Here is a 144,179-nt window from a genome sequence, read left to right as displayed (position 1 = left end):
AAAATTTTTGAAGTATGTATGTAATGAATAAAATCAAAGTATGTAACGATTGACATCTAATATGAGAAAACATGTAAAATGTAGTATTTAATAATGAAGATTAAATTAAATCATTTCAATAATCTTCAAAGTATTTATAATGGTTAAATGGAAAAAAAAGAAATATAACATTGAATAATTGACGTCAGAGTTGAAATCCATGCAAAATTTGACATCAAAGTTATAACATATTCAAATATGATGATGACAAAGTTATAACTAATGCTATTCCACTAATGCTATTCCATTTTTTTTTTTTTTTTTTTTTTTTTTTGAAGTTGAAGTTCGTTTATGTACGTTCCTTAATTCCGTTATGGACCAAGAATAGTTCAGTGTGATAGTTTGTGTTGAGCATTTGTCGAAGTTTGATGTACTGATAAATGCCAATTGACAGAGCAGATGGTATTTCCATTATTATATCCCCTGTAGCGTTCCGAAACGAAATTTCCGTAGTGTTAATGAGCAGTTTTGGAAACAATCCAAAGCGTATGCTGTTTATGTTCAGGGTGACAGGTAAGTCAATGATCCATTCTGATCGACAAGAAACTGAACTGACGATGTTGATATCAATACAATTTAAACCATTTGATACATGTAAAATCAAAAGAGTGCCACGTTGTCGTTTGAATATTTGCAATTTGCGAAGGATTGTTATTAGCAAGAGAACGTGAATCATGGCCAGAAAGACAAGAAAATGTTCATATTTCAGAGACTCATTAAGACTGTTGGTAAATTCCTGAAGTGGTGATAGCGTGGTGGGATTGTCGTATTTAAGATGTTGTGCCGCTGTTGGTTTTATTAGTGTAATTGCAGTTAATAGAATGCGAATTTTTCGTGAAAGAAATATCAACATGAGCGTGTTTCCGATTGTGAGTAATATACCTATGATTGAAATTATATCAAAAGTGGATAAACCTGATTCAATTGAGATTTCACCGTTAAGCATTGCTTCTGTTAGGCTATGGTACACAATTTGGTTTTTCTTTGCTCTTTTCACAAAGGTTTGCATGTCAATTTCTAATTTGTGCGACCGAGTTAATATATCCTGTGTGTTTTGATCGAAGGTTTTAAATACCGGTAATAATACATTTATTGGATCATTGTACGAAATGTTTTTCATCAATTTATCCAAAACCGTATTATTAAAAAATTGTTGGAGTAACGGTAAGTTAATTGGATATATTTGGTCGACAGTAGTATCGTTTGTCAAACATTTTGTGAATTGCTCATCAATACGTTGACTTTTTGAGACTAGTTTACATGCACATGGTACATCGATAATGCAGTACTTACAATCATCTATTGTTTTAGAACGATTTACACATTCCAATTTTAAATTTGATTGCATGTATGCAAGTACCTTAGAACTATTTAAAATTCTCAGTTCTGGTTTCAAGACGTTTCTTACTATCTTATATTCACATATATCTTTCGTTTTTGCATTGTCCCCGTGTTTCAAGAGTTCTACGAAACAATTCGTATTGAAATCGATTTCAAATATAACATTATGTTTACATAAAATTGTTGAACCTGCTGTCAAACAGTCTCTCAAGAATGATTCATCAAGAAAAGTGAATAATAGGTTTTTCCCATTATACATTAAATACCGCGGTTTTGATGTGAATTCATTAGCATCTTTGTTTTTTATATCATTGTCAAGAGGAATTGGAAAGAAATTTAATTCATAAATTTCGTTATCCAAACTGTTTGTCAGTGGAAACAATACCATTATGTATATCGAATTATTGTTGCGTCCATAAATAAATTCAGCATGATTGTAGTAGAATGCCAATTCAGTGCTGACCAATTTATGAGTCGGATAGTTGATTTTTAACGACGAAGCTATTTCTGTTAACGTTTGGGACATTAGTTCGGGGTTTATTATATGAATCGATAATTTACGATTGCTCAGTGATTCAATTCCTATGGCTAGCCTATCAAACTGTGACCTTATTTTGATCATTTTATCATTTACATCTAGTATTAACTTTTCAGCAGTTGTATGTTTATTTGACATAGATTCCATTTCGTCCACAATTTTATGCCTGACTGCTGAAGCATTCGCAACGAATTCATCGAATAATTTCATATGCTCGTGAACATTAGTTGCAAATGATGCCATTTCGCCGAATTCGTGCGTAAATGTGTTTGTTAAGAGATTAACTCTTTGTGCCAATTTATTTGCATGATCGCGTAATCGATTAAGTTGTGACGTTGTTGCAATGCCAAAAAGAGTTGAACCTAATTGTCCTATAAAGGGAAGTAAGGGTTGTGACTCACGTGTCTTCCGTTTATCTGAGATTGTAGGAATCATGCTACGAAATTTGTGTAACAAAGATTGTATATCATGTTCCATTAAAATCCTTAGAGTGTTGAATTCGACGCTAATGGTACATCCTTTTTCGTAGAAATAAGTGTCTCTACACAATGAATAATTTCTACCGATGTCACTATTGAAATGATAGTCCGGCATATTAAATCGAAAAGTATGCGTCCATTCATTATTCACGAAGTTAATTGTTTTTGGATCTGAGAACTTAACGCCATGGTTCATCAGCAATTGTTCGCTGTGTGCTCCCACAAGTGACAGGAAAAGTATAATGAATCGTGTGACCAACATCTTGCCTAAAAGAAAAAAAATAACAGTTAATTTGTTTATCATTTTACCGTTTTCTTTTGTGATTTTTCTTTAGAGATTTGTTTATATAAAATTGTTTAATAAGTGCTTCTGATGTGTCTTCGTCATTTGCCCAACTGTTCTTATACTTTTTGTTTGTCCATTTTATCAAATATTGTCTTTGATTATCTTTAATTCTGGTTTTTAAAATTTTGTCAGCTTTGTACCATTTCTTGTTTGAATTTTTTGGTGAAATATCATTTTGATTTATTGTATTTTGTTTGTCAGTTGCCGTTATATTTGGCTGTGTATTGTCGGTAATGGTTTGCGGATTGTTTTGATTTTCTGTGTTATCATTAGTTTCTTTTTCATGGAATTTGAATGTTTGAGATAAATCACGTAAATCCTTTTCATCATGGTATCTTCTTAATCTGTTGATATTAACTGGAACTTTTAATTCTTTGTTTGAATATCGTTCTCTCAAAATATATGTGCCATTTTGTAATATTTTGGTTATGTAATAGGGTTGCTCTGAAAATTTTCGAAACAATTTTCTGGATTTATTTAAAGGTACTTTTTCTGTTTAATAAAAACAAGATCTCCTAATTTAAATGGACGTATTGCAGTTTTGCGATTGTAAAACTTACGCATAACGTCACGAGAATTATTTATGTTTTCTTGTGTGATATTCCATATAAGTTTAAATCTTTGTTTCAATTCCTCAACATAAGTGTTTATTGAAGGGTTGGTATTAATTGGTGGAAATAATTCAGAAGTGATGGGTTTATTCATATGTCGGCCGAAAAGAATGTAGTACGGAGAGTATTGTGTCGTTTTCGGACATACTGTTGAATTATAGGCTAATTGGACACTGGAAAGCTTATCAGGCCAATCGCTTTCGTCTTTTAACGATGTACGTAGTATTGAGAGTAATGTAGAGTGTACCCGTTCTACCATTCCGTTACTCATTGGGTGATAAGATGAAGTTCGATGCCTCTTTATTTGAAAGAATTTATAAAGAACATCCATTATACCACTTAAGAAGTTTTGTCCTCGGTCAGATGTGATACGTTTGGGCGGTCCAAATATTGCAAATACTTTATGATAAAGTTGTTCTGCGATTTCAATAGTGTTTTGCGTTTTTAATGGTATAAATAGTGCGAATTTTGAAAATGCGCATATAACGCTTAAAACATATTTATATTCTTTGCTCTGTTTTGCTACCGTAACAATGTCGATGTGTAACATGTCAAATGGTGCGCTTGCAATAAAAGGTTCTTGTAATGGATATGGTTTATAATTGTGATCTCTTTTAAATATTTGACAGTTTTTACAAGATTGAACATAATCTTTAACTGCTTGATACATTTTTGGAAAGTAATAACAAGTTTTGAGGGTTGCAAACATTCTATCAACACCACAGTGACCATTTAAATCATGAAAACTGTAAAGTATTTCACTTCTTAATGATTCAGGTAAAGCTAATTGTTTAATTAAAGTTTTTTCAGTTTGATGTTTCTTAGATCTTGGTTCGTAAAAATGAAACAGAACATTGTCAACTATTTCGTATTGGGTGCTTATATATGGAATTCGTTTTGCTGAGTCTTTATCATCAGGTAAATGACCGTTCTTTAAAAATGCATAAATGTCGCCGAAGTCTTTTGATGTAGCTTGTAAGTTTATAATGTCTAGTTGATTAGTTGTTAAGTGCGCGTGTTGTTTGCGGTCATTGACTGTCTGGAGTTGTGAACCAGGTATGTGATCATTATCTGAGATAACACTGTTGTCAGGTGGAATGGTGCTAAGTTGATTGTCAGCAGAGATAATTGGTTGATGATTGGTGGGTGTTGTGTTGATTGTTTGTTTTCGCATTTTTCTTGTGAGAATGTTAACCTGGGAGCAATGATTATTTTGCGTTACTTGTATTGGTGCCAAGGTTTGTGGAGGTGTTAAAGGTGCGTTATCATTGGAAAGTGTATGTATGTTTTCCTTGGATTTAACGTGGGTGTCTGATTTAGAATAGTTAATTCTACTAAGGTAATCGCTCGGATTTGTCTTGCCAGTTTTATAAATGATTTCATGATCATAATTTTCTAGTTCTAAAGCCCATCTTTATAGTCTGTCATTTGAGTGTTTTGCTGTATGCAAAAATGTTAAAGCTTTATTGTCTGTTATAATTTTGACATGTATATTTGATATATAGACTCTACATTCTTTCAAAGCGTAAATGATTGCTAATAATTCCAGTTCACAACTACTGTAACGTTTTTCGTTATCTTTTAAAGCACGACCCCCATATAAAATAACATGATGACGTTTTGGAGAATCTTCCTGACATAAAATGAATCCTACTGCGGAGGTACTAGCATCTGTATAAATAGTGAATTCTTGATTAAAATCTGGTAATCGTAAAATTGGTTTTGCCATTAATGCCCGTTTTAAATAATTAAAACTTTTGTCATGTTCCTCGGTCCATTTGAATATGGTATCTTTCTTAAGTAATCTATTTAACGGGGCGACAATGTGTGAGTAGTCTTTTATAAACCGTTTTAAGAAATTTGTCATGCCTAAAAAACTCTTTAATCCCTTTTGATTATTAGGAATTTGGAATTCGTTAATTATTTTCAATTTGTCAGGGTCCATTTGAATAGTGTTTCCTTCAAATACTGTGCCTAAAAATGTAATTCGTTTTTGTGCGAAATGACTCTTTTTAAGATTTATTACTAAACCAGCTTCTTTTAGTTTATGTAAAAATTGAGAAAGTTCTTTGATGTGGGTTTCAATATTGTCACTCATAAGTATACAGTCATCCAGAAAAAATAGAAGGTTTTTGAAATTGAATTCTCCTAATATTTTTGAAAGATACAATGACCAATAAAAAGGACTATTGCATAACCCATAAGGAAGCACGTTAAATTGAAAACATCGTCCTGTTGGTGAATTAAATGCAGTATACTTTTTAGAATTTTCGGCCATGGGCAGATTAAGAAATGCTTGTTTTATGTCTATTTTAGTAAAGATAGTTGGCTTTTTCTCTGCGATCATATTTTGAACATCTACAATTGTAGGCATTTGATAATACATTTTCTTCGAAATTTTATTTAACAGTCGGTAATCAATGCATAACCTATATAATTGTTTATTTTCTTGTTGGTCTTCTGGTGAAATATCATTTGAATGTGTATGTTTTTTAACTAATACAATAGGACTACTCCAAATTGAAGTTGATGGTGAAATTATATTTTTATCTAGCATTTTCTGTAATTCATCTTCAATGATTTGTCTCGTTTTGGGGTTTACCGGATATGGTATTGAACGTATAGGTATAGCATTCGGTATCAATTCGATGGAACATTCAAAATTTTTAACAGCGCCGACATCTGTTTCTGAATCACTAAAAATATCTTGATATTGCTTTAAGAGATCGAACAGTTGCTGATTATTCGCAAATTCTTTTCCTATTTTATTATGTAATATTTGTTCTTTTTCGGTTGTCGTCTTAACGTTTCCACTTTCGTTACATTTATCTAAATTATTAATGTCATATATTTCGTTTTCATTTAAAATATGTATTGAAGCTAAAATATCATATTTATTTATCATTTTTTCTGTATCCGAGTTATTGTAAATTGGAAATTGTATAGTTTTATTTTTGTTGTCTGTAATACATAAATCAAGTTCCATGATATTTGTTTCATCCATAATATGTAAATCTTTATTCAAAAAACATTCTTTTAATTGAACAGGTATTTTCTGAAATGAATGAGGTTTAAGTCTTATCTTTTTATTAGCTTGAATACAGTGAATTTCATTTGTTATAAAATTGGTTTTGCATGTAATATTATCTTTATTTATTTCAAGAGTATTAGTCTCAAAATTTAATTTTGCCTCGTATTGCGAAAAGAAGTCTACTCCTAGTATTGCATTATTCGTTAAGCCTTGTACTATGTAAAACGGGTGCTCAAAGCGCGTGTTGCCAATTAGCATTGGGAGGTTAATGACCCCTTCTACATTGTACGAATTATCAGAAATGGCGGTCTTGACATGGAGATTAGATGGTAGGCATTCGTTTCGCGAAATGTTTGTGGAGGCGAAGAATGATTTGCTGATTACAGACATACTACTGCCCGAATCCAAAAGAATGTTTGTTGGGACATCTGCAATTGTTCCTGGTAAAGAATTATGAAAAAATGTGGATACTACCTTTAAAGCTAATATTTTACGTTTAGATTTAATACTTTGTTTTTGTTTATTTTGAGTTGTATGCGTACTTTTGTTAATTAAACCCTTTTTATTTATTTGTTCGTGTTTTACTTGGAATTTTGAATAATTTGCGTTGTTAAAATGGTACCTACTGCTCTGTCTTTTCCATCATTTTTTAGTTCGAAAACACATTGATTGGAAGTGATTGAATTGTTGGCAATTGTTGCATCGTTTATTGAATGCAAAACAGTTTCTACCCCCCCCTACAAGAATCGTATCCGCATTTGGGGCAAATTTGGTTTTGTGCATTTTGTCTGTGTATTTGTAAACGTGGGTTAGATACGGATCTATCGACTATTCGCGGTCTTTGATAGTCTAACGGTACTGACATCCTATAATTTTGGTTTTGTCGTGGTTGAAATTGTTGATAACGGCTGTAAGGAACAGATGGCATTTGATTTGGAAACATATGTTGTTGAGCGTAAGAATTTTCTACCGGTATATTTGGTATTGGGGTTGACTGTAAAGCATTAATTTCCTTAATTTTGATGTCCGCTTTTAAGGTTTTAATCTCTTCCAATAACGTTTGAAATTTTGTGTCAATAGCATTGACTGAAAATGACGTGGTCATGTCACAGAGTTTACAGTATTTGGCCAGTTCTGACAGAGATTCTGGCTGTCTTAAAATAACATCTTTCTTAATACTGTCTCTTAATCCATTGACAAGCAAGCTTACGAGAACTTTTTCTTCTAAGCCTTGTACATCAGTAGAAATTTTTAATGCTCTCGAGATATAATCATCACATGTTTCATTTTCTCTTTGTTTAATAGCAATTAGAGGATAATCTAATTCTTTAGTCTGAAATCGTTTAGCAAGTGCTTTGGTGAGTTCTTGATAATTAGATTTAATATCTTCGGTTAGATTATTGTAAAAATTCTCTGCATTGTCGGACAGGTAAAATGGAAGAACATTAGCGTACTCACCCCTATCAATGTTATTCATGCTACAAAATTTCTGAAATTTTGCCAGAAACGCTGGTAAACTATCATAGTCTCTGCCTGTAAAGCATGCTAACTTAATTATGTTTGGCTTAAACATTGTACCTCTTGGGTCCGAAGTCTGTGCGGTATGGAAGTTTCTCGCCGGTCGTTCCCCGTCTGCTGGAGAGTGGCCAGGTGCGGAAGGCGTCTGCCTACGTAAGTTAATATTGTCACTATTAGCACTTTGCGATGGAAAATTAGCACTATTAACACTAGGTGATGGGGTATTTAAGAAAAAGTTAGGTCTCTGCGAAATAACACTGGAAATTGGATCCTGTAGTCGTTCGTCGGGAAGGCACTGAAAATTACCATATGGCGGTGGTACTGGGTCGTACCGGAAATTGGATAATGGCTCGAGCAGCGATTCCTTCGGCGGGTCCTGCGTTAATGGCTGGAGTGTTGTTTCTTGGGTTTCTTCGGTGTCTGATGCATCGGATTGTAATGGGTGACTTTGAAATGGGCTGTCATGTATTGTTACTCTTCTGATTGTTTTGATAGAATTTAATTGTTTATGAAAATCTGAACGTAATTGTTTTTTACGACGTTTTTCACTTGCAACAAAATCTTCGGGAGTTTGTAAATAAGGTTTTGACTCACTTGATGATTTTGGAGTGTCTTGTTTTGATATGGTAGTTGATGGTTGAAATGGTTGCTCCGGAACTGTCGAATCGTCAGGTGGGGATGTTGGCGGCGTCAACTGTGGCGGTAGAGTGGCTGATAGGCGAGAGCGTAAATTGTAGTGAGACATCTTGAAACATTTCTGACGATTTTTGTTGTGGAAAATGTTATTGTAAAGGAATTAAACTTTAGAATCTATTCTCCACCAGATATCGTACGTGCTTTTACTTGTTATTTCAATATCCTTGAAGTTTTCATTTTTTCCATCTAGTGTAATCGGTAACGGGATCTTTATTTACGTACGATACATTATTTAGTTCTTAACAGTTAATTATTCTGTCCATTACGGTCTTAGTGAATGTTGTATATGTAGTGTTTCATTTTCAATTAGCATTAAATGTCACCATTCTTCATTTTATGCAAATTAGCGTTAAGCGCTAATATTCTATAATCCATAATAGATGTAAATAATCAAAGAAGTCGACAGTGTAAACAGCCCATTTTATTCTCTGTAATATCCGAGAAAACACTGTGTTAATTTATTAAACAAGATAAACATTTGCATGCATAAATATCATTTATGATATATATACGTACATATGCAACGATATTGATTTTTAATATATATTAATAAATCACACAGAATATTGTTCAATTTCACTAACAGTTTTCAGGCATTAACATTATTTTGTTAAATCATAAAATAAAGAAATTATTTATTTATGAGAAGACAGTACTATTTGTTTTACTAATATGATACTTATAAAATAGCAATTATCATTAATACACAATATATATTTATTTGGGTATTGCGCAGTCAACCAACTTTCCTAAATACTCTACATTGAATGTAGGTGAAACAAATTAAAGTAGTAAACAATAATTTAAGTATGAATATATTTATTTGCAGCAAACAATAATTTAGGTTTGAAAATAAATAAGTATCAACAGCTCACCTGTAATATCCGAGAAAACACTGGTGAGTCCCCCGCAGTGTTTTCTTAAATATTCTTCCAGATGCAATTTTCTGAAACCTGATCAGACTTTTCCTAATACGTTTCTCACGTGATCCTATGTGGTCTCACGTGGTACGCTGATTCACCTACTTTTTTATATTTGTTCGGGTCAAAGTTGTTAACCCTTGGTCATGGAACTTTCCAGAAGTTTCTATTGCTTACGTTTGCGTTCTTGATTTGGTAAACAATTTAGATTGGAATGTGCTATTCTTTGTTAGCTTAGTAAGCTGTTTTCTTATAGTACATCAATATGATAGAGTTTGTAGCTCACCTGGCACAAAAAGTATTCCGGTGTGGTTTTGTGAAAACTGGGCTTAAATGCGTGATATGAACTGCGCAATTCCTTAAGTATTTCTAACAATGTACAATAGTTATTCTAAACAATATGCAATAGTTATTTTAAACAATATGCACTAGTTATTTTAAACAATATGCAATAATTATTTTAAAATTTTGTTAATTGAAATTAATTAAAACTTTATTAATTATGATTAATTAAAATTATTAAATAAGTTAAAGTGAAAATTTAAATATTACAAATATTTCATAAGATTGTGATTTTAATTGGATTACACTGAACCTCTTTTATGACAATACAGTCAATCTCAACTATGCATGGCGCCATTACCAACCCTGGGGCGCCCCGCCCACATAGGCCACGCCCACCCAAAATTGCCTTTTACTATAATAACTTCATTTCTACACCGATTTACTTCAAATTGATACTGAACATCTCTTATGACAATAAGGTAAATCTCAACTATGAATGGCCCCTTTACCAACCCTGGGGCACCCCGCCCATAATAGGCCACACCCACCCAAAATTGTCTTTTTTCTTCATTTCTACACCGATTCACTTCTAATTGATACTGAACTTCTCTTATGACAATACGGTCAATCTCAACTATGCATGGACCCATTACCAACCATGGGGCGCCCCTGGGTCAAACATGCGGCGTGGGGATACGCGTCGGCCTGTGCCGCGCCATTTCTAGATCATTTTGAAATTGGGCAACTCTCGTATGACGAAATTTTGCAACAGCTGCATTAAACCGACATCTACACCTGCCCAGTCAAAACACAACAGAAAGATACTAGTAATCGTTTTAAAATATAGAAAATAATTAAAAAAACTGTTTACATTTAACGTTAAGAATATAACACAACAAAAATGATAACACTCTAACAATGTCAATGTGGCGGACATTTAAACATCTTAATAATTCAATAAATATGCACGAACAATTATATCCAGGAAATGTGAGTTTATAGACGCCAAGTATAATAAACATAGCATATAATAAAAATTCGCAGTAAAGGCACAATATGAACTAAAGGATAGAACAAAATAATTAAAACAAACACCTAGCTGCTTCAGACGTAAATTAAAAAAAGCACTTGTTCATAAAGGGGCGGTAGGGCGGGTGCATCACCAATTTCTTTCTCCTTGTCCATAACTTGTCCCTGTAAAATACACACCTCAAATGGCGAATTCATAGATTTTTAAATCGTATAAACCATAAAACGAGAAGCCCGTGCACAATTCGCGCTTATCCATTGCCTAACCATTGCCGCATTAAACCACAACCGTACTCTCTCTTCTAGTATCACGTACAATACCAATACATACCGTATTTATCAAACCGATTGTTTTTTCTAAAACTGAATGTCATTCGATGCTTGTTGTCAAATAAAAACAAAGTGAATCTTCAGCTTCACCAAAAGAAGAGAAACCTTAATATAAAGTGCGGTCCTTTATTGATGGCATCCATCAATTGCAAAATAAATGAGGCAAAAAATATACAAACGAAGATCAAGAAAACATACAAATACTCACTACACACACAAACATGATCATCGGGGTATGAATAATTACTTAATAAATACCCTCATAGCATCACGATTCCGATTACATAGCAATGAAATATTAAGTACATTATGATTCATTTAACGTTTAACTTCTCAGTTTTTGTATACAGACCAGCATCAGATTAGTAAAATTTTCGAGGCGCGCTGAAATGAAACCAAAGTAATTAAAGCATGCATAGTCTTTTATATAAACAATAAATATAAATTTTTAAAGATATTCGCTGTAAATCCTGACTTTGAAATAAAGTTAGAAAATTATCTTTTCGAAAAGATTTAATTGAAAATTATGGTTTAATTCGTGTTAATGATGTTGTTATTTTTTCCATTTGTTCGCATATCCAATGAAATGTTTCTAATGAAGTGCTCTTATAATCGACTCATACACTTTAAACATATTTTATTTCCAGATAATGACATAATACAAACATATACATTGGTCCATACATACAAAATGGAAAAAGGGTTAGACCTGAAGTTCTTCAACATTATCGGGGGTCCTTCCCTTGCGATAATTTTAACATGTTGTAATGGTGACAGATTTACATAAAATATTAATCATGTCATTTACACAGTATACACTTGGGAACATAAATCTCAATAATTATATTTATTATATGATGACATCAGTACTACTAATAATAACAGTTGTTACCAAAAATAGTAATACAAATAGTAATAATAACAATTAATCAAAAATATAATAATGATTGTAAAGAAAATATACATATAACTTATACAAAAAAGGATATTAATAATGATAAGATTACATATAGTAATAAAGATAGTAATAAAGATAGTAATAAGTCCTGTCCAGCAAAATGGAAAAAAGAAGCTAAGCAATGAATCGCTTTGTCGTAATACTATATGTTTTAACTTCGTTAAAAATGGTGGTGTTGTTTTCATTATTTAGTGAAGGCTTACCATAGAGGAGCACCTCACAATTAATAGGATGAAACGATCTTAGCGCAGTGAATAGAGCTATTCGCTGCAAATGGTATGTATGGCAATGAAAGAAGTAATGCTCCGCATTTTCAGCATCATTTCCGCACGCACACAGGGGAGTGTTTTTTAAATGATTAATGAATAAGTCTGAGTTTAGGTTGCTGCAATTATTTCTTAAACGCGCATGTAGAATTGATGAGTGTCTATCCCCAATGTAAAAGTATGGGGGATTATCTTCGCATAAATTAAATAATTGTTTCAATGAAGTTTTAAATTTCGAAATAGTGTCAATGTTTCTTATTTCAATAGGTAACGAATTCCATAGATTAATGGCAGATGGTAAAAACGAGCGTGAATAAAGGAAAGTTCGTCTTGATAAAATAGTATAGTCTTCCGCGTTTCTAAGATTACGAGAAGATTGTTCATGAACTGTTGGTGGGAGAAGATTATTAAGGTAATTGGGGCACTGACCGTTATGCATTTTGTAGATATTAATTAGTTTTAGATAACTTCGTCGTTTTTCTAGACTTGGCCATTTAACTTCAGTGTAAAGGTTTCTAAGTGAGACGGATCTGGTTAGGCCTGAGACAATACGCGCGGCTTCATTTTGGATTTTTTCAAGTAATTCTTTGTCATACAATGTACAACCGTCCCACACAACACACGCGTATTTTAATAATGGTCGCAAATGTGTGAAATATATTTGGTTTAGACATTTTCTTGATAGTTTGTACTTAACTTTTCGCATAACGCCAAGGATTTTCGACGCGGAAGTCATAATATTATTGATGTGGTTGTTCCATTTACCATCACTGCTAAGCGTAAGACCGAGATGTTTGTGTTCATCAACAAATGTTACGGGTACATTACCAAACATTAACTTGGGAAGAGGAATATTCTTTTGTGTTGTAAATAGAATAGCTTCAGTTTTTTGGGGATTAAAATCAACAAGCCAACGCTTTGCCCATACGTTAATTAGGCATAGGTCATGGTTTAAAATACCCACGAGATCGGCTAATACAGATGTGGTACATGATAATGAAGTATCATCAGCAAACAGTCGGGTAATACTTAAAAGGTTTTCTACAATATCATTAACGTAAATCAAGAAAAACAACGGCCCTAATACTGAGCCCTGGGAGACACCGGCATTTACTTCTAATGACTGCGACTTTGCTGAGCCAACAAAAACTTTTTGGGTACGGTTAGACAAGTAACTCTCTATCCATTGTAATATATTTCCACTTATGCCATTTTGTTTAAGTTTAAATAAAAGACCTCGGTGCCAAACACGGTCGAACGTCTTGGATATATCACAGAATCTCATACAATAGCGTTCGTAGATAAAACTTTAACTACGTGGGAACATATAATCGTGCCCTCACATTAATTGTTATGAAATTATTTCTTCGTCATCGAATTTTTCTGGTATGTAAATATTTGATAAAGACGCAGTTTACTTTCTACGTATAAAAATCACACCTTTAGGCCGCTTCACGCGAAAGTTGGTCTTGCGGCCAACGTAGTTCAAGCCCAGTGTGCACAATTGCATTAGATATCTCTTGACCTGGCTGCGAAACTGCTGGAGCTATGCTTGCCGCATATGGCATAGAACAAGTTTCGCATGACGCGGGTCTTTCAAAACATACTTGCATCTCGTAAATGGAACAAAACTTAAATGTGTTAATAATAGTGAACTGGCAAATGTCGGTAGCCCATTCTGGCTTTCAGGAACGATGTTCAAACAGGCTGACCGCGTACGTCAAACGTGTGTGGTTAGATACTTAAACGATTTCCCTCTTATCATTATACTAAATTATTCTGGTATTTTTTCCTTAATAGGTTTTAATTCATTTCCTTCCCTACATATCGTCGTGTTATTTTATATCATGAAAGCAATACAGTATGATAAACATATGGCGTTGATAGTTCACTCCATCTTTCCCTGACGATTTATTGGCTGAAAACTAACACTGAAATTCTGCGAGGTGGTATTGTATGCGTAATTGTAACTGGGCCAAAATGTGTGTCCATGTGCGGTATGAACAAAGAGTATTGCAGATTTCCGTACACTGAACAATGTTAAACCCTGTATGCTGTAAAAAGACGTAGGGATGTAGCCAATGTTCTGGGGGATTTATCTTATTAATAAATCAGCCAATGAAATATTGTGATGCATTTTCAAGGAAAATTTACCAAACAATTTGTAAGCTGTTTATCAAGGTAATTTAAGTTGAAGAGCTTGGTAAGACATGTACGCCGAAAAAAGCTTTAGAGGCATGTAGTCGTATACATTAAGAGCAGCGTCGTGCAATTCAGGGAGAATTTGCAATAAGATTGCATACTGCCAAATTTCAAAATTTTATATCAAACCACTCTGGTAATTTATCTATTTTTTAAATTCTTACACATCTCAACTCCAAACTGTTCGTTATGGCCGAATTGCGTGAATAATTAAAGAATATTCCATTTTATTGCACAGGTTTCATAATGTACCTATATAACTGGATCGTCTTCGTTCCCTATGACATAGAGCGACACCGTATTTGACTAATTATGTGCATTATAACAGCCTTTAATTAATATAATCTCAATATCATAACATAAGTTATATTCAATCTATTGAACTTCTTAACTTCAAAACGTAAATCCATTTCGTTACAAAGATTACAAGTGCGTTCACAATAATAATAATTTGTCTAGAAATTTCATATCCCAATAATTTCAAATTCCGATTGACACAATTACATGCCAGACAAACACATTTTACTTTTAAGAAACGTGCGTTGCTTGTTGTTGTTGTTGTCATAATAGCCTCATCAATCTCATATGCGCAGCAGATGGTTTGAATGTCATATTACTCCCAGTCGATTAGGCATTTCGTATTCCAAGTACAAAGGAGCGGCGTTGTTATTCCCTTGTTGGGAACTTTGGAATATTTTGACTGCATTCCCAATTGTCACCAAATAACAAAAACCACCGTATTGTTTCAGTATCACCGCAACACAAGGACGTGGATGGAAGGCTGATGTCCCGTATATTTGATGTCAAGTGTCATTTCTTTCCGTACAGCTGCCTGAAAACTTTCAGACTAGGGATTTAGCATGAAGAGAAGGGTATTGAGGTTTCGTATGCATATTAACACTGAAATACATTTTCTTATAAAGCATTTTTTTTTTACTTTCTAAATAATATTTTTAAATAATGCATTGGAGAAACCAAAGACAAGCCATATTGTTCAAAACAAAGTTCATTATCAATTTGTTGATATAATTTAGATTTTAAAATACTGGAGTTCTGTCGCTATATTTAGACAACCCCGTGAATTAAAAAGTAGCAAAATACATGTACACAAAATCGGCAATTATATATCGGATGTATTACTGCCAGCTGAAACTGCAGCCTGGCATTCTTTTATTCGTCCACGCTCCACGAAAATATTTAACTTTTTATAGTATATCCTAGTTCGAATTCGGGTAAAGTTGTGTCAAAAACTGGAATACCAGTAAAAATCTTTGAAAACCCTAATATTGTCATTTTGTACATCGTTATCAAAACTAAAAAACTTGGTAACCGTATCAAATCTTTCAGCAAACTTATCACTACTCTTACGCCACATTAATGACTCAATCTTGATGAAACTTGAGCCGAATGTTTATCTTGACAATATGTAGGTCAAGTTAGAAATCGGGTCAATGGTAGTCAAACTCTAGGTCTACATGTAAAAATCTCCGACAAAAAAAAACCAATGAGCCATGCTCTGTGAAAAAGGAGGTTTAATTTAATGCCTAAACTTGATTTTTGCTAAGAAGATACTTTCTGTAAACGAAAAAGACCATTAAAGCGGAAAGTGTCTTTCCTGATTCGCTTGTGCGGACTGCATATGCTTATCTGGGACGAAGCTTTACGCACATGCATTAAACACCTTTTCACAGAGCGAGGCTCAAATGTAGGCAATTAATGAACGCTTTGTACTGTGTCTCATTGAAATTATGAACATTTTTAATTACATGCGAAAATCAAAAATTCAAAATGACACTATTTGAGCTTTCCAAAATGTGCGCAAAAATGTGCGCAAAAATGTGCGCAAATTAAAGTAGAACTTGAAATGCGAAAATAACATACCCGTTAGGTATTAGTGATTACGATTAATCGTTTTAAGAAATATATATATATATATATATAATTGTAACATAATATTAACATGAATCGAAGTTACGATTCGCCAAATTGATATGGCAAAAATGATGCTGGCGAATTATTATCTCGACCAATGCTGCAATTTATTTTACATAGATCTGCTCACCTATAAGTTTGTTCTTTGTCCGATAACTTCCGACAGACGGCCAATGTCCTTTACAACCGTATTGACATAATTGATCATTATATCGTGTACATATGTGTAATTGTATAAAAATTAATAGACTGTGTGATTGTCAGAACGCTTCCGTAGTAGATTTTTAACTTGGACTTTAACAATATGGATTTGAACCTTATTGAAGTGGGTTGGATTTTAAAAAGCAGTTATGTTGAAAAGCCCCAGAATGTTCATGTTTTCATAGCTGCTCTTAGTAAACAAGGGAAACTTACCAGTATGTGTCAATATGATGGCATGTAAGCACAATCTTCTGATAACCATACAGGATGGCATGTAATTACCGTTTCACAACACTTTATTAAATATGTCTCCATAGAGTTTACAAGTTTTCATTTTCCAATAGAAGACATGTTTGATACCTAAGCGTTAAGACTTGAGCTGATTTGTAGGAAAAAAGTATAAACTTTTGTATTGACAGTCTTCTTCTTGTTTAATCTAAAATAATGGTTATTAAGGTTCTCATTTAGATTTTTGCTTGTTAACCTCTTTGCTTATCATAAAAAAAATTCGCAAACATTATAATTTGGATGATGTCATGTTAAGCAATCAAATTTTCGTTCAAACGTTCTTCTTCGTCAGTATTTTCTGCCATGGCCACAGCAATCGGTGACTTGTTTCGGCAATCTGTCGTCGGCCCGACCTGCGATCAACTTCTTATTATATAAGAAATCTTTTTGGCCAGGGGGTATATTCAAAAAGTTGGAGAAAGATCAACGCCGTGCAAAAAGCAAATTTCTGTTCAGAGGGTCCGAATGAATGAAAAACAGTTGTTTTTAAAGAACACTTATAAATCATAACCTTTAAGTTATAAACTACCGTAAATTTTACTCGCAAAGTCTTAACAATAATTATTTATTTGTGTATCTGAAAGAGTTTCGTTTCTCGTCTTATCTAAAAGCAATTCAACAATTTGGGACATCCTTATATGGTTATTTTACGTATTTGAGTATTTTTACGGCTTTAATGTGGGACTAACTTGAATCTCCCTTTAAGGGGTTGTTTTTTTATTGTAGGGGCCTTTTTCAAAATATTGCTTCCAAAACACTGTTTTCGACTGGTGTGTGCATTCAGTTGAGATACGTTTTCAAAGAAGTTGCATAGTGCATCTTGACATTGAAATTATTTGAAGAACACAGATTCGTCTATGAAACATTATCAGACAGTGCAAAAGAAAAATGATGATGTATATACCCGGTATATATAATCAGTCCGCACAGGCTAATCAGGGGCGACACTTTCCGCATTTACTGGATTTTTTATTAGAACAGACTTTATGTAAACAAAACATTCTATAAAATCGGAAAGTGTGGTCCCTGATAAATAATTAACAGAATCATATAAAATTAAATTTAAGAATAATTATGATGTTGTTTTCCTAAAAATATGTTTCTACAATGTTATTATTAAAAGCAATATTTTGTATGGATTTTATGTCCGCTTGTTTCTGGAACACCGGGACTTCACTAACATGAATAAAAACTTTTGAAATTCAGAATGCTGACATCTGGCAGTGGTTTTAGGTACAATTTTTGTGTTTCTATATTTTTACTTCAGATGGGCTCTACATACTTGCATACATATATGTCAATTACACATATGTCAGTCCAACAGTACGTCCGTCGGATTTGTGTTGTGTCGCCGCTAAAGTAATGACACTTAAAAAAACATACAGAAGCATGTGAACTTGTGCAGCTTTGATTTGCATAAAAAATGTGCATTGATTCGACATTTTTGGAGTGTTAAGAAATAATTGTAAAATATCATTGATAGTAAATTGTGCATTTTCGACTTAAAACCGTTTGCACATTCAACACGTTCTCGAACCAGGATTCAAGGCTCATACTTCTGTGCTTTATTCAGTTCACAAATAGTATCTGCACAATCTTATATGAGCCCTGCTCTGTGAAAATGGGGTTATATGCATGTGCGTAAAGTGTCGTCCCAGATTAGCCTATGAAGTCCGTACTGGCTGATCAGGGACGACACTTTCCGCCTTAACTGGATTTTTGCTAAGATGAGACGTTCTGCTAAGGAAAAATACCAAAAAAGCGGAAAGTGTTGTCCCTGATTAGACTGTTCGGACTGCACTGGCTAATCTGGGACGAGACTTTACGCACATTCATTAACCCCCTTTTGACAGAGCACGGCACAATTTTAATTGAAAATAAATAAAGTTCTAATACGAGTTATTCAATATTGACATATAGGAACGCTACAAAGGTGTGTGCTCCTTACGACAATTTGTCATAAAGACGTTGTTGTTCTATATGCATTTTATATTTGCATGACAAGTGAATTATTAATACGAACCTAAACATGTTAAATTTCTTAAATTGTAAACGAATCTACGTTTAGTTCTGGCATCTGTCAGGAATTCGTATAACTATATGAATTTTTATATATGCGTCAATTATATATTTTAATACAAATCGCACGGGAACATTTTGTCTATATAAGTCGCGTTCTGAGGAAACTGGGCATAATTCATGTGCGTAAAGTGTCATCCCAGATTAGCCTGTGCAGTCCGCACAGGCTAATCAGGGACGACACTTTCCACCTAAACTGGATTTTTTCTAAGAAGAGACTTCATTTAAACGAAAAATGTCATAAAAGCGGAAAGTGTCGTCCCTGATTAGCCTGTGCGGACTGCACAGGCTAATCTGGGATGACACTTTACGCACATGCATTATGCCCAGTTTTCTCAGAACACGACTCCTTGTAATACCAATCGCACGGGAACGTTTTGTCTAAATGTTGAACGGCTATGATCGAGCTGATGTTGAATGAACATACAGCTGACGACATATACAACCAACACATTATTATGTCGCAGAGTTTATTCGAAGCCTTCTGGGCAAACTGTACACAGACTGTGTAAACAGAAAAATAAATTATTATAAACAAAATATTGGGGTAAATATGAACTGTATTGTATAATATATTGCCATTGTAAATGAAAAATCAATTATACATTGCACATATTAAACATTATAATTTTTCATTAAACACATTTCAAACTGTTTATTTTAAATATGAAAAAATACCAACCTCCGCGCAGAGATTCGACTGGAACCAGCACAGCTGAATCAAATACCTGCCTTTAAAACCAACCACGTGATTATTGCGGAGCACGGTTGTACAATAATTTGCCCGTTGTTTTTTTTTTAATTTATGTATTTTTTTAAACATAAACTTAGATAAATACACTTTTTCCAAAATATAAAAGAAGATTAAACTACTTTTCATAATACAATATAAAAAAATCCAGCTCTAGTAGGATTTTCTTGTGACGGCAGAGATTGTATTTGAGAGCATGGTACGACAACTCTGCGTGGAGATTGGACAAATACATACTTGAGAAAGTTCTTTACGGATGAAAAGTATCACTCAATAAAAATCTGCAAAACGAAATGGTAGTATAAGCCAACGCTTAAACAAATAATATAATATTTCAATCTTTTGAAATTATGCGTTGAAGTGTTTCTAACAGATGAAACAGGACGCGCCATATATACCCGTGTTTTGCCGAGTTTTTTCTATTTCCGCTTTTGTGCGTTTATATGCCTGGTCCACCGACTCCGTATATAGCACGTGTTGCATAGTCATCGGCTATCTGATTTCCGGCGGAAACTCTGGAGGCATATCCGCTGTCGACTTCGATTCCAGGTTCGGATCCTCGAATATTACGCCCAAATATTTCGCCATCTCCGTGGATGATATCCATGGCTCGCTTACCCGGTCCGTAACCCCCAAAGAGTACATCACGGTTCTTGGCCAAATTGTCCGCCATCCTTGACCTCGAGCCATATCCGAAGTCCACCGGCACTCGTTTAACCATGACCTCCGGAAGTCTTGATCCAAATCCATACTCCGCTATGAAGCGCCGTTCGGATTCGTCCATGGCTCTTTTACCGAATCTTGCGAATAGATTCCGTTGTAAAGAGTCACTTGCAACGGTATTACCAGCATCAAGACGAGACCCATACCCGCTATCACCTGTCACCGCTCTTTTTCTACGAGAAACAGAGTCAACATTGCCTCTCTCAAGCGACCTTTCAAATACCGCGCCAATCTGATTACAAAGAACCGATACACACAACAAGTGAACATAAGCGGTTGTTAAGGTGAGCGTAATCATTTTCGGCTGCCCCGCTCAAAATAAAATGTTCATCTGTGATTGTTCCATAGAAACCCGGGCTTTTATACTAGCTGGTCCGGCGCTAACGAAACGACTGGTCTCGGAGGGGTTTATTGAAAACGTGTTGAAGACATTTGACTAATGATAATTATAATCTAATGTTTTTTTCGATATCTTGAGAGTCCATTAACTTCTGCCCTTATTAGTATTCTAAGATGTGATAATATCGTTCGTGTGTCTGCGCAAATATAAACAATTTGACGATTAAGTATTCTTAAACACATTAACGCAAACATAACGGAAGTAAAGAAAGTGCTATGGTAAGAAATTATTCTTTGTTGGCATCGTCGATAAGTATGCTAAGTTGCGTGTGAACAATGATGCACGAATACATATACGACCGGTTCAAAATATTACTTCACAAATGTCTACTTGACTAAAAGTAAGATTATTCTTATTTGCATGTAATAGTTTGCTAACATGGACCCCAGTAATAATGTTCACTAATGGCAAAAAAAAACTATAAAAAGAGTTTTGTTTAAAGCATATGTAACTTTAAACTGGATTAAGGCACCGCCTGCTCTTGTTGCTAATCACGTATGTTGCATATGATAACCGTATGGCTTAAGAGATACATTATTTTTTGTAACTAATGCTCGGCATATGTCTTTCATGCATTTTGATTCAATCCACATAATGTATTAAATCAAGTCATAGACACATTCACTTTAGATGACAACTTGATGAAAAACTACTGCTATTCGTTATTTAAATAGTTCATTATGTCTTATGGAGTTGTCCCATCATAAAGATAAATGTGTTCTGGTGTAAAAAAATGAGCTTCACTGAAGTCCGCACATACTAATCTGGGACGACACCTTACGCACTCGCACTCGTTATACCAGTGCGAGGCTAATTTAATTATTTACTAGCAAACTGTTATAAAAGTAACATAAAACACAATGTATGCGTAAATCAGATAGTTTAAACCTATTAAAGGGGCCTTTTCACAGATTTTGGCATTTTTTAACTTATTCATTAAATGCTTTATATTGATAAATGTAAACATTGGATCGTAAAAGCTCCAGTAAAAAATCAAGAATAAAATTAAAAAAAGGAAAAGAACATTGCCCGGAGCAGGTTTCGAACCAGAGACCCCTGGAATCCTGCCAGAGTCCTGAAGTAAAAACGCTCTAGCCTACTGAGCTATTCCGCCGAGTACACATGATTGACGTATTTTATACCTTATATAAGCAATCTTCGTAGTTTCACAAAATTTAACGACAAAAACAGAACTCTCCAAATTACTCAATCGTTTCGCGTTGCAACGCTTTATAATTTTTAGGTTTTAAAATCGTCAAAAGATGCATATGATGGCTATATTAGACCATGGTAAATGTTCAGTATTACTGTTTCCTCACAAATATCATAACTAAAACGAAAATGTGCGAATCTGAAACAACTTTTTTCAATTTTGTCAATTTACCAAAGCGTGAAAAGATCCCTTTAATTTTAGCCCGATTGCATCGAAAGCCTCAGGCTTATTGAACCTCTCTCTCGACCGTTTCCTTGGCCTAGAAACAGTACTTGGTGTCTTTTGGGGGAAATCTAAAGAACGCTCCCACAGTGGGGATCGAAATGTGTATTTTTTACTTTGTTCTTTGTAGAATTACATGTACATGTACGTATACATGTATGTCAATAGTTATTTATACAGCATATGATAAATGAAATAAATAATAAAAACATAAGGGAATAGAAATGCAACATGCAATAAATATACAAATCTTAAACAAAACTGTGTCTTCAATCCTTTATTTCATTATACATGCATAAGTATTCAAACAATTAAACAATAGAGCACATACATAGATAAGGTACCTGTTAAAAAAACTACTAGCATATTGTGCAAAGTTTCGATCGGCCCTGCGAATAAAGACCACCTGTGAACAAAGACCACAACGACCAAATCCCTTGAGTGGTCTTTATTGACAGTTTGGACTGTACTTTTATTAACTGAAGTTTTTAAATCGTAAAAAGTGTTCTTCTATATAGATATACATTCGTGTCTGCTTTATAAAAAATTTATTTCCAGACAAAAGCACTTTAAAAACGACATATTGACAAAATATGTGCCAAAAGCTATTTAATATAATATTGTAATATGAAATAAATTGCTCAATTTCTTGAGTTATGTTCTTTACGAGTGGTTGCCAAGATATCTATAAGATGAAATATTGCTGGAAATTGATCTTAAACGTAATCCAGACGAATGTCGTTAACCTATTTATGCCTTGTGAACTCTCCCATCCTTCTAAATTGGATATATTTATTTCCAAAATTAGGGATGTCTAGTATATTTATTTCTATATTTAGAATATTTCTTACAGAAATTCCTTTAAGCAAACAGTGAAGACCCTGATGAGACGCCGCATGATGCGGCGTCTCATCTGGGTCTACGCTGTTTGCCAATTCCTTTTTTCTAGACGCCAGGCATAAATTGATTAAAGGGACCTTTTCACAGATTTTGGCATGTATTGAAGTTGGTCATTAAATGCTTTATATTGATAAATATGAGCATTGGACATAAAAAGCACCAGTAAAAAAAGAACAAAATTTAAGAAAGAAAAAAGTAACCCTCAACTGGGCTCGAATCACTGACACCTGGAGTAAAAGTCTATCGCTTTGACCACTCGGCCATCCGTGCTCAAACAATGAGTGATGCATTTTTATACTTTATATAAGCAATCCTCGTACTATCACAAAATATAACGACAACAACAGAACTCTCCAAATTATTCAATCGTTTCGCGTTGCAACGCTTTATAATTTTCGTGTTTTTAAATCGTCAAAGATGCATGGAATCGATATTTTAGAGCATAGTACATGTTCAGTGTTACGGTTTCCTCACAAATATCATTAATACAACGAAAATTTGGAAATCTGAAACAATTTTTTTTAATTTGTCAATTTTCGAAAACGTGAAAAGGCCCTTTAATAGATTGCGTTCATCAAGTGATCAGTCACACGGTATACAGGTTGGTACCGGTTTGGTTATAATCAGCCGTCAAAAAATGTATTAGTTATTCAGATCCAAAAGTGACTGATTAATCAATTAATCATAAAACAATACGGGGAATTTCGAGTGTGTTTCACGGAAAGGTGACGCAGAATGGGTTAAAGTCTGGTATCATATTAACGAATTATTTACAAATTCGTGGTAGAATCGTAACTATTAGCTAGGAATTATTGGTTATTGCCGGTAATAACAAACGGCTTGTTGTTCCTATGAGTGTTATCAAACCACTATTGCATACGAATACCGTTGGTTATTAATACAATAATCATCACTTAGCCGGAACTTATTTCGTAAGTGACTAATAATCTTAATTATTGAACGCATTCTATGATTGGAATATGTTTATTGGACGCAATACTGACAATACTGAAATTTGGCATGTTTGTAAATATTTCTCGAATAAATACACATACATAAAGCAGATGTATGGTAACAACAGAAACTCAAAGCAAGGAAACTTGCCCATTTTAAGAGCGGGATTTTATTATATAATTTTCTATGCTAAAGTTTTCCGGATACATTCCGTAAGATAATACACTGTAATCCTATATATGCATATAAATATGAATTGTGTTAAACGAGCAAACACATATGCCATTAATAACATTCAGTTAATCAACATCCGTTCGACAACACTTGCTTCGTTATCTGAAACAACAACACGTGTATTAATCACATATGAATATGCTTATAGAAGCATAATAATATTGATGCACTGTCATTTTCCTACTACAAATTTAATTACCGGTACTAGTACCTAATGCATTCTTTAAACTAAGTATAGGTTATTGATTACTAAACGCGCAGTTATCGACTTATTATGGTCACAATATACCAAAGGATTTCCTACACAAATTCATGGTAAAAGCAATAACTTTAACAAAAAATAAAGTCAAACTTTTGCGCGTAGACACCCCATAACCATACCTTTTCTTAAAGAGCATTCCAAGCCGCAATGATTTAAACAATAAAAAGATAGGTCATCCAGTATGTAAGAAAGAACTCATTGCGATTCAGCGGGCAGTTTTATGGCCATCTTTTTACCGGCATCTCTCCGGTTGATAATGGTTTCCCGCCAACTGTCAAAGTCTCATGTAGTCTCCAACCTAAAAACAAAACAGTGAATTTGTAGTATACAACAATGTTTTCCCTACCACATGAACACAGAAATATTCAAAAATAAAGTCATGGCAAGTGCCCGTACAGAGAATTGTGTCTTCAAATAAATGAAGATTTTGTTTTAAGAGGGTTTAGCATTGATCACCAAAAGTATTTAGTATATTGTAACCTATAATAAGGTAGCGCACCCCTAATGATTTCCCGCGATTTCTTCGAAGGTTCAAGAGCCTAATATTAGGTGCCGTAGCCTAGTGGTTAAGGCGCTAGACAAGAAATCCTTTGGGATATTCCCGCGCCGGTTCGAATCCTGCCGACGACTTATACTTTTTTGCGACTCGTTTTATTTCTTTTCTAACGTAATTTGATTTAATATGGCATAAAAGCTATGTTTATTCTTAAATATGTTGCAATTTTAATGCACATTCTTCAATTTTTATAATTAAAACAACGTTATGGCTAAATTGGGTGATTTACTGCTGAAAATACGAACCATGCATGTTGCATTTTTATTTTTATTTCAAAAAGTAAACGGTAAATCTGTCTATTTCTTGGTATTTTTGCTGTATATAGTGTATCTATAAGAACTAAGTTCAAAATATTACTTTAATGCTACTATTTTGAATTTTAAGACACTTTGTTGTTAATCAACCCAATTTCTACTTGCCTGAAACCACTTACATTTCATGGCGATCTTCCATAGATAACAAGTTATAAAAAAAAATGTCTGTAAAAGAAAACTTTTTTCATCTTGTTTAATCTTTAAACACCTTTACTAAATCTGTACACACCAACTGCATGCCTGTATTTGGAAATCTGGATGAATTATGGAACTTTCATATATCCCATGGTGCACATAAATTGGACAAAAGCCGAGTGTGGGGGTGGTTTTGAAACAAGAAGTATATATTTTTTAGAGCATGGAAAGACTACCTAAACATTTGCATGAAGTTCAGTGAAATGATGCTGATTAAGAAAATAATAGAATAGATTATATTTGTATAGGTGCCCATTACGGGTGCGCTACCTTAAGGACATAATTTTGCAGCAAAAAGTTTAAATTCTGACGGCGTATGTGGGCGTTGTTCGTGTTCTTTTTTTTTCTTTTTTGGCAAACTATCCAAACGTCGATCGTACTTTTAACTTCGTCGCATGTGCTGACACCAGTGTTACACGTGTTTCATACCCGTAGCCAGGGGATGCGTTGGGTGCGTTCGCACCCAATATTTTTGACGAGTAAAAAAATTGTACTATTTTATTCGACGCAACTTTATTCGACGCATAAACGGTTATTTCTCTTTTGCCCGGAATGCAGTAAGTCTACGTATTTATGCATTACAATAATGTTGAATTCCATAGGCTACCGACAGGTCACCATAAAATTAATTTCTCTATGAAGTCATTTCCAAGATAGCTCCACATACAGAACTTTCCACAATGTTTTAATTATGTCAAACTTGACACTTGAAAATATGTACTGCTTTTAAACAGTTTTTAAATAAATTTAAAACGTTATAACATATGATCAGGTGGACGTTGACGTTTAATGTTCATTAACTGTGACGGATCTTGAGCATAATGGTCAAATAAGTCCATTTTTTGTTAAGGACTTTGAGGCCATAGGGCCAGTAGATTGTGGTTATAGGGTCTTTATGAAGCCTTATTTGTTATATGTTTCTGAAAATCTTTAGAAATAGATAACTTATTGATTATAAATAGTTAAATCAAAGTACTGGCAGTACTGGTGTAACGATGCTTTTGAAGAGGATGGATATAAAACATCAATTTAAGTTTATCTATATCACCACAATTGTGTATGTTGATACGAACATTTGGGTACGATAAAAAAATTGGGTACGAAAATTTTGAGTACGAAAAAAAATTTGGTACGAAAAATTATTGCGTACGAAACATTTTTGGTACGAAAAAAAAGTTTAGGGGTACGGGGAAGTAGTACCCGTGGGTAACTTGACCCATTGAGCGAAACTGGTAGGCGGGTCACATTCTTGTTCATTAAGTATGGCAATACCTTCATGATGATTCTCGAAAGTAGGTATGAGCACAAAGCCGGACCATGTGAGCTCAATCGTGTGAGCACTTGACTATCCGAGTTCGCCCACGAACATATGCAGAGGGGGTAATCACGTGACAAACAAAATGGCGACGTCCATGCCGAGGCAGGTATTTTTCGTCGTTTTATACCCTTTACTACTTGTATTATTATTTTGTATTCCGCTCACTTTCCAGCCATATTAGAAAGAAAGTTACTGGCTTTTATTTTGAAATTATATTCGCTCTATATCTCGACTTTACTCGGTGCAAAATTTCTTAGCGGGATGACCTAATTAGGGCTTCACTAAGAACATTTGCACCGAGTAAAGTCGAGATATAAAGCGAATTAAAATACGAAGCAAACGCTAATCACCTTCTAACTGATATGGCTGGAAAGTGAGCGTCATTTAAAAAATAAACTGAAGTAATAAAGGGTATAAAACGGCGAAAAATAACTGTCTCGGTATGGACGTCGCTATCTTGTCTATCACGTGATTACCCCCTCTGATATGGATAAGTTAACTAATAGCGAAATGACCTAATACATGTATATGCTGAAATCTAACAATCGAACGAAATATCAAACATGGTATGTACACTTAGGTGGTTGTGTAATTTCTGTTAGAATATCGTATTCAATATGTAAATTTTAAATGATTGTGCCCGCACTTGAGTTTGTTGCCTTGTTTGAGTTTATACGCACCTAGGCTGCACCCAGTGTATGTATTTGTGTTTTTCCGAGGTAATGAATTACCTCCGCGCTGAGGCTGCATAATGTTGGGACCCGGAGTATGTCCAGCACTCCTACCTAATAAGATTAGATTGACGACAGTTGGGACGAATTTTGAATGATAGCTGCAATTTCCAGCTATTTGTTTTGTACTGAAATACTTTTTAATTTTTTATATGGTCAAATGCTGCGGGGGGTGGGGATGAGATTATCCGGAAAAAAACACCTGTCCGGAATGGTGACCACAAAACAGACAAAATATAACATTGCGCCGGGAGCGGTAATCGAACCGGTGTCGTAAAGGTAAGCGAACGTCCTTACCACTGCGCTAGCGGGACGGACAATTACGCCAAGTAATGTTGTTTTATCTATATATATCATAGCAGTGCAGCGTTTACAATTTGCAGGTTCGAAATCGTTCGTATTCTTTAGTTTTGTGATCACGATAAAAGTTAATTTTACATGTTTTTATTCGCAATTTATTTACTAAATCGAGAACAAATATCAAACAAAGTAGAGAAAATATATAGTTGTTTCATTGGTCCATAAACATAAAATGGATGTAAAATTACTAATTTGAAATTAACGTTCTGATACACTTATTGAATCTGTTTCCCCAGGATATGCTGTTCTATTAATATTTACTTTTATCAACACGAACGACAACTCTGCTAGGAGAATGTTATCAATGAAAATCAACGAGCAATCTCCTACGCAGTGGCGAATGCCAAGGGAAGTAACTGAAAAATCGAGTTATCTCAATCGGACTGGCTCGGTCTTTTACATAGGTCGCCATTGTGAAGATTTTTTTACTGGTTATCAAACCTTGGACGCTGCTGTTCCAGCATCGTCAAAAAGTAACCAGTTATACCATTTTGATTTCTGTTTAGTATTGATGCCGATTGGAGAAGACCAAATTTTGTTAATCAGTGTTTGTTGTACAATGCACTATTAGCTCGTTTAGAGCAACGCTAAGCCTCTGGTACTATCCATTGTAGCAGACAAACAATTGTTTTGTAAAAAGTCAAATATTTCCTTTTAATTTGCTTTATTTAAGAATGGTAGAATTTTGGAATGGTAAAATAAAACACCAATTTTATCAAGATTCCAATACTCCAATAAATAATTTTCTTTTATACTGTTCTTATTGTTGATTTTACATTCTATAAATGTGTTGTTGCATGTGTTAACAAAGTGTGTGCGCACATACTAGTGTCGGGTGAAACACCGTATAAAAAAGTGTATTCCGTGACTGATCGAAAAAGGTGGTTATTAAAAAACGGTAGTGGGGAATTAACATTTATGTTATATCATATTCATGTCAATCAGTCAATGAGTATGGTCAATGAAAGTGAAATTTCATATAAAAATGCTCTATAACTTCAGTCTCTAAATACATATAAAAAGTCACCAGGAGTAGGATTTTAGGTTTCATTTTCAAAATTGTCTAGGGAAAATTCGCACCCCCCTTTTCAAAACCCTGCCTACGGGCCTGTGTTTTAGGCAGGAGTGTGACACGTGTTTCGAGACACGAGTTTTGCACATATTTTGTTATCAACAGTCATCGAAAATGAACAGTTGATAATGTGCAAAGGTGACTTCAAAAACGACCATCTACTTGTTAAAATGACTCATGTTTAGTGATTTATCGCATAATATAATCAGTGTTCTCGTAAGGTCGTGAATTTGCACAAATGTCGCCAAAATGGGTATAGTTGTTAAAGATGTCTAACACATAAATGTGATAAATCGTCAAAACTGAGGAAACAACAATCGGGGGCGAATATCACATGTGTTTACGAGTAACAAGTGTGAATTAAACTTCCGATTTATATCTGCTTTCTGATTGGTTAAATCATCTATGGTTCTACCTCCTCAACCAATCAATAAAATAATGCATAAAAGATATATCTCCGTTTTTAAGAGTATAATTGGCTTTGTTTATTTCAAAATGGCTTTGTTAGCCGCAAGAAAAAAAAAGAAAAAAACTTTATACCGCAACTGATTAACAATTAAAATAAGTTGGTTGCATCTTGTCTGCAGCAATATAACACAATTAGTGTCGATTAAGAAGGTTTTCTTGACCGAAACCTGGTATGTGTATTAACTGTATCCGCAACTCCATGCATAAATCCATGCATAAATGCTGTTTCATCATAAAATTAACACCCTTTCTGTGTTATAATCAAGAGCTGAAATCGTTAATTTATTAAGCTTCATTAATACTTAGCTTTATTGATATGTCTCTAGAACAAAATATTTCAATATATTTCATAAAAAATATAATAATCATGGCAAAGAAAATTCAATGGCCGGTATCTAAACAAAAGCATAATCGCCAAGACCGTAGCATCAGTTCGGTTCGTTAGGACCGCGCGCTACTTTTTTCCGCCTTCATTCCTTACTTGTTTTCATTTTTAAACCATTTTTTCTCTATCATATACATAATTCTATTCTCCTAAGCAAGATGTTATTTTTAAAACTGAACTCCAAATAAAAACGCTACAAATCGGTATTAAGTACGAACATGTCAACCGTAAATCTAGATTCTAAAACTCCAAAACGGTATGATATTTGCAAAAGTTAAAGTTATAACTCACCGGGCTGCCGAAATCAGAAGAAAAACTTAATATACATTTATATATCTGAAAACTACGTTACGTAAGCTTTCTAATGATATATAATTTGTCAAAATCGGCCTAGAAATGAAACTATAATTTAACAAAATACGTGAGTGGGTACATCAAATTTATAACCTCGGCGCTTCGATAAAAGATCGATAGTAACGACACGGTCACGTGACTTAGACACAACAAGATATTTGGCGTAACGGTCCCGTTTCTTATCCGTGTAATCTAGAGTCCGTGGTTATATACAGGATAACATGCGACCTAGCTAAGCCGGATGTCTGTTATCGACCCTCACCGTGTAACGACCTCGGGCTGATTATAGACTTGTTATTGAATGTTCGGCTCACGACATCATTCCTTGAAATTACTAGCTGAACATGAACAAATATTCTTCAAGTTAGCTTTCAAATCGCCGTGGCGTAGTGGCTTGGGTGTCCACAAAGCGACAGGGAGTTCACGGGTTCGATCCCCACTTCGGGAGCGTTCTTCCACATAGACACCTACTGGTTCTATATAGTACCAGGAAACGGACTCGAGAGCGCTTCAAATGAGCAAAATGCGTTAAACCAATCTAAGATAAAAGAAAAAGGTTAAAACAAATTATGTTTCTTTGCTTTTATTTTTGCATCTTAAGATATGTGTCAAACAATTAACAAACCACTACTTTGGATGAATTTTAATGATTAAATGTAATGAGCGATTCAAATGTTTAAAGATTATACAATGCTTGTACTATCATATTGATAAATATTTCAAAGGAATTTCATTGGTCAGAAAGTCAGCATTTTCAACGCTTTCTTTGAGATTAGATTTTTACTTAATCTGATACATCGCAGCACACAACCCAGTGGGCGTCCAAACGTTGCTGCAACGTTGTATTTAGGTTGCAGTCAAACGTTGCAGTTTGGTTGTACCAATGGTGTATATGTTTTCCCGGCGTTTTTTCCAAACGTTGCTGCAACGTTGTATTTAGGTCGCATAAAAACGCAGTATTTTTATAAATATAAAAAATGCGCCCCGAGGGGGAATCGAACCCACCATCTCCCGATCGCCAGGCGGACACCTTATCCACTACAACACGGCGTCTGTTGGAAAATGCAGACAACAATGTTGACTATTTATTTTTGGTTGAAACGGAATTTTATCCGGCGATTTTGAGTTAAAGGTACGGTGGCACTAAGGTGACATCACCGCTCCAAATAAAAAGTCGGGAAAACACAAGTTATGTTTTCCCGTCGCCAAAAAAAAAATAATAACTCGGGTAAACACAAAATAAGTCTGTTTTCAGGAGTTATATTTTTTTGCGACGGGAAAACAAAAGTTCTGTTTTCACGTCTTTTTTTTTTGGAGCGGAAAACACAAGTTCTGTTTTCCCGTCTTTTTTGAGACTTGAAAACACAATCGCTATATTGTGCGCACAAGATAATCGGCCAATCACAGACGCGGATTATATGGAGGGAACATTTGAAAACGTCCTAAAGGCAAGTTCTGATTTAACTAAACATACTACTACTACTACTACTACTACTACTACTACTACTACTACTACTACTATTACTACTACTACTACTACTACTACTACTACTGACATTGTTGCCAATGGCGATTATTTTATCCAACTGGCTAATATTTCTTAAAATTGTCTAGAAAAAATGGCGATTATTTTATCCGCCAACACCAAAAAAAATAATTGCCTCTAAAAGTTGTCCGGCGAGTGCGAAACGCGTGTAAATCGGGCCATCACGCAGGAAATATCGATAACGAGATTACTGTGCACACACTCGACCCTGTGTGTTGTCATTCACGCGTCAATAACTTCAGCGACATCGTGGCCTAGAGCGTTTTTTCTCAGTGTCCGACGGCAGTGATATATTTCGGAAAAAAACGTCTTTAATCTCCCGCGATTATCGGTAACTGTTAGATCCAATAATTATTCGCCAATTATAATTTGTCATTATTGAAAATCGCCGCGAATATTTTCGGCTGGTTTTGTTTTTCACGCCGTTGAAAATTGCTTGATGAAATAATTATTAAATCGCCATTAACGAATTGTCCCCGTAATTACCGCTGTTTGTCGTCTGCTTTAACATTTCTTGATGTGTGATAAATTGATAATGATTTCAAACAATACTGAAAAACACTTTTTTCTCCATTTGAAGCATTTAGCAAAACAGCAACAAAACAAATCCCCCAATTTTAGTCAAAACGCTGCGATTTTTTCCCAATTCAAAGGGACCCGGTATATGCCATGGCCAGCTAATTTTAACGAAACACGTGTTTGGAATTACACTGAGGTGGTGTATTTTAAATCACGCGCTGTGACGTTATTTGATATCAACATGATCGGCATTGCGAAAGTGTTATTGTTGGAATAAATCATTTGCATTTGATATTGGCCTCTGCCTACAATATAGCGGCCGATGGCAAACGTCGTAATAAGAGATAATATGAAAGGGTATTTAGGTAAAAATTACATCCTTCTTTATGACTGTGTCATGATTCTTGATGGTACTTTCAATTTGTATGCAGACACCTTTTCATGCTTGATGACGCTTACATCTTGCCTGATGACCAATTCTGCTTAATGGTATCATGCATGTGAACAGATGCAACATTCTTGTTCGTAAATTGCATGCTGGGTATGTGTATGTTGGTTTGTGCAGAGAGACTTGTGCAATATGCGCAGTGCATAATGGAATCAAATATTGATGCGTTGAATAAATTAACGCGATGGCAAGATGTGAGTTTCACCCAAGCACAAAGCAACATGCAATCATGCGTGATACAATGATTTCAATTGACAGTCGTTCCGATATGCTACGGACGACTACGGAAATTTACGGCGTATAACGGAAATTGTATGTTATAGCAGAAGTTGCGCCCATTTGTGTGATATTTGCTACTGAACACAAATAAACCGCGTGTTTGTAGACGTAACTTTTTTTTTAATAACTTACCATAACTTTGTACAGTAATTTACCTTCAATAACCAAAGAAACCATATGGATATATTTCAATATATGGTACTAATGCATGTATGCAGAGCTCCAGATAAGACACTTAAAGTCATAAAAAATAAATTAAATTTAGTAAAAAAAAGTAGACTTAAATTCTGTGCATTCGGTTACACATTGGACAAATAAAATAAGAATTCAAAATTGTGATTATGCGTAAAGCTCAATATCAATGCATATAATGTAAACATTTCATCAATGAGTTCCACTCGTCTAGGCCCTCATTACAATTATGAAATCAACAGCTCTTTAACGTTATTATGAATAACAGACCATCTTTAAAACAGTCGAAAAGCCAAACGTTTTCCATTATCTGGTCCTTTTATCGCAAAACGTCTGCTGTAACCCGGCAATTGTCATGAGCTCTTCTTAGACTATAAACCTAAATGCTGATGTGCCAAAAAATATACTTACCTGAAAAAAGGAATTGATAATAGACTTTAAGGCTGGATTTTTTTTATACATGTGTTAACCAAGATTTAGCTGAAAAAGTTATCTGGAACTCTGCATGTATGTTGAGAAGAAATCCATTACATAATTTCAAATTTACTAGAGTACACTTATATTGCACCACCTAAAATGCTATAAAACTATAATATTGAAGTGCACATATAAAAAAAATTTATAGATGGGTAGGTATTTCGTGTCAATCTCTTTCACATATGAAAGAGCTGTTGGTCATGCTGCTTAAAGTACATATATATGCATGACATAATTTAGATTAAGCAAAGTAAAACACTAGGTACTGGCCAAGATTCATAAGAGTCAAATATATACGAGCAGTAAGAGCGTAATCGTGCGCAGCGAGACTTGCTCATGTATAATTGAACCTCTTATTGCTTTCTTTCTAAATAATTTCATGTCTCCGATCTAATACGCAATATGCCCGGTGTTTTTTTAATGCGGATCAATGCTCCGTTTTAGATCCATAATTAATGAACGCCTCAATATTTTCAAAAATTAACACCGGATTAATGTTCACTGACATTTTTTCATACAGATTGGATATAAATATTACAGAGCTTAACAACAAAAAAACCCATTAAGCCCTGTTCTCCCGGCACACGTGCTGGACATACACCTTTAAAAAAACGCTACACCAATTCCAGTACTTACGCACTTAATTGATTGTAAACAACGACGGTCGAAATCCGTGCGTGGGAATTTTTCTGGTTACCAAGAGCGACGTCAACGTTTATGACAGACCTGTTTATATTAATTTGTTTTATTTATTTTTTCCAAATTGATTGAAAATTATGTTCTATCACGGATTCTAGAATACACTCCGTGGTTCTATGATATTTTAATAGTAGAAGTAGTTGTTTACTCAACGAGGGGTACAATAGTTGTACTAGACACGAGTACTTAAAACTTTCAGGCTTCACTATATATACCACAGACATTATATAGACATAAAATATACCACAGATATTATACAGACATAAAATGATCAATATGTGTTTATAGACATTGTAAGTATAGCCTGGTAAACAGACTAGAGAAATCTGAAAGTAACACGCACAGTTCTGTGGCAATGAGGGTCTGGGCTACTTTATAAATATGAGGTCGATATACAATGAACATCGGTAGATTACGTCTACTGTAATTATTTGGACTAGGGATGGGCCACTGTGACTTCCAACACATCAGTCCCGTTATGTCCTGAATAAAATACTTGTATATTTTCTTGAGTGCCAACTGCAACTAACAAATATCAAAAATATTCACGGCAGTCAATTTATTGTGAAGGCCTACTGGTCTTAATGGCAATAATAAACGTATTTTGTTTATTGGAGATTATATAACAAAGGGAACTAATTTAGCTTATTCAGTATACTAGTGAAAATGATTCGGATGTTTTCGCTTTTTTCCGAAAAGTAATGTATTCAACCACTCTGGATCAGCAGACGATTTATTTCATAATTCTTACGGAGGAATCCGAGATAGCCGATGTATCACGATTGGTATTCAACATACGGAAAATAAACGCGCGCCACCTGTTGTCATAATTTGGTAACTTGCATTCTGCTTAGATGCATTCTGCTTACTGCCTGTTTCTAACTGCCGTTGTTAATGACGCTTAGTGGCAAAGCCGATTTTGACTGGTTTCTGGAATAATGAAGACACACACATTGGATAAACACCAAGCATGTTGCAACAATCATCAAGTATAGCCGAAAAGAGTACAAGCATGTTAGAATTGTCATGAAGCATGTTAGAATAAACATCACGCATAATGTAACTATTCATCATGAATGATGTAATGTTGCAACAATCATCATGTATAAACGAATAGACAACAAGCATGCTGGAATTGTCGTGAAGCATATTAGAAAAAGCATCAGTCATAAAGTAAATATTCACCACGAATGATGTAATTTTTACCTGAATACCCTTCCATAAGATAAAGCAGTCGAACGATATGCACCTTTTATTTAATCAGTCGGTTGAATTCCCACCAGCTCTAGACCCCCTACTTCTGTTTTTAACTTTAGCTTTCTTGTAGATCTCTTTAACTTACTAATCATTTGCACATAATTCAAAGAAAAAAATAACACGCTGTTTTCCAGACAAGCGCCTGTAAGTTATAATCGAGCGAGATTGTAGACAGTATCAAGTTGAAGTTGAAGTGAAGTAATCATTAATGTGCAAAACGCGTACAATGTTTCGGATTGCCGTTTTCGGATACTGTATTTTAGTCGTCGATTATGATTTATTTTCGAAGTTCATAATAGAAAAAAAATAGAATGACGAATACACATGCGGTGATACGGAAGGTGTGGTTTTTAATATTTCGAATTGTTTTCACCAGAAATTGCAACTGGAAAAACTATAATAAAACAGTATAATTAGTAAGGGCTCTGTGTGGGGTGGGGGCTCTGCCCTTTATTCTCATGTGAATGTAACTGTAGCTGATATCTGGTTTGTTAAGTGACACCCAAACCTTGATTGTATTCTTTATTGTAAAGCCATGATAATATTTTATAAGAAAATGACACACTGATATTATGCTTGTTATAATATATATATATATATATATATATATATATATATATATATATATATATATATATATATATATATATATATATATATATATATATCATAACTTAAATTCAATAGATATACACTTAATAAAACATAGATAAAATGAGATAGATTGTTGTTTTTTTCTTTTTTTCTTCCGTACCGATTTGCTGAAAAGTCCGCGTCTGTTTAGCTATTATTTTTTTAAGGAAAACAATTATAGCTATTATTTTCTGAAGGCCAGTGTGAGCACTGAGAGGTCGAAGACCTAAGCTCGCACGATCTTGTGATGATATAATCAGCTTGTTCATATTATCAGGAACTCATCCGAAGAAATCTGTCTGCTATATCCTGAATGTAAACCGACATCTTATATTTAAGCGTTAGGGAGTGGTGTTACAGTCTAGTATCAATATCAGACGTTGAACCCATATACCGTCACACTATTTGCTGCCCGAAGGGGAATCGACAACAATCCAATCGTCTACGTTCCATTAAGTTTTACAATGCTACAATTTCATTCGCAATATAGTGCTTCTTGGGAAAGGCAAAATGTTTGGCGAGCTTAAATTCCCGTTCTAAGCATCTGATAATACTGCGTTCCCCACATAAGAATTGCAAAAATCGAGTGAGGACAATGACGGTAAAAATGAACGACCTCTCAAGGGCATCGTCGGCGCTGTAAAAGAAGAAGAGAAGTTACACAGTAAGCGCAATGGTGTCCCATATCACTGAAGTGTGCACAGATATTATAATTACTACTTTATTAATTGTTAGCCTACACATGTGAATAATAGTATAACGTATTACTCCCATTTTGTGCATTTTGAGTAAACATGTCAGTGATGACCTGAATACCAAAACGGTAATTGGTATTGATAGTTATTTCATGTTTATATTTCACAAGATACAAACACGTGCGAAGACAGATGTGAACAGAACAGAACAGAACAACTCTTTATTTTCATGATGTGTGCAGATGGTTGTTGTTAACTCCTTGTGGTATCGGAACTTTCCTTTTTAATATAGTAAGAGTGCAAGTAATACACACTTAAGCCGACAGATGGGGCAACTGTACTTTATGACACTCAGTAAGGAGTAGATATTCGGGTTGTGTATAAGTTGCGAGAAAGCAACTCGAATTTCTTATTGTCCTGAGCGAAACCGTTGGAAGACTTGGCAAGATGGCGCATTGCTCTCACGCGGTGCTCTCCGTGATATATTGGGCAGTGGAAACCACGCCACTTCTATCTAGATCATTCGTTATGCACGCCGACCACGTTTTAGGTAATTCACAGCATGGGCGGGTTTTGCAAGTATTGAGGTTAAGAAAAACTAGTTTTGTTCTGTATGATATTAAGTCACGATGAGTTAATAAGTAAACAATGCATTATATTATATTTACGCAGGCCCGTAGCCAGGGTTTTGAAAAGGAGGGTGCGAATTTTTGTCATAGACGATTGTTATTGAGCAACGAAGTGGAGAAGGGAGTATGTGCGGGAGGGAATGTCGAAACGTAAACTCCTGCATTCTGGTCATTTTTTTTAAATGTATTAAGAGACTGAAGTTATAGAGCATTTTATATGAAAATTAACTTTCATTGACCATACTCAGTGACTGATCTACATGAATATGATACAACACACATGTATTCCCACCACGTTTTTCAATAACCGCCTTTTTCGATCAGTCACGGGAATACATCATTTTATACGGTGTTTAACCCGACACTAGTATGCGCTCACACACTTTGTTTACCTATAGTATAGAATGTGAAATCAACAATAAGAACGGTATTATTTATTGGAATCTTGGAATCTTGATAAAATTGGTGTATTTTACCATTCTAACATTCTACCATTCATAAATCGAGCAAATTAAATGGAAATATTTGACTTTTTTACAAAACAATTATTTGTCTGCTACTATGGATAGTACCAGAGGCCTAGCATTGCTCAAAACGTGCTAATAGTGTATTGTACAGCAAACACTGATTAACAAAACTGGGTCTTCTCTAATGTGCATCAATTCTAAAAAGAAATCAAAATGGTATAATTGGTTACTTATTTATTTTTTAAACTATTTTTAACAAATAAGTTTTCTTTTTCAAAACGAATTTCGGAAACATACAAACACTTTAGGCTTCATTAAAACCCTATAACCACAAACTACTGGCCCTATGGTCTCAAAGTCCTGAACAATGTATACCAGGACGTTGAAGCAAAAATATGTACTTATTTGCCCATTGTATGCTCAAGATCCGTCACAGTTGATGAAAATTAAACGTTAACGTCCAGCTGTTCATATAACGTTTTGAATTCATTATAACAACTGTTTAAGAGTAGAACATTCATAGTGTGAAGTTTGACATAATTAAAACATTGTTGAAAGTTCTGTATGTGAAGCAGAACAGATGCCATTAAGTGTTGGTAAATAGAAAAAAAGCTACACTGCTTTGTAACAATGATTTATTTTCTTATCATTCAAAAAAAAAATCACCTAAAATATATTTTCTTGTTTATAAGATTATTTATTTATTCAAGTTAATCAATGTAGATAATTTTCGAACAGAACAGAACAGAACAGAATAGTTTATTTTTGACTTAAGCATGTGAAGCTCATCGTCATTAACATACATATAAATAACAGCATGCGTTGAAGTACACACAAAAACACACATCATTTTAAAGAATAAATAATCTAAATAAACACGAAATAAACATAGTTCGTGAACATATTTCGTGAGAATGGTACATGGATGGGTTTAATACACAGTGGTCACACAATGTTATGCATATAGGTTTACAAATATAGATATAATTACATATTTCTGACCTTATTTTTTTGTAAAAATGTATTTGTATTTAACACTACATATATATGACATTTTCTCTTATTTTAAAGCATGTTAAACAATACATGGCTAGCTTTCTTAATACAGTTTTGTTTGAGCTATTAAGTAGTTTAATAAACTTGAACATATTTGGCCGGATTCTATAATAGTTCGGAATTAATGCATTCCTAACATCATTATAATAAGGACATTTAAGAACAAAGTGAAATTCATCCTCGATGTCATTAAGGTTACATAATATACATTTGCGTTGATCTCTGTCAATATTCTGGTGTCTGCCCGTTTCTATGAATAATTTGTGAGAGGACAAACGTAATTTTGCAATAATGTTCCTATGTTTTTTGTTGACAACAATATCAAGATACGATGATCTTTCAAAAACCGGTTTGAGTTCCTTATATAGGATCATTGAGCTACACGACGTCACACTGACATCCCAGTTGGTAATATACTGGTCTCGTAATCTGTTTTTGAATAACGGGATAAAGTGATCATTGTTAACAGATTCGGGGAATAGCCATACATCGGTGAAACCGGTTTGGTTAAGAATGTCCCGTATTTTCGATGACCAATTGTTAGCATTATTTTTACGTTCAATTTCTAATCTTTGTAAAACTACAACTTGTTTAAGAATACAATTTCCCTGTTTCACAGTATGTAATTTCAAAAAATATTTAACCATCCTGACATATCTGTCGATATGCAAGGGAAATCGACCAACTTCGGCATATAGCGATAGTGAATTTGTTGACATTTTTACGTTCAATAGTCTTTTACAAAATTTACGGTGAACGCGTTCAATATTTTCCGCTTTGATGGATCCCCAAACTTCGCAGTTATAGTTTAAAATGGATGAAACATATGCGTCAAATAAATTAAACATGATATTTATGGGTACGTTCATATCTTTCGTTAGGTTGAACAAAGAATGCATCGCTTTTAATGCTTTGCCATAAAGTGTATTTGTTGCGGGCACGAACGATCCGCCACTTGACATCACAATTCCAAGGTAATTAAAATTATTCACAATTTCTAGTTCTTGACCTTTATAAGTCCATTTGAATGCTTTACTGATTGAACCCCCTTTTCGGAATACCATGACCTTTGTTTTTTCAATGTTAACTGTTAAATTCCATTTATCGCAGTAGGCTTCTAAATTGTATAATGACTCTTGAAGACCCTCTTGTGTTTCAGAAAATAAAACCGCGTCGTCTGCGAATAATAAGAGATAGATAGATATTTGTTCTAATGTCATGCCGGCGTTTATTCCATTCTGCAGACTTAATTCGATGTCATTAATAAAGAGTGAAAACAATATGGGCGAGGTTATCTCCCCCTGAAATAGACCAACGTTACTATTGAATATGTCTGACAGTGAACCCATGTGTTTAACCTGTAATTTGACTTCATTGTACATGGATCGAATAAGGGTCAAGAGTTTACCATCGATGCCCATATTAATCATTTTACTCCATAATTGACCGCGATTGATGACGTCATATGCTTTCCGGTAGTCAATATAGCAACAAAATAGTTTTTCTTTATTCTGCAACTGTCTTTCTATGAGGGCATTAAGAATAAATATTGCATCTACTGTGCTACAGTTTGGTTTAAAGCCGAATTGCGCATCCGTTAAAATGTCATTAGTTTCCGCCCATTGTTTAAGACGTTCATTAAGTATACTTGTAAACAGTTTGGCAAAACAACTAATTAACGTAATTCCCCGATAGTTATTTGGGTCTGTAATGTCGCCACGTTTATGTATTGGTATGATAACTCCGGACGCCCAGCTGCGTGGAAAACACTTTTTATCCATTATGTAATTAAATAATATTTCAAGCGGCTTTGAAATCACATGTATTGTTTCAGTAAAATATTCATATATTATATTGTCCTGCGCATGCGCTTTATTGTGTTTCAATCGTTTTGTTGCCTTTATTATTTCTTCTATCGATATGGGGTTATCTAATTCGGGGTACGACGGGTGTGTGTTTTGCCTATTGTCAAATTCATTTAAGAAAGTTTCGGCGTCAAAAGAATTTTGATTTACACTGCTTTCGTCGGCTAATTTACTGAAATAATCACTAAATTCGCTTAACGGTATCGTGTCTGAGATTTGTGATGAAGGTTTTCGCTTGAACAGTTTCCAAAATTCACGAGGTGATTTCCGTCTCATATTATTCATTCGCTTGCTTTGGTCACTGTTATATTTTAATTTTGTTTTCCTACATGCATACTTGTAATCCTTCTTCATAGAAATCATTTGTTCTCGCGTACGTTCATTTTTATTTAGATTGTACTCGTATAAAGCTCTTGTTAGCTGAGATTGTTTGTTTTTACACTCTTCATTAAACCATTTTTGTTTATTTTTATCAGCATATAAAAATCGGTTATTTTCAGGTTTTATAATGCGCTTAAAATATTTTCCCCCCCTTTAAATTTAAATATTTTGAGAATTCTCCCACTAAAATATCAGGGTCAGCGTTTGAATCAATTTGCGATAATAAAGTTTGTTCCAGATTCTGTACATCGCACGATACATCACGCACAAAATCGCATTTGTTCTCTGGTTTCCATTTAAAATAAACAATCGGATTACTATTACTTGTTAAACCCGCGTTATTCGTGCGGAGATTAAATGTTAGCGGCGCATGATTAGAGAATTCCGTGAAATTGTTAACTGTAAAATCTAAAATATCACTGAAATTTGTACGCGCAGTTAATAAATAGTCTACCGCGCTTTCACCATTATGTGTACAGCATGTTATATTCCCTAAATTGTAGTCGTTATGTAACCGTCCATTCACGATACGAATATTGGTTGCTTTGCATATGTCTAACAAGTAGTCGCCAAATCGATTCGTAACTGGGTCACAATTTGAACGCGGGATTAGGGTTTCAATATCTGGGTCGGAAACAAAATCAATATCGCTTATATACCTGTCATTTTCGATGTAATCTGCTTTGTGTCCCGTTCGCGAGTTTGTATCTCCCGTTAAAAACACTTTACCTTTAGTTTGATAAAAATTAATATCACACTCAATCGTTTCAAAAATATCATAGGTATACAAAGAATGAACAGGGGAATTTTCTGGTGCAATATATACAACACATAGATATACATCAAATTCAATATTAAAAAACAGCTTATCTAATTTTAGCCAAACAATGCAATCAATATCATTTTTTACTAATATGACACCTTTACGAATAGAATCTTTAATATAAATAATAATACCACCACTTGAGCGCTTCGCTCTACGGTGTTGCAATCGTCTATAAGAATGAATTGGTTTGCTGTAGCCTTTTAAATCTATTGTAGAATCTTTATTTGTCCAGGTTTCAGTTAAGCATATAATGTCATGATTGGAAAGAAAAGTTGTAAACTTACTATTAGAACATTTGAGTGCACTTAGTCCTTCCACATTCCACGTGACAATTTTAACGACATTCTCACGACCGTCCTATTCCACATACACTTGTTTGTTAATGTATAGTTTGTCAATTTTAAGGAACGCCTCCTTGCCCTCGGCTCGTGCCTTTTTCATAATTGGTATCAGCCTTCGACGAACATCCATTACCTCCTTTGGATATTGTTCGGATATTCCGAACGGGGTACCTTTAAGCTGCTTTGACTCCTTTCGGACTCTCTCCCTGTCCGGGTAATACGCGAACTTGGCGACAATGGGGCGCACTTTATTTGGCTGGTATCGGCCTACACGATGTGCCCTATGCAACTTTACCTCGGATTTAGCGTTTTGCACGTGAAGTTTGGTTTCAATGAATTCCAATATCTTCTTCTCGCATTGCTCGTCTTTCTCCTCAGGAATTTGGAAGAAAAGCAAATTTTCGCGCATACTCCTGCACTTGAGGTCCGTTATTTCTGCCTGTAATTTTGAATCTTTCAAGTTCACTGAACACTCCCGACTTTGTAAGTTGTTAGTTGATTTTAATATTGAGTCATACTCAGTCATCTTTTTTGTTAGATTTTCAATCGCACTGCCACTAAAATCACACGATTTTTCAACGTCCTTGATGCGGCTTTCAAAATTGGTTATCCGTTGCTCCATTTTATCTATTCGAGAAACTATGCTGGACACTGTTTGTTGTATCTGATCAAGTTGCGAGAGTTTCTTGTCTACTGCATTCAATCTATCCAAAATTGCGGACAATACGTCTGAGCTTGGCATTGGCGATGGCGTCGATGGGGGTATAAACCCATGTCCAGGGAAAGTGGGTGTGTTCATCAGGTAAGCGTACGGATTACCAGTCATTTGGGTAAACTGAGGGCTACTATACAACTGACATGGCTGACTTGCCTGTATTTGTCCGGTTTGACCTGGTGACACTTGGATATTTTGCGCCATTTTTTTTCCTTTGTTTCTCTTGCTCGTGTTACGATTTGCGCTCGATTGACCGTTATCCGGTGAATCTTTTGAAGGCTTGCGTTTCCTGGTCATCAATGTTTATATAAAGTCCAATTTTTTCACACTTTGATTTTCATCACACGATTAATTTACCTGAATTTTTAATATTTCTTATGTGGTTTTTACTCTGAAAATTTTTCTACCGCCATCTTCACGCATGCGCAAAAGGTTATTGGACTGGGATTTCAACCCACAATAAGTAGGCTTCAACATTTTGTTATGATATCTCTTGCAGTTATATCTTTAACAGACATTAAAAACGATTACAAAAGTTACAAAACAATCATTTAGTATGAAATATCTATAAATAAGTATCGATTGTATACGGATTAGAGTGCCAGGTTAATAATTTTGCATTATACAGAAAACAAATATCTATTTGTAACAAAGATTCCAGTTCCATTTTGCGGGGACCGGCTTCTTAGATCTTCTAAAATTTTGCATTCACTACTTCTAATGATTTAAACAATTTTACGGTTAATACTTGTAAATAAAAATCACGCACTATCTTGGAAATGACTTAATCGAAAAATTAATTATATGGAATCCTGTCGGTTGCATATTGAATACAACATTATTTTAACGCTTAAATACGAAGACTCACTGGGTTCCTGGAAAAAATAAATTTCCGTTTTTGCGTCCAATAAAGTTGGGTGCAACTTAGAATACAATTTTTTTATTCGTCCAAAAAGATTGGGTGCGAACGCACCCCCCTCCGGCTACGGGTATGTTACGTTTGTTAAACGAAAATGCGTCACCGGTGATCCTAATTACCACACAAAAATAAAGATATAATATGTTATTTATTCCTGTCTAGTATTATACAAACCAACAACAAAATGCTTGGGGAATGACTGTGCGTCTATTTATTACTAAATACAATATGAGCGATATGTTTTTTAAATATAAGACACGTTATTAGATATTTCAGATGTCAGATATGATTGACAATATCAAAATCCTAATTCATAATAAAGAAAATATCAAGTAAGTATAAGTAAGTATAATTATTTAAGTATAACTTAAGTATAATTATCCTGAGAAAACAATAATGCGATGAGGCATTACAAAGTATTTATTTAATAACGCCAATGATTTAAGACTTTGTGTTGTGTTTAGATCATGCGCATTGACACATAGAGCGCGGTTTTGCCTGTGTGAAAAGGGCGAAGCGACGTGAAGGAAGTAGACCATCTGGTAATGGTAGTGGATGGATGGAGCAGCTATTCGTTACCGTGCGGGGCACTGGCATAACAAGGAGGTCATAGACCACCACTTTAATTCGCTACCTGAAATCCTGTATGTAGCAATTGTAACATCACGAAAAACGTACATTATACGCAAACGGTTTAAGTACATTCATACGGATTTTGGAAAAATACCACTAAAACAATCTGTACTTCCGCTGTAGATCTTCAAAATGTTGTCTTTAAAGAGATGCATTTACGATGAAGAAACCACCTTTTTTTGCCTTCTGAATAAAAAAAGTATGCGCTTTACAAACACCGACCGCCCAGTGCCGTTATTCGATCTGCGTGACCACGTGCGCCCTGTATTATCAGCTCGGGATCGCGTAAACGTTCCGTGTTTGGAAGCAAGGGGTCGACCTGGCCGATTGACTCAAGGAGAACCTTATGTTGAACACGAAGAGCATGAAGACATCAGCAATGAAACTGCGCAATGCATCAGTCGTCGGCGCCCATTTCTGGAACGCACGAAAACGATGCTTATAACATGCCCTCAGACTCGGGTGTAAAATCAAAAGATTGTTTGCCGGGTCCATGACAACCAAATAACACATCGTTAAGTTTCGCAAGTTTCCAGCTGTCTGTATACTGGAGCCATATGAACCATCTTGCTTAGCTGATCTTTTTTCGGGTCCAAACATTCCGTAAAACCCTTGTTTGTTTGCCAAATTATTCGCAATACTTTTGATTACGGATAATCTCGATCCTAATCCGTAAACTGAAATGCTCACACTGGCCCATTGATCTTTCCGAGCTCTCAAAATAGTTAACTTTGGAAATTATCCTGAGCGAAACTTGAGCCTGAATACAGACGGGAACAAAATCCAACGTCCGTAACTACTGACAGTTCTTTCCAAAACTGAAATTTATCTCTTGCGGCATTGTAGAAAATGTTTACATAATTTTGTCTTCTTCGTATTTAGAATAAATAATCTATTTTGTTGTGCAACTTTTTCAGTAAATGTGTCAAGACAGGGTAACTACGGTCTGTGAAAGCAAAGAAACCACATAAACAAAGGCTGGTGTAACGATATGCAATGTAGACCAAGCTGGTGAATGAAGATTTTTCATCAAACTTTACCTTCATATATACGTTTTCTTTTATACAAAACGCTAGCTAAAGAAACTTCAGCGTACAGTTTATATAGTTATGACATACCTGTACGCTGAAGCCAACCCCGTATCGAAAGTCAACCAGAGTCGTAACATATTTATGTCACGCTATAAATCAAAGAATGCTCATTTTCTTTGATACATTTCTACATATATTGGGGAATAAATATAAATTACTGCATCGAGGAATATTTTAAGGTTCAAATGTTTCAAATGCATCTAACAATAGATAAAAATAACTCTCATCAGTCTGAAATTTACAATTTTGACGCCATTGTCGCTTTGTCACGTGACGAGTTTTCATTCGGATCGACCTTGACATTTTATGCTGAAATTGTAAACATTACTTTCGTTTTCTGAAATCTATTATTTGTGATTAACTTACGTCTGGTGGATTTTAAGACTGATTTCAGAGTGTGAGTCAGGTAGTTTTAAATAATATTTACTTTGAGTTTGTATTTACACTACAATTTTCTTACAAAACAAGCCAGAATAATCTAAAATACCGGGAAATGTCATTCTGAAAACACTTGAGCACATGGTATGTTACTAAAAATAGAAACTAAAAATAGAAATAACGTCATATGACCGTGAAATCTCGGGAGATTCGCATTTCAAGAAAGTCTGTCACATCGCTGTTTTTCTCGGTATGTAAGAGCAGAATAGATAAATTTTAAATGTTTAAGATAGTATTTTGTGAAAGAATATATCAGTAAAATGTGAAAAATGTCAATCTTTCCGATCAAGTGGTTGATTTGGGCCAATAACTGCATTTAAAAGCAGTTTTGGACCGGTCTTTGTTGACTGTCAACTTTTCGGGAATTTCTGGTTGACTTTCCTAATGGGGTTGGTCCATAACTATAAAGTCGCGCTAGTCAAAAATCATAAAAAGCGACATTTAAAGTTATGGTAGCCAGAACTAACAAAACGCGTGCTAGTGCTTCGACGAAGAAATTGTTTGTAGGTGTGGCCATTTGAATACTTATACACAAGTTATGCTAATGATAACTTATATAGAATGCGTTTTTAATATCGTCACACTGCATAAACAATTATTGGGGTATAAGCTGTAGTTTTAAATAAGATAATCCCTCTGAAAATTCTGATTTAATTTCAAAGATGGTGAATTTCGTTATGGATCACAGTTGGTTAGCGTGTGGCTATGATATTAATTAGTGAAAACATCATTTTGAATGATAAATAATCATATTATAACGAAAAATTAAATTTTATGAAAAAAAATTCACTATCAAATATATATATATATATGGGTCATTCGAGTTGTGTAACGTGTTATTTCTTAAAAGTTGACCAAGCATTTGTCGATATTTACTTGTGATCATAAAAAATATATATTTTCACTCGTGGCTGCGCCACTCGTGAGAATATTATTTTTTATGATCATTCGTGAATTAAAATCGATAATCCACCGAATCCAACAAATATCCTTTATGTAATAAGAAAACAACTAGAATTAAACAACATTTCACCACTTCATGTCTGGGTTTTCGAGATACTTGGTGACAAGATAAAACGCCGCTTCATCGGCTTCGTCTCTAAACTGGGGTTTGTGCCATGTTTTTCCATCACTGGCTTCTCGTTTGCCTGAAGTTCCTACCTGGTTCGGATTTTCCCTGCGTTCTTCAGTCCGAAAAGTCGGTTTTAAAACCGCATTCAATAAGCGTGGGAAACACTTGGCTATAGATCCTGAACTAGTGTCACTGTAGGGGTATCCGGAAAAAATAGATTGGTTATAAGATTCATTGTAATAAACAACGGGAGGCTGTAGCCTGTGCAGGCCGAGTTCGCCTTCTATTGTGTCTATCACAGGGTAGGTCTTTTGTGTACAATTGATGTGAGCCAGTGTATGTTGGCCAGAAAGCTTGGGAACAAAAATATCTGAAAAAGACCTTCGGTGGTCTGCAACGATTGGTGTTCTGTGTCCATGGGTCGCGATTTCGTCGTCGAATTTTAGACTACGACGTGCCTGATTTGTTCTGTTGGTACTAATGTCCGATCCAACCAGCGAAAGGTTGGTTATGGGTGATAATTCAAGACCGGAAGATCTCACTTTGGAGAGAGACGGCGGGAGCGATCGCGGTACCGTTAGCGTGGGTTTCTGAAATAGATCCGTGATGAATACAGCGTCTGGACGATGTTCAAACATGGGCCGATCTGGTGTAGATGTTTTGTCGCCGCATCCTGAAAGAAACTTGAGATCATCCTCGAATTCTCGGTTGCTGTTGTGGATAACTGAGGATTTTGATAATTCCTTTCGTTTCTTGTGAAAGGACTTAGATAATTCATTTCGTTTTTTGTCAAAATAACTAGAGTAATCAGAAACGAGCGAGTTCCTTAAAGCACTGGGCGAATAACCAGATCCGGTGAATGATTGAGTCAATATTGAAAGGTCTGTCAATGACGGAGATTTCGTCAGCGGGCTTCCACTTTTCTCCAGTGAAGATATGGGATGTAGCGCTATGGAAGACGCAGTAGAGTTCGCTATTGCTTCGTATGAGGCTCTTGATACGGTTGCGGAATCCCAAAGACCCTCGTAATTATGCGAACTGCAGTTATTATTACTCGATATAGAGTGCTCTCTGTTCTTTCTTCGTAGGTCCTGGTCAGGGATTGATGAGTTTAACCCTAACCTTAACTTTGGAGGTGTATCACATTTTGAAAGGTGGTCGAGATTTATGATTGTATCCTTGAAGCGATCATGCATACCCGTAATGCCGTATTTCCGGTTATCATGTGTCACTGTGTTCGGTCGTAATTTATACTTCATATTCGCAGCAGCAATTGCTGTGCCACAGTCAGATGCGTTGGTTACATCCGAGATCATCTTAGTTAATTTCGTACATCTTGAAGATGTCTCAGAACATGCCTCATTCTTTGGGCGAGAAGGCCCTGTTTGCAAGTTAGAATTGATCGCTGTTCTTTCGTTTTGGGCACCATATTCCTGCTGGTGTGTGTGCTCATTACGGACTACAGAAACAAACTCGATGTTTTCAAAAGTGTCTCCGCCATTGACATCTTCCGCGTTCAAACGCTTAAATGTCTGACTTAAACATTTCCCGCTAGGCGCTGTGGCGGCGTGGTCGAAAGAGGACGCGGAACCGGAAAGCGATGACTTGATGGCACTGACTACACGAGCAACGCCGGTCGTTATTGTATTCACCAAAGTTTCTCCATCTGAAATCATACAAAATCTGTAATGGTTATAAAGCCTCGTTTAACTAAGCTACTTACGTGAATATTTGAAGTAATATGTTACATTCAGAGTTAAAATTAGTTTTAACATATTTCTTGCATAAAAAATATGCATGGCATTGGATTACAAGATTTTGCAACATTTCTGCTTTCCCTCCCAGATAATTATATACCATAACCCAGATAATTATATACCATAAATTGCTAAAATACATTATTAATGGTTCATAAACGCAATCAGTTAGTATAACATATACAAAGATTAATCAACATGAAAGTTGGTAAACAATTGTTAGGTTCTTGAGAATAGTTACAAATAGAGTGAGTGTGACATTTGAATAAGTATCATTTACATGTATAAACTTAAACTACCATTTATTTTAATATTTAAAAAGCCAAAACATTCTTACCAATATGTTTTGAATCCATACGTTTAGTGATAATGATCTCTATTTGTCGTACTGATATTCTTTTTCGTTGATGTATCCAATCTTACAATCGCGACGTGTAAATTTAATTGCAATAATAACGTCATGACGTGTGTAACGGGGCCACTGTTTCCCAAACTTTCTCTGCCTTCAAATACAGCAACAAAACCGTAGATTATTAAACAGGAACAATAACCTTTATGCCTCGGTCACACTGTCACGAATCAGAGCTACGAACGAGCTACGAATACTTTTCGGCACAGTTCGTAGCTATTCTTACTGGACCGTGGCTCTCCGTACTTGATCCGTGATCAGTCGTAGTAGTTTTTTGATGTCCGTAGCAACTCTTGACAAATTTTGAACATGTTCAAAAAATTGCTACGAATTTATCGACCGTAGCGTATCCGTAGCAGTCCGTACTAAACCGTACTGATCCGTACCTTTTCGTAGGCCCAAAGATTTTCAAGGACTTCTACGGATTGATACGATGAACTACGGAGCGGTACGGTTACGCTACGTATTAGCAACGATTATTCCACGGATATACTACGGAAAGCCACGGTTCTAGTACGTTGTACTACGGATAGACAGGAATTTGCACGATCTTGTACGATGTACTACATTTCAGCACGAAACAGTACGGACATATACGGTCCACTACAATAAATTGCTACTAAAACATCATTGAAATTAAAGCAACCGTACTTGCATTTGTTAAGTTCACAATCATAAACCGCAAGCAAATTGCGTTTGCGAAAAATTTGTTACACTTGGATAATGATATGGCACAAAATGCAGAGGCCGTAGTCGAGCTGCTTGACGATATGCACAGTGGTAATAATGATTGAATATCGTATAACTAGTATAGCTTTGTGCTAAAAGTTACATATTTTGAAAATATTAGAATTTGAACTTACTAGTAATACATTTTTTTTGCAGGTAAGTGTCTGCCCCATTTGCCTTTTGAATCTTTCTCTTACTTTTACGCGATTTAATAATTGTTAAATTAATAGCCGACATTATAAAAATAAAATTAATCATACTTTCCTAAGCATAATCTATATTTGAACAACAATAATTACATACTTAATCAGGTCAGAGAAGAACAAGGAGGAGGTGGATAAGAGACTGGCTTTTAAGACGACCCGCTCTCGGCCAATACGAGACTTTGATGGCCGAACTGATGGCTGAAGATCCGGCGGCTTTTAGAAACTTCACCAGAATCGGGCCTGATATGTTCCATGAGCTATTACAGGTCGTTGGTCCCAGGATCACGAAGAACCACACCTGGTTCAAACAGTCCATCAATCCGATTTTGAAGTTGGCAATTACCTTAAGGTTCTTGGCCACAGGGGACAGTTACCGTACATTGATGTATGGGTTTCGTGATGCACACAATACGATATGTAGTATTGTACGGGACGTTTGTGATGCCATAGTGTCAGCATATGCTGGGTATTATCCAGACTCCTACTGAGCCTGAGGAGTGGAAGGCCATAGCCGATCAGTTCGCGGCTTAATGGCAATTTCCACACGCCATTGGAGCTCTAGATGGAAAGCATGCAGCCATACGATGTCCCAAGAACGGTGGCACATTATTCTATAACAATAACGGTTACCATTCTGTTGTGCTGATGGCCCTGGTGGACGCCGATTACCAATTCCTATGGGTAAATATTGGATCGCAAGGAGGATGTTCCGACGCACAAATCTGAAATCAAAACGACCTCAAGTTGGCAATCGAAAGGGGGTTGATTGGCATGCCAGAACAACACCTCTTCCAGGTGACGACAGTCCAATAGATACTATATCATCGCAGATGATGCATTTTCCATGAGGACATGGCTCAAGAAGCCATTCTCACGACGAGGCATTGAGAAGGACGAGTGAATTTTTAACTTTCGCCTGTCTGCCGCTTGCATGTTTTCTTTTTTGGAGGCATTTTGTGTATGACAATGTTCAATCGTAGTTCGTTTCTACCTGACCGTACCAGTCCGTCGCAATTCCCACTGCTTCGTAGCGGACCGTTCTAGTTCGTACTTACCCGTACTAGACCGTAGCGGATCTGTAGTTAGATCGTACTGATTCGCGTAGCATCGTACTTAATCGTACCAGACCGTAGCGGATTCGTAGTTTGATCGTTCCGATTCGTGGCGCTCCGTACTATATCGCGTCGATCAGTAGCAGTCCGTACCTTTCCTTGTTGGTTTTCCAATATTTTGATGGTAGATTCGTCGAAATCCGTACTCACATCGTTGTGCTCCGTACTGAAATCGTAGCGGCCTACGAATTTTGACAATTTCGTAGTCATTCGTAGCCGATTGAATCGTAGCTCATTCTTAGCTCTGATTTGTGACAGTGTGACCGAGGCATTACGCAGACCTAGCTTTTTGTAGACGAATTGACTATTTATTTCGGCTTTATTTTATAAACGTTCCAAAGAATGAAAAAAGTACATGTATATGCATAAGCGAATAATTTAATTGACATTATGGGCCATAAAAATATCCTTTAAATGCTGATTTAAAGCAGATAACTTACTGCCATGATATAAAGCGTTTATTGCAAATATCACGGTGCTCAGACAGCATTTCTTCAAATGCATAATCACAATAGTCTTTATTCATATTGTCAAAAATGGAATTTAACAGTAAACATCGAAAAAACTAAAGTAATGATCTTTCGAAAAGGGGGAGGGTAGGTGCTAACGATAAATGGTTTTATAATAATCAAGAGGTAGAAATTGTTAACTCCTTCAACTACTTAGGGGTTGTGTTTACCAGCGGCGGGTCATTCGCTCTAGCAATGAAAACACTTGCGGGGAAAGGATTGCGATCTTTACATGCGCTTATGTCTTTAACTAAGAATAACAAAGTACCAATAAATATAATGTTTAACCTATTTGACGCGTATGTCCTATCAGTATTAAATTACTGCTCGGAAGTTTGGGGTTACGATCAAGGTGAAACTTTAGAAAGAGTACACAAAAAGTTTTCAAAATGGGTCCTTAATGTTAAACCCTCTACAAATACTCTTGCATTGTATATCGAACCGGGTAGATTTCCACTGTATATCGAAAGTTACATTAGAATGGTTAAATACTTTTTAAAGATACACACAGTCAAACAAGAAAATTGTAGTTAAAATACCGTTTTAAACGAACAATTAAATAACATAAATGCTAACAATTTTCGTTCAAACTGGGAATCTCAAGTGCGTCTGATACTTCAATCCTCGGGCTTACATGAAATATGGATGTATCCGAACTCTGTTAAAATAGAAACATTCATCCCAAAGCTAAGAGTCCGACTTCGCGATATCTATATTAGCGATTGGCGATCAGGACTAGAAAACTCAACGTCTCTAGATGTATATAGAGAAATAAAACATAATTTTGAAAAGTCAGCATATATTAGCCAGTTGGAAAATCCAAAATACAGAAATGTATTGGCCAGATTTATATTTATCATCACACAAATTAAATATTGAAATCGGTCGTCATAATAATGTGCCTAGACAAGATAGAAAATGCACCCTCTGTAACCTAAATGATATAGAAGACGAGTTTCATTTTGTCCTAAAGGCCCCATATATATCCATATTCGGAAAGAATATATTTCAAAATATTTCTATGCTCACACGAGAATGCTTAAATATGTTCTACTTATGCAAAGCGAAAATAAAAAAGTTAGCAACATACTGCCAAAAGGCTTTCCAACTAAGAGAAACGTTAATATCTACAGTTTAATTATAAAATCGGTGATTTACACATCACTCAAAGCTTTCATACACCCAAATCGCTTTGAATATTCAGGTTTATGTATGCTTTTTGCTGTATGTGTCTTTATTTGCTTTTCAAATATTTAATGTATTGTATAATTGGTATGAAAGTAAGTTTGACGCATACAAACCCTTAGATCATGTTTGTGTATTTTTTGTGCTGCTTCTCCTTTTATTTATTTTTCAAATACTTAATGTATTGTATAATTGTTACGAAAGTAATCTTGCCGCATACATACCTGTATCATGTTTGTGTATGTTTGTGTGCTGTTTGTGTTTTTATTTGTTTATCAAATATTTAAAGTATTATGTAACTGCTACGAAAGTAATTTTGTCGCATACATACTCCTAGATCATCTATATTTCTTTTTCGCATAGATGGTCGACGCTGGGGTATGATACAATTTAAATTAAATTGACTAGTGTATATAGATGGGGATTTTACTTTTAAAACTTAGATTGCCCTCTAACTGATACTTTTTTAATATTAACTAAGGAGCAATATCCCTATAGACCAACTATAGTTTCGTTTTTCGTATAGGTGGTCAACAAAGGGGAAAGTACTATTATTAACACTAATACATTACTTAACTACAAGTAAGCGTAACACATTTCGACATATGATTTTCATTACAAACAGCTTTAAAGTTATCAGCATTCCTATCCGATAAGTATAAATTTCATTTTACTACGAATGAAAAATAACATTCAAATATAAAGTTGGATTATGCGGTTATATATGCCCATCATACGAATTCATATTCATGTATTTTTCCTTGTTAAAAAGACTCAAAGGTTTAAATGCATACAAAAAACGAATAATATGTTCCATATGAAGATTGAAACAATAATTCTATTCACTAGTGCAACTTTTTGCAGAATAATACAATTAGTGCTACAATTATTAAACAACGTGTGAAATTATGTTATAACATTCTCACGAAAACACATTAACATGTTTACTCCTTATATTGTAAATTGATCTTTCTTCGAAATGAGTATATTTTTGTTTGTATTAACTTCATGCTGTTATTGTATACGATTGTAAATGACGATGAACTTGTAATGCTTAAGTCTGAATAAACGATTCTGATTCTGATTCTGAATTAACTGCTGAATGTGATTGATAAGAAATTAGTTACATGAGTTGTTTATGATTAATCTTAATGCGCCTTCTATACTATTGTCATACTATTTGCAATGGCAGTCCCACCAAATGATTGTAGAATTGAAGGATCTCTTCCTAACTTGACAGAATCTTATTTGACTGAGAGATCAACGCGAGTTGATGCGAATAACTCTTTTTCAAAGGCTGCACAATTACGGTTCGGTGTACCCCAGGGCTCCTGAGCCGGTCCAGTGCTATAAACCATGTACATCGCTGCCCTGAACAAGGTTCTTCAAACATATCTAGCAGGTTTGTATGGCTATGCTGAAGATCACAAACTTGCATTTAAAAATTTAACATTGAAATCCTCAAAGTGAAGATTCACATTACAACATGTCGTATTTGTTTACAAGACGTCATTGACTGGGTGACTCGGTTCAAATTGAAAATGAACAAGCAAAAACAGAGGTTATTATTTACGGTTCCAAACAGATATTGTCAAAATAAATGACTCCGGCATATATATTTACCGCATATTAAATGCGTAGATCATCTTCGAGACGTTGGTGTAAAAATGAACAGCACTTTATGTTTTGATCAGCACATCAAAAGAAAATGTTAAATCGCTAGTGCGCAATTGAACAATCTCAAAATAGTGTGTCGGCATTTATCACAAAAATCCGCAAAGGCAATTGTGCACGACACAATTCATTCTAACCTAGAGTTTTGCAACGGATTTACATTGAAATTCCAAAGTATCAGATTGACAGACTGTGCACAGCTAATTCAAAATTGGGCAGCCGCCGACGTTACGCACGATAAAAAAGCAATGAGTTACTCAGGTCACTGCATTGGCTCCCTATATGCGCGTGTATTTTTTAAGATGCTCGTGCTCATGGTTAGAACTAAATGTGGTACCGCCCGATTTGCATGAGAGAGCTGTTCACAACTGGTGAAGGTCTCCTACAGACTTCGATCAATTGACATGACGGCTTATCAGTGATCGCTCCGCCCACTTAATCACGTGGCTCAGCGGGAAGAAAACCTAAACAAGCTAACACCAAAATGACTTCTTTGCCTATAGACTTCATATAGATTTACGCGATATTCCGGATGATTTTATGGACTTGTTTAACACCATATTACATCTGTAAGGGGTCGATGCCATTTAGTTATTCTGCAAATGCAAAAAATATACGATTAAAGAGAACATCAGCTATTTATAACGGGTAAATCGGTACATTAAACACGCTCTCAAACGCTTGCGCGCTTACCGAAATCGAACCCGTTATTACGTGTAATGGTGGTATTTGCAATAAATTAAAACTTCAACGGTATTTACCCGTGTTATTAACAAAAATATTACCGAAACATTCCCCCCTACCCGTTTATTTGACACGAAATAGCGCTTTAAAACTGGGAATTCGGTGAAGTTTTACGCACTTTCTGACGCCGGGTGGGTACCTCAATTCCACATGTTATTGCGTATAAAAGTGATATTAATCATATTAAACATTGCTTATGGGACATTTATCAATCACTATAATTTAAAGCGCAAAAACAACACAGTAAGTTTGGACATTGTCTGATATATAATTAGCGTTGTACGAAATGGAATACGGTCAGGCTATTATAAATTAATAAGGCTACCAATATCAGACGCTCGCGCAGGTACCGACTTCCCCGAAGTTACCGCATTTATTGGTTAACTTATATCAGTAATAATAACTCTTTTACAATAGCATTTATCGATACGTCTTTATTAAAATAATAACAAAATGGTTTTCACTTGTTTCTGACACACACAGAAACGCGATTTTTAACGGGGATTTCGTAAAGTTACACGAATTGGGTACCAAAATTCTCAATTATTTTACATGCACACGTGACATAATACATACTAAATAATGCTTAGTTATTGCTTATATGACATTTCAAGTTTGTTAAATAAATTAATGTTCTATAAAGGGGATCTCGGTTATTCTTGAAGCATCCACTCGCTCTTGTCAAGACCGCATTGCCGCGTTGGAATTGGTATAAATTTAATTAATCTAACTTATCTTTCAATGTCACCAACTAATCTGTCAGGATATCGATTGTCCGAGTTACATAATCCCCATTGACACCGTTTAACCATTTTTAATCGTTTTTTTAAAAAGGAAATCAAAAGAAACTCGTTGGAATAAAAGTGAACTTAAACATGTAGCTTGTCTAGAAAATGGCGGACATGTCGTTGCTAACGAGTGCGCCCGATTAATCGATCGCTGATTGGCAGATCAATTCTAGTGAGCGGAGCGATCATAGATAAGGCGTCATGTCAATTGATGATAATAACTACAACAACCAAAGAACTGGAACAAATATGGCGGATAGATCGTTAAAACTAAACTTTAAACACATTTGTTTTGCGTTTTCTATGTAAAATAAGTTTTATTTAGTTGTAGAAGTGTACCGCAAAATTGGATATTGTCAAATAATTTGTACGCTAGTTGAGTGTACTTGCATTTGTACAAAAGCGTTTATGTTAATCACAAATTGTCCCTTAAATTAAGACATATCTAAAGCGCTAGTAGCATTTCCTGCAGTACGTGGATAGCCTAGTGGCATTTATCCAAACGCCAAGGTTCGAGTTCAGATCACATTTATAGGGGCCTTTCACAGATTTTGACATGTATTGAAGTTTGTCATTAAATACTTTATATTGATAAATGTAAACATTGGATCTAAAAGCTCCAGTAACAAAACACTAATAAAATTAAAGACAGAAAAGTAACCCTCAACTAGGCTCGAACCACTGACAATCAAAGTAAAAGTTTATCTCTTAGACCACTCGGCCAACTGTGCTCATGCAGCGAGTGGTGTGTTATACTTTATATCATCGTCGGATACCCACGGCTGCTGATTACGCTCCGCTCATACATCATTTAGGAATGGAGAGTAACGTAATGAATAGACCGGGGGTGTCCGACGATGACTTTATATAAGCAATCCTCGTAGTATTACAAAATATAACGACAACAACAGAACTCTCCAAATTATTCAATCGTTTCGCGTTGCAACGCTTTATATTTTTGAGATTTTTATATCGTTAACAGATGCAAATAATCGATAATTTACGGCATGGTAAATGATAAGTATTACTGTTTCCTCACAAATATCATAACTACAACGAACATTTGCGAATTTGAGACATACAGTATATATATATTTTTTTTAATTTTGCCATCATCGCCAATTTTATTTTAAAAACAAATTACCATCATCAACTAGAACAATATGATGGAACAGAAGATATAGCAGGAGAAGAAAATGAAAAAGATTTTTTTACATAATAAGACCTCTCTATATTGAATTTATGGAATACCATTGTAAGTAAGCTGTCTTGGTTAAAAAAAAAAATTAAGGGGAGGCTACTGTAATAAGGTTGCTGTGTCGCAGTTGTCTCCCATTAGTAAACAAACTCTGACAGGAAGTATTTGGACAACTGCCATTTGTTTACTTGTTGTTGTTTTTTTAAATGGCAGTGATTAAAGTTCAATGATTCGAATGCGTATAAATTTAGTGTAGATTAAAGACTTTCCAAACATGCCGAGACCTAAAATATTTGGAAAAGGTATGAGTTTGTGATATGTTTTCGCGACACATTATTTCATGTTAACTTCAGACTAAGTCTAATAAATGAGACGCTTATTTATTTGACGGTAAATTAGTTATATTGTTGAGCAAATATGAACGATATATATATATAATGGGTTGCTAATAAAAGAATAATATTAATAATATGATGATTATTTAGTTGCAATAATACAACTCCCAGCTATTGACACTCCCGAGTCTGAGCTGTACATATGTACTTAAAAAAAAGATCAGAGCATTCAAGAAAAACTAGATGATTATTCAGCGATTTTTGTCCTTCTTTATGTAGTATCTGTAAAAGGTACTTTAACAATGGAAGGGAAACTACAAAATTCACAATGGCTGTCTTCATAACTCCCAAACGGAAGGAACAAAATGTGAATTTTGTGCGGAAAGTGCATTATCTACAAGAGAACAAATACAATGCACACTAGCATTGACTATTTCAAACCAAAAGTTCAAAATACTGTTGTTGTTTTTTAATTATTAGTTTATATTGATTAAAATATTATGACTTGTATATTACATTACTTGAAAAAAAAGTTAAGTTTTCATATTTTCAGTATATTCGGTAATAAATTTTACTGGGTACATGTACCAGGTAACTACCAGTTTACTATAAATAATGCAAGTGGATTGATCATTATCGTCATGTGGTAAACCCAGGAATGCAAATATGTTAATTGTATATATTTTATATGTATAATTATCAATCTAATTGCGTTTTTTATAGTGTGTATATTGTTATGCCACCTATTTAAGCGATGTACTTTCGATTTCACATCGCAGAATTTTGTAACAAAATTTACTGAAAATATGAACTTTTTTCCAGTAATGTAATATACCAGTTTAATCCATATAAACTAATAATTGTAAAAAAACTGTATTTGAGAACTTTTCTTTTTATGTCATTTGTGGTTGACGGTCCCTTTAAAGACCAATACTTTCCAATAACGAAGATTTCACAAAGTAAATTTTCCCAATATCAGTTTTTTGCACCAATTTTCACCATTAGTATGGTTTCTGTACTTAACCCCATGGGGCAAATAAACCGCAGTTATTATTGTTATTATTATTATTATTGTAATTATTGTTATTATTATTAAATATTTATTATCATAAAAAAGATATTCCTATAAACCTGTGTATCTTGTTTCCACCAGTTAATATGTCTTTCATTGTGGGAAAAAAAAAGTCATTTTCTTTTATACCTAATGATAAAATATAACATTTCTGCAGTGAAATAACAGCAGTGAAAATAACAAATTGTTATTTTCATCGATGAAAAGAACAAATTATCGGAACTCCTTTTCTATTTTTAGATTATCATAAATAATTTTATATATATTTTCTATGATCACGAGTGAATTAAAATTAACATACCACCGAATCCAACACATTTTCTTTTTATTTTATGCTTAAATTCACCCTTTATTTACATTGTGAAAGAATATTAACTGGAAATTCCGCTGGTATAATGACGTAACACTAATGATGTCATTTTGTGCTTTGAAATGTATTGAGGCACGCCATGGGAGAAACTCCGAGAAAGGGTAAATTTTCAGCCAAGGGAAACAGCTGTTAATTATTTTCTTGAAAAATGGGCATAAAAGAAACAGAAAATGTGTTCATGTCAGTGTAAGATCGTTTGTTGTTTCACATGTGATCATAGAAAAATAATATATAAAATATAATTTCTATGATCGCTCGTGAAATAACAATCGATTTTACACTGACATGAACAAATATCCTCTATGTATTGACATACATATAATACACATTTCAAAGTAGCTGTAAGATTAAAGTCCATGTAGCATGACAAAACATATTTAAACTAACATTAAAAGTAACCTGCTTGACTGCTTCTCTTGATTCTGCCCAAAAACTGTAAGAGCCGTATTTATAACTTGTCCAATATGTCCAATCCCAAGCCATTAGCATACTTAAAATCTCCTTGTCGTTCCTTCACCAATTTTTGTTTTGCTAGCTCTTTAAAAATTAATTATGGAATAATAAGTATGTAATTTTCATGAAGTGAAATGTAATGATAAGCTAATAATAAACCTATAGTAATATATTTTTTTATTAAAGCAAGTTTATCAATTGTATTATGTTATATAAAAAGTTAAAAATGTATAAATAAAATTCTATAAAATTTATAAGAAATAATGTATGCCATCCATGAAAATAGCCATTTATATATTTGTAACTTCTTTCTATTTGCTATGTTAAAAACAAATTTATGTACCAAATACTTGTAAATTGTTGGGAAATCCCCATAATTTTGTGCAGATTAATTCATGTGTTACAAATACACAATTTTAAATTCTCCAACAAAGAACATGTCTTTAATCGATGTAAATTTGGTTGTTATAAATTTCTTGCAGTAAACAACATAATTTATGAGACCACTAAAAGATAGCTTATCAATTTTTATTTGACCTTCCTTGTTCATATTCCTTGTTTTAGCAAAAATAAAGTGTAAAGACATTTAAATCATAGTTGCTTTAAATATAAAAATGATTTGATATGAGTTTTTGTTGGTTTTCAGGTGGAAGCAGGAACTTTGCACAATATAAAAGAATTACTACAAATGGCAGTGATGAAGATGAATTCTCACTTAGTGAGGAAGACGTGCTGTACAAAAGACCTGTTGAAATCAAACTGAACCTGTTAGCTGATGTAAAAGTTAAAGACAATAAACTCAAAACTAGCTCAAAAATATGCCTGCTGTGCGCAGTTGTTATTGTAGTTGCCTGTGTTTTAGCAGTCGGAATGGCTTTCTATAAATTCCACAGAATTGAATCATTTTCAAAGACAAATGCAACACAAAGTGTCGGGAGTCAACAGGTGACTGGGTGGAAGAAGACATTTAATAAACGAGGTATGTTAAAAAATTTACCATTGAGTTTTAACTTCTGATATAAATCTTTATGCCCTTGAGGTTATCAATAACCAAATTTCCCATTTTAAGTTAAAATGACATATTTTTGTCCAATCAAAAGAGCACCAACCCCATTCCCATATTATGGTGCAAAAAATATTGCAATGACTTAAAAGAGAAGAGAAGATTAACTGACCATAATGATAAAACTTAAAAGATGTTAAAAGCAGCGAACAACTCCAAAAACAAACCTCACTCTGGGAAAACTGGGCTTAATTCATATGAGTCGTGTTCTGAGAAAACTGGGCATAATGCATGTGGTTAAAGTGTCTTCCCAGATTAGCCTGTGCAGTCCGCACAGGCTAATCTGGGATGACACTTTCCGCCAAAATTGGATTTTTGGTGAAAAGAGACTTCATTTAAATGAAAAATTTCATAAAAGTGAAAATTGTCCTCCCTGATTAGCCTGTGCAGACTGCACAGGCTAATCTGGGACAACACTTAACACACATGCATTATGCCCAGTTTTCTCAGAACAAGACTCATGTGTGTAAAGTGTTTTGCCAGATTAGCCTGCGCAGTACCCAGGAGCAACACTTTTTACCTTTTTATGTAATTTATTGTTTCAAGGAAGTCACTTCTAAACAAATATCAAGTTAAGGTGGAAAGTGTCCCCTGATAAGCCTGTCCAGACTGACGTTTTTTAGGCTAAACATGGATGACACTTCATGCACATGCACTTAGCACAGTTTTCCGAAAAAGTGTCTTAAACCAACCTTTATTTCAGTGTCTGAAGGTGCCAACATGATGTTTGATGTCAATGAAGACGGTAAACCGGACATACTGAGTGGGGCAGGGGACATGGTGACTTATGATGAGGCCCTGTTTTGTGCAACCTTGGGCACCGCAGATTCTGAATCGGCTGGGAAATTTTCGCACTACCATCAGCTGTGTGCAGACTTCAGTAGGAATTACTATATATGGACCGTGCTCTGTGAAAAGGGGCTTAATGCATTGGGTAAAGTGTTGTCCCAGATTAGCCTGTGCAGTCCAAACAGGCCAATCAGGGATGACACTTTCTGCTTTGAGTGTATTTTTCGTTTTAAGATATTCTTAGCAAAAATCCAGTTTTGGTACTTTTCATTTTTAGTGATCCTTAAATTTAACTTAAGGTATCAATCAATTGTTGTTTGGTTAAATCACTCTATAATAATTTCATTGAAATAGTCCAGAAAGTATTGCAATTCGGCATTATACAAATAGCAAGTAACACACTACGGAATTTTTTAGTCTGTTGACTTGTATTTAAATAAGTTATATAGTCTGAAAAGTTTTTTTTTTAATCATTTTAAAAAGTTTGCAAAAAAATTGAAGTGATATTATAAACTGTTTTTAGCTCTACTGGCCGAAGGCCGGAAGAGCCTATGTCATGGCGTGGTTTCTGTCGTCAGTCCATCCGTGCGTGTGTTAGTCTTATTCTTGTTTACGCGATAAAGTCCACAGTTTTCATCCGATTCTTTCAAACTTGTTCAGTGTCTTAATATTGATGAGGTCTCGCACCCTATTGAAAATGGGTTGCATCAGAGTAAAAAGTCCAGAATTATCTCCCCTTGAATTTGAGAAAATTTTGAAATAAGGCTTGTTTAAGCAATTAAGTCCACAGTTTTCATCCAATTATTTCGCAACTTGCACAGTGTCTTTATCTGAATGATGAGTCAAACCCTATTGAAAATGAGCAATATCGGAGTGATAAGTCCAGAATTATCTCCCCTTGAATTTGAGAAAAAAATGAAAATTCATTTTTTTTATGTGATAAAGTCCATAATTTTCATCCAATTCTTGGTAAACTTGCACAGTGTCTTTGTATCAATGAGGACTGAAACCCTGTTTTAAAAAGAGCAATATCGAAGCAATAAGTCCAGAATGACTTCCCCTTGAATATGAGAAAATTTTGAAATCCCGCTTGTTTACGCAATTAATTCCACAGTTTTCATCCAATTATTTCCAAATTTGCACAGTATCTTTATATCAATGAGGACTTGAACCCTATTGAATATGAGCAGTATCGGAGCAATCAGTACACAATAATCTCCCCTTGAATTTGAGAAAATTCTCCTTGTTTGCGTGATTAAGTACACAGTTTCCATCTTATTCTTTCCAAACTTGCACAGTGTTTATTGCAGAATGGGCCTCTTGTTATTTCCATAATGTTATTCCATATTTGCTCATTACAGATCTGGCCTATCCATGCATGGGAGTGATATTTGCCGTGAGAGGTTATGATGGAGAGCAATTGTGGGAATTGCCTAGCAGGTCTGAGCCTCTGTTCTTCAACTGTGAGGAAGTGGACGTCAATAAGGACAACAAAACAGACTGCATTGTGTCTGGCCGCTATGGGACCTTGATGGCGTTTGATCCTAGGAAAGGTATGCAGTTAAAGCTGATATTGTCCTTGCAACATATGAGCCCAGTTTTGGGAAAAGTGGGCTTAATGCATTTACGTAAAGTGTGGCTCCATATAAGCCTGAGGAGTCTGCACAGGCTAATCAATGATGACACTTACCACCTGAACTGGATTTAAACTAAAAATTCCATTAAAGCGTTAAGTGTCACCCCTGATTAGCATGTGAGAACTTCACAAGCTCATCAGGGACAACACTAAACGCAGATGCATAAAGCCCTTCATGTGAGAACTTCACAAGCTAATCAGGAACAACACTAAACGCAGATGCATAAAGCTCTCCATGTGAGAACTGCACAAGCTTATCAGGGACAACACTAAACGCAGATGCATAAAGCTCTCCATGTGAGAACTTCACAAGCTAATCAGGAACAACACTAAACGCAGATGCATAAAGCTCTCCATGTGAGAACTGCACAAGCTTATCAGGGACAACACTAAACGCAGATGCATAAAGCTCTCCTTTGCCAGAGCACTGCTCAAATGTTCAAATAAGGCATGTAAGTTCTTCTGGTATTCAAGGGATGAATAGTATAATGTATCCCCAGCCTGGCAACATAACCTATGTAGGGATTGGTCATCTAATCCTTTCTACAGCCAATGAGGAGAGCCGATACTATGAGAATAAGGAATAGTAAGTTCTTCTGGTTCTTAAGGGATGAATAGTATGATATATCTTCTGCCTGGAAACATAACCTATGTAGACATTGGTCATCGAATCCTTTCAGTTTCTACAGCCATTCTCCCCCTTCTTCTGATTTTAACAGGGCAATTGTCACCGCTTTTCCATTTAGATATATATTTTGACACATTTGTAGTCCTTGAGAAAGTTTGGTTTAATGAAATGCCTTTCTTACTAAATTCAAGTTTAAAAGGCTTCATTTCGAACCCTTAGTTATTGATGAGCAGCAAACAGCCTAAAACCTGAACAGACTCTGAGTTACTCAATTGATTGTTCAGATTTTTTTACTGTTTTTCCCTCTTAAGAAAATCATCAAGAGAACTGGCTATTAAAAAACCATGAACGATCTTTATCCAAGAAAATGATTTTGAAGTTAATGTTTATAATTTTACTGCAGGCAAAATGTTATGGATGTCCGAACCTGATGACTTCATAAAGGCAAACTGGAATGTTTACCGAGTGGTCGCCATTGGTGACTTGGACCATGACGGTGTAACAGAGCTGCTGGTTGCAAATGGCGGAGACGTCTCAAAAACGCCCGATGTTGGTGTTATTACAAGCTGCTGTTATTTATCGTATCCAGTGAATTATGGATTATTTCTTTTCTTTTTGAATGTCCCAAATGTTTGGTTTTAATGAACTTATTAATTGCCAATCATATTAATTACAATGGAGAGCAGTGAGAGTTTTCTTGTTGCAATTGATGTATGAGAAAGGCTTTGGACATAAGACCTTTTATGGAAAAGAAAATCTTATTTTAATAGCAGACGTTTAATGATTGAAATTTTATCTTAAACTCTAAACTAAATTAAAAAAAATAATTATTATCTTCTCTATTTTGACAGTTTATTTTATTTTTAAGTAATTGTTTAATTTCAATTGTTGCTGTTTATCGAAACCAATTTAAATACTCGAATTGACAGTTCTGTGAAAACTGGTCTTAATGTATGTGCCTAAAATGTCATCTCAGGTTTGCCTGTGCAGTCCTCACAGTCTTATCAGGGACAACACTTTCAATCTTTATCCCTTTGCATGCTGGGAAATTTGTCGTCTGCTAAAATGTTGTCTGCTGAATTTCTAAAATTAGCATTTTCTTGGTTTTATTTCAAATAATACTATAAGAATAGCAAACAGTTTGGATCCTGATGAGACGCCACATTCTGTGGCGTCTCATCTGGATCCAAACTGTTTGCAAAGGCCTTCAAGATTCGGTTCTAGCACTGAAAGAGTTATTGTAGTTTGGATTGAAGGAAGTCTCTTCTTAGCAAAAATCCAGTCTTAACAGAAAGTGCCGTCCCTGATTAGCCTTTGCAGACTTCACAGGCTAATCTGGGATGACACTTTTTGCACTTTCATTACCCAAGTTTTCCGAGAACGCAAGTCATATATTGACTTTGTTGCAGGAGCATGATCGAGCCCCTGGCAGACTTCTCATCATCTCCGGAGCAGACGGCAAACCGTATGGTAGACGATACCTGAACATGCCCAATAGACGCGAGACCTACATGAGTCCCGTGCTCTACAAGCCATTTCACCAATACTACATCTTGTTTGGCAGTGGAGGGGAAACTGTAAATGGTGGGTTTTTGTCCCCTACTTGTTTCACCGGAGGGGACTTATGGTTTGCGCTCTGTCTGTCTGTCTGTCAGTCCGTCAGTCAGTCAGTCAGTCTGTCTGTCACACTTTTCTGGATCCTGTGATAACTTGAAAAATTCTTCATATTTTTTCATGAAACTTGAAACATGGATAGATGGCGATATGGACATTATGCACGTCATTTCATTTTGTTCCTACGTCAAAAATTCTGATTGCTATGGCAAAAAAATGATATTAATAAAATCTAAAATTCTGACAATGGTGGAAATTTCTGACAATGGTGGAGCCGGTAGTGGACATATATTGCTTGGCGATAGTCTTGTTATACCTGATTTACATTTCAAAGCTCTTTTGCCATGCTCTATTGACTTGCTCTTTTTCCGTGCTCTTTTTCATGCTCTATTGATGTGCTGCTTTTTCATGCTCTTTTGATGTGCTATTTTTACATTGTCCATTTTCATTTTGTCTTGATGTGCTCTTTTTCCATGCTATTTTGTCATGTTTTATTGATGTGCTCTTTTTATGCCCCCTTTCAAAGAAAAGGGGGCATATAGTCCGTCTGTCTGTCCGTCTTTCCGTCACACTTTGCGTTTAGGTTTTCGAAAAATGCTCATAACTTCTATGTCCCTTGAGATATAACCTTCATATTTGGTATGCATGTGTATATGGACAAGGCCTTTCCATACGCACAAAATTTTTAACCCCTGTGACCTTGACCTTGAACTTAGGGTCCGCGTTTAGGTTGCGAAATCTGCGTTTAGGTTTTGAAAAATTCTCATAACTTCTATGTCCCTTGAGATATAACCTTTATATTTGGTATGCATGTGTATGTGAACAAGGCCTTTCCATATGCACAAAATTTTTAACCCCTGTGACCTTGAACTTAGGGTCCGCGTTTAGGTTTCGAAATCTGCGTTTAGGTTTTGAAAAATGCTCATAACTTCTATGTCCCTTGAGATATAACCTTCATATTTGGTATGCATGTGTATATGGACAAGGCCTTTCCATACGCACAACAATTTTTACCCCTGTGACATTGACCTTGAACTTAGGGTCCACATTTAGGTTTCGAAATCTGCGTTTATGTTATGAAAAATGCCCATAACTTCTATTAAGCGTTTATAGGGGGCATAAGTCATCCTATGGTGACATCTCTTGTTTTATACTCTTTTGATGTGCTCATTTTCCATTGTCCTCTTTCATGCTGTATTGCTTTGCTTTTTTTCCATGCTCTTTTTTTCATTCTCTATTGAAGTTCTCTTTTTCTATGCAATTTTTTCATGCTCTATTGATTCACTCTTTTTCCATTCTCTTTTTTCATGCTCTTCTGATGTGGTCTGTTTCCATGCTATTTTTCATGCTCTGTTAATTTGCTCTTTTTACATTCTCTTGTTTCATGCTCTATCGATGTGTTCTTTGCCGTGTTCTTTTTTCATGCACTATTGATGTGCTCTTTTTCCATGCTAATTTTATGCCCCCCTTCAAAGAAGTGGCAGAATATGTTTTGCTGGATGTCAGTCAGTCTGTCTGTTGGTGGGTCTGTCGTTAGACCAGTTAATTTCTGATCAATAACTCCTCATAGAATTTACAGATTTGCTTGATACTTCACATGTGCATTGGCCTTGGACACTAGATGACCCCTATTAAAATTGGGGTCAGTAGGTCAATGTCACTGTCACAATAAGTGCGAAAGTTGTTTGGAATCAATAACTTGTCAACAAATTGACCAGTTGGCTTTGTACTTCACATGTGTGTTAGCCTTGGACAGAAGATGAACCGTTTTGAAATTTGGGTCCGTAGGTCAAATGTCACAATTAGTTTGATTTTTTTTTCCAATCAATAACTTGTCAGCAAATTGACCGATTGGCTTGATACTTTGCATGTGCTTTGGCCTTGGACAGTAGAAGGCCCCTATTGAAATTGGGGTTACTAGGTCAAAGGTCACTGTCACAATAAGTGTGAACATTGTTTCTGATCAATAGCTCGTCAATCAATTGACCGATTGGCTTGATACTTGCCATGTGCATTGGCCTTGGACAGTAAATTACCCCTATTAAAATTGGGGTCACTAGGTCAAAGGTCAATGACACTGTCACAATACCGGTAAGTATGAAATTCGTTTCCGATCAATAACTTGTCTACGAATAGACCAATTGGCTTGATACTTTACATGTGCATTGGCCTTAGACAGTAGATGACCCCTATTGAAATTTGGATTACTAGTTATAAAATTACAGCATGTTGCATGTGTTGTACAACCATGTCTGGTTTGAAAAAAGATTCTGTCCATAATAATTTAACAGTGGTTTTATAATTGCCAAGGACTATTGTGATAAATGCTCCTATATTGGATTGGCAAATGTTGATTTACCACATCTGACCAAGGTCATAGGAAAATGCCCAGTTTTATGAGTCCACGGTAGCTGCAAACCAGCCTGCGCATTCACAAAGGCTGATCAGGAGATAACTTATCTGCAAATAAGATCACTAAGCCTTGCATGACTTTATAGTGCACTGGGTAGACTCGTGACCAGACTTAAATGGCATAGGACCCATTTTTGCATCAGGGGGGCTATGTGCAGTGTTCACCAGAAAAATTTAAGGAGCCAGTTATATTTTCAAAGTATCTGGTGACTAAGTAAAACAACTGGTGTATTTGCACCATATCGATTTATATTTTGGGGAAAGTAGCCGGCTTCTAGATAGAATTAATGTAACCGAGGAAATCACGGGCTGCAGGTGCTTACAGAGAGCAATGCTGTAATAATAATAGCCCATATGTCATATGTACCGTGATATTTTTACATGTTTTATTAGGAGATCTTCTGGGAATCTCACTGAGTGACTTTCTCTGCTATACGTTCCCAAACTTTCTGTGCAAAGTGAGCAGCGGCTCACAAGACGACCCCTGGAGTATAAAGAAGAAGGATGAAGACAACATATTCATCATTTATAGGTATTTTTATGCAATGTATTTTTGCCTTTCTCTGTGAAAATGGGGCTTAATGCATGTGCCAATGCACAGGTTAATCTGTGATGACACTTTCCGCCTAAACTGGATTTCTTATTGCAAAACACTTCCTTTGAACCAGAAATTCTATAAAAGCGGAACTTAAATCGCATGAGTTTATCTCGGTTTTTCTTGAACAAGTGTGTTTTGTTTTGTATTTATTTCTTCATAATCTTGTTATGAAAGGTATTTGGAAGCATTGTGTATTTTTTCCCATTGCTACAATTTAATCATATATTATTTTGTATCTACATTCGTTACAAAGATTAACTTCAAAAGTTAATTACATGTATCTAGCTAACAACATGCAATGGAAAGAATCATCTTTAATCAACCACTCAAATTATCCCTTTTTCACTCAGAAACAAAGTTAAAATGGCTATGTGCAACCAGCATAAAACCAGAACAGCCTGCGAGTAACTCGCAGTCTGTTCAGGTTTTATGCTGTTTGCTGCTCATCAGTATCTAAGGTTGGAAATAAAGCCTTTTAAACTTGAATAAAGTAAGAAAGGTCTTTTATTACATCTAACTTTCTAAGCTATCACAAATCCGTCAAAATACGTTTCTTAGTGGTAAAGGCTTAAGATAACACATTCTCAGTTTTCTGGCTACATTGTGGGATAAACTCAGTCAACAACATGTCAAGATAATTTCTTATGCTCAATACATGCTTATGGAGTTTTATTACATCAAATAATCATATGAGATATTCCCTGTATAGATCAGTCAAAGATAATGCTGAAGCCCAAAATGTGCTTATCTAACCAGCTGGCAGAGAAGAAAAGGTCTTTGATAGTGGGTGACCAAAATTGTGAAATTATCTGAAACTGTACTTGCATAAATTAAAGATTATTCTTTATTGTAAACTCCTCTGGCTAGATAATCCTGTACTGGGTGACAAAAACAATGTAATGCTATCACTATTATCACTATTTGTTTGCTTATGGGATACCAGCTCACCCCATGCTTTAAGTTCATTGAATACTACACAACTGTGTGGTCATGCCTTTTTCATGGTAATCTGTAATGCACAATTTCAAACGTGTATGCCTTATGCTCAAAGTAAAAAAAAATACTAAAATTAAATTAGATAAATATTGCCTTTTGATAACGAAAATATAATAATCGCAGAATTTAGATTGTACTAATAATTTCACTGAGATATGTTTTCACATGTTTGAGTGATATTTTTAATCAGTGAAATCCTGTAAGACCAAACAAGAAATCTTGCGTCCTTATTTCTAAGCTAACTTTTACTATTTTGTACATCCAGATTTCACCAAGCAGTTTTGTTGTTCGACATCCAATTGACCTTAAAAGCGCATAAAACATTATACCATTGCAAAAACACTTATTCACTGAATATTTAACATTTAATTTTGACTAGCTGTCTTGTTCCCCGGTTTGGACTTGTGGCCATGGTTCCCGTACTCATCGTGTTGATCACAACTTCGATTCAACAGGTCGTCGAGCAAATTGTGTCTTTTAGGACAACCTACCAGCAAACAGTTAAAGCCACAAAGGCTAACTTTAAAATAATATGCCCAACTGAGGCTAACTTGAAATAATATGCCCAACTGAGGCTAACTTGAAATAATATGCCCAACTGAGGCTAACTTGAAATAATATGCCCAACTGAGGCTAACTTCAAATTTAAAACTGTCACAAAAAAGGCTAACTTCAAAAATACGGCAACTGAATTTATAGTTTAATCCGTGGCTGATGCTGGGAAGCAGGCATCAATGCCAATTTAAACTATTAGAATATCAACTTAAGTATAAAAAGTAATGTTGTGAGGTCGCTGTCTGCCATATTAAAAAGTGTTATGTTTGACTGTTTTCCAACCAGGGGTGAGAAGAAAGGGGCCATGGTCACTCCAGTGATAGTCGACGCAAACAATGACGGTGTGCAAGATATCATTGTGTCGATGTTTGAGGGCAAAGTCGTGTTGATCGATGGCAAAACCACAAATGTGTTGTGGACTACACTCTATCCTGACATGGAATCATACAGGTACATAGGTCACAGTGTTGTAAAATTCTCTAGTAAAGTACAGTGAGCGTCATTGTGGAAAAACAGGGTTTAATGCATGTGCATACAGTTTTGTCCTGGATTAGCCTGTGCAGTCCAAACAGGATTTTTGCTTTACTTCCTGTAAATGAATATTACAATACATGTATAAGGGGAAAATATTGTTCCTGCTTAGCCTGTGAGCATTGCAAAGGCTAATCTGAGATGACACTTTACGCGCATGCCTTAACTTTTTTTTTATGTATTACCATATTTTTCAAGTGATGATACAGTCAATGACATTAATGTAATGTAGTAAGGTTTCTTTTAATAATCGTCCTAAATTATTGTTCATATTAATAAGGTTGGAATAACAGACAGTTTTCACACTGCGAAAAAGTGGCAACAACTTTTTTTGGGCCAGTGAAACTCCTGGGTCATGGTTCACAATGGTCCATTGGTGATCGCAAAAGATCCACTTCTCCCTAAAACTGCCTCACTTCTCCGTCTCCAGAGCTGAGGGAGAAGTGACTTCTCCCAAAAATTGGAGTCTAGCTTGATCCCTACCTTAAGCCCTGTTGTCCCAGAGCGTGGCTCACAGTGTGGTACTGGTAGTACAGATATAATGTACTTTGTGGTAAGGGTTTCTCCCAGAAAAATATTAGGGGTGTCACAAAGATTTAAAATGGGGGTGACTTGAGACAGATGTTGCATCTAAATTGCGTAAGTCAGCGTATACTGAAATGTGTCTGTAAATTTTTTTTACTCTGATGCAAGACAGGGTAGACAATCAATACATAATAAGCATCATTGGCGTCGCTCTGGAGAGTGGCGACTAGTATGAAATGCATTTTTTTCGCTTATGGGAGGAGCAGTTATTGTACAGATCAATGTATATACTTTTGTTTTAAGAATATCTTGCATAGTGTTGATTTTTTGTGTAAATTAGTGTAAATAAGTACTGCATTTGTGCCTATTATATTTATTACAACATTTATTGCCAATAATGCAAAGTTAATTCTTTTAATTAATAACTGATCACAGGGACTGGGCAATAATAAAAAATCACAGGGACTGGGCAAATATGCGAACCGGTGAAACTTTAAATAAATAGTCAACATTTTTGTCTAAACTTTCAACAGTCGCCGTGGTGTAGTGGATGAGGTGTCCGCCTAGCGATCGGGAGTTTGTGGGTTCGATGCCCAGGAGGGGAGCATTTTTTTTTATATTATTTATTTTATTTATATATATTATATTTTATTATATTTTTTTATTATTTTATTTTAAATAGAATTTAAAAATACTGCGTTTTAATGCAACCTAAATACAATGTTGCAATTTTTATTAAAATTAATGAAAGCCGCATGGTGACAACGTTAATTAAAATTTCTTACATCTCTTAAATATCTTATAAAAAAATACACGTGTTTTTATATTAACAAATAAATGCAAACAACACATCTATTTTGCATGTATTTTTGTTGTTGTTTATGGTTGTCTATCATAGGCCCTAAGTACTATCACTACCACATATAGAGCGCGAAGCGCGACACGTATTATTGATTGTAACAATGAGTTTTGATAAAGGAAGCAGCCGCTTATCAAGGAGGAGCTGTGTCCAAGCAACCCGTTTCCTTAGAGTCAAGCACTCCACAGATTATTTTTTTAAGAACCACATATAGAGCGCGAAGCGCGAAACGTATTACTATCCAGGTGGTATGAACCCTTTGGTATGGACTTTTTAAGGTGACACTATCAATGCGCATTTTGTGAGATGAAGCAGATAAAACCTACACAGTTCTGTTCCATTAATGAAAATTGCACACGGATGCCAGTAAAAAAAGGAAAACAATGTTAATAAAATGAGCTATGGAATATTTGGGGGTTACAACACAAAATCATAGATAATGGTTGTTTGGGGGTTATAACACAACATCATAGATAATGGTTATTTGGGGTTATAATACAAAATCATAGATAAGGGTTATACCAGTATCTTTTTCTTTTTTGATTAAAATAATCGGCCAATATATTAATATTTACAGTAGAAAAAAAATCGTTCCACGTAACTTCATTGAGTGCCTTTTACACTGAAATTCCCGACGCCCTTTGATGCTTTGCATCAATACTTATCTTGTTTATAATTGGAACCAAAATAAATGCATAAGTTCTTGAAAAATTTCATTAATTAAATTCACATAATAATCAATACAGATCTTTACAGCATGCACTTGACAGTTGATACTTTGCAAACTCCTACAGGACCATGTTATATAAAACAAGACTATTCCCAAGCAATATAGGTCCCCTACCGGTAGAACTCCACCATTTTCAGCAATATTTCTAGTCTATTTATTGCCAAAGGCTAAGCAATCAGAATTCTTGACGTAGGAACAAAATGAAATGACGTGCATAATCTCCAAATCGCCATCTATCCATGTTTCAAGTTTCATGAAAAAATATGAAGAACTTTTAAAGTTATCGCAGGATCCAGAAAAGTGTGACGGACTGACAAAATGACTGACAGACAGAGCGCAAACCATAAGTCCCATCTGGTTTCACCGGTAGGGGAAATAAATTGTGGAGCAGGTATTGCTCAATCGGTTGAGGTTTGTAATCCACTCCCTTTATAAGCAAAATTTTGTTAAATTTTGTAAAGATAAAGCAGGATATTAACTCTTTCAGTGCGGGAACCGAATTTTGAAGGCCTTTGCAAACAGTTTGGATCCAGATGAGACGCCACAAAACGTGACGTCTCATCTGGATTCAAACTGTTTGCTATTCTGATCAGAACGTGGCGTCTCATCTGGATTCAAACTGTTTGCTATTCTGATAGCATTCTTTTAAAAAAAATCAAAGAAAATGCTAATTTTTGAAATTCAGCAGACGACATTTTAGCAGACGACAAATTTCCCAGCATGCAAATGGTTAAAGCACATGCAGTAAGCCCTGTTTTCCCAGACCGCGGCTTATATTCACCCAGTAGAAGACAAAACTATTGAAATGAACAGAGCTGACTTATTTTGTAAAGAAACCCCAAATTTAATACTTAGAAACAAATTGAGAAACTAGGAGCAAGGCCAGCTTTAATTTTGCCAGCTCGGAGCTCATAATTTGATTGTCTCGATTTTGTATTAATGGTCTCCCATGTGTGTTTTTCAGCACCCCTGCTCCTGGTTATTTCAATGATGATGACATCTTGGACTACATGGTCCATTGGAACACAGGAATATGGATGACATACTCGTCTTCTAATGTAAGCATAGCTGACAAATCTTGAGAAATCTTGTTAAATTTAGAAGCTGGTTTCGGTAAATGTAAGAAATGTTTGGTATGTCATAGTTTTATGGATTGGGTATTACAATAATGTACCAGATAAAGTGTAATTGTGCTCAAGTGTCTGTAATAAATAGCAGATATGGATCAGACCCATAATGTGGATGCTCTATTTGAGCATTTCTCTGGACAAAACAAGTCTCAGCAGATGTGCTTAAAGTGATGTCTCAGATAACGTGTCGTCTCAGATAACGTGTCGTCTCAGATAACGTGTCGTCTCAGATAACGTGTCGTCTCAGATAAGTCCTTGTAGGCTGTACAAGCTAATCAAGGATCACACTTTCCATTTTTGTGGAATTTTTCCTTTGAAGGACTTCATAATCTGAGACAAAACTTTGGGCACTTGCATTAACTCTTTCAGTGCTGGAACCGAATTTTGAAGGCCTTTGCAAACAGTTTGGATCCAGATGAGACGCCACAAAAAGTGGCGTCTCATCAGGATCCAAACTGTTTGCTATTCTGATAGTATTCTTTGAAAAAAATCGAAGAAAATGATAATTTTAGAAATTCAGCAGACGACATTATAGCAGACGACAAATTTCCCAGCATGCAAAGGGTTAAGAACATTTTTTTTCAGAGTGAGGTTCATGTTCCTTGTGTTATTTTGGTGTCAGCAATTAACAATACAGACCCAGGCTGGCTACAAGTATTCATATCAAACAGCCTTGTTCTGACAAGATGTAATAAGAGACTTACCATTTAACATAAGTTCCTCTTAAATGTCAATCTTAGTAGTCCATTTTAAACACATTACCCTGCCTTTCCCAGGTGTCCATATTAAACCTTTTAGTCCAACATATTTTTCAGGATCCATAATGAAGCTGTTAACATCTTGTTCCAGGTTGTCCATAAAAAAAGAAGTTAATATTTTGTTCCAAGTTGACCATTAAAAAGATATTAACATTTGAGACGCTTTCTTAGAAAACTGGGCTTAATGCATTGTGGTAATATTAGTTACACCGTTAGTAACTGACAGTGTATGGGATATACACCCTCATTAATTTCATACCATATGAGAGCGAAGTTGAATATGGTATTAAATTACTGAGGGTGTATATCCCATACACCGTCAGTTACTAACAGTGTAACGATTATATCTGAACCGACTACTCGATTACTAGGGTAGTATGGAAATTACTCGGGGTGTATGGAAAATACTCCATGGGCACGTGACCGCTCTAAGCCAATCGGATTAGGTCATTCTTGTAGGATGTGAGATATAGCGACATCCCGCATTATCTTGTGCGGTCCTCACAGGCTAACCTAGGACTACACTTTCCGTCTAGACTGAATTTTCTTTTAAAATAGACCTCCTTAAAAAAATCCATAAAAGCTGAATGCATCATCCCTGAATAGCCTGTGCAAACTGCCCAGGCATATATGGGATGACATTTAACGCATATGCATGAAGCCAATTGTCCCAGGAGGAGGCTCATTTCATTGTCAGGTGTCAATAATCAATGGCAAGGATGGCTCCATACTATGGACCATGAGTTCAGCCTACATGCAGTTTAGCTCCTCACTTGTCGTGGCAACCAATCAGAAACACAAGCACGCGTTTGTGTTCCGACAGCAGGGCAGGGAGTCCCTCTTTCACTGGACTCCCGAAGGTCATATACTGCGACCTGGTGAAACTCCGGATGACCTCAAAGTGCATTTTCCAGTCAAGGACACTAATTCCGGACACATGTTGCAGGTATAGCATTAGTTAAAACCCAACAGCAGTCTGTGAAGATTAGGTAAGAGATCAAGCAAAGAGTGAACATGTTTGTAGTCTCTACTTTCACATAAAAATTGCCCTTCTTTGGTTGTTAAAAATATTGAGTAACAGAATAGTTTTCAGGAAGTTGATTATGTCTCAGATGATGTTTTAAACATGGTAAACATGTAGGCACTCTTCTATAGAGCTTTTTAAGTAAAGCAAATTTAATTGAAGCAGACTGATGGTGTCTGGTGCAATAGTAACGGTGCAAAAGTGTTAAGTTAGTTCACATAGAACAGTATAGGGACTATTATACTGCCTTAGACACTTTCTAGTAACTGTCAGGCGTTCAAGGAATGATAAATAAACATCATGAAACTAAGTAGAACTGTGTCAAAACTTGGCTAAATGCATGTGCATAAAGTGTTTTAACCACACGTATTCCAAACAGGCTTATCACTGACTACACTTTTTGCCTAGACAGGATTTTGTTTAGAAGCGACTGCCTTTAAACAAAAAATATCCACAAAAGGGTAAAGTGTTGTCCCTGAAAGTGGAAAGTGCAGTGCCCAGAGGCTAATTTGGGACGACACTTTTTGCACATGCATTAAGCCCTGTTTTCCCAGAGTTTTGCTGTGATAATAAATTTGCTGTTCCCTTCCTGACAGAGACGGCACAGTGACACAGAAGATGTCAGGCCGAATGATTTAGATGAGGAGGATCTGAAGAGGCTGAACCTGACCAGAGGTAGTCAGAAGTGCTTTGCAAACTGTATTTGAGCCTGGTTGTGGGAAAACAGGGCTTAATGCGCACCATTCATGTTGTCTTAAACTTTAAGTGTCATGTTTGGCTGTGTTCTGTGGCAGCGTGCTTTGTTAGAGTCTGCTGTGCAATCTTGTACCTCTATTTTCAAGTCTCGTGGGTTTATGTTTGGGTCATCTCAGTCATGGCTCTTGGTCAAATGAGTTCCCCTTGTAGCACAGGGAGGGAGTGTTTCTCTGCAAAAAAAGCATGATTTAAAAACAATTTTTTCCTTATAGAATGACAGCTTTTAACCACTCTTACAACAGACTCCCTGCAAAAGATTAACAGTATTACATTTTACAGAACAAAATGCAGTAAATGAACTTTATTTGTAATAAAAAACAAAAAAACAAAAAATGTGATTTTATTTATTTTTTTAAATGGATATTAAAGGGAGCTGTTTAATTGATCCAGTAACTGATTTTTAAAATTAAACTTGTTTATATTGTGTTGAATATTATGACCTTTTTATGTTTAGCTTTAGGTATAACATTTTTATGTCCCCCACTGTAGTAGTGGGGGACATATTGTTTTTGCCCTGTCTGTTGGTCTGTTGGTTTGTTTGCGCCAACTGTAACATTTTGCAATAACTTTTGCTATATTGAAGATAGCAACTTGATATTTGGTATGCATGTGTATCTCATGAAGCTGCACATTTTGAGTGGTGAAAGGTCAAGGTCATCTTTCAAGGTCAGAGGTCAAATATATGGGCCAAAATGGCTCATTTTATGAATACTTTTGCAATATTGAAGATAGCAACTTGATATTTGGCATGCATGTGTATCTCATGGAGCTGCACATTTTGAGTGGTGAAAGGTCAAGGTCAAGGTCATCCTTCAAGGTCAGAGGTCAAATATATGTGGCCTAAATCGCTTATTTTTTAAATACTTTTGCTATATTGAAGATGGCAACTTGATATTTGGCATGCATGTGCATCTCATGGAGCTGCACATTTTGAGTGGTGAAAGGTCAAGGTCAAGGTCATCCTTCAAGGTCAGAGGTCAAATATATGTGGTCCAAATCGCTTATTTTATTAATACTTTTGCAATATTGAAGATAGCAACTTGATATTTGGCATGCATGTGTATCTCATGGAGCTGCACATTTTGAGTGGTGAAAGGTCAAGGTCATCCTTCACAAGGTCAAGGTCATCTCTCAAGGTCAAACATCATATAGGGGGACATTGTGTTTCACAAACACATCTTGTTATACGCCCGTTTTTAAAAACGGGACGTATTATAGTTTCACCCTTGGCGGGCGGTGGGCGGCGGGTGGCGTCCACAGCAGTGTCCGCTCTCTAATTCAAATAGTTTTCATCTGATCTTCACCAAACTTGGTCAGAAGTTGTGTCTAGACAATATCTAGGTCAAGTTCGAATATGGGTCATGCCGGGTCAAAAACTAGGTCACGGGGTCACTTAGTGCATTTCAAGGATTAAGCAGGGTGTCCGCTCTCTAATTTAAGTAGTTTTCACCCGATCTTCACCAAATTTGGTCAGAAGTTGTGTCTAGATGATATGTAGGTCAAGTTTGAATATGGATCATGCTGGGTCAAAAACAAGGTCACGAGGTTACTTAGTGCATTTCAAGCATTTAGCATGGTGTCCGCTCTCTAATTGAAGTAGTTTTCATCTTATCTTCACCAAATTTAGTCAGATGTTACATCTAAATGATATCTATGTCAAGTTCAAATATGGGTCATGCCGGGTCAATAACAAGGCCTTGAGGTCACTTAGTGCATTTCAAGCATTGAGCATGATGTCCAAAACCTTCAAACGGGCGTATCTTGTGACAGTTTGGCACTCTTGTTTAAAGGTAACAACATGTTAATTTGAGATATTCCTTATGTGTGCTTATTCCTTATGTGTGTATATTTTATTTGAACGCTGAAATAATATTTGTTTGTCTTATGTACAGTGGAATACAAGCATATGCTATACAAGCTGACCAAGCTAACATGCGAAGATGACGTGACTAGTTTCCGTGGAGAAGTCCTGTTGATTGACAGGGACAGTTTAAACTCTGCCTACCAGATCATTGACATGCCAATAGAAAAAATCCATTACAGTAAGTAAGAATGTGATGTAGACAAACGTGCATATATTATGGCCGTGCTCTGTGAAAAAGGGGTTTAATGCATGTGCATTAAGTGTATCCTGCACAGGCTAATCAGGGTGACTTCACTTTTATGGTATTGACATGCATTAAACCCCCTTTTTACAGAGCACGGCCAAATTTAATTTAATGAAATAGTCACATTTTTTACGCTCACTTGAGCATGAAGTCATCATACTTAACTGCTGTTCATAAAACCTTGAGTGACTTAATAGAGATCAGGGTAGTTCTTAACCAGACTGTGCTAAGCTTTATGGAATTATAACCATTTTTTCTGGTACTGCTCATTTGGACTATTTGTTATGATGTTAACCCTTTGCATGCTGGGAAATTTGTTGTCTGCTAAAACGTCGTCTGCTGAATTTCTAAAATAAGCATTTTCTTCGATTTTTCTTCAAAGAATACTATCAGAATACATAGCAAACAGTTTGGATCCTGATGAGACGCCACATTCTGTGGTCTCTCATCTGGATCCAAACTGTTTGCAAAGGCCTGTAAAATTCGGTTCCAGCGCTGAAAGGGTTAACACATAATGGCTGTCCCATAACACTTATTTCTTTGTCCAGTGTTGTAAAGCATGGGCAGCCATGCCCTGTGGACAAAGTTCTTGTGTGTAACGTTCTTGTGGAACACTTCAGAGGTGATGACAAGAAATGTGACCCATCTGGAGGCCAACAACAAACCGCTTTATGAAGATGAAGTTATTGGTGGAAAAAGATCTTCAGGATCACAGGGGGACGGCAGCAATGCAGGCCTGTTAAATGGCACAGTGAAACACGACAACAGCGCAAAAGAAGAGGTCATAGTCAGAAAATGCCTGGCGATGACACAGTTTAAAGGTGGTGTCGAGGAGGAGATGTGCTCAGTTGAATCAGCAGATGGCATGACTACGGGTAATTTATACTGTTGCATCTCACATACACATCGGGACTCATATGTAGTAGCTTAGACGATTGAATAAAATTAAAAACCTTTCTTGATAGATTCAAGTTTTAAAAGCTTCATTTCAAACCATAAGAAACTGGTGAGTGGCAAACAGCATAAAACCTAAACAGCCTGCAAGTTACTCACATGCTATTATGGTTTTATGCTGGCTTATGCATATAGCCATTTTAATTTTGCTTCTGAGCCTGAAAGGTTCAAGTTAACAAATGTGCATAATAGGTTGATGATAAATATACAAGCCATGTTCTGTGAAAAAGGGGTTTAATGCAGTCTGCATAGGCTAATCAGGGACGACACTTTCTGCTTTTATGATATTTTTCGTTTAATTAAAGTCTCTTCTTAGCAAAAATCTAGTGAAGGTGGAAAGTGTCGTCCCTTATTAGCCTGTGCAGACTGCACAGGCTCATCTGGTATGACACTTTACGCACATGCGTTAAACCTCTTTTTCACAGAGCATGGCCCATATCTTTTGTTTATCAAATGATTGCTATACAAAGTTGTGTTCTTGTCTGTTGGCACTGTACTTTGACATCAATAGCATATACATGGGTAATTTCTGGGTATGACGAGTAAATCCATTTTAAGTGTTGGTATTGAGGTATCAAATTTTATAACAGTAAACAACGTTTGGTAACAAAAGTGTGATATCAACTTTCCTGTACTATAATTTACATTCAGATCGTTAAGCAGAAATACTTAAAGGTAAGGGGAATATTATGAGTCAATCAATTTTTTAAGGCACTTGTTGGAAATCAACAGATAATTTAAAGTTCTCAATAAAATCACTCAAAACTCAATTTATTTAACTTGTTAGATGCCTGTAGGAAAAATTTAAAGCACTATACAAGAATTTGATAACTGACCTATAAGTGACCTTGGGCCTCTAGCTGTGACCTTGACTTTGAGCTTTTGAGACAGTCATTACACGTGACATACTGTCTACTCATGGCAATAATTTGTTTGTTATCCCCCACCATAGGCAGAGGGATATTGTTTTGGCGTTGTCCGTCAATATCATTTTACACCATCTGTTAATAAGGGATTTATGGCACTTTGTCTCATTAAAAAATGCTTTTTGAGTGTCAAAAATAACACTTTTGTGTCCAGAAGCATATTGGCGGGGGATATCAATTCAACAAATTTGCTTGTTAATATATGATTTGTAAATTATTTGTACACTTCATGATTATTGGTGAAGTTGCAGTTGGACAAGATATGTATTGCCACATTTACCCAGTGACCTTTTTCTTTAACCTTGACCTTTGAGATACAGAGACAGATATTACACGTGCCACATTATTTCATCACTGTAGACATTTTGATGTCCCCCACCACTATAGTGGGGGACATATTGTTTTTGCCCTGTCTGTTGGTTTGTTTGTTGGTTTGTTTGTTTGCCCCAACTTTAACATTTGCCATAACTTTTGCAATATTAAAGATAGCAACTTCATATTTGGCATGCATGTGTATCTCATGGAGCTGCACATTTTGAGTGGTGAAAGGTCAAGGTCCCTTCAAGGTCAAAGGTCAAATGTATGGGTCAAAATCGCTTCATTAAATGTACACTTTTGCAATATTGAAGCTAGCAACTTGATACATATTTGGCATGCATGTGTATCTCATGGAGCTGCACATTTTGAGAAACACATCGCTTGTTTATTGTTATTTTTAGCTTGACTATTATATATGAAATATATATAGTGGAGCTATCCTACTCACCCCGGCGTCGGCGTTGCCGTTCCCGTATCCATATTGGTTCCCGTTGGCGTACGGTGCAAATGTTAAAGTTTGTGTACTACCCCAAATATTTTCAATGTCCATTGACATATTGCTTTTATATTTTGCATACTTGTTTACCATCATGACCCCAACCTACAAACAAGAGCAGACAACTGTATCAAGCATTTTGACAGAATTATTGCCCCTTTTATACTTAGAATATGCATATTATTGATAAAGCTATGTTAAAGTTTGCGTACCATCCCAAATATTTCCTATGTCCTTTGACATATTGCTTTTATATTTTGCATACTTGTTTACCAACATGACCCCAACCTAAAAACAAGAGCAGACAACTGTATCAAGCATTTTGACAGAATTATGGCCCCTTTTATACTTTGATAATTGAACATTTTGCTTAAATTGCCATAACTTCTTTATTTATGATCAGATTTTATTAATACTTTGACAAAACAACACTTACCTGAATACCACAATGGATTCCACCCAAACAATACCCCATGCCCCAACCCAGAATCCCTGCCCCCCCCCCCCCACCCCCCCCCCCACCCACCCCCCACTCTCTCAATTTTGTATTTTTTTATTTTTGAAAGATCATTTAATAAATGACCACACCCCACATTATACCCCCCTCTCACCCCCCCCCCCCTGCCCCCCTACCCCCCCCCCCCCGGATTTTTTTTTTCCCTTTTTTTTATTTTTGAAAGATCGTCTAATAATTGGCAACACCCCACATTATACCCCCCTCTCAAACCCCCTACCCCACCCCAAAAAAATATTTAAAAAAAAATAAAATAAAATTCCTTTTTTTATTTTTGAAAGATCGTCTAATAAATTATTGAATATGAACAATTTCCCCATCATGGCTTACGTTATACTGTCAAGCACTCGAATAGTCGAGCGCGCTGTCCTCTGACAGCTCTTGTTAAATTTCATGATGAATTCTGAAGTTATGATCCGAACAATTGAACTTTTAGGTAGGAAGACATGTGTTTGACTTGATGAATTCTGAAGTTATGATCCGAACAATTGAACTTTTAGGTAGGAAGACATGTGTTTGACTTGATGAATTCTGAAGTTATGATCCGAACAATTGAACTTTTAGGTAGGAAGACCTGTGTTTGACTCAACAAGTCATCTTATAATTGTGGACTTTTGTGGTAAATTATTGTATAGCCACATGACAAATGATGACAAATGACAAAGTAACAGTCAGTAGAAGCTTGGAAGTCATAATGCATTCAGGCTCATTCATTTGACCATTGGTAATGCATATTAAGCTTCAGGCAAACAAGCTCAACAAAAATTATGGGTAATAGTCAATCCTGACAAAATATGTATATGTTGCTATGTAGATTTGTATCTGTTAATATATATATATATATATATATATATATATATATATATATATATATATATATATATATATATATATATATATATATATATATATATATATATATATATATGTGTGTGTGTGTGTATATAGCTTTTTGAAAACTAAAATAAAGCCAGAATATCTTTGTATACAAGTATAACAATATAAAGCATAATTTGGAATGGTTCTTCATGGAGGAAAGACATGCAAACAAATTTACGGTAGTACATAAATCAAAATTTTAAATGATTTCTTATAAATTCAGCATCATATTTCTATGAATAATATAACACCAGATTTGTGATTTAATCATTCACATCTTTAGCTCCACTCTTTTTCAGGCTTGGTTGGAGATTTTGATGGTGACGGTTTTCTTGACTACATGGGTATATTTTCCCTAATTAACAACAAGTACAATAGTGGATACGAGCAGGCTGGCGTTGGGATGGCCATACAAATGCAGAAAGTCAGCATTGAGTTACAGTATGCTCTTTTCTCCTTTTTGTACATGTATTCATATTTTCATGGAAGCTCAATGTGTTCCCTATTGAGATCTCAATAAATTTGTAAAATATTTAAAAAATATTTCATCGTTATGGTGACAATAAACGATTTTGTTTGCTTGTTGGACATAAGTTCACTCTTTCGAACAGTATGTTTTATATTACTATTATGTTATCTAAGTTTTACACATGAAAGGAATCTAAAAAAAGACACAAGATGTTTTGTTGTGAGCGATATCAGATTTATAATATTAAACTTCTATGTTCAATGTCTATTCTAAAATGACTGAACAGTGCCTCTATTAATGTGTGAACTTGTTTTAGGATTTTGAACAAAACGTTAGATAGGGTTCAACTGAATGCAGTGACAGACATGCAAGTCGCCAAAGGCACACAAGTAACACCCAGTACCTCAAAGCCATTTTTACCACCATTTGCACAGCCATGGACTCAGTTTATGGGCAAGTCACATGACAGTATTTATCCAAAAAACCTAAGCACTATTTTATAATGTTTTTGGTATTAATGCCTTTTTTTGTATATTGATGTTTTGATATTGTTCATATCTTGTTCTATTGATGTGCCTTTTTATGTGCTTTTTTGATAATTTGTTAATTGCAAAATGTTATTTTCAGAGAATATTTTTGATATTGTACATAAATTTAAGTCTTTAAAATTTAAAAAGCACAGTCTGGATATGTTATAATGTTACATAGATGGATGGCACCAGAATTGAGCTTACGGTAATACAATAAGTAGAATAATTAGAAAATGTGTATGAAACTACTGTTAAACTTATTTACTTCTTTAAATGAAAGTCTGTGTATTGCAAAGTGATACCATTAATTACTGACAACCATGTTAAACATTTCTTGATCTTAAAACATTGTTTAATCATATTTCAAAGACAACTTTATTATTTTAATTCAATAATTTACAACTGGTTCACCATTTGGTATATGAATACATTAATGAATGTTTATTTTAAAGTTTGCACCACTATAAATTGGACTTAAATTTGGATATCTCAAAGTCAGTGTATATGATTTTCAATTTTGTTATTACAAGGATAAGCAGTCTGAAATTTAACATAACAAATGAACATCACTCTTGGAAAATGAGGCCTGAAGCTCATGCTTAAAGTATGGTCCCATATCAGCCTGTGCAGACAGCACTTTCAAGACAACACTTTCCGTCTAAACTTTGGCTAAAGTTTTTGCAGAGAAACTTCCTTTAAACAAAAAGACCAGAAAAACCGGAAAGCGTAGTCCTTGATAAGCCTGTACAGACAACACTATGCACATGCATTAAGTACAGTGTTCCCAGAGCGATACTCTAAAAGAGGTTGTAGACTTATTATCCCCTGCCAAAGGCGGAGGGATATAGAATTGGCATTTTCTGACTGTCAGTACGTCTGTCACAAAAATTTGAAACAGCTATTTCTCAGAAACTATATAAGATATCAACACGAAACATTATGGATATATAGATATCAATGCAGAGAGGCGTCATGCACAAGAACCAAAACCCTACACTTTCTTAAATAAGAGTTATTGCCCTTCGTTTTTTGTGTGATGTAACTTTTCAGGACTAAATCTCAGATACCATGCAAGATTTCAACATGAAACTTCAAGGGTGTGTAGATATCAATGAGGAGCATTGCCTTGCACAAGAACCATAATCCTACAGTTTCTTAACTAAGAGTTATGACCCTTTGTTTTTTGTATGATGTAACTTTTCAGGGCTCTATCTCAGATACACTACTATATTTCCACATGAAACTTCGTGAATGTATAGAAATCAATGAGGAGAATTGCAATGCATAAAAACAATAGCCCTACTCTTGATTTTTTTACAATTATACAGTATACCAAGAGATTTTTACCCCTTCATGAACATAATTTATTTAGCAGGGGATATCACTTCAACAAATTTGCTTGTTTTACATTTGGTACTATGTCTTCCTTTTTTGTTGTACAATATTGTATACAAATGTTTGCTTTATAAGAAATGCTGCAAAAAAGTATTTTATTTATAATTTATGATATGATTCTCAAAAGCTATTTATATCTACTGACTATCTTTCTGTGAAACATGATCTGCTTTGTTGTACTATTTTGTAGAAATAAGTCATGTTAAGGAACATCTAACTATGCATTTAGTAGCCTCAAAATGGATTTAACTCTTTCCTTAACTTTTTTTTCATTCCTGTAATATAATGCAGTGTTACATATAAAAACTTATTAATTAATAAGCAGTACGGCAGTTTTACATATCAAAACTTTGCTCAGCTATTTTCATTACAGCGTAACAGCACTATAAATTATCAAAACTGTTAAGCTATGTGCAGTATGGCAGTGTTACATATCCCAACTTGATCAGCTTTGTTTAATACAGCCATGTAACATATCAAAAATTGATCAGCTTTGTTTAATATGGCTGTGTAACATATCATGTCTTGCTCATCTTTTTGCAGTATATCAAATAAAACGTGTTCAGCGATACGTAATACAGCAATGTTTAAAATCAAAACTCAATCAGTTATATGTATTATTGAATTGTTACTCATCAAAACTTGATCAGGTATGTTTAACATGGCAGCGTTACATATCTAAACTGTTTCAGCTATTTTCAGTTCTACAGTGTAACATATCGAAATGTGATCAGTTATGCGCACCACAGCCATGTTAAATATTAAAATTTATTGATCTCTTTGCAAGTAGGCAGCGTTATGTATTGAAACTTGATAGAGCTATTTGCAAGACAATGAAAATGCATGAGCACTTTATCATCATTCTTATTTATAAGGTGTTGTTTTTATGCCCCCGAATCGGAAGATTGGGGGCATATTGTTTTTGGCTTGTCTGTCTGTCATTCATTCATTCATTGTGTGTGTCCCAAAACTTTAACCTTGGTTAAAGTTTTGCAATAACTTTTGCATTATTGAAGATAGCAACTTGATATTTGGCATGCATGTGTATCTCATGGAGCTGCACATTTTGAGTGGTGAAAGGTCATCCTTCAAGGTCAAAGGTCAAATATGTGGCTTCAAAGCGGCGCAATAGGGGGAATTGTGTTTCTGACAAACATATCTCTTGTTCTAATATGTTTATTTTTACATTTGTTTACCATATTTATTTATTTTTACATTTCATATAGGATTTTGTTCATTCTTTTAAGCACAAAATTGTACACATATATTTTTTGTTTTATATTTCTTTATTTCTGTGTGCCATGAAATTGAACTCCTATGAGTTTATTTGCTTTATAAACATAATATTATATTAATATTGATTATGTTTGTAAAATTATATGTTTCAGTACTATTTTATTCATGATGACCAATTCATCTGCCATAATACATTCTTTTTTGTCACTTAACAAGTCAGTGGTTATATATGCTTCCTATATAATTTTTTATGGCTAAACTATGAATCTGATAATCACATGAGCTGTGCTCTGGTACAAGTGCTTAATCATTCCATTTATACTTTTGTACATTCCAATAATCCATTTCATACACCTCAATGTTGTTTGCTCCTTTGCTTCTGTTCTATGATATAATTTTTTGTTTTTAAAGCTCATGTGTTTACAATATAGTCAGATCAATAGTACATGCCCAAATGTCAGTGTCTACATAACGCTCTAGGTAAACATGCAACATCTCCTCAGCACTGTTTCTTTTACTGGCACACAATTGAACTTTACACACTTTTGGGGGTCATTATGTGACTAGTCATTATCCCCTGCCACAGGCGGAAATATGTAGAATTTGCGTTGTCCGCCAGTCAAAAAACTTGTATTTGGCGGGGATATAAATTAAATCAATTTGCTTGTCATTTTAGGTGACTGATAGATAATGTAGATAATACTATCAAGGTGAAAGAATAGTTGAGCTAACTTTCTTGGGGATAGCTTGTTGTTATATAATAGTCAAGTGCATGATATCGGCTCATCAGTAATCAAGAATCATTTAACATGTGTCTTTTGTAGCCTTTATCGGTCTTAATGCTAAATCAATCATTAATAGAGTGTGATTACACTTTTATTTATTTTTGAACCTTCATATATCTTTTTTGAAGTCAACTGTTTGAAGATTATGTATTATTGTGTTGTGTGTGACAAAGTTGGCTGGAATTGCGTTTTGTACCTGTGAAGGTTGCACGTTTGTTTTACATTTAGTTTTTTACATTATGAGAATATGTTTTTCTTGTAATTACATATCATGCAATAAAATAGTTTGGATATTATTGTTAGTTTTTCTTATCTTTCTTTATTTTAACAACGCTTCCATCCAGACATGACACTGCAGGTCGTATGGGATCATAATGGTACAAACTAAGTAAATTATACTCATAAAACAAATAACTCTCAAGAGTAAAATGTATTGTTTGTTTCTTGCTCTGTATAAACTGTGGTTTTATAAGTGTCACAAGACAATAAGTATAACTGTGGGTGCATTGACATAATTGTATGTTTTTCAGGCATTGTGATGATGGAGGAATGCACTCCAGGGGCCATGTTTCTCTTCAAATAATATAATAAAACTAATTTCAAATTGTTTAAATATTTTTTTATTAGTTTTTGCAGGCATATTTGTTCATTGCATCATGTTGAAATATATGGTTAAATATTGTTTATGATAAAGCTACTTTAAGTCTTATAAATGTTGCAGGGCAAGAAAATTTTGCTATTAGTCGGATGCTCGAACCCTGGAATAGCTTTGAGGGCAGCAAATGCTCTCTCGACCGAGCTAACCTGGTTACAATAAAAACTCTTCACTAAGGTGTACCAAGTTTATTCATGTAAATTAAATATACACCACTTAAATATGTATTTGTCCTAAAATATGGGGTGCTATATAATTAACCATAGGCCTCTAAGACTATGCGCAGGTAATGCCAAAGTCCTCCTGTGCCAAGTGTCGCAGGGTCAGAAAATTGTGTGACGAGCCCTGGATACCTTGTTACCAGTTTGAGTGGTCACCCGACTGAGTTAAGCAGGCCACAACACAACCTCTCCCCTTACATGACCACGTTCATAGAGTGACATTAAGTATGTATGGCTGTGTCCATAAGTTGTTTTTAAAGAATTTCTACTTTTATTGCAATGAACCAAATACTAGAATTCGATTTTTTTTATCACGCAATTAAACAAATATTCCTGTTATCTGAATTGAACAAAAATGATGAATATAAAATCGAGTTTAGAAACTTGGACTCATGTTACTATCTATTTTCAGTATCATAGATTGATGCCAAAATTGTTCTAAATCAGACTGACATAGTCCATCATATAATTTAGATAATATAGATATCGCATATAAAAGGGCGACGATCGCTTCATAAAGGGCGACGGTCGCGTTCGGAAAGGGCGACGGTCGCGTTCGCAAAGTGCGACGGTCGTGTTCAAAGGGCGATATATCGCATATAAAAGGGCGACTGTCGCATTCTAATTTTTTGAAAGCGCGGCAGTCGACAGGCGATATTATTACAGCGATATTTGAACAGTACAAATATCGCGTGTCGCCGCGACTGTCGCGCAAAATATCGAGTATCGCTTCTTGCGTCGTGTGTCGCGGTCTGAAATTAGACCGCGATACACGAGATTCGGAAATGGGCGATATTTGAATAATAAAATATCGTGCGTCGCCCTATGAACGCGAGACACGACACACGAAGCGATACACAATATTTTGCGCGACAGTCGCTGCGACGCACGATATTTTGAGCGACAATCGCGGCGACGCACGATATTTTGCGCGATAGTCGCGGCGATGGACGATATTTTGCGCGACAGTCGCGGCGATGCACGATATATTTAACACGATATATCGCCTCTTGTTAAATATATCGTGCATCGCCGCGACTGTCGCGCAAAATATCGTGCGTCGCCCTTTGAACGCGAGAAACGACACAGGAAGCGATACACGATATTTTGCGCGATAGTCGCGGCGACGCGCGATATTTTACGCGCCAGTCACGGCGACGCACGATATTGTGCGCTACAATCGCGGCGACGCATCATATTTTGCGCGCCGGTCGCGGCGACGCACGATATATCGCCTCTTGGGCTACCTCGTGTTATATCGTCTTAAATATATCGTGCGTCGCCGCGATTGTCGCGCAGAATATCGTGCATCGCCGCGACTGTCGCTCAAAATATCGTGCGTCGCCGCGACTGTCGCGCAAAATATCGGGTATCGCTTCGGGTGTCATGTGTCGCCATTGATGAAAAAAGGGCGAGATTATAGATGGAACAATCCGGATTCCGTAGATCACGTGTGTTATTTTAAATCAAAATCTTAACTAATTACTGTGCTATTCAAGTTTGAAATGTGTTGCGTTAGAAAAGTCTGCAAGTGTATAGTGTCATATCGAGATTCATATACACTCTCACACGCCAGTTGATTAACCTACTGTTTGCTACTACAGCGGGATACAAATTATAATACGGGAATCACACATTCATAGCCGCGTCAGATGAATGTACGTCTTATGACGTTTCGGCCAGCGTAGCTCAATCCCAGCATATGCATTTGCGTAGTCTGGTCAGAGGCGATGCTGTCTGCTATAAAATCACTTAATGTTTTATGGTCTCATTATGTATCGCCTGATCAGTGTGAGAAATGCGCAGGCTGGGTGGGCTTTATATATGAAGGGCACATATGGCATAAGATCCATTTTCGCATGACGCGGGTCTTTTTTTAATCTCATTGCGAGGTGTAAATGGCATATTTTAGCACAATGCATTTCGATATAAAATGGAATTTAAAAAAAAAGCAAATACAGCAAAATGGCAAATAAGGATAGTATAATCAGGCGTTCAGGAACGATTTCATGCTGACCGAGTAGGCAAACATTTGTGGTTAGATAATTAAACGATTTTCTCTTGACGTGACATTATACTATTTCGGTCGTGTTTTCTCATCTTGAAAGCAAAACTGCGTTTATCTATAGTCAACAATGTCTTCCCCTAGTGACCGAGAACAGACCCTGAAATTCTTCGAGATGGATTTAAACGCTTGATTGTAACTGGGCCACAATTAGTGTCTACGTGTCATTTGAGTGAGTAGTCCTGAATTCCGTACATCGAACGGTGTTACGCTGCGCACAGACATAGTGATGCAGCCAAATTACAGTGAATTTCTCTCGAATCAGTCTTTTAAAATATTTGTATTTACTCATTCGTGCCTGTTGGCGTTATGTAAAGGTCATGTAAGGTGAAAAACTGGGTAAATCAACCTCGCCGGAGAAGTGCACGAGTGTTCTATACCGATGTTAAGGTAAGATACTGGTTGAAACCGTGTGAACTACTAGGATATCACATTTTATTACTATAAATAGCAACAAAATGACGTCGCGCGCGCGGACCGTTATAAATATAAATATAAATTATATCTGCCCGCTGAGCCGGGCTGATTTTTCATATCAGAAAAGAATGGGATCGCGCGGCTTATACAGAACAAATGGCGTTCACATTCAGTCTTAGCCGACGGTGATCAATAAAATCAAGCCCCAACTCAATGAAAGAATCGAACATAATTGTAATGACACGTAGCACACAGTTTGAATAATACAAATATCGATCGAAACTGAAACTTCTCTGTACATTAAATTAAATCTATTTGTGTTTTAACAAGATTAATCAAACAGCAAAATTTATATTAAAAGACAAACCTCGATGACAACTTAAATCCGGTTCTTATAATAATAAAATAACAAAGATTTGTAATTCCATTTTCTGTTATTCCATCCGTTTATCTATATTAATTTTAAATCACAATTTTTTTAAACGTTTGTATCGTATGCTTAACACTGTCACCGAAATCACGATTTACGAAATCGAATGTCGAGGCGATTACAATAATTTTATATCTATCGAAGCTCCCAATTATGCATGAAAAGCACAAAATCCGAAGTACGTTTTGGAATCGTTCGATGCTAAATAAATATTTAACTGTTAAATAAAAACCACGTCCGAAGTTTTGTCCTAAAAACAAGAGAATCTAGCTAGTTTCGTCATTGAAATTACGTAACATAATCGTCGGACCCATTCCGCTACTCTCCATGTATCGATGGAGAGTAACGGAATGAATTAGTCGTGGGTATCCGACGATGACGTCACATGATATACGGCATAACTTGCGTAATCAACTGAATGAAGATAAAAGCTGGTTCTGTTTAAATTGTATTGAAGGACCAAAATAATATGATGTTTTGCGATACAAACGATAATACACGGCAGAGCTGGGCCGGACGTCTAAAATCGGCCCTACCCGCATAATGGCCCTCGGGCCGTTATGTCGGTAGCGGGCCGATAATAGACGTTCGGTCATATCTGCCGTGTGTTTTTGTCTAAGTAACACGTAATGCATCAACAACAAAGTAAGGGTAAACAGCGCTGTCTTTATGACTACCTATTTCGTGAGTTAAAACTACTGCTCGCATATGTATTTGTTATTTATTTTCTTCAATTATCTTATTGTATTTTTTGAATTGTATATGGTGTCAAAAAAAGTTGTATAAAGGGAATTCCCATCACGAACTTACAAAATGTATATTCTTAGTGTGATAGGTATTCAATATTAAAACAATGTTCATCTAATATGATGGCGATTGCAAATTTTATTTTATATTAACTGGTTCATATTATACCATTTTCATCATATTTGTAATGCTTTCAGGCCGTCAAAGAAGAGACATGTTGTTGTTATTTTGTTATCTCTATAACATAGAGGTTTATTCGGACAACCGCTATGCTTTTTACGTGTATATCTTTTGCTCGATCAAATTTAAGTGGGCATCAAACGGTTGGCGAAGACTGACCTTGGAAACAAGGAGAATTCAGACCGGCGGGAACCGAAAAAATGTCTGGATTGCGCTCATGTGATTTTAATTTAACCTAGAGGATCTTTCTCGTGCCGGATTGTTCATTATTGCAAAGTGAATTCGCTGAAAGAGGAATCGAGTTTATGCCACCACATTTAAATTCTTATTTCTGTACAGGTGGCCGTCCGATGTCTGCACAGGCTTTGCCCGATACCTAGATGATTACTGAACATTGCTCAGTGCCTTTCCTGCCACTAGATGCCTACACGATCTTATTCGAAATCGAACGATGTTTTACCGTATAAAACCTTTACCCGATTTACCTTGTCCCACTCCAAAGCAAATTAAAAATGCCTATGTGCAAACAGCATAAAACCAGAACAGCCTTCAAGTAACTCGCAGCCTGTTCAGGTTGTATGCTGTTTGCTGCTGATCAGTATCTAAGGGTTAGAAATGAAGCCTTTAAATTTGAATTTAGCAAGAAAGGTCTTTAATTTATTTTAACTTTCTATGGGAAAACACATGCGTCAAAATACGTTCCTCAGTGGTAAAGGGTTAAATATTTACAACCACTTCATGTGTTGAGTTGTTCTAATAGCGTGTTGCGCCTTTCTGAGATGTGATCAGGTAATATGGTAAGGTGTGAAACTTGATTGTTTAGAACATTGGTTGTCGGGATATTGAATTGAATGGATGTGTAGTTCACCTAATAAGGTAAATATGAAGTTGTGTTACGCATGCTGTATCGGTGTGTGCTTTGCAATTGAGACGGTGCTTGTGAGAAACATTGTGTTTTATAATGTGTTTAAGTTAATTGAAAATATTACATAATGATGATGTAAAACTAGTTGAAACAAAATAGTGTTGATGTGTATGTGCACTTTAACGGATCGTTTTGAACTTTCAACACTGTCAATTATCGTAAATGGAAGGTTTTCGCGCTGCAACTTATTTGTAATAATATAACACATTGTCAGTTGGAACACTTTTAAACTTATATCAATATATTTGGACAAAAAAATATTAGGGACAAATTCTTTGTATCCAATATACGTCGTGGGTGGTATCTCTAGCATATTTTTTGTTCAACAGCTGTCCGTGCGTTGGGATAAGGGCAGGAACTCTGAATGGACTCCGATACACCATCGCCAACCGCTTAAGGTCACATATACCAGTCTGAAGTATGGATCGTCATCCCTGCATTTGCTGTAAATACAAAGATAAGTGATATCATTTTTACATGTCAAAGATATAGTTATATAGACAGGTATATTTAAAGAGATAATTGTGATGTGCGATCGTCGTTGACTTCCTTTGGTAAGCATTACTGCTGTTGGTATGCAGGAAAATAACACTGCCCATTTGACTTGATTTATAGTGCTAGGACGTTTTAACATTGTTGGCGCTCAAACTCGGGCAAGGCTCCTCAGGTTACAGCGAGAAACGCACTTTTTTGCCCGCAAGCGTAAACACACTGACGTGGGTCGATGGTGCGAAAGCGAGTCCGAGTCAGCGTTTACAGTGTTTAAACGCCTTAGCTCTGAAAATCAAGTCTAATCAATAGCCTGTTTGTTCTGTTTTCCAACGACAATACAGTTTAGCAAAGGCAGTAAGTAAGGTCTTACATCATCTTATCTCGTTTTTTCATTGCAGCAGTATAACGTAACCTCTGACATTTTGTTGCAAATGGACGTATTCTAATTTACCTATATATGCTAATACGTGTTTATGTTATTTATCTGCAACTAATTTGGAAAATATAGCACATTGTCATTTGGAACACTTCAATTTAATCAATATTTTTGGACAAAATTATACTGGCGACGTATTCTTTGTCTGTATCCAATATACGTCGTGGTGGTATCTCTAACATATTTTTGTTCAACAGCTGTTCGTGCATTGGGATAAGGGCATGAACTCTAAATGGGCTCCGATAAACCATGGCCAACCGCTGATAGTCACATATACCAGACTAGAGTATGGACCGTCATCTCTGCCATTGCTGTGAATACAAAGATAAGTGATACCATTTTTAAAGGTCAAAGATGACGTTAAACAGATGCTTAAAGAAATAATTGTGATGTGCCATTGTTGTTGACTTCCTTTGCTAAGCATTATTGCTGCTGTTGGTATGCAGACAGACAACACGTACTGTCCATTCGACGTGATTTATAGAGTTAGGACGTTTTAACATCGTTGACGCTCGAACTCGGGCAAGGCTCCTCAGTTTACAGCGAGGGACACACTTTTTTGCCCGCAAGCGTAAACACACTGACGTGGGTCGATGGTGCGAAAGCGAGTCCGAGTCAGCGCTAACTGTGTTAAAACGCCTTAGCTCTGAAAACCAAGTCTAATCGATAGGGTGTTTGTTTTGTTTTCCAACGACAATACAGTTTAGCAAAGGCAGTAAGTAAGGTCTTGCATCACCTTATCTCTTTTTTTTCATTGCAGCAGTATAACGTAACCTCTGACCTTTTGTTGCAAATGGACGTATGTTTATTTACCTATAAATGCTAATACGTGTTGATGTTATTTATCTGCAACTAATTTGGAAAATATAGCACATTGTCATTTGGAACACTTCATTTTAATCAATATATTTGGACAAAATTATACTGGCGACGTATTCTTTGTCTGTATCCAATATACGTCGTGGTGGTATCTCTAACATATTTTTGTTCAACAGCTGTCCGTGCATTGGGATAAGGGCAGGAACTCTGCATGGGCTCCGATAAACCATGGCCAACCGCTGAAGGTCACATATACCAGACTGGAGTATGGACCGTCATCTCTGCCATTGCTGTGAATACAAAGATAAGTGATACCATTTTTAAAGGTCAAAGATGACGTTATGCTTAAAGAGATAATTGTGATGTGCGATTGTTGTTGACTTCCCTTGCTAAGCATTATTGCTGCTGTTGGTATGCAGACAGACAACACGTACTGTCCATTCGACGTGATTTATAGAGCTAGGACGTTTTTACATCGTTGACGCTCAAACTCGGGCAAGGCTCCTCAGTTTACAGCGAGGGACACACTTTTTTGCCCGCAAGCGTAAACACACTGACGTGGGTCGATGGTGCAAAAGCGAGTCCGAGTCAGCGATAACAGTGTTAAAACGCCTTAGCTCTGAAAATCAAGTCTAATCGATAGCGTGTTTGTTCTGTTTTCCAACGACAATACAGTTTAGCAAAGGCAGTAAGTAAGGTCTTGCATCACCTTATCTTTTTTTTCATTGCAACAGTTTAACGTAAACTCTGACCTTTTTTTTTACAAATGGACGTATCCTAATTTTTCTAAATATGCTAATACGTGTTTATTTTATTTACCTGTTTTCCTCTTTTATTGGTTACTCATGCATGGTTTTGTTAAGCTGTACACTTGACGTAATTTTGTCATCGCCAGAAACATGCAAATAATGTAAACACGTAAAGACCAAACATAATGTTGGGAGAACTTTAAATTCTAGCCTTTTTCAGGTGATTAGATTCGATATAAAGCTGTGATATGTATTTATGTCATTTACAAATGCCCATCATTATGAAAAAAATGTGTTGAAAGTAATACGTTAATCCTAGTATTGTATTGACAAAAAAAATCTAAACAAGTCTTCAAATGCGAAATAAAATACAGGCCCTTTTGCTTTAATGGGCACATTGACAGCAAATGCAGTATCATGTTTTCAAATGATCTTTTAGTTGGCAGTTATCTTAAGTAATTGAATGAATCATATATATCGTTTTATATTAATGAGAACACACATGTACTTGCATAATAGTTAAACTTCGTTCACTTTGACACCTTTTGGGAGTGAGAAATATAGTGTTGGTATTGTTCATGTATTAAGTAGAGAGTGAGAAGATACATTAATGGTTTTGCGCTTAAAATGCATACGTTTCTAGTTTCTGCATTTATATGCGGCGTAAATACATTGATCTGGTTTTCGATGTGTGTATTCGGCGGGGGTTAAATATGGAGAAGGAGAAAAAAACGCTATTTGTTGATTTTCAATAAAGTAGCGTTTAATTTATTTTAGGTCATTTTCCAGTTCATGTCAGATGGGACCCTGACACGATCCGGTTGTACTGCTGGAGAAGTATGGCGCAACGTTTACGGATGCCATGAAGATTTCTCAATTTAGCCGTTCCGTGGAGGCTGAACATCGTTGCATATTGAAGAAATTGGAGCGACTGAATAATATGTTTTATATTTATGTGTAAGAAACCCCGTTTAATACAAACACACATGCCTAATATGTCCATGTATAATTACTATTTATAAGAAAATACATTTTGTTAGATTAACAAGGAAAATAATGATGATTTGCAAGATAATGATGATGGTGGTTGTGGAAATGGTGATGGTGCTGTGATGATCGTGTTGGTGATGATGGTGGTGAATGTGATTATGGTGTTGATGGTGTTTGTGATGGTTGTGGTAATAGTGGGGACGGTGGTGGTGATGGTTGTTATGTTGGTGGCGATAGTGGTTACGGTGGTGGTAATGGCGATTGTGGTGTTGGTGATGATGTTGGTGATGGTTGTTGTGTGATAGTTGTGATGGTTATGATGGTGTTTGTGATGACGGTGGTGCTAGTGATGGAGGTGGTGATGTTGGTGGAGAAGGTGATGGCGGTGGTAATGGTGATGGTGGTTATGACGGGGAAGATGGTGATGGTTATGATGATGATGGTGTTGGTTAAAGTGGTTGTGGTCGCGATAATGATGGTAATGGTGGTGAAGGGGGATGGTAGTGGTGATGGAAGTGGTGAGGGTAATCGTGATGGTGGTAATGGTGGTGCTGGTGCTTGTGGTGCTGGAAATGGTAATAGTGATGATGGTGGAGGTTATTCGTCATGTTGTTGCTGATTGTTGGGGTGGCTCTGGTGGTGGTGGTGATGGTACTGTTGATGGAGATATAGGTGGTGATGGTGGTGACTGTGATGGTGATGGAAGTTTTTGAGGTGATGGTGGTTGTGAATGGAATGGCTGTGGTGTGGGCGATGACAACGATGACTGTGATGTAAATGATGGTTGTTATGGTGGTGTTGGTGTTAATTGTGAAGGTGGTGTAAACGGTGATGGAAATGGTTGTGATTGGTGGAGTTGGTGGTGGGGATGGTGATGAAAGTGATGGTGATGTTGAGTTTGTTGATGTTGGTGATGATGGTTATGGTGATGGTTGCATTGGTGGAGATGGTCCTTGTGATGGTGGTGATGATGGTGATTATGATGATGGTGGTGGCGATGATGGTGGTGATATTGGTGGTCAGGATGTCAGTTAATTGGTGACGGTGGTGGTGATTGTGATGATTTGGTGACGTTTGTTATGCTTGTGATGCTGACGGTGGTGGTGTTAGTTATAGTGATGTTGATCATTGTAGTAGTGATGATGGCGGTGATGGTAATGGTGATGGTTGTTGTGATGATGGTGATGGCGTTTGTTGTAGTGATGGTGGTTGCTTTGGTTGTGGTGATGGTATTGGAGACGTAGATGGTGGAAAAGGTGGTGGTGATAATTGTGGTCATTTTGATGGTAGCGGTGGTGGTGATAGTGGTTGTGGTGATGATGGTGGAGGTAATTGTGGTGGTGATGGTGTTGGCGGTATTAGTGGAGACGGTGGTGGGTTAGTGGGGATGTTTCGTGATTGTTTTGATGGTAGTGGTGGTGGTGATACTGGTTTTGATAATTGTTTTAGAGGTGGTGATGGAAATGGTGGTGATTGTAGAGTTGGCGGTGATGGTGGTGTTGGCGCTGATTGTGGTGGTGGTGATAAAAGTGTAGGTGGTTGTGATGATGTTTGAGGTGGTGATGGTTGTGTTGGTGATGGTGGTTGAGGTGTTGTTGGTGGTGATGTAGATTGTTGTGATAATGATGATGGTGTTGAAGGTGATGGTGGGGATGGTGGTGGTTATGGTGATGGAAGTGGTGGTGTCGGTCATGGTGATTGTAATGGTGATGATGGAAGTGGTGTTGGTGGTGACGGTTGTGATGGTGTTGTTGGTGGTGCTTGTGATAGCAATGTTGATGGTGGTGTTGGAAATGATGGCGGTGATTATGTTGGTTATGTTTTGGTGGTGGTGATGGAAGTCGTGGTGTTGTGAAGATAGTGGTGGTGGTGATAGTGAGGATGATTGTGATAGTGGTGTTGGAGGTGATGTTGGTATTGGTGATGTTTGTGGTAATATTGGTGGTGTGATAGTGGTGGTGGTGGTATTGGTGATGTTTGTGGTGATATTGGTTGTGATGGCGCTTGTGATGGTGATGATGATGGTGGCGGTGGTCATGATGGAGGTTGTTTGGTGACGGTGGTGGTGATTGTGATGGTGGCGATTTGTTGATGATTGTGGTGCTGATGGTGGTGGCTTTAGTTGTAGTGATGTTCTCATGTTACTTTCTGGTCGCCAAACTGTTATTATCGCTGTCCAATCCGTTCTGAGAATGCTTATGAGGGAGGGGTTAGCTGGCGACTATTATTTTTTATTGAAGTTGGTCAATAAAGTTAGCGTTCACAGCAGATTGTTTAACAAATAATTACAGTTTTACCATTTACATAATATAAAACAGTAGTTAATACAGTACATTAAAGACAATGTCGGGCATCATCCTAACACAGTATAACTGTAGTTACGTATGAACAGTTTAAAGCAAATGGTGAGCAATTGAATCCTTATGGTGAGTAAGTTGTGAAAACAATAACCTTTAAAGAATCTATGTGGTAGAAATTTAATTTCAGTACATGTATATTTTGATTTTCCATTGCTATGTGTAAATATTTGCTGATTAATGTCCCTTTGTGCGCATCTAAAAAATCCTGTGTTTTTATAACAGTGCAACATTGTTTCTATCGTCTGTCAAGTTCAACGCATGAAAAGCGTGCGTGTTGCAACAGACCAGGTGCTATAACTAAATATAGACGTGCAATTCAGTACATGTAGTATTTTATGATGAAAAATGTAAATCGGAATAAATGCACAGGGTGAGAAAGTATTGACCCATTTAAACTATAGAACAAAAAAGTAAATTTACGACTTAAACATTGCAGTAGATGGTATATTCATAACAATATTTGTGACAGGTGGGAGAGTAGAGTAGTTACACGTTAATGTCAGTACATGAAAATGAATAAACAATGAAATGGAAATGCATTAAATTATGAATTTAATTTCAGGCAAAAAATATTAAATATTTTTTAATGTGGTTTGCTTGAAAGATTAATACAATGCTCGTTGATACCAATACATTTATTATTGTACATTAATTATTAAAATTATGTTGTGGTTCATTCTTTGTTAGACTCACTGACTTTTCTTTAGCGCCAACTTTGATATACAGTACGTTGATTTGTTTTCTTCATCTTTGTAATCATAAATGGAGTTTGTGTGCATCCTGTATAAAATTATGAGAGATTGTTAATCAATGGCAATTTCCTCCTTTATGTTTTGTCAAAATCTCACCACTGTAGACAATTAAAGGTAAATTACATGGGTGTTTGCAGTTTTCATGGCTGGTCAATTGGCCTAATTTAAAACGTCAAACTTAAGGTCCTGTGGCTGGAAGTAATATTAAATATCTTCAAAGAGCGAACAACTGAAGTGCCTTCAGCGCTTTGATTCTAAACTGTAAGCAAGTCCCTTTAAGCTAAAAGACTTGATATTGGGTATTGATCATAGCTAGCAAGTAACACAGCTATTTTAAGATGACTTGTAATCATGTATGTTTATTATTTCATACATTGTATGTATTCTGCAAACAAATGTTAGATAAATCATCTATAAAGTAACTTCTTAAAAAGTGTAGCATTTGTAGCAGTCAATATATAGCACAACATTTCGCAATGAAATTCCTCCTTTCAAGCTTTACCATCTGAGCACAATAAGTTCAATTGTCTGTGAATGTCGGCTTCCTTTTTTCAGAGAAAGCTGTCATGCCTTCCTTTCTGTCAGCCTGAAAAGAAAGGAACAGAACTTTATAAAAAACAATAGCAATGTTCTTGATACATATCAATAAAATATCAAGCGTAATGCCCTGTGTCTGTACAATGGAATCAAATCGAATGCGCCAAATTTTGTACAAAAATTGACACTGGCAAAAAAGAGTGATTTGCATTTCTGGTATAGATGCAATAAAAGTTGTAAAGCTACAAATTAAATGCACAATAGTTAGTTTTTTGTTGAAATAAGATTTCATACCAAAATAATAAGTATGATTATTTGAATAAAATACACATAAAACATACATGCACCAATGAAGCATTTACTATTTCACATACAAATTAATTACCGGTAAGAGAATTAGAGTAGAATGAGCTGTGCTCTGTAAAAAGGGGGTTTAATGCATGTGCATAAAGTGTCATCCCAGATTAGACTGTGCAATCCGCACAGGCTAATCAGGGATGACACTTTCCGCCTTAACTGGATTTTCGCTACTAAGAGACTTTCTTGAGACGAAAAATATCATAAAAGCCGAAGGGTTGTCCCTGATTAGCCTGTGTGGACTGCACAGGCTAATCTGGGACGACACTTTACGCACATGCATTAAACCCCCTATTCACAGAGCACTGCTAAAATAAATCCCAAGCTACAATCCACTGGATGTAGAAAGGAGTGTTGGTGGGAAACACATGAGAACAGTAAATACACCATGTATGTACCAAACATATGTCACTGTCGCTACACATCCAGCCTTTTTACATACGTGACATCGACCTTTAAGCTGGCTCCATAGTGTTGCATACAACAAGTGATCTTAAAATGATGATACTTTTTGCTCATTCACCGTATGGACACAGAACTGACAGTCACATGAACAGCTATCAATACTACCATATAAGGACTATGTACAAACTTCAAGCGTCCACTGTGACCTTGACCTTAAAGAAACAGACATGGTAGTTTCATGCGAAACATGGAAACATACCGGTAATATTATTATTTGTGCCAATTTAATTTTAAATCCTATTTTGCACAACAAGTTATTAGCGATATAAGGAAAATAATAGACTTTGATTGTTCACTAAGAGATATACTTTCAAGCTAGCGTCATAGCTGTGGAATGCGAAATATTGTTTTAATTAATGATCTTTATGCCAATTTAGTTTGAAATAACATAATGTACATCAACATTAGGAGCCAATGTCCCACACTAAGAAACAAACAAAGAAACAAAAATTGAAACACAGACAGGGTAACACTATATGCCCTTCTGCCATTATGATCAAACGTTACAGAGTATTGTAAATTTTATGTTACATTTGAAGATTTACTTTTTGCCCAGAGAGTTATTATCCATAGTGAAAAATGTATTGATTTTTCCAAAATCCAGTCCCAAAATTTCGAAAGTATGGTTTGACCTCTACGTGATTGGAGCTGTAAAGTATCAAATAAAGAGTTGAAGTTGTAATATCCTTTTAAATTATATCTTTATGTTTAGCATTTTATGTTTAAATGTAAGTTCACCAGTACTTATTCAAAAGTTACAAATCAAGCAATACAACTTTCCCAATTTAGAGGAAATTGCTGCTAAAATTCTCTATTTCAAGGTTATCTGCCACATACTGCCTTGCCTGTGTACTGTAAACATTCATAAACCAAATCAATATACACACAAGATGTGTTTGTGAAACACTATGTCCCCCCCCCATATATTTGACCGTTGACCTTGAAGGATGACCTTGACCTTTCACCACTCCATGAGATACACATGCATGCCAAATATCAAGTTGAAATCTTCAATATTGCAAAAGTTATGGCCAATGTTAAAGTTTGAGGCAAACAAACAAACCAACAAACAAACAGGGCAAAAACAATATGTCCCCCAGTATAGACTGGGGGACATAAAAATCAAAAACATAAGGATATATGATTATTTTCCAATCTGTGTCCATTGTCAAACTTGAAGCATTAGGAGTTCAAATTAAAATTTGTTTAATCTTGCCTCCCTTTCCAACTGCACATCATTATCAGAGCAGCAAGTCAACAAATGACAACTGCTGAACATTTAGCCATAATACATGAAAGCATGTTACTACATGTGTAATTATTCAGATGTAGGTTCCTAGTTTATACCATTTCCAAATAAGCAGTACCAGTACTTACTGTTGCAAAGGTAGCGTGGAAGATTCGTTTCTCAAAGTGTAACCCTTCTTGCAGTGAGAGTTCATATGCTGGAACAAAAGAACATGAATGGACTGAATGTTCTCAATTAGAGATATTAGAGGATAACAACAATGTCACACAACTAAACAGGGATATCAGTGAAATTGTTGGGATGCTCCCTGGACCCTAATGATCAACTTAGTCAATGTATGGGTTAACTCTTTACCACTTTGATACATATTTTCACACACGTTTAGTCCCTTATAAAGATATATTTAATTTAAGACCTCTCTTACTAGATTCAAGTTTTTAAGGCTTCATTTCCAGTCCTTAGTTACTGATGAGTAGCAAACTCGCAGTCTGTTCTGCTTTAATGCTGTTTGCCTATATCCATTTTCACTTTGCTTCTGAGTGGGAAAGGGTTAATTGGCAACAAGAAATCGAGCCAATAACTCTTCTAAAGATCAACAATAACATTCCCCTGACATTGAGCGGAAAGATGCTACAATATGTTTATGCCCAACCTACCCTGCATACTAGTTTTCAAATTTGGATCCCAAGTGTCTGTGATCTCACGTATAAACATTTTCAAATATCACTAAATCCCTCAAAAATAACTAATGCGAAATAACCTGACAATATATTTATGTCCACCCCCTTAAAATACCCTATATAATTTGTCATCAGATTAAGGTATAAAGTACCTAAGATTGGGCACAGACATGTAAAAATTCATTGTAAAACATTTTATTTTTAATGAAAGAGCAGTGACTTCCTAAAGAAGATTGATGCAGAACAACTTGATAGTGTGTGCATGCCCATCATTTAGGATATAGGAAGTTTCATCAAATTGGGATCATGAGAACTGGATACTGTGAGTGGAAACATTTTTTTGTCATAGGGCAATAACTCCTAATAAATCACTCAAGCGGAACACTTGACAATATGTGAATGCTGTAATAATACTGGAAAACAAGATGTGTTTGTGAAACACAATGTCCCCCTATATGACGTCTGACCTTGTAGGATGACCTTGACCTTGACCCTTCACCACTCAAAATGTGCAGCTCCATGAGATACACATGCATTTCAAATATAAAATTGCTAGCTTCAATATTGCAGAAGTGACATTACATGAGCAATTTTTACCCATATATTTGACCTTGAAGGATGACCTTGACCTTTCACCACTAAAAATGTGCAGCTCCATGAGATACACATGCATGCCAAATATCAAGTTGCTATCTTCAATATTGCAAAAGTATTCATAAAATTAGCGATTTGGGCCACATATATTTGACCTCTGACCTTGAAGGATGACCTTGACCTTTGACCACTCAAAATGTGCAGCTCCATGAGATACACATGCATGCCAAATATCAAGTTGCTATCTTCAATATTGCAAAAGTGCTCATAAAATGAGCGATTTTGGCCACATATATTTGACATCTGACCTTGAAGGATGACCTTGACCTTTCACCACTCAAAATGTGCAGCTCCATGAGATACACATGCATGCCAAATATCAAGTTGCTATCTTGAATATTAAAATACTGCAAAAGTGTACATTAAATGAGCGATTTTGACCCATATATTTGACCTTTGACCTTGAAGGATGACCTTGACCTTTCACCACTCAAAATGTGCAGCTCCATGAGATACATATGCATGCCAAATATCAAGTTGCTATCTTCAATATTGTAAAAGTTATTGCAAATGTTAAAGTTGGCGCAAACCAACCAACAGACCAACCAACCAACAGACAGAGCAAAAACAATATGTCCCCCACTACTATAGTGGGGGACATAAAAATTCAAACAAATTTTGATTATAAGGGTCTGTGATTTGACACAAAAATATATCATTCCTTAGAAAATAAGTTATTTACCAAAAGGCATAAATACCCTAGGACATTATTTGAGCAGAACAACCAATAAGGATGCTATGTGCAGAGTTTCATCAAATTTAGATAATTGGTGTCTATGATAAATTACAGAAATTAATAACTATTAAAAAGACAACAATAATAAATGGAGTGGAATGAAATGATAATCAATTTACAATCAAAAGTCAATAACTCCCTGAAAAATCCTTGAGCATGAATGAACTATGCCAAAGTCCAAGTGCATATAAAGTTTTATCCAACGCAGATAATGTATGAGATCTCACTACGAAACAAAGTGTGACAGACAGAAAGGCAGATTAACATCATGGAGGACAGAAACAATCATTGGGAAACAAACATTTGACCCATGGAACTCTTTTCCATATAATACACCCGTCACACCGGACTAGCGTCCTTACGGCGACCCAGATCGCAGTGAGGACGCCATAGACGCCGGATGGACGCAGTAATGACGCAAGAGGACGCAGTGAGGACACCGAGAATTGCTAAGGATGCGAGCCCACGGCGACCACTTTGAACATGTTCAAAGTAGTCGCCGAAGTCCGGCGTTTTACGGCGTTCTGTTAAGGACATTGTAGGGACGCTGTAAAGACGCAGTAGTTGTAGTAGAGACGTGGTAGGGTCGTGGTAGGGTCGCTGTAAGGTCGCCATGGACGTCGTGTGGTCGCCGCTCAAACCCACAGAAAATGATCATTGACTGCAAGGCCACCGTACGGCAACCTTATTGCGACATTAGTACGTCCTTTGTACGTCTATTGCGTCCTCAGAACGACTATGTTCGCAATAAGAACGCACTAAGAACGCCAAGGACACCGCTCAGACGACGTATGGTCGGCTTTGGTCGCGGTAAGGACGCAGAACGAACGTGGTAAGGTCGCCTGGGACGTATTAAGGACACCGTGAGGACGCGCAGAACGACATAAACCAGGACGCTGGTGTGACGGGAAGACGAAAAACAGCATTTTTACCGAAAAAGTCATTGGCGTCCTTACTACAACAATCAGAAATTTCCAGAAACACTGTCTTAGGTCGCTGTAAGGACGCCAGTCCGGTGTGACGGGGCTATTAAATAGAATACATTTGGACAAACACATCGTCAAGTTTCTTTTATGTCTAATAAAACATCTGATGATGCCCAAGAGATATATGATCATCCTTGCACTAAGCTTTGTCTCCTTTTATTATATGAAGTTTCATTTCAATCTCTTCAATTAAACCAGAGTTATACATAAGTCTCATCAAAATATAAGATTAACCAAAAGGAATTAACTCCAAGAAATTGAAAAGACTTATGAGTCTTGTCCTCTGCTCTTGCACTCAATTTGAGCAAACCTATATTGTAATGTAGTTTTATGTTTTTCGTTAAATACTGAATAATGAAGTTATAATTGATAAAACAAGCGAGACAGATAGACAGACAGACAGACAGACAAGCAAAGCATTAACAAAAGTACATGTGTTAATGCCGCCTTTAAAAACATAAGCAATGGCAAATAAGAACAAGACCAGTGTTTGTGAAACACAATGCCCACTACTGTGCTTTGAAGACGCAATGAATGTATTTAAGAGAAAATTGTTAAGCCCAAGGCCCATTAGTTCACAAAAAATCAATGGACCAGAACAAAACTCACCCTTCATCTGTAGGTGAGGTAGGTAGACTCATATTATAACAAACAAGGCTATTGTCAAGCAATATGGTCCCCTACCGGCTCCACCATTGTCAGAAATTCCACCATTTTCAGATTATTATTTTTTGGGTTGCTATGGCAACCACAATTTTTGACATAGGAACAAAATGAAATGACGTGCATAATTTCCATATTGCCATCCATCCATGTTGCAGGTTTCATGAAAAAATATTAAGAAATTTTAAAGTTATCGCAGGATCCAGAAAACCACCATTTTCAGCAGTATTTCTAGTCTATTTGTTGCCATAGCAACCAGAATTTTTGATGTATGAACAAAATGAAAAGAAGTGCATAATGTCCATATTGCCATCTATCCATGTTTCAAGTTTCATGAAAAAATATGAAGAACTTAAAGTTATCACAGGATCCAGAAAAGTGTGACGGACTGACAGACAGACTGACAGACGGAGTGCAAACCATAAGTCCCCTCCAGTGAAACCGGTAGGGGACAAAAACAGCTCAATATCTGAAATAGTTGCGTAAAAACGTACAGAAAACATAATGCCGGACAGACTGACAAAGAGACAGACAGTCCTGACTGGTATAGGCCAACCATCCGGGGGCATAATTACACCTAAAATCAAACAAAACTATTTATTTATGACATTAGTTTGATCCATTACCTGCATTGACCGCCTCCTTGCACATAGCTGAGGTTATTTTGGAGAAGCCTGCTATCTTCTCTGCTGTCTTGATGGCTTCATTCACTGTCTGGTCAATAGGGAAAACCTTGCTCACCAAACCTGTACATTCCAGATAAAAAATATACAAGAACTCTCCAAGTTGTATAAATGATTGAAAACTGTAATAATTTGAGAATAAGAATAAAGCAAAAAGGAAATGTATTTACGAGGGTTATTCTATTTATTTAAGAATAAAGGCATCAAATCATGATACATGTATGCTTTCCATTTTAAATTTGCATTTAGAATCAGAAATGAACATCCCTGACCGGAATAATTATGATCACAAAAGGTACATTGTTCTAAAACAAGAACCGATCCTCATGCAATTGATTCAGAGGAACAAAAGGTTTCACGACTGCCAAAATGAACCTTAGAATCTGAGCAAATCCTTTTGAAAATTTACCAGGGCAGGGCTTGCGGTCTCTATGCTTATCAGAAGTACTGATATCACTGGAAAATTAAAATGTCAAAACATTTTTAAAAGCAACCATCAACCATCAAGACACATTCAAGTCTAAGAATAGCATTAATGACGATTCCGTTTTAAGCCGGGCTCTTGGAAAACAGGGCTTAAACCATAAGCATAAAATATCAGCACAGATTAGCCTGTGCAGTCTGCACAGCCTATATCAGTGACAACACTATCAGCTTTTAATGAAGTTTCCCCTTTGATTAAGTTTCTTCTGAACAAAAAATCTAGGTGTAAAGTGTTGTCCCTGATTAGTCTGTACCGACACGGTTTAACATATTCGGCTCAAATGTATACCAGACTTTTCTGCCTCCTGAGCAGTCATTCTGTCAGCTGTGAGAATCAGCTCCATTGCTTTTGACTTGCCGATGGCTTTGCACAGTCTCTGAGTGCCTCCAGCCCCTGCACAATAGAAAGAGGTGGTAAACTCAATAAGACACAATATACACAGGTGGTACACTCAATAAGACACAACATATAGAGGTGGTGCACTCAATAAGACACAATAGATACAGGTGGTACACTCAATTAGACACAATAGATACAGGTGGTAAACTCAATTAGACACAATAGATACAGGTGGTACACTCAATAAGACACAATAGATACAGGTGGTACACTCAATTAGACACAATAGAAAAAGGTGGTAAACACAATAAGACACAACATATACAGGTGGTACACTCAATAAGACACAACAGATACAGGTGGGCACTCAATAAGACACAACATATACAGGTGGTACACTCAATAAGACACCATAGATACAGGTGGTACACTCTATAAGACACAAAATATACAGGTGGTACACACAATAAGACACAACAGATACAGGTGGTACACTCCATTAGACACAATAGATACAAGTGGTAAACTCAGTAAGACACCATAGATAAAGGTGGTACACTCAATAAGACACTATAGATACAGGTGGTTCACTCAATAAGACACAATAGATACAGGTGGTACATTCAATAAGACACCATAGATACAGGTGGTACACTCAGTAAGACACCATAGATACAGGTGTTTCACTCAGTAAGACAACATAGATACAGGTGGTACACTCAATAAGACACAATAGAAACAGGTGGTACACTCAATAAAACACAATAGATACAGGTAGTACACTCAATAAGACACAATAGATACAGGTGTTACACTCAATAAGACACAATAGATACAGGTGGAACACTCAAAAATACACATTAGATAAAGGAATTATACTCAATAAGACACAAACGATACAGGTGGTACACTCAATTAAATACAATAAATACAGGAGGTACACTCAATAAGACACAATAGATACAGGTGGTACACTAAAAACTACACAATAACTACAGACGGTACACTCAATACATAATAATAGATACAGGTGGGTCACTCAATAAAATACAACAGATACAGGTGGTACACTCAATAAGACACAATAGATACAGGTGGTAAAGTCAATGAGACACAATAGATACAAGTGGTACACTCAAAACCACACAATAGATACAGGAATTATACTCAATTAGAAAAACAGAGATACAACACTCAATTAAATACAATAGATACAGGTGGTACACTCAATAATATACCATAGATACAGACGATAACCTCAATACACAACAATATATACAGGTGGTTCACTAAATAAGACACTAAAGACACAGGTGGTACACTCAATTGGACACAATAGATACAGATTGTACACTCAATAAGATGTCATAGATTCAGGTGGAACACTCAATAAGACACAATAGATACAGGTGGTACACTCAATAAGACCCAATAGATACAGGTGGAACACTCAATACGACACAATAGATACAGGTGGAACACTCAATAAGACCCAATAGATACAGGTGGAACACTCAATACGACACAATAAGTACAGCTTAAACACTTAATTAGACACAATAGATACAGGCGGTACACTCAATAAGACGCAATAGATACAGGTGGAACACTCAATACAACACAATAGGTACAGGTGGAACACTCAATTAGACACAATAGATACAGGTGTTACAATCAATAAGACCCAATAGATACAGGTGGAACACTCAATAAGACACAGTAGGTACACAGGGGTTTCGCTGTCGATGGCCATTGGCGCTAAATTTTTAAAAGTGGCTCTAATTTTTTTAAAGTGGCGAATTTCAAAAAATCGGTACAATCATATCTGAAAATGTACTGCGAGTCGGAAGCACGCGACCGAGCATACGCGGCCAGCATGTCAGTTGTAAATATTGATTAACGACGTTGTAAGCGAACTTACCTGGAAGGAAATTGAAATCACTGAAGCGTGTAAGTGTTACAGACAGTGTTTTTACTGCTATTGTCAAGTTTATTGGGGTTATTATTGGATTAACGGCTCCTTTATGACATTGAACAATCAATTATGTAATCCTGGGATAAACTGTCAGGAAGATCAATAATTATAACGATATTAGGGACGCTATTTCTTTAATCAATACCATGACAACAACAACCATGACAAAAACACATGTAAACTTGTTTCACCAGGCATTTGTCAGCATTTATGTCTAACAGTTTCATTATTATAATGTTCTGGGAACGATATAATTTAATTAAGATACCAACTATTTCTGAAATCAAAAGTAGGTCTTTCACTCGATGTACTATACTTCGGATATGTTAACATGTCGATTTGTTGTTGATAGTTTGTAAAAATATGTTTTGTGTTATTTCAGACAACAAGAATGGATGGTGGCAATTATCCTGGTTGGGTCTGGGCCTTTCTGTCAATAAATAGATGTGAAAAATATTCATTTAATTGAACCTGGAAATCAACCACCACAGCTAACAGAAAACCTTATAACAATAGGTGTTTTTTTAGAATTTGTTAAATTTGATAATAAAGAGAATTTGATGTATATCATGTCCAAATGATCAATTATTTTTCCTTTCAGATGATGTTCATTTGTGTGATTCTAGGTTTTAATAAATAAATCTAAAACATTTATGCAGCATATTGTTAAATTATTGTTAACATCATAATGTTATCTGGTTTATCAAGTGGAAAAATGTTATTTATATAAAATAAAGCTTATTAAGACTTATAAAGGTACTTAATGTTATTTATGTATTAACATACTTCTAAAAGTAATAAAAATATAGTCAATGCCATTATTCATTTATGTAGTAAGGTTCCTTAAATGATTGTCCATATTAATTAAGTCGGAATAACTGGCGGTTTCTCACCGCAATAGCGGTTTTCACACCGCGACAAAATGGCAACAACTTTTTTTGGGCCAGTGAAACCCCTGGGTACAGGTAGAACACTCAATAAGACACACTAGGTACAGGTGGAACCCTCAATAAGACACAATAGATACAGGTGGAACACTCAATAAGATGTCATAGATTCAGGTGGAACACTCCATAAGACACAATAGATACAGGTGATACACTCAATTAGGTACAATAGATACAGGTGGTACACTCAATTAGACACAATAGATACAGGTGGAACACTCAATAAGACAAGAGGATTGTATAATGACTTGGGGGATTTTAAGAAAAGAAATTGAGCTGCACTCTGGGAAAATGGGGTTTAATGCATGAGCAAAAAAGTGTCATCCCAGATTAGCCTGTGCAGCATGCAACAGCTTATCAGTAACGTCACTATCCACCTAAACTGGTTATTCAATAAGAAGGGACTTTATCTGAACGAAAACAACCAAATAAAGGCTGACATTGTTTTTCCTGATTAGCCTGTGCGGACTGCAGAGGTGAATCTTTGACAACACTTTATGCACATACATTAACACTGTATTCAGATAGTGAGGCTCATATTCATCAATTTAAATCATAGAACAAACACCTACTAAAGAACAAATACGTCAATATGACATACTGTTAATAGACTGGACAAACTAAAATGAAGATGATAATACATATTATTATTCTATAATAATCATTTGCAGGCACTTGCAACAAATAACTGCTAAAATAATTTAAGCAAATATCAGTCTTTTTCTTCATACTGATATATTGAGGAATAAAGAGAGTAAACACTGTGTTTTTGTTATAATCCATCATCTACATGAATGATGATGTAAATACAATGCAATGTTCACATACTTTAATATTTTAAGTAAACAATTACCAAAGAATATAAAAAGTCCAGCTGAGTTGATCACGAAATTCATCACCAATAATGAAGTGAATACATTAAGTCACTATAAAAGTAAAATAATGGAAAGCAATACATTATTGTCATGTTTTTTTACAAGGAATGGTCCCAAGTGTAATCAATGGTTGCCCAAACTGTGAATTCTCTGTGAAAAGGGGGTTTAATGCATATGCGTAAAGTGTCATCCCTGTTAAGCCTGTGCAATCCGCACAGGCTCATCAGGGACGAAACTTTCTGCCTAAACTGGATTGTTGCTAAGAAGTGACTTTCTTTAAACAAAAATATCAAAAAAGCTGAAAGTGTCATCCCTGATTAGCTTGTGCAAATTGCACATTCTAATCTGGGACCACACTTTACGCACATGCATTAAACCCCATTTTCACAGAGCATGACCCAAATGCTTGTCTTTTTTTTACCAGGTATGGTCCCAAGTGTAATCTCTGGTTGCCCAAACTGTGCGTTCTCTCCAGCATAAATGATATCACACATCATGGCTATCTCACAACCACCGCCTAGCTGAAAATAATCACACAATTTATTGTGACAGTGGAGTGTTTCACGAAGCATCACAAGCATGTGGTAGTTTTCAAAGCAATCTTTTTAGACTTAGGCTGCATTATATGTGGACCCAGAGTGTGTTCAAGCACTCTTGCTCAAATAACTGACTAGACTCCCAAAAGCCAGGACAAATTTTGAATTATAGCTGCAATTTCCAGCGTGCTTTTTTTTAACTGAGTACATTTTTGTAATTTAAATTCAAATCTCATCTTCTGCTGTTTGTGTTGGGACCAGAGTTCTCAGAGGAAAACTCACATTTCCAGCTTCTTTTTTTGTACCGAGAAATTTTAATTTTAATCTGGTCTTCTGCTGTTTGTGTGTGGGGGGAGGGAGACTAGAGTTGCCAGAGGAAACCCCACATGTCTGGTATTTTGACCGTTCAAATTCATATGTGTCAGGAGCTGGGATTGAACCTGGGTCCTGAGGTAAGCGAAACAACCACTGCCAACTATCCAGCTTCACACACTGGTGTTCATTTCCTACATCTTTCCAGTATCTTGTGAACATCTATCTTTCTCATGAAAACCAATTTCATTATAACAGATTTCCTGAATGCTGAAAAGAGCGTTTGACATTGGTTCTGACAAACTGTCAAACCTGCATGGCTGATTAAAATTTGTCATTTTTTGCATGTTTGCTAATATTTAATGCTATATATGTAAACAATAATGCAATTGTATAATTTCCTCACCTTTTTCATTGCTCTTAACATCGATTTACATAAACTACATTTTAAATACTTTTATTGTATGAATACCATATATATAATTTATCTATATGTCTTGACAAACATGTCAGATGCCCTGACCAAAATTTGCCGGTCGTGTTTGTCTGACAGAACATTTTCTTGAACCAGTAGGGTTTTGGGATGCGAACATATCTAAAATGTTGAGTATAGCAGAGAAGGGACAAAAAATTAGTGATAAAGTCATGGGGGGAGGGGAAGGTCGGAGAATGTGAATAATATTTATTCTTTTCTTTGAGGATGACATATATTTTGTGTTCTCTTCCCTATCATATAAAGTAAAATGCCATCAAATTGTTCACAATTCATAAATAATTGGCATTGTAATTATAATTATCATTTACAAATATATATAATAGGAATTAATTGCAATTGTCAGGTTTATAATCTAAAGCTTAAGTAACAGAAGCAGTCACAAACATACGCCTACTTGAAATAATGAAGGAAAATCTTACCGCATATCCATTAACAGCTGCTATTACAGGCTTCTTGCATCTTGCCAGTCTATCCCAGTTGGACAGGAAACTTCCACTATACACTTCAGCAAACTCACGGTCCTTCATTTCTTTTATGTCCGCTCCAGCTATGAGTGATCAACAAGAAGTAGCAATTAGCTCAAATAGTATATGAAACAAAGTTAAATATTTGCTGAAAGCTCTCAATTATCTTCATCTCTTAAGTTAAATATTTTATTATCATTTTACAGCTGTCCCTTCCATTGTTTTTTCCTAAACAAACAATAAGAGCTCTTCAAAAACAGCACACTCAGCCGTTTTACTGCTTTGATTGTGTGATGTATGCTCAGTCCCCCACTTTAAAGAATACAAAGGCATATTTGAAGTTGAATAGCTGTAGTAGATATATAGTATATGTAAACTGAAAGATGAACATTTATAAACTGAAACATGAATTGTGACAATACCATGAAATTATATGTTCAATATTTTACCCAATAATTAAGCTAAATTTGATTAACTTTGATTGCAAGGTCTGCATAACTACCCACACAGAAAATTAAAGAACAATTTGACCCTCCAGACTAAAATTATTGAGCGAAAATTATTTTCTATTTTATTTACAACAAGGCTATTGTCAAGCAATATGGTCCCCTACCGGCTCCACCATTGTCAGAAATTCCACCATTTTCAGATTATTTTTTTTCTGGTTGCCATAGCAACCACAATGTTTGACGTAGGAACAAAATGAAATGACGTACAAAATGTCCATATTGCCATCTATCCATGTTCATAGTTTCATGAAAAAATATTAAGAACTTTTAAAGTTATCGCAGGATCCAGAAAAGTGTGACGGACGGACTGACAGACTGAGCGCAAACCATAAGTCCCCTCCGGTGAAACCGGTAGGGGACAATTACCAAACTGGCCCCAAATGCAATCCCTACAAAGATCTGCATGTAAGCTACATACACACAACATTACAGAACAAGAGATGTGTTTGTCAGAAACACAATGCCCCCTTCCGCACCATTTTGATTTATTTATATATAAAAAAGACCTTTGACCTTGAGGATGAACTTGACCTTGACCTTTCACCACTCAAAATGTGCAGCGCCATGAGATACACATGCATGCCAAATATCAAGTTGCTCTCTTCAATATTGCAAAATTTGACCTTTGACCTTGAGGATGAACTTGACCTTGACGTTTCACCACTCAAAATGTGCAGCTCCATGAGATACACTTGCATGCCAAATATATAGTTGCTCTCTTCAATATTGCAAAATTTGACCTTTGACCTTGAAGGATGAACTTGACCTTTCACTACTCAAAATGTGCAGCTCCATGAGATACACATGCATGCAAAATATCAAGTTGCTATTCTCAATATTGCAAAATTTGACCTTTGACATTGACCTTTAACCTTTAAAGATGAACTTTACCTTGACCTTTCACCACTCAAAATATGCAGCTCCTTGAGATACACATGCATGCAAAATATCAAGTTGCTATCTTCAATATTGCAAAATTTGACCTTTGACCTTTAAGGATGAACTTGACCTTGACCTTTCACCACTCAAAATGTGCAGCTCCGTGAGATACACAGGCATGGCAAATATCAAGTTGCTATCTTCAATATTTAAAAAGTGATGGCCAATGTTCAAGTTTTTGGACAGACAAACAGACGCCATATATTTGACATTTGACGTTGAAGGATGACCTTGATGTTCACCTTTCACCACTCAAAATATGCAGCTCCATGAAATACACATGCATGCCAAATATCAAGTTGCTATTTTTCAATATTTAAAAAGTGATGGCCAATTTAAAGTTTTTGGACGGACAAACAGACGCCATATATTTGACATTTGACCTTGAAGGATGACCTTGATGTTCACATTTCACCACTCAAAATATGCAGCTTCATGAAATACACATGCATGCCAAATATCAAGTTGCTATCTATAATATTTAAAAAGTAATGGCCAATGTTAAAGTTTTTGGACGGACAGAATATTTGACAATTGACCTTGAAGAATGACCTTGACCTTCACTTTTCACCACTCAAAATGTTCAGCTCCAGGAGATACACATGCATGCCAAATATCAAGTTGATATCTTCAATATTTAAAAAGTTATGGCCAATGTTAAAGTTTTCGGACAGACGAAATATTTGACATTTGACCTTGAAGGATGACCTTGACCTTCACATTTCACCACTCGAAATGTTCAGCTCCAGGAGATACACATGCATGCCAAATATCAAGTTGCTATCTTCAATAGTAAAAAAGTTATGGACAATGTTAAAGTTTTCGGACGGACGGACAGATGCCATATATTAGACATTTGACCTTGAAGGATGACCTTGACCTTCACCTTTCACCACTCAAAATGTGCAGCTCCATGAGATGCACATGCATGCCAAATATCAAGTTGCTATGTTAAATATTGAAAAAGTTACGACCATTTAAGTTTTCGGACGGACTGACATACTGACGGACAGTTCAACTGCTATATGCCACCCTATCGGGGGCATAAAAATACCTATATCCAAACTGAAATTATTGAGTGTAAGCTCTTCCTTAATTTTTATCCCCACGCTTTTTGAAAAAAAGGTGGGGATATTGTGGTTATCTCCGCCGTCCGTCCGTCTGTCTGTCCGTCCGTCCTGGCCACTATCTCCTCCTACACTAAAAGCACTAGAACCTTGAAACTTACACACATGGTAGCTATGAGCATATGTGCGACCCTGCACTATTTGGAATTTTGATCTGACCCCTGGGTCAAAAGTTATAGCGGTTGGGGTGGGGCCGCGTCAGAAATTATCACTCATTTTTTTAGGTTATTTTACATTTACTTCTTTATTTCTACACCGATTCACTTCAAATTGATACTGGACCTCTCTTATGACAATACGGTCAATCTCAACCATGCATGGCCCCATTTCCAACCCTGGGGTGCCCCGCCCACATAGGCCACACCCACCAAAAATTTCCATTTACTATAATTTTTTCATTTCTACACGGATTCACTTCAAATTGATACTGAACTTTTGTTATGACATTAGGGTCAATCTCAACTATGCATGGCCCCAATCCCAACCCTGGGGCGCCAGCCCACATAGGCCACACCCACCAAAAAATTCCATTTACTATAATTTTTTCATTTCTACACGGATTCACTTCAAATTGATACTGAACTTCTCTTATGACATTAGGGTCAATCTCAACTATGCATGGCCCCATAACCAACCCTGGGGCCCCGCCCACATAGACCACACCCACCCAAAATTGCCTTTACTATAATTTCTTCATTTCTACACCGATTCACTTCAAATTGATATTGAACTTCTCTTATGACAATACAGTCAATCTCAACTATGCATGGCCCCATTACCAACCCTGGGGCGCCCCGCCCACATAGACCACACCCACCCAAAATTGCCTTTTACTATAATTTCTTCATTTCTACACCGATTCACTTCAAATTGATACTGAACCTCTCTTATGACAATACGGTCAATCTCAACTATGCATGGCACAATTACCAACCCTGGGGCCCCGCCCACATAGACCACACCCACTCAAAATTGCCTTTTACTATAATTTCTTCATTTCTACACCAATTCACTTTTAATTGATGATGAACTTCTCTTATGACAATACGGTCAATCTCAGCTATGCATGGCCCCATTACCAACCCTGGGGCACGCCTAGGTCAAACATTCGGCGTGGGGATACGCGTCGGCCTCTGCCGCGCCATTTCTAGTTTAGCTTATACAGTAATCGTGCAAGATCAGCATTTTACCTACTTTTACATAAAAAAATAGCCCAATATATCAATCCTAACTGAATAACTCAATTGAGAAACCTTCAAAATATGTGCTAAAGCATGTGGAGATAAACATTCTTTAAAAGTTTAAATAGAATTGCATGCAAAACATACGAGGTGTTGGCAAAGAAGAGTGTTTTGGATGGAAGCACATTACAAGCACACACAGATGCCTCCCATTTTTATATCCCTTCGCCTTTCTGTGAGGGATAAAAAGGTCATATTTCTGTTTAATTGCAGGTCAGAGTTAATGAACTTGGTCATTGAGCTAACCCAATAACCCCAAACACATAAAGAAATTGATATAGAGATGTTGCACATTTATCAATTTTCTAAAAAGGGGCATAATTCTGGTAACTTATAGCTCCTGCATTGGTCAATGACCTCACACAATGACCTTGAACACATGTCTGAAGTGTACATTTAATAAATATTGTATAAACCATATAAATATGGAAGTGTTGCATGTTTACCTTAACAAATGTTTTAATTGCATAGAAAGGGGCATAATTGTTCTTGTATTACAGGTCAGAGTTATGGAACTTGGACAGTGACCTCTAACAATTATAATAAACACATGTATGAAGCTAATCAAATACATATAGCAGAAAGCTTTTATAAATATGTAAAATAAAACATACCTATATCAGAAAAACATGATTTTCTTTAAAATCTCACTAAACAAATAATGTTACAGTAGTATACAAGCTTAATTATACAAATCTACATACTTCTCAAGAAAACTTACCAGCAAATGCTTTATCCCCACCAGTTAAGACAATACATCCCACATCTTTGTCCTTTTCAAATGCATCCAGAGCATCTGATACTTCTTTCATTAGGCCATCACAAAGAGCGTTCAGAGCCTTCCGTCTATTTAGCTGAATGAAACCCACATTTTGTTTTTCCCCTTTCTTGTCTGTGATAACGTATTGACCTTCTGCAAAATATAATTATGTAACTCATAGACAAAGAAAATAAGTTCCATTTTGCAAGTTTACATTTTCTGAAGAAAATAAGTGTAGTGTGGGGTCTAAAATACAATAAGCATGTGCTTTAGTGGTAAAGAGATATTAAAAGCAGGAGCATGTTGCGCTATTGCCCTAAAACTGTGCAAACAATTGTTTAACAAACTTTGTTTAAGTATTGGTAATGTAAGTTTGTAACCCTACCACTGGGTATATATCAAAGTATAAGTTATAACAGATCACAACATTTATAAAATATTCAATATTTGTTGCTCAATGGTAAGGTTTGTCCAAAACTGTTTTGGGGCAATTTCAATTTGCAAGGTGCCATAACTTGACTGAATGTGTTATAAAATTAAATGAATATGACAATTTTTTATAACACATATTAAGATGTCTGAAATAAATTGGTTTAATTCCATTATAATCTTCCATGGTATACTTTTGACAGGATCACGTGACTTTGTCTGATTCAGGTAAGTGGTGCTTTTTTTCAAATACCTTTTTAAAACAGTTTTCTAAAGAATTTCAACTAGTGCATAAAATACATATTTTTATGCAGATTGTGGCAACATGAAATACCTCAGACATACTTTATTTCTTGTTAAAAAAATCGATGTGTACTGCACTGTTATGCTTCGCGCAACATGAAATTGTGTCACCGATTTCAGATGTTTTCAATGTTTTTTATACCTGAATAAACAAAATGCAAGAAAAGCTGTCTTTTATGCACTAAAGATTTTTGCAAAGGTATTTCAATAACTTTAGATATTTGCAACAATAAAGTTGTTAAGTTCTTAACAGTGTGTTTACATTTTGTCCAGCCCGTGTGTAAACCCCTGAAATCCCCGTTGATCCTGCAACCTGTAGATGCTTCATTTAATTTGAAAAATAGCCTAAAATCAAACTATCCCTAGTTGACAGTTCGCGAAAATATGTTGCATATCGCATTGACCTTGCATTCAATGGGGGTTTAATGTTTGCGAAATGAATGTCATGCCAATACGGTGGGTTTTTTCGATATAATACCTGTCGCCATGCATCTTTTAATGCATTGAAAAGGCAATATAACTTTAGTTTGTGCAGATCGATGCAAAAACTGGCCAAAATTCGTCCGTCCTAGTTTGGAAGCCATTTTGTATTTTGTACTGAAGCCAAAGTGTTGCTTAAGTTGCAAAACGTATTTGCAGATTTTTTGCAAAAAATTTGCAAACACAACAATAACTTATTGAACGCTACACATTCATCCATTTCAAATGAATATTTTAAGGTGACTTTTTGCTAAGATTTATGTTTTGTAAACAAATATACTGAGAGAGTATATTAACCCGGAAGTAGTTAAACCTCCGAAACAAAACATTTTGTCTGATAATAAAAGTAGGCGTGTTTTTACAAATGCGCAATGGATTTAAGTGTTTCAAACACATACGGTAACGGTCTTCTTTATGCGGGATGGAATCAAGACCAAGGTATGCGAACTTCTTGTTGAAATTTATTGTCTTTTTGTTTTGAAAGCAGTAAAAAAAAAAAAAGCTTCACCATTTGCATTTGCAGGACACAGTAAACTAAAAGAATTCCTTAACAAGTTCAATGCAAAAGCTTAAATAAAAAAAACATAAATGCAACAATTTGCACTTAGAACCTGTATTACCACACGTTTTCAAATATAGCATTCCAAGGCCAATTAATTGAAGAAATATTAAGATCTGTCATGTGTATGTTAGAAAGAACTCCACACCAATCAACGTTCACTATTTTACAGCCACCTTTTTAGGTATTCTCTAGTTGAAAGTAACGCCATCTTTCAAGCATATAATACTCAATCTTCAAGCGAAACAGTGAATTTTTAATACACACCAATTTATTAACAGCCACACATAATACAAAGAAGTATTTAACAAATAAAGACCAAAGTCACGGCAAATGTCAATATAGAACAGTGTGTCTTCAAATAAATTGTAATTTATTTAGAGAGTAAACAATTGCACACCTGAAAAATTAAGTATGCTTCAACCTTCAGTCTAACGTGCAAATGGTGCCTGCTGTGTAACATTTAACTGTTATTCTGAATATTCTGTGCTTTTCATCAATTATTAATTTGAAGCAAGTATGCAATCATGATCATCATCATCATTCCCTTGTGCAGTTTGATCGTTGGGGGGATTGAGGCACGACCATACAGTAATCCTCCTCCAGTCAGGTCTGTTGTGTGCTGCTGAGAGTAATTCATCCATGGGAAGGGATGTCCACTTGTTTAGATTGTCCATCCAGCTTTTCTTTTGACGGCCTTGACGTCGAAATCCCTCTAGGGTGCCCAGGAAAACAGTCTTGCACTGAGAGTCGTGCCTGGTGAAGTGTCCAAACTAAACCAGCATTCCTCATTCGTCAGTAGGGGCTCTTTTGGGCTAATCCTGTGTTCTGTGTTCGCCTGAAGCGTCCAGGTCTGGTAGCCGTACAGTTGGATGGGGATTACAAGGGACTTGTAGAACCTGTACTTGGTTTAGAAGCTGATGGTAATAAGGGTATCATGTTTACAGATTTTTCTGAATGTTTAAATGAAATGAAATAAACAAAACGTTACTGTTTAAACAGTATCCCCATGTCTGATTTAAAATTATCAGTGCCATTGCATTTCCAAACTGAAAGTTGTAATTATTTCTTGAAGTTATATTTATGGCATATGATCCTATTAGCGCAATGATGTCATATTAAAATCAACTGTAATATTCTTGTTGTTTTTTAACCATTGGGTTACACTTTGTGTACTTACATGCCATAATATTTGATAACAAAGACAAATTAATATCCAACCCACATTTCTTCAATAAGAGTAAACCGGTTTTAAAATGTTCAATGTTTTACTCAACAAGATGTACATCAAACACAAGTATCCGTTCATTAAATTGGCTGCATCATGAATGAATTCGCTGGTGCCGTTTGAGTACCCATTGTCCTGTAAAGGTTTACTCACTAGATTTGTGGAGGAACACCAGTTTGTCCACTGATGAAGAGTCTAGGGACGCCTAAAGCTTAGTAACTGTAGCTTAGGAACGGAAAACACTCGCCCTGATGATACGGAAGTTGCTTGCACACCGGTCAATTTTCTCGCAAGAACTTCCAAGTTGCGGAGAGGTGTCCATGTTCAATTTCCACCACAGAAATGGACTTTGGCTTAATGGGACAGCTTTATCACACAGATGACGCTCAAGTTCTTTGGCACAATTTGACATTGTAGCACTGGTTGTTGCCTGCAAATATCCACCTAACAAAAATGGCCCTGGTTGAAAGATTATAGTTGGGCTATCGGCAGTTGGTTGAGACATCGGTAACTGTAAAGTGTCCACACGCTCAAGCACGCTCTAATGAACCAGTTACGCTGGGGCTCTGTCAGAAACGATCTGTACCTGGGGTCAAGAAAAGTGCATATGACCAGCAAGCTTGATGTGATTTCGTCACTGTCAATGTGATACCTTTTCATCAGATAAGAATGCACATCTTTCTTGAATTTTGCAATAGCAGGCTTTTCACCAAATAAGAATGCACATCTTTCTTGAATTTTGCAATAGCTGGAGTGTCTTGGTCATTCTCAGCGAGGTAGTGGTTTATTATACTGAAAAGTATCAGGCAAATACCACAGACAGCTCTGAACACATTGTTCTCATTGCAAAATATAGCGGTTTTTAAACCAGGACTAGACCCTATATTATTTTCAGCTTGTAATCACTTAGGTAAAAATAGTATAGCCCTCTATTGCAAGGCTAGTCCAATGGTCTGACGTCAGTGCCACGCCAGTCTGCATGGCTAATACATTAAGCAGTTTGCTTTTTTCTGACTCATAAATTTTTGTAACGTAAGTTGACAATGTGCTAGGGCCAGGCAAGTCATAAGACGCATTAAGCTCTCGACAAAAGTCAATGAAACATTCCCCATTTACGATGGAAATAGGTCAGAAATCTGGCGCACACATGAGGGCTAATTTCTCTGTGCAAACTTTCCATATTTCATCATGGGTTTGGCAAAATCAGTCAGCTTCCGCTGCCGTTTCTCACTATCGACTGCGGACGTTAAATGCATCCAGTCACACAAACTTGTGAACCATTTTTATGCGGTTCGCCATGGTCCTCTTTCACCTTTGTACGACAACTCGGTTACACACAAGTTATATTTAACCTTTTCTTTTCCGCATACTTCAATTTTAGGAGATTTTTTCTGCGACCTATCTCTAAAAATGAATGCTGATGAAGAAACAGCGGGAAGTTTGCCTCGTGCACTTCGTTCCAACACACGTCAAATGTTAGAGACGATTCGGGGCATGTTCATGCAACAAATGGCGGGAAAATTTTCTTGAGCACTTCATGCAGACGCGCATTTAATATTCAAGACGTTTTGTCTGTACATGGTGTATTGTTATGTTTACGGTATTGTGAATAAGGGCCATCTGGTGCACGTGATACAAATACGCGTTTTTTTTAGCAGTTGTTAATAAGCATTGCAAGGTCGTAATGTAATGAACTAAAATGGACATTGACTGTAGCTTTAACGTTGACTGCTTTTGTAAACGTTTTTGAGCAAAACACTAAACTCGACCGTTTAAACATTTACATGTGATACCCTTAGATGTAACTGCTTGTCCACAACCTGCTCATTCTGGCCATAGATGCAGTTGCAATAGCAAGTCCTTATCGGTCCTCAGCCCTACTGGCACCATCCTTGGAGTTGGACAAGGTTGGGACCGAGTTCTTGGAGCTGGTCTCTTCTAGCTTCTTGCTGTTCATGGTGATGTCTGCACTGGTTTTGGTCGTGCTCTTTACCTTACCTTATAGGTTTCACACACAGTATTGAATTTTGCATGCATCTTTCACATGAAAAATTTATTTCAGCTGTTTGTGCCAAAAAAGAATGATGGCACATGTTATTCACAAGATTTAAGTAGATTACTAAAAGCAATTATCTTAGTTGGCACTTGTCTGCAGCATCTTGCAACATTATAAATCTGTTTAAAACCGGATGTATCCTTTCTGCTCTTCTTTTATGGGATGCTAGAAGGTTTCTTTGTCAAATAGATAAATCAAGGTAAGAATTCTGTGAAGTGAATTGCTTGGTGAGCGTTTATTTTATTGCTAACTATAAACTTACATGTATTTTATTGCTAACTATAAACAGAGACGCATCTTATTGAGATGCTGGTGCTGGGACAATCCTAAAAAAACACAGAATGTATGCAGAAAAAACACCGACATTTACTCATGTGCTTATTTGGAAGTACACGCAATATAATAACAGTTATTATGATGTGTTGTTATACAGCATACATATGTATTTAAACATCTGTTTTAGGCTGCTTTGCATGTGGAATGGAAAATGGGTTCAGAGTCTACAATTCAGACCCATTGAAAGAAAAGGAACGACAAGACTTCACTGATGGAGGCATTGGACATATTGAGATGTTGTTCAGATGTAACTACCTGGCATTAGTAGGCGGTGGAAAGAACCCAAGATACCCACCAAATAAAGGTATTTCATCAGTATTCTTACCAAAAAGCTAGATTCTAGAATATGTGCAAGGATTTGAAATAAATCATTTTGATTATGCAACCATGCGCTGATCTTTAAAGCCACACACCTTGAAATGAAAGTAAATTTAAGTATAAATAAGAAACATATTTTATCTATGCCAATAAGAATATATCTGGTGGTTACAAGGTAGATATCCGTCTCTTTTGCGCTTAAAAAACTTAAAAATAATCGCGTTTGTTGAAATGGACGTATACGTACCATATAGAAACCCTACTTTCAGTTTTAAAAGTGGTACCTTTTGAAAAATAATGAATGACTTGCTAACTAGGCTTTAGATTTAATTTCATCTATGCCAATTAGAATATATCTGGTGGTTACAAGGTAGAAATCCGTCTTTTTGCGCTTCAAAACTTAAAAATAATCGCGTTTGTCGAAATGGATGTATAAGTACCATATAGAAATCCTACTTTCGGTTTTTAAATTTAGAAATAAAAATTACTTGTTAACTTGGCTATAGATTTAATTACACTTTTGAACACTTTCCAATTGCATTTTATGTATTGATTAACATGTATTTCATTTCAAGGTGTGTGGCTTTAACACTGAAATATGTATCTTGTTCTGAGAAAACTGGGTTTAATGCTTGTGCGTAAAGTGTCGTCCCAGATTATCCTGTGCAATCCGCACAGGCTAATCAGGGACGACACTTTCGGCTTTTATGGTATTTTAGTTCGAAGGAAGTCCCTTCTTACCGAAAATCAAGTTTAAGCGGAAAGTGTCGTCCCTGATTAGCCTGTGCTGACTGCACAGGCTAATCTGGGACGGCACTTTACGCACATGCATTATGTCCAGTTTTGTCAGAACAAGACACATATAATTGCGAAAGCCCATAATGAGAATACTGAAATATAAACTTGTAAACTTCCTGGTATATGTTCCAAGCCAGAATATTACTAAAAAATTAATATAAAAGTTATCTAGATTTCAAAATAATTGAACAAGCACAACTATGTAAGTTCTGCACTCGGAATCATGCATACTGATATGCATTTAGCTGGAATGTTTCTTTTTTTAGCTCATCTATTTTTTGAAAAAAAATTATGAGCTATTGTCATCACCTTGGCATCGGCGTCGGCGTCCGGTTAAGTTTTGCATTTAGGTCCACTTTTCTCAGAAAGTATCAATGCTATTGCATTCAAACTTGGTTCACTTACTTACTATCATGAGGGGACTGGGCAGGCAAAGTTAGATAACTCTGGCGTGCATTTTGACAGAATTATGTGCCCTTTTTATACTTAGTAAATTGAAAATTTTGGTTAAGTTTTGTGTTTAGGTCCATTTTATTCCTACAGTATCAAAGCTATTGCTTTCATACTTGCAACACTTACTAACCATCATAAGGGGACTGTGCAGGCAAAGTTATGTAACTCTGACTGGCATTTGGACGGAATTATGGGCCCTTTATACTTAGAAAATTGAAAATTTGGTTAAGTTTTGTGTTTTGGTCCACTTTACCCCTAAAGTATCATAGATATTGCTTTCATACTTGGAACACTCGCAAACTATCATAAGGGGACAGTAAAAGGACAAGTTGCATAACTTATGTTGTCATTTTTACGGAATTATGGCCCTTTTTTGACTTAGTAACTTTGAATATACATGTATCGTTAAATTTTATGTTTCGATCCTTTTTACTTCTAAAGTATCAAGGCTATTGCTTTCAAACTTCAAATACTTTCATGCTATCATGAAGTTATTGTACCTGGCAAGTTGAATTTTATCTTGACCTTTGAATGACCTTGACTCTCAAGGTAAAATTATTAAATTTTGCTAAAATTGCCATAACTTCTTTATTTATGATTAGATTTGAGTGATACTTTGACAAAACTACTCTTACCTGACATACCACAATAGACTCCACCCAAACCATCCCCCGTGTCCTCCCCCCCCCCTCCCGAATCCCCCACCCCCCGAATCCCCCCCTATTTTTTTTTTTAAGATTACCTCACAAATGACCACCACAAACCTCACATTATACCCCCCCCACCCCCCCCCCTACTTTTTTTTTTTTTGAAACGGTTAAAAAACACAAATATTTTTTTTATTATTTTATTTTTTAAATACTGCCCAACCTTCGCACCCAAGAATCCCCCCCCCCCCCCCCCCGAATTTTTTTGTGTGCATTTTTTTCGCATTTTTTTTTCTGCATTTTTGGAAGATAATGTAATAAATGTCCACACCCCTACACTATACACCCCTCTTCACTCCACCTCTCTCTCCTTTGTGATTTAAATTGAGAGTCCCTTCACCTTTAAAAGAAAATAGATGAGCGGTCTGCACCCGCAAGGCGGTGCTCTTGTTTGTTTTGTTTTAATGTCATGTGATAGTTAAAAAATATTAACAGCTTTACAAGCATGTATGCTGCTGGAATTTTTAAGCAAACTAGCAATTCAGTAACTTAGTTATCTAATCTTTGTTTTGGGAAAACTGGGCTAAATGCATGTTTGTAAAGTGTCATCCTAGATTAGCCTGTGCCGTCCTCACAGGCTCATCAGCTACGACACTATCTGCTTTAAGGTATTTTTTGTTGAGAAGAAGTCAGTTCTTAGCAAAATCCAGTTTAACAATAAGTTTTGTTGCTGGTTAGCCTTTGCCATTTGCTCAGTCTAATCTAAGACAACACTTTACGCACATACCTTAGACCAAGTTTTGACCAGGACGAGACTAAATTACATAAATGTTGGTTCTGTGTTTCAGTAATGGTGTGGGATGACTTGAAGAAGAAGCACGTGATAGAGCTGGAGTTTTCTAGTGAGGTCAGGAGCGTAAGACTGAGGCGAGACAGGTAATGAATGAGCAGGGCTGACATCATGTAGTCATGACTCGATTCACCTCAACATATCATTGTGTTGAATATTTTGATTTGCTATTTTCCATTAAAAAGTTTTTTTTCAAGTGTTTTATGTGTCAGGACTTGCAATCTAGATGATTAACATTTGTTATTATCCATATAATTGTATTGGTTGTAAGGATTCTTGTGACACTTGGCTTCAATGTTACAATGTTAAGGTCATTGAGACAATGAGCAGAAGGCTTGAGTCACAAGTGCAAGCTCAAGCTGAAGTTTGCAATACATGGTAAAAGATTTCAGCTTGCATATCATGTTTGCTGAATATATCGTATTACTTTTATAGATTTTTAGCTCGGCTGTTTTCGGAGAAAAACTCGAGGTAGTGTCATAGCCAGCTTGTCGTCCGCCGTCCGCCGTAGGCGGCGTGCTAAAACCTTAACATTGGCTCTAAAATCAAAGTGCTTCCACCTACAACTTTGAAACTTCATATGTAGATGCACCTTGATGAGTTCTACACGGCACACCCAGTTTTGGGTCACTAGGTCAAAGGTCAAGGTCACTGTAACCTCTAAAAAAAAGAAAAAAAAATCTGACAAGCTTTCGCAGCCGAGCATTGGCACCCGTTATGCAGTGCTCTTGTTTAATGTTGAGGTTATTGAGACTTTGTGCTGAAGGAATAAGTTAGTCATGCTGGCTTAAGGTCTCCTACAATAATTACACGTATAAGAAGTTCTGAACACTTGGATACAATTATAAGAAGTTCATTAAACAATGTCTAGATTATTTTATCTGTTCAGAAGGCATGAGTTGGCCATTCTGTTTCAAGGCCAAGGTCATGCATTGGGTTCAATATAAACAATATTGACCCAAAAGCATGACCTTGACCTTGAAAGAGCATGAAAGCAGCCAATCATGTCCTTTCATATCTCCTATACCCTTTGATGGATATGAACAAAACTTGGTTACTAGGTTAAGGTCATGGAAACGATGAGACATTATTCAATGATGTTTTCTCAAGGTCAAAGTCATACTAAAAGAGTCCTTTTCATGTTTTGGTAAATTGACAAAAATGGAAAAAATGGTTCCAGATTCGCAAAATTTTGTTGTATTTATGATATTTGAGAGGAAACAGTAATAGTGAAAATTGACCATGCTCTAAAATAGTCATAATATGCATCTTTTTATGATTTAAAAACATTAACATTATAAAACGTTACACACGCTAAACATTATAATAATCTGGAGAGTTCTATTGTTATTGTTAAATTTTGTGACACTACAAGGATTGCATATATGAAGTATTAAATACACCACTCAACATAGAAGCACGAATGGCTGAGTGGTTAAAGGGATCTTTTCACGCTTTGGTAAATTGACAAAATTGAAAAAAGTTGTTTCAGATTCGTAAGTTTTCGTTTTAGTTATGATAATTGTGAGGAAACAGTAATACTGAACATTAACCATGCTCTAATATAGCCATTATATGCATCTTTTGACGATTTTAAAACCTAAAAATTATAAAGCGTTGCAACGCGAAACGATTGAATAATTTGGAGAGTTCTGTTGTTGTCGTTAAATTTTGTGAAACTACGAAGATTGCTTATACATGTATAAGGTATAAAATACGTCAAGCATGTGTACTCGGCGGAATAGCTCAGTAGGCTAAAGCGTTTTTTACTTCAGGACTCTTGCAGGACTCCAGGGGTCACTGGTTCGAATACTGCTCCGGGCAATGTTCTTTTCCTTTTTTTAATTTTTTTAATTTTTTTCTTGATTTTTTACTGGATTTTTTACGATCCAATGTTTACATTTATCAATATAAAGCATTTAATGAATAAGTTAACAAAAATGCCAAAATCTGTGAAAAGGCCCCTTTAATGTGCTAGTCTTTTACTGCAAGTGTCATTGGTTCAGCCCACTTAACCCTTTACCACTTACAGTTTGTTTTTTTGTTTTGGGGGATTTTTTAGGGAAAAAAAATCACGCGAAAACCTGGATTTTTGGGGAAAAATAAGGAAAGTCTATAAATAATGAATTCAACATATTTTACTGTTCTTAAAACAAATTCAAGGCAACAGATAATTAATTATGCAATATTTTCAATTTTCTTCACTGGATCAGGTTATTGTTTTGGGGAAAATTTCATCTAGGGGAAGGGCCGATATTCGGCAGCGTCGCAAAGAAGGAAAAAAAAACTGACTTAGATACATATTTTAACGCATTTGTAGTCCCTTAGAAAGTTCAAATTGATTTAAGACCTTTCTTACTAGATTAAAGTTTTAAAGGCTTCATTTCCAACCTTTAGATACTGATTAGCAGCAAACAGCATAAAACCTTAACAGACTGTGAATAACTCACAGGCTGTTCTGATTTTAAGCTGGTTTCAAAAGCCATTTTCACTTTGCTTCCTATTGGGGAAAGGGTTTAGGATTTCTTTGTTTGTTTTAAATTGTATTGACTGTTTTCTGCTGGAGCCATTTAGTTCAACTTCTGATGTTGCATTTATCAACTTAAAGAATTTAATGACAACTTCAGTGCCATACCAAAATCTGCGAAAAGGTCCCTTTAAAAGTCAATAGATGTTTTCGTATCTGCTTTAAAATCTTCTTTACACATTAAAAAATTAATGTCTATCTGGACAGAAGATGTTCAGAAGTCATGAGTCAATCAACACTGCAGGGTCCAGGGTCTCCACTTAAGGTCAAAGAATTTAGGCGGGGGATATATCTGTCTCCTGTATTTCAATGCAAATGTACAACCAAGTATTCTCTGTATTCCTCCCTTGTAGGATTGTAGTGGTGCTGGAATCAATTATCAAAGTTTACACATTCACACAGAATCCACAACAGCTTCATGTGTTTGAACCTGTCCAAATACAAAAGGTATGGTCACATGGAAAACAATATGCTTTTGGAATGTCCTCCACAATGATTTCTCTTTGTCTTAGTTTAGTTGTTTGTAAACAATAACGGTTATAATAGTAAATATAAACATAACTTTTAGAAACTTTAATTACTAAGACTGAGCCTAGTAATTTTGTTAACCCTTTACAACTTAGATATGTATTAAACCCTTTACCACTTAGATATGTATTAAACCCTTTACCACTTAGATATGTATTAAACCCTTTAAGACTTAGATATGCAATTAACCCTTTACCACTTAGATATATAATATTTTTACGTATTTGCAGTCCATAAGAAAGTTTTATTTTAATTTAATTAAAGACCTTTCTTACTAGATTCTATTTGTTATGGCTTCATTTCCAACACCTTTGATACTGATGAACAGCAAACAGTAAAGGGTTAAAGAAGACAATATTGTAAAAAATAATGTTTAAGGCACATTGTTAACTTTTTGTTCTTCATCTAGGATCATAATGACTTGTACACACATTCTTATATTTTGAAATAGGGGTTTAAAAAAGTATTTATCATAAGTATAAATATGTAAAATGGGTTTTACTGTGTCTAGCCTATATCACATTAAATCAGTATTGACTAAAAAAGTTCCCTCTTCGGAGTCATTGCTTAAGAGTGAGAAATTTCCATGTTCACAGGTCTTTGTGTGATGTGTCCGAAACAGGTAACAACTCCCTTCTTTACATTCCCTGGCGAAAAATGGGCCATGTGCAAGTTGTTGACCTTGCCAACACTGAAAAAAAACCCGCCACTTTGACCATAGACGCTCATGATGCAACCCTGAGCTGTATGGCCCTTAATCTACAGGGGACCAGGCTGGCAACATCATCAGAAAAGGTTTTAGCAAAAGCCTGTTTTTTTTTATTTAGTGTGACAACATCCATTAATTTAACCGGGGGGCTGAAAATTAACTTTTTCAACTATAAAAAGTAAATTTTTGCGAGTGACTTATTTACCAGCTATACAAAATTCTTTCCTATTTGCACAAGTTTAGATAGTATCAGCAAATTCTTCAAAAATTGATATTTTTGTTAAAATAAGTTATTAAATTACATGTATATGCTTTACTGAAATGAAATTATAGTATAACTTATTCCATGGTTACCAGAATGCAAAAACATCAATAATAATGATAGAACTGTTGCGTTTTAATTATTACTAGTTAACACCAAGTATTGACAACTTGATTACAAAATTGACATTTTGAATCAAATTTTTTATATAGAAATAACAGTTTCAATTACATGTGGGAATGTGTGTAAAAGCAGATAACCAGTACTTATAGAGATAATTTCTTCCTTCTATGCCACTTTTATATCCTTTGATGAGTGACTATCTATAGTGCCAACCATAGGCTAGTACTAGTGAAATGTCAACAAACAAATCACTTGCACCATTTACTTATAAACAGTTGTTTTTATCTGTATTGGACTCTTAACCTTTGTTGGTAACAGTCCATAGTGCCAAGCACAGGCTAGTGCTAGTTAAATCTCAATCAAGCACATGACTTGTACCCAGTGTTTAACTAGACAGCTGTTTCTCTTCTGTTATGATGTTATCCTCTTGTTGTTTAGTGTCTTTAGTGCCAAGCACAGGCTAGTGCTAGTTAAATGTCAAACAAGCACATACCTTTTACTTGGTACCTAAAGACAGCTGTTCCTCTTTCTGTTATGATGTTATCCTCTTGTTGTTTAGTGTCTGTAGTGCCAAGCACAAGCTAGTGCTAGTTAAATGTCAAACAAGCACATGACTTGTACCCAGTATTAATCGACAGCTGTTCCTCTTCTGTTATGATGTTATCCTACTGTTGTTTACTTCCCATGATGCCAAGCACAGGCTAGTGCTAGTTAAATGTCAAACAAGCACATGACTTGTACCCAGTTCCAACAGACAGCTGTTCCTCTTTCTTTTATGATGTTATCCTTTTGTTGTTTGCTGTCCATGATGCCAAGCACAGGCTAGTGCTAGTTAAGTGTCAAACAAGCACATGACCTGTACCCAGTACCAATAGACAGCTGTTCCTCTATCTGTTATGATGTTATCTTTTTGTCGTTAGTGTCTGTAGTGCCAAGCACAGGCTAGTGCTAGTTAAATGTCAAACAAGAACATACCTTGTTCCCAGTATTAATGAAACGCTGTTCATCTTTCTGTTATGATGTCATCCTCTTTTTTTACTGTCCATGATGCCAAGCACAGGCTAGTGCTAGTAAAGTGTCAAACAAAACACATAACATGTACCAGTATTAATAGACAGCTGATCCTCTTTCTGTATGATGTTATCCTCTTGTTGTTTAGTGTCTGTAGTGCAAGCACAGGCTAGTGCTAGTTAAATGTCAAACAAGCACATAACATGTAACCATACCAATAGACAGCTGTTCCTCTATCTGTTATGATGTTATCTTCTTGTTGTTTACTGTCCATGTGCCAAGCACAGGCTAGTGCTAGTTAAATGTCAAACAAGCACATACCTTGTACACAGTACCAATAGACAGCTGTTCCTCTATCTGTTATGATGTTATCCTCTTGTATTTGCTGCCCATGATGCCAAGCACAGGCTAGTGCTAATTAAATGTCAAACAAGGACAATAACCTGTACCAAGTACCAATAGACAGCTGTTCCTCTATCTGTTATGATGTTATCCTCTTGTTGTTTACTGCCCATGATGCCAAGCACAGGCTAGTGCTAGTTAAAGTGTCAAACAAGAACATTACTTGTACCCAGTATCATAGACAGCTTTTCCTCTATCTGTTATGATGTTATCCTCTTGTTGTTTATTGTCCATAGTGCCAAGCACAGGCAAGTGCTAGTAAAGTGTCAAACAAGCACATAACTTGTACCCAGTACCAATAGACAGATTTTCCTCTTTTCTGTTATGATGTTTCCTCTTGTTGTTTACTGTCTCTAATGCCAAGCACAGGCTCGTGCTAATTAAATGTCAAACAAACACATGACTTGTACCCAGTATTAATAGACACTGTTCCTCTTTCTGTAATGATGTTGTCCTCTTGTTGTTTGGTGTCTGTAGTGCCAAGCACAGGCTAGTGCTAGTTAAATGTCAAACAAGCACATGACTTGTACCCAGTATCAATAGACAGTTGTTCCTCTTTCTGTTATGATGTTATCCTCTTGTTGTTTACTTCCATAGAGCCAAGCACAGGCTGGTGCTAGTTAAATGTCAAACAAGCACATGACTTGTACCCAGTATTAATAGACAGCTGTTCCTCTTTCTGTCATGATGTTGTCCTCTTGTTGTTTTGTGTCTGTAGTGCCAAGCACAGGCTAGTGCTAGTTAAGTGTCAAACAAGCACAAAACTTGTACCCAGTATTAATAGACAACTGTTCCTCTTTCTGTTATGATGTTATCCTCTCGTTGTTTAGTGTCTGTAGTGCCAAGCATGGGCTAGTGCTAGTTAAATGTCAAACAAGCACATACCGTTTACCTGGTACCAATAGACAGCTGTTCCTCTTTCTGTTATTATGTTATCCTCTTGTTGTTTACTCTCCATAGTGCCAAGCACAGGCTAGTTCTAGTTAAGTGTCAAAAAAGCACATAACATGTACCAAGTACCAATACAGCTGTTCCTTTATCTGTTATGATGTAATCCTCTTGTTGTTTACTGCCCATGATGCCAAGCACAGGCTAGTGCTAGTAAAGTGTCAAACAAGCACATAACATGTACCCAGTACCAATAGACAGATTTTCCTCTATCTGTTATGATGTAATCCTCTTGTCGTTAACTGTCCATATTGCCAAGCACAGGCTAGTGCTAGTTAAGTGTCAAACAAGCACATAACATGTACCCAGTACCAATAGACAGATTTTCCTCTTTCTGTTATGATGTTTTCCTCTTGTTGTTAACTGTCCATAGTGCCAAGCACATGCTAGTGCTAGTTAAGTGTCAAACAAGCACATAACAAGTACCCAGTACCAATAGACAGATTTTCCTCTTTCTGTTATGATGTTATCCTCTTGTTGTTACTGTCTCTAATGCCAAGCACAGGCTAGTGCAAGTTAAATGTCAAACAAGCACATGACTTGTACCCATTATTAATAGACAGCTGTTCCTCTTTCTGTTCTGATGTTGTCCTCTTGTTGTTTGGTGTCTGTAGTGCCAAGCACAGGCTAGTGCTAGTTAAGTGTCAAACAAACACACAAACTTGATCCCAGTATTAATAGACAACTTTTCCTCTTTCTGTTATTATGTTATTCTCTTGTTGTTTAGTGTCTGTAGTGCCAAGCACAGGCTAGTGCTAGTTAATGTCAAACAAGCACATACCGTTTACTTGGTACCAATAGACAGCTGTTCCTCTTTCTGTTATGATGTTATCCTCTTGTTGTTTACTGTCCATAGTGCCAAGCACAGGCTAGTGCTAGTTAAGTGTCAAACAAGCACATAACATATACCAAGTACCAATAGACAGCTGTTCCTCTTTCTGTTATGATGTTATTCTCTTGTTGTTAACTGCCCATGATGCCAAGCACAGGCTAGTGCTAGTAAAGTGTCAAACAAGCACCTAACTTGTGCCCAGTACCAATAGACAGATTTTCCTCTTTCTGTTATGATGTTATCTTCTTGTTGTTTACTGTTCATAGTGCTAATTACAGGCTAGTGCTAGTTAAGTGTCAAACAAGCACATAACATGTACCAAGTACCAATAGACAGCTGTTCCTCTTTCTGTTATGATGTTATCCTCTTGTTGTTTACTGGCTTAATGCCAAGCACAGCTAGTGCTAGTTAAATGTCAAACAAGCACATAACTTGTACCCAGTACCAATAGACAGATTTTCCTCTTTCTGTTATGATGTTATCCTCTTCTGGTTTATTGTCCATAGTGCCAAGCACAGGTTAGTGCTAGTTAAGTGTCAAACAAGCACATAAGATGTACCAAGTACCAAAGACAGCTGTTCCTCTATCTGTTATGATGTTATCCTCTTGTTGTTAACTGCCTATGATGCCAAGCACAGGCTAGTGCTAGTTAAGTGTCAAACAAGCACATAACTTGTACCCAGTACCAATAGACAATTTTCCTATTTCTGTTGTGATGTTATCCTCTTGTTGTTTACTGCCCATGATGCCAAGTACAGGCTAGTGCTAGTAAGTGTCAAACAAGAACATAACATATCCCATGTACCATTAGACAGCTGTTCCTTTATTATCCCCACGCTTTTTGAAAAAAAGGTGGGGATATTGTGGTGATCTCCGCCGTCCGTCCGTCTGTCCGTCCGTCTGTCCGTCCGTCCTGGCCACTATCTCCTCCTACACTAAAGCACTAGAACCTTGAAATTTACACACATGGTAGCTATGAGCATATGTGCGACCCTGCACTATTTGGAATTTTGATCTGACCCCTGGGTCAAAAGTTATAGGGGTTGGGGTGGGGCCGCGTCAGAAATTATCACTCATTTTTTTAGGTTATTTTACATTTACTTCTTTATTTCTACACCCGATTCACTTCAAATTGATACTGGACCTCACCTATGACAATACGGTCAATCTCAACCATGCATGGCCCCATTCCCAACCCTGGGGCGCCCCGCCCACATAGGCCACACCCACCAAAAATTTCCATTTACTATAATTTTTTCATTTCTACACGGATTCACTTCAAATTGATACTGAACTTTTGTTATGATTAGGGTCAATCTCAACTATGCATGGCCCCAATCCCAACCTGGGCGCCCGCCCACATAGGCCACACCCACCAAAAAATTCCATTTACTATAATTTTTTCATTTCTACACGGATTCACTTCAAATTGATACTGAACTTCTCTTATGACATTAGGGTCAATCTCAACTATGCATGTTCCCATAACCAACCCTGGGCCCCGCCCACATAGACCACACCCACCCAAATTGCCTTTTACTAATTTCTTCATTTCTACAACCGATTCACTTCAAATTGATATTGAACTTCTCTTATGACAATACAGTCAATCTCAACTATGCATGGCCCCATTACCACCCTGGGGCGCCCCGCCCACATAGACCACACCCACCCAAATTCCTTTACTATAATTTCTCATTTCTACACCGATTCACTTCAAATTGATACTGAACCTCTCTTATGACAATACGGTCAATCTCAACTATGCATGGCCCATTACCACCCTGGGGCGCCCTGCCCACATATGTCACACACACCCACCAAATTGCCTTTTACTATAACTTCTTCATTTCTACACCAATTCACTTCTAATTGATGATGAACTTCTCTTATGACAATACGGTCAATCTCAGCTATGCATGGCCCATTACCAACCCTGGGCACACCTAGGTCAAACATTCGGCGTGGGGGATACGCGTCGGCCTCTGCCGCGCCATTTCTAGTCTGTTATGATGTTATCCTCTTGTTGTTTACTGTCTCTAATGCCAAGCACAGGCTAGTGCTAGTTAAGTGTCAAACAAGCACATAACTTGTACCCAGTACCAATAGACAGATTTTCATCTTTCTGTTATGATGTTATCCTCTTGTTGGTTACTGTCCATAGTGCCAATCACAGACTTGTGCTAGTTAAGTGTCAAACAAGCACATTAACATGTACCAAGTACCAATAGACAGCTGTTCCTTTATCTGTTATGATGTTATCCTCTTGTTGTTAACTGCCCATGGAGCCAAGCACAGGCTAGTGCTAGTTAAATGTCAAACAAGCACATAACTTGTACCCAGTATTAAAAAACAGCTGTTTGCCTTTCTGTTATGATGTTATTCTCGTGTTGTTTGCTGTCAATGATGCCAAGCACAGGCTAGTGCTAGTTAAATGTCAAACAAGCACATAACCTGTACCAAGTACCAATAGACAGCTGTTCCTCTATCTGTTTATGATGTTATCCTCTTGTTGTTTACTGTCTCTAATGCCAAGCACAGGCTTGTGCTAGTTAAATGTCAAACAAGCACATTACTTGTACCCAGTATCAATAGACAGCTGTTCCTCTATATCTTATGATGTTATCCTCTTGTTGTTACTGTCCATAGTGCCAAGCACAGGCTAGTGCTAGTTAATGTCAAACAAGCACATACATGTACCAAGTACCAATAGACAGCTGTTCCTCTTTCTGTTATGATGTTATCCTCTTGTTGTTTACTGTTTATAGTGCCAAGCACAGGCTAGTGCTAGTTAAGTGTCAAACAAGCACATAACAAGTACCAAGTACCAATAGACAGCTGTTCCTCTTTCTGTAATGATGTTATCCTCTTGTTGTTTACTGGCTTTAATGCCAAGCACAGGCTAGTGCTAGTTAAATGTCAAACAAGCACATGCCATGTACCAAGTACCAATAGACAGCTTTTCCTCTTCTGTTATGATGTTATCCTCTTGTTGTTTACTGGCTTTAATGCCAAGCACAGGCTAGTGCTAGTTAAATGACAAACAAGCACATAACTTGTACCCAGTATTAAAAGACAGCTGTTTCTCTATCTGTTATGATGTTATTCTCGTGTTGTTTGCTGTCCATGATGCCAAGCACAGGCTAGTGCTAGTTAAATGTCAAACAAGCACATAACATGTACCAAGTACCAATAGACAGCTGTTCCTCTTTCTTTTATGATGTTATTCTCCTGTTGTTAACTGCCATGATGCCAAGCACATGCTAGTTAAGTGTCAACAAGCACATAACTTGTACCCAGTACCAATAGACAGTTTTCCTCTTTCTGTTATGATGTTATCCTCTTGTTGTTTACTGTCTCTAATGCCAAGCACAGGCTAGTGCTAGTTAAATGTCAAACAAGCACATGACGTGTACCCATTATTTATAGACAGCTGTTCCTCTTTCTGTTATGATGTTGTCCTCTTGTTGTTTGGTGTCATGATGTTGTCCTCTTGTTGTTTGGTGTCTGTAGTGCCAGCACAGGCTAGTGCTAGTTCAGTGTCAATCAAGCACAAAACTTGATCCCAGTATAAATAGACAACTTTTCGTCTTTCTGTTATGATGTTATCCTCTTGTTGTTTAGTGTCTGTAGTGCCAAGCACAGGCTAGTGCTAGTTAATGTCAAACAAGCACATACCGTTTACTTGGTACCAATAGACAGCTGTTCCTCTTTCTGTTATGATGTTATCCTCTTGTTGTTTACTGTCCATAGTGCCAAGCACAGGCTAGTGCTAGTTAAGTGTCAAACAAGCACCTATCTTGTACCCAGTACCAATAGACAGATTTTCCTCTTTCTGTTATGATGTATATTCTTGTTGTTTACTGTTCATAGTGACAAGCACAGGCTAGTGCTAGTTTAGTGTCAAACAAGCACATAACATGTACCAAGTACCAATAGACTTCTGTTCCTCTTTCTGTTATGATGTTATCCTCTTGTTGTTTACTGGCTTTAATGCCAAGCACAGGCTAGTGCTAGTTAAATGTCAAACAAGCACATAACATGTACCAAGTACCAATAGACAGCTGTTTCTCTTTCTGTTATGATGTTTATCCTCTGTTGTTTACTGGCTTTAATGCCAAGCACAGGCTAGTGCTAGTTAAATGTCAAACAAGCACATAACTTGTACACAGTACCATAGACAGATTTTCCTCTTTTCTGTTATGATGTTCCTCTTTTCTTGTTTATTGTCCATAGTGCCAAGCACAGGCTAGTGCTAGTTAAGTGTCAAACAAGCACATAACATGTACCCAGTACTAATAGACAGATTTTCCTATTTCTGTTGTGATGTTATCCTCTTGTTGTTTACTGCCCATGATGCCAAGCACAGGCTAGTGCTAGTTAGTGTCAAACAAGCACATAACATGTCCCAAGTACCAATAGACAGCTGTTCCTTTATCTGTTATGATGTTATCCTCTTGTTGTTAACTGCCTATGATGCCAAGCACAGGCTAGTGCTAGTTAAATGTCAAACAAGCCTATAACTTGTACCCAGTATTAAAGACAGCTGTTTCTCTATCTGTTATGATGTTATTCTTGTGTTGTTTGCTGTCCATGATGCCAAGCACAGGCTAGTGCTAGTTAAATGTCAAACAAGCACATAACCTGTACCAGTACCAATAGACAGCTGCTCCTCTATCTGTTATGATGTTATCCTCTTGTTGTTTACTGCTTTAATGCCAAGCACAGGCTAGTGCTAGTTAAATGCCAAACAAGCACATAACTTGTACCCAGTATCAATAGGCAGCTGTTCCTCTATCTGTTATGATGTTATCCTCTTGTTATTTACTGCCTATGATGCCACGCACAGGCTAGTGCTAGTTAAATGTCAAACAAGCACATAACTTGTACCCAGTACCAATAGACAGATTTTCCTCTTTCTGTTATGATGTTATCCTCTTGTTGTTTACTGTCTCTAATGCCAAGCACAGGCTAGTGCTAGTTAAATGTCAAACAAGCACATTACTTGTACCCAGTATTAATAAACAGCTGTTCCTCTTTCTGTTATAATGTTGTCCTCTTGTTGTTTGCTGTCTGTAGTGCCAAGCACAGGCTAGTGCTAGTTAAGTGTCAAACAAGCACAAAACTTGATCCCAGTATTAATAGACAACTTTTCCTCTTTCTGTTATGATGTTATCCTCTTGTTGTATTGTCTTTAGTGCCAAGCACAGGCTAGTGCTAGTTAATGTCAAACAAGCACATACCATTACTTGGTACCAAAAGACAGCTGTTCCTCTTTCTGTTATGATGTTATCCTCTTGTTGATTACTGTCCATAGTGCCAAGCACAGGCTAGTGCTAGTTAAGTGTCAAACAAGCACATAACATGTACCAAGTACCAATAGGCAGCTGTTCCTCTTTCTGTTATGATGTTATCCTCTTGTTGTTAACTGCCCATGATGCCAAGCACAGGCTAGTGCTAGTTAAGTGTCAAACAAGCACCTAACTTGTACCCAGTACCAATAGACAGATTTTCATCTTTCTGTTATGATGTTATCCTCTTGTTGGTTACTGTCCATAGTGCCAAGCACAGACTAGTGCTAGTTAAGTGTCAAACAAGCACATTACATGTACCAAGTACCAATAGACAGCTGTTCCTTTATCTGTTATGATGTTATCCTCTTGTTGTTAACTGCCCATGATGCCAATCACAGGCTAGTGCTAGTTAATGTCAAACAAGCCTATAACTTGTACCCAGTATTAAAAGACAGCTGTTTCTCTATCTGTTATGATGTTATTCTTGTGTTGTTTGCTGTCCATGATGCCAAGCACAGGCTAGTGCTAGTTAAATGTCAAACAAGCACATAACCTGTACCAAGTACCAATAGACAGCTGTTCCTCTATCTGTTTTGATGTTATCCTCTTGTTGTTTACTGGCTTTAATGCCAAGCACAGGCTAGTGCTAGTTAAATGCCAAACAAGCACATAACTTGTACCCAGTATCAATTGGCAGCTGTTCCTCTATCTGTTATGATGTTATCCTCTTGTTATTTACTGCCTATGATGCCACGCACAGGCTAGTGCGTGTTAAATGTCAAACAAGCACATAACTTGTACCCAGTACCAATAGACAGATTTTCCTCTTTCTGTTATGATGTTATCCTCTTGTTGTTTACTGTCTCTAATGCCAAGCACAGGCTAGTGCTAGTTAAATGTCAAACAAGCACATTACTTGTACCCAGTATTAATAAACAGCTGTTCCTCTTTCTGTTATAACGTTGTCCTCTTGTTGTTTGCTGTCTGTAGTGCCAAGCACAGGCTAGTGCTAGTTAAGTGTCAAACAAGCACAAAACTTGATCCCAGTATTAATAGACAACTTTCCTCTTTCTGTTATGATGTTATCCTCTTGTTGTATAGTGTCTTTAGTGCCAAGCACAGGCTAGTGCTAGTTAATGTCAAACAAGCACATACCATTTACTTGGTACCAATAGACAGCTGTTCCTCTTTCTGTTATGATGTTATCCTCTTGTTGATTACTGTCCATAGTGCCAAGCACAGGCTAGTGCTAGTTAAGTGTCAAACAAGCACATAACATGTACCAAGTACCAATAGGCAGCTGTTCCTCTTTCTGTTATGATGTTATCCTCTTGTTGTTAACTGCCCATGATGCCAAGCACAGGCTAGTGCTGTTAAGTGTCAAACAAGCACCTAACTTGTACCCAGTACCAATAGACAGATTTTCATCTTTCTGTTATGATGTTATCCTCTTGTTGGTTACTGTCCATAGTGCCAAGCACAGACTAGTGCTAGTTAAGTGTCAAACAAGCACATTACATGTACCAAGTACCAATAGACAGCTGTTCCTTTATCTGTTATGATGTTATCCTCTTGTTGTTAACTGTCCATGATGCCAATCACAGGCTAGTGCTAGTTAAATGTCAAACAAGCCTATAACTTGTACCCAGTATTAAAGACAGCTGTTTCTCTATCTGTTATGATGTTATTCTTGTGTTGTTTGCTGTCCATGATGCCAAGCACAGGCTAGTGCTAGTTAAATGTCAAAAAGCACATAACCTGTACCAAGTACCAATAGACAGCTGTTCCTCTATCTGTTATGATGTTATCCTCTTGTTGTTTACTGGCTTTAATGCCAAGCACAGGCTAGTGCTAGTTAAATGCCAAACAAGCACATAACTTGTACCCAGTATCAAAGGCAGCTGTTCCTCTATCTGTTATGATGTTATCCTCTTGTTATTTACTGCCTATGATGCCACGCACAGGCTAGTGCGTGTTAAATGTCAAACAAGCACATAACTTGTACCCAGTACCAATAGACAGATTTTCCTCTTTCTGTTATGATGTTATCCTCTTGTTGTTTACTGTCTCTAATGCCAAGCACAGGCTAGTGCTAGTTAAATGTTAAACAAGCACATGACTTGTACCCAGTATTAATAGACAGCTGTTTCCTCTTTCTGTTATAGTTGTCCTCTTGTTGTTTGCTGTCTGTAGTGCCAAGCACAGGCTAGTGCTAGTTAAGTGTCAACAAGCACAAAACTTGATCCCAGTATTAATAGACAACTTTTCCTCTTTCTGTTATGATGTTATCCTCTTGTTGTATAGTGTCTGTAGTGCCAAGCACAGGCTAGTGCTAGTTAATGTCAAACAAGCACATACCGTTTACTTGGTACCAATAGACAGCTGTTCCTCTTTCTGTTATGATGTTATCCTCTTGTTGATTACTGTCCATAGTGCCAAGCACAGGCTAGTGCTAGTTAAGTGTCAAACAAGCACATAACATGTACAAAGCACCAACAGGCAGCTGTTCCTCTTTCTGTTATGATGTTATCCTCTTGTTGTTAACTGCCCATGATGCCAAGCACAGGCTAGTGCTAGTTAAGTGTCAAACAAGCACCTAACTTGTACCCAGTACCAATAGACAGATTTTCCTCTTTCTGTTATGATGTTATCCTCTTATGTTGTTTACTGTTCATAGTGCCAAGCACAGGCTAGTGCTAGTTAAGTGTCAAACAAGCACATAACATGTACCAAGTACCAATAGACAGCTGTTCCTCTTTCTGTTATGATGTTATCCTCTTGTTGTTTACTGGCTTTAATGCCAAGCACAGGCTAGTGCTAGTTAAATGTCAAACAAGCACATAACTTGTACCCAGTACCAATAGACAGATTTCCTCTTTCTGTTATGATGTTATCCTCTTCTTGTTTATTGTCCATAGTGCCAAGCACAGGCTAGTGCTAGTTAAGTGTCAAACAAGCACATAACATGTACCAAGTACCAATAGACAGCTGTTCCTCTTTCTGTTATGATGTTATCCTCTTGTTGTTTACTGTCTCTAATGCCAAGCACAGGCTAGTGCTAGTTAAATGTCAAACAAGCACATTACTTGTACCCAGTATCAATAGACAGCTGTTCCTCTATATCTTATGATGTTATCCTCTGTTGTTTACTGTCCATAGTGCCAAGCACAGGCTAGTGCTAGTTAAGTGTCAAACAAGCACATAACATGTACCAAGTACCAATAGACAGCTGTTCCTCTTTTTGTTATGATGTTATCCTCTTGTTGTTTACTGTTTATAGTGCCAAGCACAGGCTAGTGCTAGTTAAATGTCAAACAAGCACATGACATGTACCAAGTACCAATAGACAGCTTTTCCTCTTTCTGTTGATGTTATCCTCTTGTTGTTTACTGGCTTTAATGCCAAGCACAGGCTAGTTCTAGTTAAATGTCAAACAAGCACATAGCTTGTACCCAGTATTAAAAGACAGCTGTTTCTCTATCTGTTATGATGTTATTCTCGTGTTGTTTGCTGTCCATGATGCCAAGCACAGGCTAGTGCTAGTTAATGTCAAACAAGCACATAACATGTACCAAGTACCAATAGACAGCTGTTCCTCTTTCTTTTATGATGTTATTCTCTTGTTGTTAACTGCCCATGATGCCAAGCACATGCTAGTGCTAGTTAAGTGTCAAACAAGCACATAACTTGTACCCAGTACCAATAGACAGATTTTCCTCTTCCGTTATGATGTTATCCTCTTGTTGTTTACTGTCTCTAATGCCAAGCACAGGCTAGTGCTAGTTAAATGTCAAACAAGCACATGACGTGTACCCATTAATAGACAGCTGTTCCTCTTTCTGTTATGATGTTGTCCTCTTGTTGTTTGGTGTCTGTAGTGCCAAGCACAGGCTAGTGCTAGTTCAGTGTCAAACAAGCACAAAACTTGATCCCAGTATTAATAGACAACTTTTTGTCTTTCTGTTATGATGTTATCCTCTTGTTGTTTAGTGTCTGTAGTGCCAAGCACAGGCTAGTGCTAGTTAATGTTAAACAAGCACATACTACCGTTTACTTGGTACCAATAGACAGCTGTTCCTCTTTCTGTTATGATGTTATCCTCTTGTTGTTACTGTCCATAGTGCCAAGCACAGGCTAGTGCTAGTTAAGTGTCAAACAAGCACCTATCTTGTACCCAGTACCAATAGACAGATTTCCTCTTTCTGTTATGATGTATATTCTTGTTGTTTACTGTTCATAGTGACAAGCACAGGCTAGTGCTAGTTAAGTGTCAAACAAGCACATAACATGTACCAAGTATCAATAGACTTTTGTTCCTCTTTCTGTTATGATGTTATCCTCTTGTTGTTTACTGGCTTTAATGCCAAGCACAGGCTAGTGCTAGTTAAATGTCAAACAAGCACATACCATGTACCAAGTACCAATAGACAGCTGTTTCTCTTTCTGTTATGATGTTATCCTCTTTTTGTTTACTGGCTTTAATGCCAAGCACAGGCTAGTGCTAGTTAAATGTCAAACAAGCACTTAACTTGTACACAGTTCCAATAGACAGATTTTTCCTCTTTCTGTTATGATGTTATCCTCTTCTTGTTTATTGTCCATAGTGCCAAGCACAGGCTAGTGCTAGTTAAGTGTCAAACAAGCACATGACATGTACCAAGTACCAATAGACAGCTGTTCCTTTATCTTTTATGATGTTATCCTCTTGTTGTTAACTGCCTATGATGCCAAGCACAGGCTAGTGCTAGTTAAGTGTCAACAAGCACATACTTGTACCCAGTACTAATAGATAGATTTTCCTTTATCTGTTATGATGTTATCCTCTTGTTGTTAACTGCCTATGATGCCAAGCACAGGCTAGTGCTAGTTAAGTGTCAAACAAGCACATAACTTGTACCCAGTACTAATAGACAGATTTTCCTATTTCTGTTGTGATGTTATCCTCTTGTTGTTTACTGCCCATGATGCCAAGCACAGGCTAGTGCTAGTTAGTGTCAAACAAGCACATAACATGTCCAAGTACCAATAGACAGCTGTTCCTTTATCTGTTAATGTTCCTCTTGTTGTTAACTGCCCATGATGCCAAGCACAGGCTAGTGCTAGTTAAGTGTCAAACAAGCACATAACTTGTACACAGTACCAATAGACAGATTTTCATCTTTCTCTTCTGGTGTTATCCTCTTGTTGGTTACTGTCCATAGTGCCAAGCACAGACTAGTGCTAGTTAAGTGTCAAACAAGCACATTACATGTACCAGTACCAATAGACAGCTGTTCCTTTATCTGTTATGATGTTATCCTCTTGTTGTTAACTGCCATGATGCCAATCACAGGCTAGTGCTAGTTAAATGTCAAACAAGCCTATAACTTGTACCCAGTATTAAAAGACAGCTGTTTTCTC

General features: G+C 36.2%; 5 protein-coding genes and 1 pseudogene across 7 annotated transcripts; 3 read left to right on the top strand and 3 right to left on the bottom strand.

Moving 5' to 3' along the window:
• Positions 1-42,827: 42,827 nt before the first annotated feature.
• On the bottom strand, positions 42,828-43,637 carry LOC127863739 (uncharacterized). Its single transcript, XM_052403376.1, has one exon. The coding sequence runs from the start codon at positions 43,635-43,637 to the stop codon at positions 42,828-42,830; it is 810 nt and encodes a 269-aa protein (XP_052259336.1).
• A 3,947-nt stretch (positions 43,638-47,584) lies between these two features.
• Positions 47,585-49,886, bottom strand: LOC127863741 (uncharacterized). Its single transcript, XM_052403380.1, has 2 exons — positions 49,774-49,886; positions 47,585-49,345 (listed from the first exon to the last, which is right to left on the bottom strand). The coding sequence occupies exons 1-2, from the start codon at positions 49,790-49,792 to the stop codon at positions 47,637-47,639; spliced, it is 1,728 nt and encodes a 575-aa protein (XP_052259340.1). The 5' UTR covers positions 49,793-49,886; the 3' UTR covers positions 47,585-47,636.
• Positions 49,887-57,036: 7,150 nt separating this feature from the next.
• Positions 57,037-87,730, top strand: LOC127863740 (uncharacterized). 3 transcript variants are annotated; one of them, XM_052403379.1, is made up of 15 exons: positions 57,037-57,302; positions 60,867-61,199; positions 61,987-62,163; positions 63,434-63,625; positions 64,740-64,924; positions 65,746-65,920; positions 68,756-68,894; positions 70,797-70,961; positions 74,121-74,214; positions 75,742-75,990; positions 76,665-76,743; positions 78,717-78,866; positions 79,553-79,807; positions 83,319-83,460; positions 83,805-87,730. In XM_052403379.1, the coding sequence occupies exons 2-15, from the start codon at positions 61,091-61,093 to the stop codon at positions 83,989-83,991; spliced, it is 2,298 nt and encodes a 765-aa protein (XP_052259339.1). In that variant the 5' UTR covers positions 57,037-57,302; positions 60,867-61,090; the 3' UTR covers positions 83,992-87,730. The 3 variants fall into 3 exon arrangements, with proteins under 3 accessions (XP_052259339.1, XP_052259338.1, XP_052259337.1); XM_052403378.1 differs by lacking the exon at positions 57,037-57,302 and adding an exon at positions 58,107-58,292 and having other exon boundaries at positions 64,740-64,885; XM_052403377.1 differs by lacking the exon at positions 57,037-57,302 and adding an exon at positions 58,107-58,292.
• A 9,667-nt stretch (positions 87,731-97,397) lies between these two features.
• Positions 97,398-97,804, top strand: LOC127863738 (uncharacterized). Its single transcript, XM_052403375.1, has 2 exons — positions 97,398-97,590; positions 97,695-97,804. Exons 1-2 carry the CDS (start codon positions 97,398-97,400, stop codon positions 97,802-97,804), a joined length of 303 nt encoding a protein of 100 aa, XP_052259335.1.
• A 2,211-nt stretch (positions 97,805-100,015) lies between these two features.
• Positions 100,016-119,046, bottom strand: LOC127863744 (enoyl-CoA hydratase, mitochondrial-like). The gene is made up of 8 exons (XM_052403386.1): positions 118,897-119,046; positions 117,648-117,839; positions 113,066-113,193; positions 111,724-111,823; positions 107,455-107,559; positions 106,626-106,745; positions 102,409-102,476; positions 100,016-100,258 (listed from the first exon to the last, which is right to left on the bottom strand). Exons 1-8 carry the CDS (start codon positions 119,000-119,002, stop codon positions 100,193-100,195), a joined length of 885 nt encoding a protein of 294 aa, XP_052259346.1. The 5' UTR covers positions 119,003-119,046; the 3' UTR covers positions 100,016-100,192.
• A 124-nt stretch (positions 119,047-119,170) lies between these two features.
• Positions 119,171-129,993, top strand: LOC127863745 (WD repeat domain phosphoinositide-interacting protein 3-like; annotated as a pseudogene).
• Positions 129,994-144,179: the final 14,186 nt, after the last annotated feature.

The sequence above is a fragment of the Dreissena polymorpha genome, unplaced genomic scaffold (assembly GCF_020536995.1).
Source record: "Dreissena polymorpha isolate Duluth1 unplaced genomic scaffold, UMN_Dpol_1.0 chrUn032, whole genome shotgun sequence".
Taxonomy (NCBI): Eukaryota; Metazoa; Mollusca; class Bivalvia; order Myida; family Dreissenidae; genus Dreissena; species Dreissena polymorpha.
Note: the sequence above shows the minus strand (reverse complement) of the source record. Positions and strands in the feature narration are given on the sequence as shown.

What these genes read in the sequence shown, in the direction of transcription:
- LOC127863744 (XM_052403386.1), bottom strand. Translation starts at nt 119,002, where the DNA reads ATGGCTTCCAAACTAGGACGGACGAATTTTGGCCAGTTTTTGCATCGA. An exon ending in TAAAAGATGCATGGCGACAG is followed by an intron (nt 117,840 to 118,896) that starts GTATTATATCGA and finishes TATATTTTGCAG; the next exon opens with AAGGTCAATACGTTATCACA. An exon ending in TGGGGATAAAGCATTTGCTG is followed by an intron (nt 113,194 to 117,647) that starts GTAAGTTTTCTT and finishes GATCACTCATAG; the next exon opens with CTGGAGCGGACATAAAAGAA.
- LOC127863740 (XM_052403377.1), top strand. Translation starts at nt 58,265, where the DNA reads ATGCCGAGACCTAAAATATTTGGAAAAG. An exon ending in TGACATACTCGTCTTCTAAT is followed by an intron (nt 74,215 to 75,741) that starts GTAAGCATAGCT and finishes TTTCATTGTCAG; the next exon opens with GTGTCAATAATCAATGGCAA. An exon ending in AAAGTCAGCATTGAGTTACA is followed by an intron (nt 83,461 to 83,804) that starts GTATGCTCTTTT and finishes AACTTGTTTTAG; the next exon opens with GATTTTGAACAAAACGTTAG.
- LOC127863738 (XM_052403375.1), top strand. Translation starts at nt 97,398, where the DNA reads ATGGTTGTGATTGGTGGAGTTGGTGGTGGGGATGGTGATGAAAGTGAT. An exon ending in TATTGGTGGTCAGGATGTCA is followed by an intron (nt 97,591 to 97,694) that starts GTTAATTGGTGA and finishes TGATCATTGTAG; the next exon opens with TAGTGATGATGGCGGTGATG.
- LOC127863739 (XM_052403376.1), bottom strand. Translation starts at nt 43,637, where the DNA reads ATGACTGGTAATCCGTACGCTTACCTGATGAACACACCCACTTTCCCT.